We start from the raw sequence: 144,179 nt of genomic DNA on the forward strand, positions 1-144,179 counted from the left end.
CTCCCACATGTGCCCAACCGGGATCCGCCTGGCATGCCCACCAGAGGGCGATGCTCTGCCTATCTGGGGCGTTGCTCTGCTGCAACCAGAAACATTCTAAAACCTGAGGCAGAGGCCACAGAGCCATCCTCAGCACCTGGGCCAACTTTGCTTCAATGGAGCCTCAGCTGCAGGAGGGGAAGAGAGAGACAGAGAGGAAGGAGAGGGGGAGGGGCAGAGAAGCAAATGGGCACTTCTCCTGTGTGCCCTGGATGGGAATCAAACCCAGGACTCCCGCATGCCAGGCCGATGCTCTACCACTGAGCCAACTGGCCAGGGCCACTATTGCCATTTTATATATTGCTTTCTGTTAGTTCTGTATCTTGTTTGATTCTTCTCTTTTATTTTTTCTATCATTTGTATTTGTTTTGTTGTAATCCATACTTCTTTTCTTTGTTACTTCTTATTTCAAGTCATGTGCTTCTGTGGTAGTTTTTTCAAGAGTGGTTACCATTAAGTAATGAAAGGGGTACCTACCATGTTCACTGTAGTATACTATCCTATGAGTGCTTCTGAACTCCATCATTTTTTGCTACTGTTTATCTTCATCCTCTCCCCTTTTTTGTTTTTGTTGACACAGTTTAAATTTGGTTTTATTGTGTTCTTGGTGGAGTTTTTACTTGTGGTTTTGTTTTGTTTTCTTCTTTGTATCTGGTTAGAAAACCTCCTTTAGTAATTCCTGGAGTGGGGGTTTTCTGATGATAAATTCCCTCATCTTTTCTGTATCTGTGAATGTTTTTATTTCTCCTTTGTATTTGAAGGATACCTATAGTATTCTTGGCTAGAAAATTTTCTATTTCAGAACTTTAAGTATTGGAGTCCACTCTCTTCTAGCTTGTAGAGTTTCTGCTGAGAAATCTGATGATAGGCTTTCCTTTTTATATTGTATTTTTCTTTTCCCTGGCAGCCTTGAGAATTTTTTCTTTGTTGTTGGTTTGTGCCAATTTTATTATGATGTGACTTGGATTATGTTTGTTGGGGTTAAGATAACTCGGTGTTCTGTTTGCTTTTTGAATTTAAGGTTTTAGTTCTTTCCACAGGCTTGGGATGTTCTCCTCTCTTATTTGTTTGATTATGTTCTCCATTCCATTTTCTCTCTCTTTTCCTTCAGATATACCTATTATTTTTATGTTAGTCTATTTGATGGAGTCAGACAATTCTTGTAGGGCTTTCTCATTTTTTAAAATTTGTAAGTTTCTCTATTCTTCTCTCTGTTGTGCCTCAAGTTTCCTGTCTTCTATTTCACTAATCCTCTTTTCTATCTGGCTTGTTCTATTAGCTAAGCTTGTTACCTCATTTTTCAGTTCATGATTTGAGTTTTTCATCTCTTTTTGATTTGTTTTCATAGTTTCAATTTCCTTGGTAATATATTCTTTGTGTTTGTTGAGTTGTTTTCTGAGCTCCCTAAATTGACTTCTGTGTTTTCTTGTATATCTCTGAGTATTTTTAGAATTTCTATTTTAAATTTTTTGTCATTTAACTCCAAGTTTTGCAATCTATTAAAATTTTTTTCTATAGATTTTTCCTTATCTATCTGAGCTACATCTCTGTCTTTTTATCCATGATATTTGATTTCCTTTTCCTTAATGGCATCTGAGGGTGGTTTCATTTATAACACTATGAGAATTAATAAAGAATACAAAGTAAAAAAATAAACAATAAAAAATAATTTTAAAAAATTATTTCTTTTTCTTTGAGAAAATACCATGAAAAACTGAGAATTATATTGTGTTAAATGGAACAAAAATTACCTATAACAGAGGGCCTGTGTTGGGGAGAAGTAACAAAGGGTCAAAAAAACAAGGTAGGAACCCAAAAAATGCAAAAAAGAAAATAATTTGGATCAAGAATAAATTTGCTTGTAAATGATGGTCAAATGAGAGATATAGTGAAAGAGATAGGAAGAAAAGGAAAAAAATACTATTGTATTAAGTGGAACAAAAACTACATAGAGTGGAGTGCCGGGGTTGGGGGGAATGCTAAAGAGTTAAAAAGCAAAATAAAAAGCACACACAATGCCACAAAGAAAAAATTTGAGTCCAAAATAAAATAATTTGTTTTTGAGTGAGGATCAAATGAGAGGAAAAGTAAAAAAAAAAAGAAGAAACTAAGAGAGAGGGAGAAAAAAGAAAAAGAAAAAAAAGAAGAGGAAAAAAGGAGAGTTAAGGGCTTTGGAGTGTAATCCTCATAGAGAAAAAGAAAAAAGAAAAAAAATGGAAAATGTAGCACTTATGGGTAATGTAGTTCAAGATGAAGAGAAAAGAATAAGATGAGCAGAGGATAAAAAGATCAAGGTGGAAGAAAAAAAATAAAGATAAGAAAATGAAAGATACAAAAAAAAGTGGAAAAAGTTATAAAGACTGTGGATTATTCTTGATTTTGAGAGGTTATCTTCTTTCTTTTTCTTTCTTCTCCCATTCCTGATCAGTGACTCTGTACCTCAGGCTCTACCCCTGTGTCACACTTAGGTAGAGTTTTGCAGTCGATGTGTTCCTATTATGATGTCATATACTAGGCCTCAGTCTCATTGGTAGTCGGGGCTTGTTAGCATTTGCAGGCTCCAACAATGGGAGAGTTTGTTTTCCTGGAGTCTCTCTCCTAGTGTCTCCTTCCTGAATTAGCAACTTGGTGATCTAGCTATGAGGTTGCCCCTGCCACTTCCTGGAGAGTAAGAGGCTCAAAGAGCTGGCAAATCCCCACTCTATCCTCACTCAGTGCAGGGCTCTGGGTAAGGCTCTGCCAGTCAGAGCTGCCAGCGTAATCAGGCAGGGCTGGGCACCAATTGTTCTCAAGGTGTCTTTCTATGAGCTTCCAGGCATGTCTAGAATGCCTCAGCACTCTGTGAGACCACTCTCCCTAGGCTTTTTGCACTTTGTAACCTGTATTGTCTGGGAAGAAGATGCCCTAGTTGCAGCCTGCAGAACAGGAGGTCTTAAAAACTGCCAAGTCCCTCTTTTTAATGTACAGCCCTGATTATGGAAGCTCTGCCAATCAAAGCCACCAGCTTAAGCAGGTAGGAGAGTGTGTTACCTTCTGTTCAGGCTCCTTTCTAAGGTTCCCCAGGTACATCTAGTTAAATTTCCTTAGCATTCTGTAGGATTGCTTTTTCAGGCTCTCTCTTGTCAGAAAGCCTACAGCCTAGCCTGCCCAACTTCTGTAGTGTTCTCTGAGGTCTGTTCCTTAGGAATGTGTTTTTTACCCTGTATCGGCTGGCAGGAAGTTGCCCCCACCACGATGTGCAGAGCAAGAGGCACTAAAAAAAATCATGTCTCTTGTCTTAGATTGCTGACCTGAGAAAAAAGACCTTGTCAGTCAGAGCCATGTAAGCCAGATGGGTGGTAAGCAGACTGTGGGTTAAGCTGATTTCAGTGATTGGATCCATGAATCTGCTCTAGAGACTGTCTGCAAGCTGCCTGCGTGCCCCTCCCCATAGCACTTCCGTACTTTTTTTTCCCTGGGAATGTTTTTTGTTAGCCTGAATGGCTGGCAGAGGTACCCTGCCGGCCCAGAGAGGTCCAGGTGTAGGGAAGTTCACTTTCACGCACTACCCGTGCACTGTTGTTCAGGGAGCAGTAATTACACCGAGACTCTGGTCGCAGCCCATGCAGAAGTCTCTGACCCTGCCCCTCTGTTCAGGAATGTGGGCGCCCACATCTGGAGCACTAGGAGGAACCACTCGCACACTGTCTGAGCTCACTGACCAGGATATCAGGGGTAACGGAGGCTGCCACAGGCCTGCCTTTGCCGGGTGTTGCACTCGCCGGGTAAAACAAACACTGGAGACGTTTGGAGAGTTTCAGACAAAGTTTTATGGCCAAGAGAAAAAGAAACAAAACAAAACAAAACAAAACAAAACAAAACAAACCTGCGCAGGGGTGAGCTCAGGTGGCAGTCACAAGAGTCACACCGAGCACCTACAGTCTAGGGGTTTTTATAGCATAGCAAGCAAGCGGTTCATACAGAAGCGAATTTTGCGTTTAGCAATTGGCTAGGGAGGTCGTGCGCAGTTACAGGGGGGGTATTACTCAGTGGAGAATTTCAAACATAAACTTCTGATAAGGGTCTCTGACTCAGTGCAGGATGTTGCTGAACTCTTTGCTCTCAGCGTCACAGGGACCTTGTACACTCTTGGCAGCCCCAGCATGTCAGTACTCCCTGAATCTAACATTAGTCATCCTGGGAGTCTGACGACTTCCCTATCTCAAGGACTCATCAGTTCCTAGTCATCCTGGGAATGAGCTGTACTTACTAGACTAGTTCCTTCGGAGTTATTTCCAAAGCCCATTAATGTATTTTATGGCCTTTATTTGAATGTCACATTTCCTCCTCTTTGTACTAGTTAAATCATTAACTATAATGGAGATTCTTCGACTACACTAAGGCGTTGGTAGGGCTGAGATAAAACCATTATTTTGACGGTTTCTATTCTTTCTTTAATAAAAGTAAATAACTTGTTAAGGATTATGGGTCCAATAGTGAGGGCCAACAACAGTATTAACAATGGTCCCGCTAGTGTAGTTATCAATGTAGTTAGCCAAGGTGACAGTTTGAATATAGAAGTGAACCAATCTAAGTTGTTATTATTTTGCTGAATGTGCTCTGCTAACTGTTTTATCTTATCTATTTTATCCTGGATTTCATTGCTGTTATCAGTTAAATTAAAACAACACATTCCTTTTACTTTTTCACAACCCTGGTGGTGAAATAACAATAGATAATCAATAGCTGCCCGATTATCTAAAATAGCTTGACGTAATTGCTGCTGTTCATTATTTAAAAGAGCTAATGCTTGAGACGTTTCGTTGATGCTTTTAGCTAAGTTACAAGCTAAATGCTGGATTTGTCTATGATTGTAAGCACCCCATACTAGATTCCCTACAAAACTTAAAATTATGGCATATCCTTCAGTTTCTGACAATAATCGTACTTTATCATGACATTCAGGTTCTACAGGGAGGGAGGCAGCACACCTACTGCAAAGAGTGGTATTGTGCTCAAGTAGCAAATCATTCTTATTAGGTAAGAAAGTAGCAATCCTAGATAAACAACAAGTGGTGTCAGTAAGATTAGGGGGAATATAATTATACGTCATAGAGTTACAAGTAAAGAACCATCCAGTAGGCAAGGTAACATAGCCATAAATGGAAGGGTATTTGATAGTATTATTACAGGGTAAAAAACCAGGGATCGTCTTACAATTTTTGCTACAATTAACAAAAAGAACACAAGTATCATTGGGTACAATAATGCTATGGGGAGTATGAATCTGTAATGCATGGCTTGGCAACTGATAAGAAGCTTTTCCCCAGTTTGCTAAATCTAGATAAGTTACAATCTTATTAGGGATACTGGAGAAGAAAGTTAAATTCCTTATGTCAGCTGCCGGTTTACATACCGGATGTAGACATTTTCCTAGCATGAAATGAGTATGACTATCCTGTTCAAGGCAAAACGATGAGACATTTAGGGTGCGTGCTAAAGCTACCCATAAATTCTCTGGATGATTCAGGGTTTCCTGGAAAGCAGGTACTGGTTTAATACTGGATAACATATAAAAGAAAACCATTGCTATGATTCGGGTAAGAACCGCACTTTTAAGGGATTGTGGGGATCCGCTTTGACTCTCCATTTTGCTTTCTTTAAGCCCGGTTCTTGAGCTAATTTTACATGTGATAGATGAATCCAGTAAGGTTTTTCAGCTATCCTCACAGCCGTGGGTGTGCTGAACAGTACCTGGAACGGTCCTTGCCACCGAGCGTCAAGGTTCCCGCGACGGTGGTTAAGAATCCATACCCATTGTCCTGGCTCCGGTGGAGTTGGCAGTGGAAGTCCTTTGAGTTGGTCCTTCTGCTGGTCTCTAAGCGCCCATACTTCTGCACGTATCAGTTGTAATGCCTGTAAGGACTTTAGAAAACTTTGATTAGAAACCTCAATTTCTTCCCTCATTATTTGTGGAACCAAAGGAGTTGGTTGCCCATACATGAACTCATAAGGAGTCCATTTTCCTGTATAAGGTGTATTTTGAACCCTATATAGTGCAAAAGGGAGTAGCTCTACCCAATTTTTGCCAGTCTCCTCTCTTAACTTAATTATAGTCTCTTTAAGGGTCCTATTCATCCTCTCGACTTGCCCTGAACTTTGAGGCTGATAAATGCAATGTAATTTCCAATTGATCCCTAATCTTTTTGCCAATTCCTGTGATATTTTGGACACAAAAGCAGGTCCATTATCTGACCCCACAGCAATGGGAATGCCATATCGTGGAATAATTTCTCTCAAAAGTATTTTACAAACTGTTAAAGCAGTTTCTCCTTTTGTTGGAAAAGCCTCAGTCCATTCAGTAAAGGTGTCTATTAGAACAAGCAAATATTTGTAGCCTAATTTCCCTGGAGTCATTTCAGTAAAGTCTACTTCCCATAGTTCTCCAGGAGCTTTTCCTCGGTGCCTGATGAGAGGAGGTAATTTCTTATTGGCAGCATTTACTTTGGCGCAGGCCTGACACCTAGACACAACAGAGTGTATGATATCTCTGATTTCTGCTCCCTCATAATATTTTCTTACTAAATGTTCTAGTTTTTGTTGTCCTAAGTGGGAGCTGCTATGTATTTCTTGAATTATTTGTCTTAACACTCCTTGTGGTAGGTATATTCTGCTGTCTGGTAATTCTATCCATCCCTGTTTACTTTTCTTACTTCCTAGTTGCTTACCTTTCTCTTATTCCTTTGGCTCATACCTTGGTTCTATTTGTAAACTAGGGGGTGGGATGAGCAGCAGTTGGTTAGTGTGTTCCTCCTCTTCTGCTGCATTCAGTGCCGCTTGATCAGCAAAATGGTTTCCTTTTACTATAGGGGAATCCCCCTTTTGATGTCCTTTGCAATGTATTATTGCCACCTTTTTGGGCAACCAAATGGCTTCTATTAGAGCTAAAATCTCATTCTTGTTTTTAATTTCCTTTCCTGCAGTAGTCAACAACCCACGCTCCCGGTAGATGGTGCCATGTACATGGGCAGTGGCAAAGGCATATCTACTGTCTGTATAGATGTTGGCACTTTTCCCTTCAGCAATTCTAAGGGCCTGTGTGAGTCCGATAAGCTCGGCCCGTTGTGCAGATGTGCCTTTAGGCAGTGCCTTTTTCCATAACACAGTGTCTTGAGTGGTCACCGCAGTTCCAGCATACCTTTGCCCATCCCGAACATAGCTACTTCCATCTGTAAACAAAGTTAAATCTGCCTTCTTGTAGGCCTGATCCCGTAGATCAGGTCTGGCTCCTGTAATGGTGTCTAATATTTGTCCACAGTTATGGATCACCGATGGGTCTGGCAACAGGAGCAATGTAGCAGGATTCAAGGCTGTTGTTTTCAAAAATTGTATCGCAGGGGGGTTCAACAACTGTGCCTGGTACTGTGTTAGTCGGGCATTCGAGATCCACCTATCCGGTGGGGCCCACAGCACTTGTTCTAAATAGTGCTCTCCAATGACCTGAATGTCTTGACCCAAAGTCAGTTTACTGGCCTCCTTAACAAGGATGGAGGTAGCAGCAAGTGCTCTTAAACAATTTGGCCAACCTGATGACACAGGATCTAGTCTTCTGGACAGATAAGCTATTGGTCTTTTCCAAGGTCCCAGTTCTTGACAGGGGACCCCTAGAGCAATGCCCTTTTTCTCAGTCACAAATAGTTGAAAAGACTTAGACAAGTCTGGCAGGGTTAATGCCGGGGCTGCAACTAGGGCCTCCTTGAGTTTTTGAAAAGACTCTCGAGCCTCCTCTGTCCATACAAATTGTTCCTCTTTTCCCCGTGTTAACTCATGCAAAGGTTTGGCCAGCTCTGCAAATCCTAGTATCCAAAGTCTGCAATATCCCACGGCACCTAAAAATTCTCGTACTTGCCTCTTACTTACAGGCTCAGGAATCTGTAATATAGTCTGAATTCTTTGGCTAGACAAGCCACGTTGTCCCCCCCTCAAGTCATACCCCAAGTAACTCACGGTTTGGGTGACGATTTGGGCTTTCTTAGCAGATACTCGATAGCCCATCCGTTGCAGTTCTTGGAGTAGTTCCAATGTAGCTTCTCGGCAACTCTCCTGGTTCGGGGCTGCGATAAGGAGATCGTCCACATACTGCAGCAGCACAATTGAAGAGTGGCTGGCTCGAAACTCCTGTAAGTCTTTGCACAAAGCCTCATTAAATATGGTTGGTGAATTCTTAAAACCCTGAGGGAGCCTGGTCCAAGTGTATTGGCCTGAAAGTCCATTCTCAGGATCATTCCACTCAAAGGCAAACATTTCCTGACTTTGCTTTGCTAATGGAATGCAAAAGAAGGCATCTTTCAAATCTAATACTGAATAAAAAACATGAGTTGGTGGCAATGAACTCAATAGGGTATAGGGGTTTGGCACATTAGGATGTATGGTCTCTACCCGAGCATTCACTTCACGCAGGTCCTGCACTGAGCAATAGTCCTGAGTTCCGGGCTTTTGTACTGGCAGCAGAGGAGTGTTCCAGGCAGATTGGCACTCCCGGAGAATCCCGGCTTCTAATAAGTGCCTCAAGTGCTGTGCTATGCCCTGTTTAGCCCGAGCGGGTACAGGATACTGTCTGATGCATACTGGGCTGGCATCGCTCCGCAACAGCACTACTAGAGGCGGCTGATGTACTGCCAATCCCGGAGGATTGTTTTCTGCCCAAACTCCAGGAACCTGCTGCTTTACTTCCTCGGGGATGCCCGTAAACCTGCTCTTACCTTCCTGGAGGGAGGCAATCAGGTATTCTTCTGATATTGGCACAGTCACTAATACCTTGCCTTCTGTATTCTTCTCCTGGCTGAAGGTTATTGTTGCTTGAAATTTTTGCAACAAATCTCGTCCCAACAGCGGGTAAGGGCAGTCTGGAATAATCAGGAATGAATGAGTAATAGTCCCTCACGCCAGGTCTGTAATCCGAGCAGTGGCTCGAGGATATGAGACAGCTTTGCCAGTGACCCCTATTACCTTTGTGGATTCCTTTTATAATGTCCCAAGTGGTCTCTTTAGGACGGAATAAGTGGCCCCCGTGTCAACTAGGAAGGTAGTTGGTTTCCCCTCAATTGACAGTGTGACCATAGGCTACTGGGGCCAACAGAAATGGAGCCTTGGCCCCATCAATCTAATTGGAGCAAAACTTGTGAGCTTTGGTCCTGATTTACGGCCTGTAGTTTAAGGCAATCCTTCTTCCAATAACCTTTTTCTTTGCAATAAGCACACTGGTCTTTATCTAGTTGCTTCTGCGGGAAAGTTCCCTTCTTTCCCTTAAAGGGCTGCTGTTTCCCTTTTGGTCCTTTTGATTGCTGTGCCAAGAGTAGTTTTACAGCTGCTCTCCCTAACTCAGGGTCATCACGATTGACATAGACTCTCTGTGCTATTTCTAATAGTTCACTCCTATTCTTTCCCTCAAATCCTTCTATTTTCTGGAGCTTCTTTCTAATGTCTGGGGTTGCCTGAGTGACAAAGGCTATGTTTATTAGCCTCCGATTTTCCTCTGCCTCAGGATCAATAGGGGTATAAACCCGGTAGTTCTCCATTAACCGCTCTAAATATGCAGCAGGGGACTCATCCCTACCCTGAATTACCTCATCTACCTTACTAAAGTTGGTTGGTTTCTTAGCAGCTCCCTTTATTCCCCTTAATAGAGCCCGGCAATATTGGGTAAGCGATTCCCTATCCCTGATATTGTTTGGATCCCAACTGGGGGGGCTCCTGGGGAGTGTCCTCTCTAGTTCCCTTTCAGTGCCCCCATCTTCCTTAAATACTTTTTCAGCTTCTTGGCCGATGCGGGTTCTTTCTTCCGTTGTGAACAGAGTGTGCAAAAGCTGCTGAAAATCATCCCAAGTTGGTTGATGGGTCCTGAAAACATTCTCAAGCAAAGAAATTAACCCCTGGGGTTTCTCTGAAAACAACGGGGTCTGCTGTTTCCAATTATAAAGGTCACTAGTAGAGAAAGGAATATAAATCATTCGGGATGGTGCGTGTGGTCCTTCGTCTAGTGGGGGCAGCACCTCCCTAAGAGGTAACATTGGGGCACTTCCAGCAAAGGGAGGTTGAGCATAAGGGGTTCCCCCCCGAGTGTGGGGAGGACTCTGGACATTCTCAGGCACAGTTGAATCTGACTCCCTGGGCTTCTGATAAGGAGGAGGATAATTTACAGGGTCTACTATATCCTCAGTAACGTCAGGAAGGACCGGATACGATTTGGGAGGCTCTTTATCAGGTGCAGGTGGAGCGGAGGGAGGGCGAGGCTTAATGTCTGCTGCGCTCACACAAATAGCTCTCTTAACCTTTTGATTAGCTTTTATGCACCTCTTAATGTACCCAGGTTTGTCTGTAGCTATATATATCCAAATATCTATATACACATATTGATCTGGATGAGGCACCTGATATATAATGGCTCTTACTGCAAAAACTATGGGCAGATCAAAGGTTCCTTCTGATGGCCATCCAACCTTAAGAGATGGCCACTCCACTTGGCTTAAGGTCCGGAGAGTTTCTTGATCAGGTGGAGGTCCCCCATAACCCTGAGCTCTCTTCTGAAAATCAGAGAAGTTACTTAAAATGCAATCAAGAGGGGATTTAAGTGTAGATTCTTGCTGTCCCATCTCACGGTACTTGTTCTTCTTAGCCAGGTATGCTTCTAATCCTACAAAGACAACACACAGGATTCCCCACCCTATAAGCAAGGTGATCCAGATAGATGAATGTTGATCACACTGTACTGGCAAACAAATTAACACCAAACACAACAGTGCAGCAAATCCCAGGAGGGCAATACACAAAATTTCCCACACAGTCATTCAGACTAAACAAACAACCAGACAGCAGCGCGGCACGGCGCGAGTGAGCTCACTACTTTAAAACGATCGATCGATTTCAAACAGAAACCTCGGCCAGCAGCGTCCTGCCCTTTGGCCCGAGTGTCTGGGCGGGTCTCTGACAGCGTCCTGTCTGCCACCACAGACTGCAAATGCTCCGGAGCCAGATTACAGAAACAAGGAATTCCACAACAAAATACTCACCACCTGTCCCCAGCCAAAATTTCCGTAATGGGAATCCCGGACGAGCCCCCATAAATGTTGCACTCGCCGGGTAAAACAAACACTGGAGACGTTTGGAGAGTTTCAGACAAAGTTTTATGGCCAAGAGAAAAAGAAACAAAACAAAACAAAACAAAACAAACCTGCGCAGGGGTGAGCTCAGGTGGCAGTCACAAGAGTCACACCCAGCACCTACAGTCTAGGGGTTTTTATAGCGTAGCAAGCAAGCGGTTCATACAGAAGCGAATTTTGCGTTTAGCAATTGGCTAGGGAGGTCGTGTGCAGTTACGGGGGGGGGGGTATTACTCAGTGGAGAATTTCAAACATAAACTTCTGATAAGGGTCTCTGACTCAATGCAGGATGTTGCTGAACTCTTTGCTCTCAGCGTCACAGGGACCTTGTACACTCTTGGCAGCCCCAGCATGTCAGTACTCCCTGAATCTAACATTAGTCATCCTGGGAGTCTGACGACTTCCCTATCTCAAGGACTCATCAGTTCCTAGTCATCCTGGGAATGAGCTGTACTTACTAGACTAGTTACTTTGGAGTTATTTCCAAAGCCCATTAATGTATTTTATGGCCTTTATTCAAATGTCACACCGGGGTCCGGCGCTGGCATTAGCTGGTGAGGGTTGAGTTGCCGCGAGCACACTCTTTCCTCGACTTGAACATCTGTGCCCCAGTTTGGCTCCCTCCATGTCCCCAGTCCTCACTTTCTTTCAGCCCATGCTCAGGTTAGTGCATGGCTTTTCATTGCCCTTGGAATAGAATCCATTCTCTCTAATGTGGCCTTGTATATCTGTTTCCCTTTTATTATATTACTCAATGCTCACCTAGCAAGTTAAAGCCACATTGACCTCTGATTCTCACTCTTCAAACTCACAAAGTTTTGATTTGAGGTCTCAAAACTGGCAACAGTATTATTGTTAAACATTATATATATTCTTTTTTTCATTTCCATTTGGAGACACTGTTTGGAATCATATTTTGGGCCATACTAAGTAGTTAGCACTACTTCTGTCTCAAGCCAAGGTCCATTGTGTTGTCAGATTTTTGATGTAAGTTGAAGCATAGATGGTTTGAGCCATACAGGTAATGCAGTGAAAAAAATACTAAAAATAACAGTGTAAGAAATAAAGTGTTAAAAGTATAATTTGAAGGGAAGCCAACAAGATATTTTTGCTAAAAAAGAGATTTTACAGATAAAATTTTACAGATAAAATTTTCAATAGTTTATCTATTGAAAAATCTAAAACTTCTATTAAGAGTATGGTAGAAGACTCTTATATAAGGTTTTCTAATACTGTATTTGTAGATCATGGTATGAAAGGATTATGACGATTCATATAAATTCATTTCAAATTTAATTCTCAGTTAAGTGTCTTAAATCATTTTTGTAATGTTACAAATAAAATAATATTTGAAATTATATTCTCAATATGTTTTGACAAAATTAGATATTATACTCATTGCTGTGCAACTTACACTTTGTACTTAAAACACGCCTTGGACAGCTTTCCAGGTAAGAGACATAACTCATTATTTTAATGGCTTTAAAACACTTAATAATGTGGCTATACTATAATTTATTTACTTTTTCTATTCAAAAGGTATTTAGATTATTTCCATGCTTTGCCATTACAAACAATGCTGCAGTAAATATATTTAGATGCATATCTCCTTTGGGTACTGATATTTTTTTTATTTTTATAGAATTAGTTTCTAAAAGTGAAATTACTAAGTCATGATTCTGAAGTTTTTAGTCTATCACAATTTGCCAGTTGTGAAAATTGTATATTGTTTTAATGTGCATTTCCACAATTACTAGTGAGGTTTAACATTTGTTTATTCATCAGATATTTACTATATGCCCAATGGTGTGCTGGAACAAGGTTGGATTGTTTTATGACAGTTGATTGGGAAAAATTTTTTGTACTCCATGTTGTGCTGATGTTAATTTGGTTGCTTAAAATCTGCCATGCTGGGAGAGTTTAATCCATGTAGTCAACAAATAGTTCCCACTCCCCAGTCACTCATTAAGCATATGTTAGTTAGTATACCATTATAAGTGGTAGACTCTGTTCTAAGTGATTGGAATACATCAGTGATCAAACAGAAACATCACTGCTGTTAGACAGTGGATGTTTTTGAGGAGGAGACAGATAATTCAGAAAATACACAAATTATATAGTAAGTTAAAAGATAACATTATGAAAAAAACAGAGTGAGTTAAGTGGCGGTAGGAATTGTGTCTCTGTGTGTGTGTCTGTTGTGGGAGATGTGCAATTTTATGTAAATTAGTTAGAGGTAGGTTTCTCAAGAAGACATTGGAGCCCCTGTGAAGGAAGTGAAGGCATACAGAAAACTTGAAGTGTTCAAGGTCAAAGATACATCAGCACAAAAGCTCTGTGGTGGACTATATTGTGTTTCCAAGGATCAGCTCAGCAGACACTGTGGTTGGAGTAGGGTTGTAGTGGGATACATAAGAGGACAATTAGGGATGGAAAAATCCAAGAGATGAGGGGCCTGGGAGGCACTGTTGGTATTTCCCCTCTGAGTGAAATGGGACCATTGTCAGGCTTTGAGCAGAGTCATCTGAACTCACTTAGGAAGAGCACACTATTTAAATAAAGTTAATGTGTATTTTGAGTTTTTTCATTTGAAAATTGTCTACTTATATCTTTTAAAAATATATAAATTGAATCATTTTTATTTTACTTCTCAGTTTGTAAGAACTCTATATTTTAGATATTTTTATCATTTTTCTGATGTACGCCACTGCCAATATTTTCCCATAAACCATAGTTTATTATATTTTTACCTTTTTATGGCCACATATAATAATATATATATTAATGCAGCAAATCTGTTATTCCTGAACTCTTCACTATGGGTGATAAAACTTTTCCCTTTTTCATACTGTTTTTTTTTTAATTTTAATAATTTATTTTTTTAATGGGGTGACATCAATAAATCAGGATACATATATTCAAAGATAAAAAATCCAGGTTATCTTGTCGTTCAATTATGTTGCATAACCACCACCCAAAGTCAGATTGTCCTCTGTCACCTTCTATCGTCTTTTCTTTGTGCACCTCCCCACCACCTTTCCCTCTCCCATTCCCCCCTCCCCCCCGTAACCACCACGCTCTTATCAATGTCCTTTAGTTTCACTTTTATGTCCCGCCTACGTATGGAATAATGCAGTTCCTGGTTTTTTCTGATTTACTTATTTCGCTTCGTATCATGTTATCAAGATCCCACCATTTTGCTGTAAATGTTCCGATGTCATCATTTCTTATGGCTGAGTAGTACTCCATAGTGTATATGTGCCACATCTTCTTTATCCAGTCATCTATTGATGGGCTTTTTGGTTGTTTCCATGTCCTGGACACTGTGAACAATGCTGCAATAAACATGGGGCTGCATGTGTCTTTACATATCAATGTTTCAGAGTTTTGGGGATATATACACAGTAGAGGGATTGCTGGGTCATAAGGTAGTTCTATTTTCAGATTTTTGAGGAACCACCATACTTTCTTCCATAATGGTTGTACTACTTTACATTCCCACCAACAGTGTATGAGGGTTCCTTTTTCTCCACAGCCTCTCCAACATTTGCTATTAACTTTCTTGCTAATAATAGCTAACCGAACAGGTGTGAGGTGGTATCTCATTGCCGTTTTCATTTGCATAACTCTAATAGCTAAAGAAGATGAGCATTTTTTATATATCTGTTGGCCATTTGCATTTCTTCCTGGGAGAAGTGTCTGTTCATGTCCTCTTCCCATTTTTTTTTATTGGATTGTTTGTTTGTTTGTTGTTGAGTTTTATGAGTTCTTTGTATATTTTGGATATTAGGCCCTTATCTGAGCTGTTGTTTGAAAATATCATTTCCCATTTAGTTGGCTTTCTCTTTATTTTGTTATCAGTTTCTCTTGCTGAGCAAAAACTTCTTAGTCTGATGTAGTCCGATTCATTAATTTTTGCCTTCACTTCTCTTGCCTGTGGAGTCAAATTCATAAAATGCTCTTTAAAACCCAGGTCCATGAGTTGAGTACCTATGTCTTCTTCTATGTACTTAATTGTTTCAGGTCTTATGTTTAGATCTTTGATCCATTTTGAGTTAATTTTTGTACAGCGGGAGAGACTGTAGTCCAGTTTCATTCTTTTGCATGTGGCTTTCCAGTTTTCCCAGTACCATTTATTGAAGAGGCTTTCTTTTCTTCATTGTATGTTCTTGGCCCCTTTATCAAAAATTATTTGACTATATATATGTGGTTTTATTTCTGGACTTTCTATTCTGTTCCATTGGTCTGAGTGTCTATTTTTCTGCCAATACCATGCTGTTTTGATGGTCGTGGCCCTATAATATAGTTTGAAGTCAGGTATTGTAATACCCCCAGCTTCATTCTTTTTCTTTAGGATTGCTTTGGCTATTCGAGGTTTATTATAGTTCCATATAAATCTGATGATTTTTTGCTCTATTTCTTTAAAAAGCGTCATTGGAAGTTTGATGGGAATTGCATTAAATTTGTATATTGCTTTGGGTAATATAGCCATCTTGATTATATTTATTATTCCTAGCCAAGAACAAGGTATTTTCTTCCATCTCATTATATCTTTTTCGATTTCCCTTAGCAATGGTTTATAGTTTTCATTATATAAGTCCTTTACATTCTTTGTTATGTTTATTCCTAAGTATTTTATTTTTTTTTTTTTGCAATCCTGAAGGGGATTATTCTTTAGAGTTCCTTCTTAATTGTTTCATTGTTGGCATATAGAAAGGCTATTGACTTCTGTATGTTAATTTTGTATCCTGCGACCTTACTGTATTGACTTATTGTTTCTAGTAGTCTTTTTGTGGATTCTTTGGGGTTTTCGATGTATAGGATCATATCATCTGCAAAAAGTGATACCTTTACTTCTTCTTTTGCGATATGGATGCCTTTTATTTCTTTGTCTTGTCTGATTGCTCTGGCTAGAACCTCTAGTACCACATTAAATAAGAGTGGAGAGAGTGGACAACCCTGTCTTGTTCCTGATTTAAGGGGGAAAGCCTTCAGATAGTGCCCTTTAATATGATGTTAGCTGATGGTTTATCATATATGGCCTTTATGATGTTGAGATATTTTCCTTCTATACCCATTTTGTTGAGAGTCTTAAACATAAAATTGTGTTGTATTTTATCGAAAGCCTTTTCTGTGTCTATTGATAAGATCATGTGGTTTTTGTTCTTTGTTTTGTTGATATGGTGTATTACGTTAACCGTTTTACGTATGTTGAACCATCCTTGAGATTCTGGGATGAATCCCACTTGATCATGATGTATTACTTTTTTAATATATTGTTGTATTCGATTTGCTAGTATTTTGTTTAGTATTTTAGCATCTGTATTCATTAGAGATATTGGTCTGTAGTTTTCTTTTTTTGTGCCATCTTTGCCTCGTTTTGGTATGAGGGTTATGTTGTCCTCATAAAATGTGTTTGGAAGTATTGCTTCTTCTTCAATTTTGTGGAAGACTTTGAGTAGAATAGGAACCAAGTCTACTTTGAATGTTTGATAAAATTCGCTGTTATAGCCATCAGGGCCTGGACTTTTATTTTTGGGGAGGTTTTTAATGGTTTTTTCTATTTCTTGTCTACTAATAGGTCTGTTTAGGCTTTCTGCTTCTTCTTGACTCAGTCTAGGAAGGTTGTATTGTTCTAGGAATTTATCCATTTCTTCTAGGTTGTTGAGTTTAGTGGCATAAAGTTTTTCATACTATTCTACAATAATTCTTTGCATATCTATGGTGTCCGTGGTGATTTCTCTTATTTCATTTTGGATTTTGTTTATATGAGTTCTTTCTCTTTTTTCCTTGGTAAGTCTTGACAAGGGTTTGTCAATTTTATTGATCTTTTCAAAGAACCAGCTCCTTGTTCTATTAATTTTTTCTATAGTTTTTCTGTTCTCTAATTCATTTATTTCTGCTTTGATTTTTATTATCTCCTTTCTTCGGCTGGTTTTGGGTTGTCTTTGTTCTTCTTTTTCTAGTTCCTTAAGGTGGGAAGTTAAGTGGTTCATTGGGCTCTCTCTTGTTTGTTCATATATGCCTGAAGTGATATGAACTTCCCTCTTATCACTGCTTTTGCTGCATCCCACAGATTCTGATATGTCGTATTGTCATTTTCATTAGTCTGTATATATCTTTTGATCTCTGCACTTATTTCTTCTTTGACCCATTCATTTTTTTAAAGTATGTTGTTTAGTTTCCACATTTTTGTGGGATTTTTTTCCTCTTTTTTGCAGTTGAATTCTAGTTTCAAGGCTTTATGATCAGAAAATATGCTTGGTACAACTTCAATTTTTCTGAATTTGCTGATGTTGTTTTTGTGGCCCAACATATGGTCAATTCTTGAGAATGATCCATGTACACTGGAGAAAAATGTATACTCAGTCACTTTGGGATGAAATGTCCTGTAGATGTCTATCATATCCAGGTGCGCTAGTGTTTTGTTTAAGGCCACTATGTCTTTTTGATTCTCTGTTTGGATGACCGATATAGAGCCATCAGCGGTGTATTGAGGTCTCCAAGTATGATTGTATTTTGGTCAGTTTTTGTTTTAAGATCAATAAGTAGCTGTCTTATATATTTTGGTGCTCCTTGGTTTGGTGCATATATATTAGGAATTGTTATGTCTTCTTGATTCAGTGTCCCCTTAGCCATTATGAAATGGCCATTTTTGTCTCTGAGTACTTTTCCTGTCTTGTAGTCAGCATTATCCGATATGAGTATTGCTACACCTGCATTTTTTGGATGTTATTTGCTTGGAGTATTGTTTTCCAGCCTTTCACTTTGAATTTGTTTTTATCCTTGTTACTTAGATGAGTTTTCTGTAGGCAGCATACAGTTGGATTTTCTTTTTTAATCCATTCTGCTACTCTGTGCCTTTTTATTGGTGAGTTTAATCCGTTTACATTTAGTGTAATTATTGATACTTGTGAGTTCCCTATTGCCATTTTATATCTTGCTTTCTGTTAGTTTTGTGTCTTGTTTGATCCTTCTCTTTTGTTTTTCTATCTTTTGTTTTTATTTGGTTGTATTCCATACATCTTTCCTCTGTTGCTATCTTTTTTATCTCATTTGCTTCTGTGGTGGTTTTTCAATGGTGGTTTCCTTTCAATAATAAAAAGGGTCCCTACCCTGTTCATTGTAGCAAACTATTTTGTGAGTACTTTTGCACTCCCTCGTCCTTTGCTACTGTTAATCTCCATCTTCTCCCCCTTTTTCTTTTTGTTGTTGTCATAGTTTAAATTTGGTTTTATTGTGTTTTTCTTGGAGCTTTTACTTGTGGCTCTGTTTTTTTTTGTGTTTTATATCTGATTGGAGAACCCCCTTTAGTAATTCCTGGAGTGGGGGTTTTCTGATGATAAATTCCCTTATCTTTTCTGTATCTGTGAATGATTTTATTTCTCCTTCATATTTGAAGGAAAGCTTTGATGGGTGTAGTATTCGTGGCTGAAAGTTCCTCTCTTTCAGGACTTTAAATATTGGGGTGCACTCTCTTCTAGCTTGTAGAGTTTCTGTTGAGAAATCTGATGATAATCTAATGGGCCTTCCTTTATATGTTGTATTCTTCTTTTCCCTGGCTGCCGTGAGAATTTTTTCTTTGCTGTTGGTTTGTGTCAATTTCATTATGATATGCCTTGGAGTAGGTTTGTTGGGGTCAAGAAATCTCGGAGTTCTGTTTGCTTCTTGAACTTGAGGCTTTAGTTCTTTCCACAGGCTTGGGAAGTTCTCATCTATTATTTTTTTGAGTATGTTCTCCATTCCATTTTCTCTCTCCTCTCCCTCTGATATACCTATTATTCTTATGTTATTCTTTTTGATGGAGTCAGATAATTCTCATAGGGCTATCTCATTTTTTTTAATTTTTGAGTCTCTTTCTTCTTCTCTCTCTTGTGCCTCAAGTTGCTTGTCTTTCATTTCACTAATCCTCTCTTCTATCTGACCTGTTCTATTAGCTAAGCTTGTTACTTCGTTTTTCAGCTCGTGAATTGAGTTTTTCATCTCTGTTTCATTTGTTTTTATAGTTTCTATTTCTTTGGACATATATTCTTTGTGTTCATTGAGTTGTTTTCTGAGCTCCCTAAATTGCCTTTCTGTGTTTTCTTGTATATCTCAGAGGATTTTTAGGATTTCTATCTTGAATTCTCTGTCATTTAGCTCCAAGGTTTCCAATATATTAAATTTTTTCTCCATAGATTTTTCCTCATCTAGCTGTGTTACCTCTCTTTCTTTGGTATCCATGATATTCGATTTTCTCTTCTTTAATGGCATATGAGGGTGGTTTTGTTGATAGTATTAATGAGATTTAATAAAGAATAAAAGTTAAAAAAATTAAAAAAATAAAAAAACGAAAAGAGTTGTTTTTTTTAAAAAAAAATTAATAATAAAATAAAATAAAATAAAAATTAAAAAAAAGAAAATTATTCCCCCCCTCCTTTTTTCCTCTCCTCTCCCCTCTTTCTTGAGAAAATCTTGTGGTGAACTGTGAATTATAACAAACAATGCCTGTGATGGAGGGCCTGAATTGAGGAAAAGTAATAAAGGGGCAAAAAAAAGAAATAAAAGAAAAAGAAAAAAAAAAGGGGGTATGGACCCACAAAAAGCAAATAAGGAAAAAATTTGGGTCAAGAATAAAATGATTTGCTTTTAGGTGTTTGTTGTCTAAGAGTTAGATGAGAGGAATAAGAGGAAAACAGAAAAATGGGGGGACAAATTAAAAAATTACTATTGTATTTAGTGGAACAAGAACTAGATAAAATGGAGAGCCAGGGATGGGAGCACTGCTAGTGAGTTAAAAAGGTGAAGTAAAATCCCCCCCGAAATGCCACAAACATAAGTTTGAGTCTCACATAAGATAATTTGTTTGTAATTGAGGTTTGAATGAGAGGAGATGTAAAGGAGAAAGGAAGAAACTAATATAGAGAGAGAAAAGAAAGAGAGAGAGAGAAAAAAAGAGGGAACCACTAAAAGAAGAAAAAAGAAAGGAGAGAGAGAGAGAGTTAAGGGTTTTGGAGTGCGACCCTCATAGAGAGAAAGGAAGAGGAGAGAAAAGATAATGGGAGATGTAACACTTATGGGTAGTGTAGTTCAAGGAAAGGAGAGAGTAAGACCGGCAGAGAGTTAATCGGCCAAATTGGAGGTGGAAAAAAAGTATCAAGAATGAAGATAAGAGAAACAGACGAACAAATATAATAAAATGGGATAGGTTATAAAGTCTGCAGATTATTCTTGATTTTGAGAGGTTATCTTCTTGCTTTTCCTTTTCTCTTCCTCTTCCTGGTCGGTGACTCAGTACCCTGTGTTCTGCCCCTTTGGCACGCTCAGGTAGAGGTTTGCAGTTGATAAGTCTCTATGGCAATGTCATGTATTGTGCTTTAGTCTTGTTGGCAGTCGAGGCTCATTAGCATTTATAGGCTCCGACAGTGAGAGAGTCCGTGTTCCTGGAGCCTTTCTCCTAGTCTTTCCTTCCTCAATTAGTAGCCTGATAATCCAGCTATGGGCTTGCTGCTGCCTCTGCCTCTGCCTGGATAGTAAGAGGCTCAAAAAGCTGGCAACTCCCCACTCTATTTCTACTCAGCACAGGGCTCTGGGTAAAGCTCAGTCAGTCAGAGCTGCTAGCATAATCAGCCGGGCTTTCCGCCCACTCAAAGACCTCTGGCTCTGCCACTCTGTCCGGTAACACAGGCGGGCGCCCACTTCCGGGGCGCTTGGAGGAAACTCTTGCTCAGTATCTGCGTGCACAGCCCAGGATATCCGGCCAGCAGTCTCACGCTCTGAGTGAAACCCCCAACCGCAGGGAAAAGTTGCAGCGTTGGAATTGGCTCTCGCTCTGTCCCCGTGCATGACTTTTGCAAGGCGCTGGGGCGGCCCGAGATTCTGCTTTGGCCCACACAAAGGCCCCTGACTCTGCCCCTCTGTGCGATAACACGGGCGCGCACTGCCAAGGTACTCAGAGGAATCTCTCACTCACTATCTGCATGTGCAGACCAGGATATGAGGCCGGCCACGTTTCCCTCTGAGTGAAGCCCACACCGGCACGGAAAATTTCCACTATTGGAATTAGTTCTCGCTCCCTCCCGTGCGCGGCTTTCCCAGGGCACTGCAGCTGCCCAGAGATTCTGCTTTTGGCCCACAGAAAGGCCTCTGACTCTGCCTCTCTGTGGGGTAACACAGGCACCCACTCCCAGGGCTTAGGAAGAAATCTCTCGCCCACTAACTGCACACCGACCAGGAGATCGGGTAAAATGGCTGCCCCGCTTGTCTTTCTTTGTCTGGTTTGGCGCGATTGTTAGCTTGTATTGCCTGGGTTGCCACAGGATCAGTTTTTCCTCGGCTTGGATCTCCGTGCCACAGCCTGGTTCAGCCGTTTGTGCCGCGGCCTGGATCTATTCACCCCCTTTGCCCACCTCAGTTTCTATATTCACGGATCCCAGAGAAGGCCGCCCTGTTTAGGTTATTGAGGAAGGCGGAGCATTTCTTACTCCCTAATTCCTTCGGGGTTTGGTTATGTATTTAGCCAATTTTTCACTCTACCATTCCTTTGGGTGTATTGCGAAGCATCTGGAGGCTCCAAGTATAGGTTTTTCTGTTTCTGGTTGAAGATCTTGTTGAGTTTTGGGGGAGATTTTTCGATATCGCTTCTTACCCCACCATTACTCTGATGTCATCTCCTAATGGTCATTTTTATGATTAATATTAAGACATTTTTTTATTGACTGATTTTAGAGACAGGAGAGAGAAAGAAGGGAGGGAGAGTGAGAAACATCAACCCATAGTAGTTGCTTCTCATATGTGGCTTGACCAGACAGCCCACTCCCCTTTCTTGTAACATACTATCTTGCCTTTATTGACTGGTCTGTCTTGCTCTTACTCTGCTTAAGTTGCTTGGCTTAACACAGACAAACTGTGTGACATTGATATTGAACTCTTCTAGGCTTTCATATCCTCAGCTCCACTTTTTTAGTTGTAAGAAGTCATTGTCGTAGTTGCCAAGCATTTACTAAGGTTTCTAACAGGGCTATTGTCACCATTATTTTTTAATTACTTAGTCATTAGTTTGGCAATTTGCCTCAGTTTAGCTATCTGTGTAACTGAGTCAACCTCAATGATAAAGGGCTCTATGTTTCCTCTTGACCTTGGAGATGCTGTTCAACATTCCAGACTAAATGTGTGGATGTGCAGAAGAAGGACCATTTGAGCTAATTCTGGCTCTTGGCTTCAGTTCCTGGATAAAAAAACAAAACAAAATAAAAAAGCCAAAAAACCTGTCAGAAAAACTGTCTATTGAGGTCATTTGGAAATACGCTGTAACAGACGATAGCACAAAATGGATATTATTTAAATTCTGGTTTGGCTTGTGTTAGAGTGGCAGTGTTATCTTAGCAATGTTAGCAGACCCAGAAGTGTGAATAGTTGTAATTAAAGGCTCCCAGTAACAGCCTTGCTAGGTCCCCCTGAGTATCACATGTGGCACATGTTTCAGAGCTGAGAGCAATATTAAATAGACCATCTGTTCATTTTCATTAGGTTTTCTTTCATCAACAGCACTATTAAATGCAACTGAACCCATTTATAAAAAATTCCTGACATCTGTGCTTTCAATTGGAATGCTAATCAATATTTGTAATAATGCTTCTTCACCTGAATTTATTATTAATGAAAAAATATAGCATAAATATAGATGTTTTCCCTACAACACGTTTTATAGAACTTACCCAAACAATGCCAGAGAAAGCACCCTACCTTACCATTAAAAATTATAAAAACTGAATCCCACTGGTGACCAGCACACCTGCAGGATTTCAGAATGCACACTTCCCTCCAAAAGCCCTCTTCAAGTGTTACCTAGAAAATGTTTACTATTATATTTTTCACAAACCATTTTAGGCATAATCTACTTTGGGAAGCTTCCTTGTCTTCATCTGCATTTACTTATTCTCTCTGTAATAAAACCATAATAATAAAAAAGTCTTTGTGACTCCATTTTGCTCTAACCTTCCCAGTTTTCAAAATATGTTTATGAGAAACTTCTGCTGACTCCTGCACATAGAAAGGCTAATCATTATAGAAATTTATTCTATACCCTAGGAGTTACTGAAATAATCTCCCTGCTCAAAACTACCTCCCCAAGGAGATAAAAAAGTGTGTATAAAATAACAATTATTTATCAAAAGATTTATAAGAACATTGTGACTGTGTCCATGGCAACTAGAGTTTGTTGATGAAAAAGCAAGTAAATTTCACTGTCTCCATTTAACCCTTGCTGACATTTAGATGTCTGGTTTCATCAATTACCTCCTGACATCAAACCCCTCTGATTACTCCCCATCTTCTTTTGCCATAAAAGTAGCCAAATTCTGTACTTTTTCAAGATAGTGCCATAGGATGGTCATCCTCCACCTTCTAAGGTTGCTGGTTTTCTGAATGAAGTCACTTTCTTTGCCTGAACTACTTATATGTGTGAAGTGAACAATTTGAGCCTTTACTTGATTATTTTTTCTTTCTCCTTCTCCAGTCCTTAAACATGTCTCTTTGATCAAATTTAACTTTCTTTCATGTTTATCCCCCCAGGAATCATGTTCTATTGTTTAACATTAAACCTTGTGCACAGTACATGATCAGTTGAAATTAACCAAATAAATAAACAAATGAAGGAAAAAACGAAATGCAATTCTATTAGAAAAAGGAGAAGAAATGGCACTAAATTTAATATTTGCTGAATATTAAATTTTCCCTGGCTGGTTAGTTCAGTGGTAGAGCATCAGCCTGGCATGTGGAAGTCTCAGGTTCGATTCCTGGTCAGGAAACACAGGAGAAGCAACCATCTGCTTCTCTGCCCTTTCCTTTCTTTCTCTTTCCCTCCTACAGCCATGGCTCAATTGATTCAAGCATATTGCCTCAGGCACTGAGGATGGCTCTATGCAGCCTCTGCTTCAGGTGCTAAAAATAGCTCAGTTGCAAGCATGGCCCTAGATGGGCAAAGCATTTGTCCCAGATGGGGTTTGTTGGATGGATCATGGTTGGTATGCCTAGAGGATTCTGTCTCACTATCTTTCCTCTTCTCACTTGGGAAAAAAAAATAATAAAAAAGGAAACTCTTAAGTTTAGCTGAGTAGAAAAACTGTTTTGAGTGAGGTCAGTGTTTACCCCTTACTACCTGGGAGATTTTTCTGTCATATTGTTTTTCTATGGGTGGCATGAGTGTCCTCACCCCTTACTAATAGACCCGTGAATTGGAGAACTTTCAGAGGTAGCAATGAGAAGAGAGACTTACCCTGAAATGTGACACTCGGTGTAAGAGGAGTACGTAGAAAAATCATTTGGGGATGAAGCTCTGAGGCACAGACAACCACACGTTCAGTAACTTGTTTCCTGGTCCTCCCAGAACCCCAAATAGAATAGATTTTTCCAGTCCCCTTTGCCGTTAGAAAAACTGATTAAATTAGGACCAATAAATTCTGAAAAAATGTGAGGTATGCCCTTCTAATCCCTAAAACTCTTGCATACAATTACCCATACCCCATATGCTAGAGAAGAATTAAGACATTACATGCTTTGACCATCAGCATCTCAAATTTTCTTTTTATTTACCTGTATAGACAGTCAGAAAGTTGGTCAACTCCTCTCCACCTGTTCTTTTTCACCACCTTTACTGATATTTTGTCATTAAAGGTATAAATTTAGGTAGCATCATGAGAAATCTTTCTCCATTAGTTTTTGCATTTCTGTTTCAGATGATTTTTTTTCAAGGACATTTTGTAGCAAAAACTACCTTGAAAAATATGCCTATGAGAAAAATATCCATGAAGAAGAGGAAAGGTTTTTGTTTGTTTGTTTGTTTGAATGTTTGTTTGTTTTTACTGCTGTGGATAATAAATATAATATCTCCTTTTGGCTCAAAGCTCGTGCCAGTTTGCTGTGGGGCCTTTAAAAATTTTGGAGTTTCTTAAGCTTGGGGTTTCATTGCATGTGTAGAATTCACTCACGCTAATTTGTATTGCTCCCATGGTTGGTCGGGGAGGAGGGTGTAAGGATAACCAACATGAACATGAAACTCATGTTTTCTGTTGTGATGTGAGCAGCACAGTCTTTTGTGTCTGACCCAGGAGTCTCATGTCTTCTGCCAGAATCTATGAAACTGTGGCATGCTGACTTCTCAGTAGGGTAAAATCTCAGGCTTATCACAGTTCTTGACAAGATTGTTGAAGCTATTTGAATATATCTATAAATATTCAAAATTTTTTGATAATGATGTTTCATAACTAGAAAGCTATCTTACAGAAAAAGTTCTATGAGTATATTCAAATGCATGTACAAAGCTGTACATTTCAGAACAGTGTCTGATCATGTGAAATTTTTAAAAACCTACAAATTCACCATTAAGAATATACTTAATTTTATAATAAACTTTCATATTTTGACTGTAGTTTAGTAACTAAAAATCAGGGAGATCTTCATGTGATGATGTAAGGGTGTTTCCATGACTCATTTTTCATGGGACAAAACAAGATATCTCATGCTAATGTGAGTTATGAAAGTATTTATTTATTTATTCACTCATTAAATATTATTGAGCATTTACTATGTGCCAGGCAGCGTGAGCAATGTCTCTACATTTAAATTGTGAAAGTCAGAGAATGAACAATAAAAACAATAAGTAAGGTAATTACACCACTGTGAAAGAAACATTCAGAGTAATATAGGGGAAAGGGAGACTACTTTAGATGAGGTGGACAAGAGAATCAGTGGTTTTAGAGGGGTCTGAGGAGGGAGCAACTGAGTTGAAATCTCACATTTGAGAGTAAGCTAGCCATGCAGTGACCTGAGGGAAGAACAGTTAAGTCAGTGACCTAAGGCAGATAAAATGTTTTTAGGTCTGAGGACCAGAAAGAAACCCATGATGACCAGGTGATGCTGAACAGGAAGGAGGGAGGATGGCAAGGCTGAAATGCAACAGAAACCCACTTCAAGTCAGTGCTAGGATTTGGTTTTCTTAATTAGAAGGTCATTGTGACTGCTTTGTGGAGAACAGACTTTAAGATATTTTCTTTCTCCCTCTCTGTTTATATACATTTATATATACATTTTATATACATATATATACATAAAGACATTTATGCCTATTCATGTACACATATTAATACATATGTATGTTTTTTTATGTAGAAGTTTCAAATATTAACCAAGTTGGCCATTTTGTAGGGAGAACGGGGAGAATTTTACCACTCTTGTTTCACAAAACTATAAGGAAACACGTTCTGAATGTTAACAGGAAAAGATGTGAAAGACCATAATTTCTGGAGACAGGTTATGTACAAGACAAAAACGAAGCTTTCCTCCCACAGATAGTATTAAATTACCCTTAAAAGTTTTGAGCCTATTTATTTATGTTTCTTTATCACCAGAGATGGCAATGTTAGCCTTATTTAGGAAAGCACTGAGTGTGTATATATGCATGTACATATTAACATACATCAGTTGGTTTCTGGAATGTGAATATTAATTACCATCTCTAGAAGTAGACTAAATGAGAAAAGAAAACCACAAATAATATAGTCATGCAATACTGTTCTAGAGGAGTTAAGAAATTGGAAGCTGAAATAAAATTAAAAACAGAAGCATAAAATGGTGCAGTCAAGAAACACATATTTCTTGATAAACTGTGCCAAAGAAAGTATTATAAAAAATAATTGTTTGCATTTGAAAGACTAGAAAGGTTAAAAAGTAGAAGTTCAATGTTTTCATACTGTCAGTAAACAAAGAAGTCAAAGTATATCTTTGTTCATAAGTACATAATTGTGGTGATTCATTTTTATGGCCACTTCTCACTAAGCCATCTTTCACTCTGACAACATAATTATAATGAAACACAAAATTCCTTACTAAGCTGACACCTTATTTAAACTTCTACAAGCTCTCTATTTAGAGTGCACATTGTTCTTGACCTAAATATTGCCTGGCTGTTCATAGCTATCCTAGGAGAAGTCACACTAAACTACTTACTAAAATTTTATTATCCCAAACACAGTCATACATACAGACACTCATTTTTTCTCACACTGAATTCATGACTCATCAGAAAAGAAAATGTTATATTATTTTAAAGCAATAGATTAAAACAAACAACTAATACAAAAGTAAATTGGCAAATCATCAAAGTTGGAATATGATTAGCCTGTATGTGGGGGGATTTTTTGGCAGCACAGTGCTAAAGACAGATAACTCCATGGACCTTCTCTGATTTTATGTTTTTTGATGATGTGAAAGTTGAGGGATAATTATATTGGGGATCCACAGCAATAACTGTAGAAACCTTGGGATTTATTAATGGATTCATTAGAAAAACTACCAAATATTTTTTATGGGCCAGACACTCACTATACAGAATAAAAGAAATACATTTTTATTTGATTCCTATGCAATAATTAGTTATCTTTTATTTGGTTTTCCACAATGTTTGATATGCTTCATCTACATTGGCATTGTGTACCGATTACCCACAGTCAAATAGTTTTTGAATGCTTTGGATCACCTGGGGTACCTACTAGAATCATAGATTTGGTGGTTAATACCACAAGATTTAATGATTTAATAAACCTGGGGTAAGCCCCTGAAAATTGGTCTAATAATAAGTACTCATAATCATTATGGTAAAAATGGTCTTGAGTTCACATTTTGAGAAAGATTTCATTATATTGCAAACACTGGCTTGTGATGTAACAAACATGCTTGAATTTATAGCTCCAAAACTTAGTAAAAGCATGACTTTGGATATACTAATTTTATTAACCAAAATCACTTTTAAATTAGATAGATCAAAATTTGTAATTTAGTTATCACACATTTCATTGATATTTTATTATTTAAACAATTAATTTTAATGAGGTGATATTGATCAATTAGAGTACACAGATTCAGAAAAAACCTCTGCAGGTCCTTTTGACATTTTATTATGTTGTATACTCATCACCAAAGTAAAATTGTCATCCATTACATTCTATTTGGTTTTCTTTTATTTATTTTATTATTTTTATTAATTATAATGAAGTGACATTGATAAATAATGGTACATAAGTTCAGAGAAAACATCTTGATTATTTTGACATTTGATTATGTTGCATACCCCTCACACAAAGTCAAATTGTCTTTCGTTACCTTCTATCTGGTTTTCTTTATGCCTCTCCACTCCCCCCACAACCCCCCAACCCCCTCTCTCTCCTTCCTCGCCCCCTTCCCCCCCCATTACTATTAGATTCTTGTCCATGTCCCTGAGTCTCATTTTTATGTCCCATCTATATATGGATTCATATAGTTCTTAGTTTTTTCTGATTTACTTATTTCACTCCGTATAATATTATCAAGGTCCATCCATATTATTGTAAATGATCCGACGTCATCATTTCTTATGGCTGAGTAGTATTCCATAGTATATAGGTACCATAGCTTTTTAATCCACTCATCCACTGACAGACACATGGGCTGTTTCCAGATCTTTGCTATTGTTAACAATGCTGCCATAAACATGGGAGAGCATTTCTCCTTTTGGAAGAGTTCTATGGTGTTCTTAGGGTATATTCCTAAAAATGGGATAGCTGGGTCAAAAGATAGTTCGACTTTTAATTTTTTGAGGAATCTCCATACTGTTTTCCACAGAGGCTGCACCAGTCTGCATTCCCACCAGCAGTGCAGAAGGGTTCTCTTTTCTTCACATCCTCGCCAGCACTTATTCTGAGATGTTTTAATGATGAGCGCCATTCTAACTGGTGTGAAGTGATATCTCATTGTGGTTTTCATTTGCATTTCTCTAATGATTAGTGATGTTCAGCATTTTTTCATATGCCTATTGGCCATCTGTATGTCCTCTTTGGAGAAGTGTCTATTCATTTTTTTCCCATTTTTGATTGGATTGTTTGTCTTCCTGGTGTTGAGATTTACAAGTTCTTTATAAATTTTGGTTATTAACCCCTTATCAGACATATTGTCAAATATGTTCTCCCATTGTGTAGTTTGTCTTTTTATTCTGTTCTTGTCTTTGACTGTGCAAAAGCCTTTTAGTTTGATATAGTCCTATTTGTTTATCCTGTCTTTTATTTGACTTTCTCCTCGAGATAAATCAGCAAATATATCACTGCAAGAGATGTCAGAGAGCTTAATTCTGATGTTTTCTTCTAAGATGCTTATGGTTTCGTGGCTTACATTTAAGTATTTTATCCATTTTGAGTTTATTTTTGTGAATGGTGTAAATTGGTGATCTAGTTTTATTTTTTTGCAGGTAGCTGTCCAATTTTCCCAACACCATTTACTAAAGAGGCTGTCTTTACTCCATTCTATGCCCTTACCTCCTTTGTCAAATATCAGTTGTCCATAGAGCTGTGAGTTTATTTCTGGATTCTCTGTTCTGTTCCATTGATTTATATGCCTGTTCTTATGCCAGAACCAGGCTGTTTTGAGTACAATGGCCTTGTAGTATACCTTGAAATCAGGAAGTGTGATATCCCCCACTTTCTGCTTCTTTTTTTAAGATTGCTGAGGCTATTCTTGTTCTTTTTTGGTTCCATATAAATTGTTGAAATATGTGATATATATCTTTAAAGTATGTCATTGATATTTTAATGGGTATTGCATTAAATTTATAAATTGCTTTGGGTAATACAGACATTTTAATGATGTTTATTCTTCCTAACTATGAGCATGGTATATGCTTCCACTTATTTGTATCCTCCATGATTACTTTTATCAATGTTTTATAATTTTCTGAGTACAAGTTTTTAGTCTCCTTGGTTAAATGTACTCCTAGGTACTTTATGTTTTTGGTTGTAATAGTGAAGGGGATTATTTCCTTAATTTCTCTTTCTGACTGTTCATGTTGGTGTATAAAAATGCCTCTGATTTCTAAGTATTGATTTTATATCCAGCCACTTTGCTGAATTAATTTGTCAGGTGCAGTAGTTTTTTGACTGAGACTTTAGGGTTTTCTATATACACTATCATATCATATGCAAATAATGATAGTTTTACTTCTTCTTTTTCAACTTGAATACCATTTATTTCTTCTTCTGGTCTGATTGCTGTGGCTAGGACTTCCTGAACTAGGTTGAATAAGAGTGGTAAAAGGGGGCACCCCTGCCTTGTTCCTGATCTTAAGGGGATGGCTTTTAATTTTTTAACATTGAGTATGATGTTGGCTGTGGGTTTGTCATAGATGGCTTTTTATCATGTTGAGGTATGTTCCATGTATTCCCACTTTGTTGACAGTTTTATCATGAATGGATGCTGGTTTTTCCTGCATCTATTGAAATTATCATGTGGTTTTTCTCCTTTCTTTTGTTTATGTGATGAATCACACTGTTTCATTTTCAAATATTGTACCAGCCTTGCCTCCTCAGAATAAATCCCACTTGATTATAGTGTATGATTTTTTCCATATATTGCTGGATCCGGTTTGCTAATATTTTGTTGAGGATTTTAGCATCTATATTCATCAGGGATATTGGCCTATAATTTTTTGTGTGTGTGTTGTCTTTGCTTGGTTCTGGAATCAGAATTATGTTTGCCTCATAAAAGGAGCTTGGAAGTCTACCTTCCTCTTGAATTTTTTGAAATAGCTTGAGAAGGGTAGGAGTTAGTTCTTCCTTGAATATTTGGTAGAATTCACTTGTGAAGCCATCAGGCCCAGGACTTTTCTTTGTTGGTAGCTTTTTGATAACTCTTTCGATCTCATTTGGTGTAATCGGTCTGTTTAGGTTTTCTGATTCTTCCAGATTGATTTTTGGAAGATTGTATGTTTCAAGGAATTTGTCCATTTCCTCTAGGTTGTCTAGTTTTTTGGCATGCAGTGCTTCTTAGTATATTCTTACAATATTTGGTATTTCTGTTATTCAGTTGTTATATCTCTACTCTCATTTCTAATTTTATTTATTTGAGTTCTCTCTCTTTTTTTCTTGGTGAGTCTAGTTAAAGGTTCATCGATCTTGTTTGCCTTTTCAAATATCCAGCTCCTAGTTTCACTGATACTCTGTATTGTTTTTTTTTTAGCCTCTATGTCATTTTCTTCTGCTCTGATCTTTATTATTTCCTTCCTTCTACTACATTTGGGCTTTATTTCCCATTGTTTTTTTAGTTCTTTTAGATGAAGGATTAAGTTGTTTATTTTAGCTTTTTCTAGCTTCTGAAAGTGTGCCTGTAGTGCTATGAACTTCCCTCTCAGTACTGCTTTTGCTGTGTCACATAAATTTTAAGTTATTGTATGCTCATTATCATTTGTTTCTAGAAATTGTTTTATTTCCTCTTTGATCTCATTTTTAATCCACTTGTTATTTAACAACCTGCCATTTAATTTCCATGTGTTTGAGAATTTTTGAGTTTTTCTGTTGTGGTTGATTTCTAGTTTCATGCCATTGTGATCAGAGAAAGTGCTTAATATGATTTCAATGTTTTTAAATTTGTTGAGACCACTTTGTGCCCTTACATGTGGTCTATCGTAAAGAATGTACCATGAGAACTTGAAAAGAATGTATATTCTGCTGCTGTAGTTTGAAAGGTTCTGAAGATATCTATTAAATCCAGGTGATCTAGTGTGTCCATTAAGACTGCTGTTTCTTTGTTAATTTTCTTTCTTGAGGATCTATCTAGTGATGTGTGTGGGTTATTGAAATCCCCTACTATTATAGCATTGCTGTTGATCTCACCCTTTATATACATCAACATCTGCTTTATATATTTATGTGCTCCTATATTAGATGCGTAGGTATTTATAATAATTATATCTTCCTGTTGGATTGCTCCTTTTATCATTATGTAGTGGCCTTCTTTATCTCTTACTAAACCCTTTGTTTTAAAGTTCAATTTGTCTCATGTAAGTATTGTTACTCCAGATTTTTTCATTTCTATTTGCATGAAATATTTTTTTTTCCATCCTTTTATCTTCAATCTATGTGCATCTTTTCTTTTAACGTGTGTCTCTTGTATATAGCATATGTACAGGTCCTGTTTTCTTATTCATGCAGCTACCCTATGTCTTTTGATTGGATCATTGAATCAATTTACATTTAACTTATTAATGATATATAGTTGTTTATTGGCTTTTTGTTCTTTAAAGTTGTATGCCTCTTTTGCTATATTCTTTTTCCTGTTTACAACAGGCTCCTTAACATTTCCTGCAGCATTGGTTTGGTTGTAATGAATTTCTTGAATTTTTTTTGTCTGGGAAGCTTTTTATTTCTCCTTCAATTTTAAATGATAGCCTTGCTGGATTAAGTAGTCTTGGTTGTAGGTTCTTGTTCTGCATTAATTTGAATATTTCCTGCCATTTTCTTCTGGCCTCAAGTGTTTCTGTTGAGAAGTCTGATGTCATCCTTATGGGGGCTTCTTTGTAGGAGATAGCCTTTTTTTCTTTTGCAGCTTTTAATATTTTCTCTTTATAACTTAGCTTTGATATTTTAATTATGATGTGTGTTGGTGTAGGTTTCTTTGGGTTTCTATTTAATGGAGTTCTCTGTGCTTCTTGAACTTGTGGAAATTTCTTCTGCATTAATTTAGGAAAGTTTTTAGCCATGATAGGATTGAACAAAGTCTCTATGCCTTGATCTTTCTCTTCTTCTTCAGAAGCCCCTATGATGTGGATGTTATTTCTCTTCATGTTGTCACAGAGTAATCTAAGAGTTTCCTCAGACTTTTTGAGTCTCTTTACTTTTTTCTTCTCTGCTTTCATGTCTTCATTCCACTTGTCCTCCAACACGCTGATTTGATCCTCAGCTCTATCCATCCTGTTTATAATTCCTTCCATTTTGGTCTTCATTTCTGATATTGTATTTGTCATCTCCAACTGATTCTTTTTAAATATTTCAATATTTTTTTTTATACTTGCTATTTTTTTATTTAGGTGTTCATAATGACCATCTATTGTTCTAAGATCCCTAAGCATCCTTACAATCATTATTTTGTACTTTGCATCTGCAAGTTTGATTATTTCCATATCACTCATTTCATTTCCTGGATGTTTCTCTTGTGGTTTCATTTGGATTGCATTTCTCTGTCTTCTTATTATGTGTGTATGTTTAGGTGTTTTGTTTGTTTTGTTTGGTTGAGTCTAGGTTTGATGTTATCTGCCTCCTCTTTTCAACTATGTTATTTCTAAGTCTTCTTGGGTTGGCATCAGCTATTATTTGTAATCCACTTTTGGATTTGGGCTGCTTTGAAGTCTTGATTTGTTTGTTTTCTTAACAGGTGATAGTCTTGTTTACTGATCTCAGAAGGGGGCTTCCTTGAAACTGTATCCTGGAATGTGGTGGCTGTAATCTGAGACTCTGAAGGCCTCTTATGCTAGTTATTCTCTCTGGGGGCAAGGTGTTTTTTCAGCTTCAGTAGGTGGAGGTGAATCTCAGATCTTCATGGATCCTGAGTTACTGCTCCTCCTCCCCACTTCTTGTTTTCAGCTGTCTTGTTGCACTGATTGGAGCTGGAGAGATATCTGGAGATCTATGACTTGGAAGCACTTTAGTTTTTTTGTTTTGTGGAAGGATCAGCATCTCCTCCCAGCTATGGCCGCCTCCAGCACTGGATGAGTCAGCTTCTCAGGTCATCCCCTGCATTCCTATGCCCCTCACCATCTGTCTCTCTCTCTTCCCTTTCTTTTTGGAAGACAAGCTGACTCTTTCAACACACCTCATTCCCTGGTCGCCAGGCAAGTGGTTGTGAGCAGTATATTCTGCTCTTTTCCTTGGAGTGAGAGCTCCTCTGGGCTTTCAGCCTATCTCCTCCCCCCCCTGCTGTTTCTGTAAGCAGGGGGGATTCAGGATCTCCCTACCAGTTTTGTTGTGGCTTCTTTTCTCCTTGGTTTTTGAGTTCTGATCTTGTAGTCCAGAGTTGGTTTTTCACACTTATTGTTCATAAATTTGTTTGTAATCCAGTTTTGTGGTGTGAGCTGGCTGTCTGTGTGTTTCCTACTCCGCTGCCATCTTCAGGTCTCCTATTTGATTTTCTTTATGTCCATCCCCTCCCTCACTTCTTTCCTCTCTTCCCTTCACCTCCCATGGTAAGCAACACACTCTTTTTCATGTCCATGACTCTCAATTTTGTGTCCCACTTGTGTATGGAATCATACATTTCTTACATTTTTCTGATTTCTTATTTCACTCAGCATAATGTTATCAAGGTCCATCCACATTGTCATAAATCATCCTATGTCATAATTTCTTATGGCTGAGTAGTATTCCATAGTATATATGTACCACATCTTCTTTATCCAATCATCTATTAAGGGCTTTTTGATTGTTTCCATGTATTGACCACTGTGAACAATGCTGTGATGAACATGGGGCTGCATGTGTTTTTATGTACCAATATTTTTGAGTTTTGGAGGTATATACCCAGTAAAGGAATTGCAGTTCTATTCTTAATTTTTTGAGGAACCACCATACTTTCTTCCATAATGATTGTACTACTACTTTATATTCCCACCAACAGTGAATGAGGGTTCCTTTTTCTCCACAGCCTCTCCAACACTTTTTATTGCCTATCTTTTTGATAATAGTTAATCTAACAGGTGTGAGGTGGTATCTCATTGTAGTTTTGATTTGCATTTCTCTAATAACTAGTGAAGATGAGCATCTTTTTATATATTTGTTGCCCATTTCTATTTCTTATTGGGAGAAGTGTCTGTTCATGTCTTCTTCCTTTTTTTTATTGCATTGTTTGCTTGTTCGTTGTTGAGTATTGTGAGTTTTTTTGTATATTTTGAATATTTGGCCCTTACGTGAGCTGTTGTTTAAAAATATCATCTCCCATTTAGTTTGCTATCTGTTTCTTTTATTGTCAGTTTCTTTTGCTGTGCAAAAGCTTCTTAGTCTTATAAGGTCCCGTTCATTTTTCTTCATCTTCACTTCCCTTGCCTTTGGAGTCAAATTCATAAAATATTCTTTATGGCCAAGGTCCCTAAGTTTATTACCCATGTTTTCTTCTATGTACTTTATTGTTTCAGGTCTTATATTTATATTTAGATCTGTGATCCATTTTGAATTAATTTTAGTACAAGGGGACAAACTATAGTTGAGTTTCATTCTTTTGCATGTGGCTTTCCAGTTTTTCTGGCACCATTTATTGAAGAGGCCTTCTTTTCTCCATTGTGTGCTGTTGGCTCCTTTATCAAAGATTATTTGACCATATATATGTGGTTTTTTTCCTGGGCTCTTTATTCTGTTCCATTGGTCTGAGTGTCTATTTTTCTGCCAATACCATGCTGTTTTGATTATCTTGGCTCTATAATATAATTTGATGTCAGGTATTGTAATGCTCCCAGATTCTTTCTTTTTCCTTAGGATTACTTTGGGTATTCAGGGTTTTTTATAGTTCCATGTAAACCTGATTTTTTGTTCCATTTCTTTAAAAAATAATATTGGAATTTTGATGGGAATTGCATTATATTTGTATATTGCTTTGGATCATTTGGTCATTTTGACTATATTTATTCTTTCTATCCAAGAACAAGAAATATTTTCTCATTTTATTTTATCTTTTTTGATTTCCCTTAACAATACTTTGTAGTTTTCATTATATGGGTCCTTTACATTCTTTATTATGTTTATTCCTAGATATTTTTTTTTTGTTGTTGCAAATGTAAAAGGGATTATTTTTTTGAGTTTGTTTTCTGATTTTTCATTGTTGGTATATAGGAAGGCAATAGACTTCTGTATATTAATTTTGTGTTCTGGGATCTTACAGTATTGGTTTATTGTTTCCAATAGTCTTTCTGTGGAGTCTTTGGGCTGTTAAATATATAGAATCATACCACCTGCAAAAAAGTGAAACCTTTACTTCTTTTTTCCCCAATATGAATGCCTTTTATTTCTTTCTCTTGTCTGATTGCTTTATCTAGAAGTTACAGCACTACATTGAATAAGAGTGCAGAGAGTAGGCAACCTTGTGTTGTTCTTGATTTTAGAGAAAATGTCCTCAGTTTTATGCCATTTAATATGATGTTAGCTGATGGTTTGTCATAAATGGCCTTGAGATATTTTTCTTCTCTACGCATTTTGTTGAGTGTTTTAAACATAAAATGATGTTTTATTTTATTGAATGCCTTTTCTGCATTTATTGATAGGATCATATGGTTTTCGGTTTTTGTTTTGTTGGTATGTTGTGTTATGCTAACTGTTTTACGAATGTTGAACCATCCTTGTGATTCTGAGATGAATCCCACTTGATCATGATGAATTATTTTTTTAATGTGTTGTATATGATTTGATAGTATTTTGTTTAGTATTTTAGCATCTGTATTCATTAGAAATATTGGTCTGTAGTTTTCTTTCTTTGTGTTTTCATTGCCAGGTTTTGGTATGAGGGTTACATTGACCTCATTAAATGTGTTTGCAAGTATTTTTTCTTCAATTTTTTGGAAGACTTGAGTAGAATAGGAACCAAATCTTCTTTGAATGTTTGATAGAATTCAGTAGTATAGCCATCTGGTCTTGGACTTTTATATTTTGGGAGGTTTTTGATAGTTGTTTCTATTTCTTCTCTGCTTATGGGTCTGTTTAGACTATTTACTTCATGACTCAGTCTAGGAAGATTGTATTGTTCTAGAAATTTATCCATTTCTTCCAGATTGTTAAATTTGGTGGAATATAATTTTTCATAATATTCTACAATAAGTCTTTGTATATCTATGATATCTATGGTTATTTCTCCTCTTTCATTTTTGATTTTTTTATATGAGTCCTTTCTCTTTTTTTAGTGATTCTTGCCAAGGGTTTGTCAGTTTTGTTGATCTTTTCAAAGAACCAGCTCCTTGTTTTATTAATTTTTTTCTATAGTTTTTCTGTTCTCTTTTATTTATTTCTGCTCTGATTTTTATTATTTCCTTTTTTGGCTGGTTTTAGGCTGCCTTTGTTCTTCTTTTTCTAGTTCTTTATGATGTGAAGTAAAGTTGTTTACTTGGACTCTCTCTTATTTGTTTATATAGGCTTGAAGTGATATGAAATTCCCTCTTATTACTGCTTTTGCTGCATCCCAGAGATTCTGATACGTCATTTTAGTTTGTCTGTATGTATCTTTTGATCTCTACTTTTATTTTTTCTTTGACTCATTCATTTCTTAGAAGTATGTTGTTTAATTTCCACATATTTTTGGTTTTGTTTACCTTTTTTCTGTTGAATTCTAGTTTTAAAGCTTTATGGTAAAAAAAATATGCTTGGTATAATTTCAATTGTTCTGAATTTGTTGATGTTATTTTGTGGCTCAATTCTTGAGAATGTTCCATGTACACTGGAGAAAAATGTATATTCAGTGCTTTGGAGTGAAATGTCCTATAGATGTCTATCATATCCAATTGTTCTAGTGTTTCATTTAAGGCCGATATTTCTTTATTGATTTTTTGTTTGGATGAATGATTTAGAGCCATCAACAGTATATTGAAGTCTCCAAGTATGGTGGTATTTTTGTTGGTTTTTATTTTTAGGTCAGTTAGTAGATATCTTATATATTTTGGTGCTTCTTGGTTTTATGCATATATATTAAGAAGTGTTATGTCTTCCTGATTTAATGTCCCCTTTATCATTATGAAATGACCATCTTTGTCTCTGATTACCTTTGCTGTCTTTTAGTCAGCATTGTTAGATATGAATATGGCTAAACCTGCTTTTCTTTGGATGTCATTTGCTTGGAGAATCATTTTCCAACCTTTCCTTTGAATTTGTTTTTATTCTTGTAGTTTAGATGTGTTTCTTAAAGACAGCATACAGTTGGATTTTTTTTAATCCATTTTTCTACTTTGTATGTTCTTATTGGTTAGTTCAATCCATTTACATTTAGTGTAATTATTGACACTTGAGGGTTTCCTATTGCCATTTTATATATTGCTTTCTGTTAGCTTTGTATTTTGTTTGATTCTTCTCTTTTCTGTCATTTGTGTTTTTTTGGTTGTATTTCATACTTCTTTACTCTGTTTCTTCTTTTTTTAATGTAAAATAAGGCTCTTTTTATTTTTGGCTGCATATTATTTACAAAGTTTTTCTACTAAGGACATAACACTAGGATTGACTTCCTATTAAAAAAACAACCAAAAAAAAAAACAACTGGTCAATTGTTTGAAGGTACACTTACAAAAAGGAAATTTTATTTCTCTCTTGGAAAGTCAACCCTTTCTGAAAGGACAAACTATAGAAATGATTCCTGAAAGTATAGTCTTGCATCTTCCACCCCCTATTTCTTCTTTTTTTAAGTCATGTTTTTCTGTTGTGGTTTCTTCAGGGGTGGTTATCACTGAGTAATAGAAAAAAATACATATCATATTCATTGTAGTACATTATCTCATAAGTGCTTCTGCACTCCATCCTCCTGTGCTACTGTTAAACTTTGTTCTCTTCTCCCCCCCTTTATGTTGTCACAGATTAGTCTCGTTTTTATTGTGTTCTTGATGGAGCTTTTACTTGTAATTTTGTTTTGTTTTGTTTTTTGTATCTGGTAGGATAACCCCCTTTAGTATTTCCTGAAGTGGGGTTTTCTGGTGATAAATTCCCTCATTTTTTCTGTATCTGTGAATGTTTTTATTTCTCCTTCATATTTGAAGGACAGCTTTGATGAATATTGTATTCTTGGCTGGAAGTCCCTCTGTTTCAGAACTTTGAATACTGGGTTTACTCTTTTCAGGTTTGTAGATTTTCTGCTGAGAAATCTGATAATAACCTTTTGGGCCTTCCTTTATATGTTGTATTCTTCTTTTTCCTGGCTGCCTTGAAGATTTTTTCTTTGTCATTTGTTTGTGATAACTTCATTACTTTTTGCCTTGGATTAGGTCTGTCTAGGTTAAGATAACTCAGTGTTTTCTTTGCTTCTTGTATTCAAGGCTCTAATTCTTTCCACAGGTTTGGAAAGTTTTTGTCTATTATGTGTTTAAATATGTTCTTCGTTCCATTTTCTCTCTCTATGGTATAGAAGGAGTTCTGATATATCCATTATTTTTATAAAGTCAGACAATTCTTGTAGGGCTTTCTAATTTTATTTTTAAATTCATGAGTCTCTCTCCTCTTCTCTCTTTAGTGGCTCTAGTTGCCTGTCTTCTATTTCACTAATTCTTTCCTCTATCTGGCCTTTTCTATTAGCTGAGCTTGTTACCTCATTTTTCAATTCTTATACTGAGTTTTTCATCTCTGTTCGATTCATTTTCATAATTTCAATTTTCTTGGTGATGTATTATTTTAGTTTATTGAATTGGCTTTTTTTATGAGACAGAGAGAGTCAGAGAGAGTGACAGACAGGGACAGACAGACAGGAATGGAGAGAGATGAGAAGCATCAATCATCAGTTTTTCCTTTTAACATCTTAGTTATTTATTAATTGCTTTTCCATATGTGCCTTGACCAGGGGACCATAGCAGATTGGATAACCCCTTTCTTGAACCAGTGACCCTGGGTCCACACTGGTGAGCTTTGCTCAAACCAGATGAGTCTGTGCTCAAGCTGGTGACATTGAGGTCTCAAACCTGGGTCCTCTGTATCCCAGTCTGATGCTCTATCCACTGTGCCACCAACTGGTCAGGCTGAATTTTTTTTCAGCTTTCAAAATTGCCTTTCTGTGGTTTCTATTATTTCCCTGAGTATTTTTTAGGACTTCAATTTTTAATTCTCTGTCATTTAACTTCAAGATTTCCAAGCAATTAAAATTTTTTTCTAGAGATTTTTCTCATCTAGCTAAGCTACATCTTTGTCTTTTGTATCCATAGTATTTGATTTTTTTTTCCTTAATGGCATTTGAGAGTGGTGTTGTTAGTAACACTAATAAGAGATAATTAAAAAAATACTTAAAAAATGAAAAAAATACAGTGAAAAAATAAAAATTCTATTATGCTAAGTGGAACAAAAACTACATAAAATTGAGAGCCAGAGCTGGGGGAAAATTACAAAGAGATAAAAAGTGAAGTAGCCTGACTTGGCGGTGGCACACTGGATAGAGCTTTGGACTGGGATGCGGAAGACCCAGGTTTGAGACCCCGAGGTTGCCAGCTTGAGTGAGGGCTCATCTGGTTTGAGCAAAAAGCTCACCAGCTTGAACACAAAGTCACTGGCTTCAGTAAAGGTTTACTTGGTCTGCTGAAGGCCTGTGGTCAAGGCATGTATGAGAAGGCAATCAATGAACAATTAAGGTGTTGCAATGCTCAATAAAAAACTAATGATTGATGCCTCTCATCTGTCCATTTCTGTCTGTCTGTCCCTGTCTATCCCTCTGACTCTCTCTCTGTCTCTGTAAAAAACAAAAACAAAAAAAAGTGAAGTAAAAAACACATTAAATGCCACAAAGAAAAAATATAAATCCAGAATAATTTGTTATAAATGATGATCAAATGAAAAAAAAAGTGAAAAAGAAAAAAAAAGATAAAAGAAGCAAAAAAGGTTAAGGTTTTTAAAATGTATCCCTCATAAAAAAAAGAATAAAAAATGTAACACCTATGGGTAATAAAGTTCAAAATAAAAAGGAAAGAATAAGATGAAAAGAAGATAAAATGACCAAGGTGGAAAAATAAAGATTAAAATAAAATAAACAAATAAAAAATGTTATAAAAAATAAAATTTTTTCCTAGTTTTGAGAGGTAGCTTCTATTTTTCTTTTCTTTTTGGCAGGTGGTGCTGTACAACAAGTTTTTCCCCTGTGGCACTATTGAGTAGAGATTTTCAATAGATTTTGTTGCTATGGCGATGACATAAGCTAGTCCTCAGTTCTGTTAGTAGGCAGAGCTTGTTATGGTTTGTGGGCTCTGATAATGGGAGAGTCAGTTCTCCTGGTACCTCTCTGCATGTCTCTTCTTCCTGAGCCAGCAGCCTGTGGACCCAGTTGTAAAGTTGCCCCAGCCACTGCTTGCATTGCAATAGACTGTAAGAGATGCCAACTCCCCGCTCCAGTACTGCTCAAAGCACAGTTCTGGGTAAGGCTTTGTCAACCAGAGCTGCCAGCATAAGCAGGCAGGGCAGGGAGCTGATTGCTGGTCAGTTGCCTTTCTTTGGGCCCCTGGCCATGTCTAGTTTGCCTCAGTGTTCTGCGAGTCTAGTCTCCACAGGCTTTTCTCCCTTGTTCTCTGTTTAGAAGGCTGCAACCTAGTGCTCTAGGAGGTCTGCTCTGTGGGAATGTGCTTTGTAACCTGTATTGGCTGGTGGAGGCGCCCCACCCAGACAGGTCGAGGCATAGGTATCCTGGCTCTTGCACACTTCTTGTGCTGTTGGTCAGGGAGCCAGGACCACACAGAAACTCTGGCTACAACCCATGCAGAAGTCCACTGCTGATAATCTCTGGCCTAGCCCCTCTGTCCAGGAACATGCATGCTCATGCCAGGGGTGCCAGGTGGAGCCACCTGCACACTCCCTATGATCACAGACCAGGAGCAAACAAAACCTAAAGGCTGCTCTGGTGCCAACCTCCATAGGCAACTTGTTCCGGCCTTCTCCATCAGAGTCTGCCTCTTGCACTAGCTCTGCATCCATGATCTCAGGCTGAGCCGCCCATGCACCCTCTCCTCTGCTTGATTATCTGCCCTAGCCCAGATTTTTTCCTCACCCCTAACCCTCTGTTTCTCTTGGTTCCAAGCAAAAATTGCCCTTCCTCAGATCAGTGAGGAAAGTGTAATACTCCATTCCCCATCTTATTTTCTTTAGAGTGGATTATATATTCAGCCACCTTTTCACCCAATCATACCTTTGTTTGGTGTATGTATATATCAGATGTTCCTGAGATTGTTTTTTTTTCCTCTAGTTGTTAAATTTGTTGAAATATCAGGGGGAGGTATTGGGAGCACCCCTCACAGCACCATTTCTATCTCATTGATTTTTAATATTAATTAATTTAGCCAAGCTTTAATGGCAAATAGCATAGATATTAGGAACAGGTCATTCAAGGGAAACTAGCAAGAAAAGACTCAAAAAGAAGAGGAACATAGTCACCCAGATCTTTTGGCTTTCTGCAGAGATATATGTTGAAGCTGAGGCTTGCTAAACCCACTATGGCTGTGTTTCAGAGAAAGGACCCTGGCCTGTTGCTTGCCCTTTAATGGGGTTAGCACAAGAATAACTTCAACTCTGGGTGGCATAATGCTCTTTGAATTCATATGATGTATGCACTTACAATGTAATAACAATTTAGGCGCCAACTGATTGAGAGTGATGAGAAATGCCATCTTCTCAGCACTTAGAATTTTGGGAGCACCTGTAAAAAAATGCAGCCTCTTCCACTTAAGCAAGGGTATGGTTTCTGGTTCCAAGTATTTTCTTGGCAATTCAGAGATGGCTCGCTGGAAACTTTGCCGATAGACTTCAAAATATCTTATAGGGCTTCTGTGAGCACTGAGTTAAATGGTACCGGAAAAGACTTAAATTCTGTTGCAATCTACAGTAAACAAGTTGGTGTTTTTGTCATTAATGATACTTAATCTCTTTTCTGTATTCTATAGTGCCAAAGACATTTAAAAACTAGCATATTTTCTACTCCTTAGTCCCAAATTGGCTATCTGATTATAGTTGTTGTTGGTGCTTTTATTACTAACCCCATTAACCTGAGTGGAAAATTATTGTAGATTTTGTTTTTCTTCTCCTGAAGGAAATTCAGCCTAAGCAAGAATTTTTTTCTCTCCACTGAAGTTTAGGTTGAAGTCCACCATGATTATAACAATTTGCTCTAGAGTTTTTACATTTAGCCTGTCCAACATATCACATGAGTAGCTGAATTGTTAAACTTCCTTTTCAGGAAAAGGCAAGGCTGAAATTTACAAATCTTGATTATTTAAAATATTTCTATTTGAAGGACATGCTCTGACATTGTTTTAATATATCACATATCCTCATTGATGTTTGCAAATCTTTGCACATAAACTTTGTGAGCTCTAGTAGAATTTTATATAACATGAATGCATACAAATCATAATATTGTAAATTCAAATTTCAGTAATATTTTAAAATATACATACACATATGACTGCATTGTATAAGTACATGTGGTAAATAATGTGTTATTTTATCAGAATATAACTTTTAAAGCTTATTATATAAAACAATATGTCTCATTGTTTAAAAACAACAAAAATGTTATATCTTTCTCTCCTTATATATTTATGATATATATGCTTTAAAGGTGTGTATGTGTGTATATACACACAATGCTTGCTATATTATCATCATTTGTGATTTTTACATATTCTTTATCCACAAAGAATCAGGAAGCAGGAAATATTGAAGACTTACTATCCACTAATAGTGCTACTTGATTATAATGTGAGTGCTGTGTTAGATGCAGTGTGTAGATGATGATGTTATGTCCAGTGGGACACTTTAAACCATAGCAACACAGTATATTTTAAAAAAAAATTAATAAGAAGAAAAAATAAGCTCTTTTGTCTCCAGTTTCTGAACATATCCTTATTGTTTAAGGGGCCATAATGAAGTTTCTCAAATCATTCCTAAGATTTATTTTCTCTCAGAGAAGGATTTTTTTGAGACTTTAAAGTAATTATCAAGGGCTCTATTCATTTGAGGTCTTTGACTTCTTCTCAGAGAACACTAAATCCTGACTTCCAGTCAAGATGGAGGAATAGGTAAACTTTAAGTTTGCTTCCTCACAAAATCACATCAAAATTATAACTAAATTATAGAACAAGCTCCACTGAGACCCACCTGAACACTAGATGAACAGAAGTCTTATGGCTAAAGAGATACAGAAGCAGCCACATTAAAACTGGTAGGAGGGACAATGATGCAGAATGAGCAGGTCCCATACCCATAGTTTGGTGATTAATAGGGATATATTTCTTGGCTGCAGAGGCCCCATTGTGGAAAGAGGGATCCTAATGTCCATTGGGACTTTGACTGATGGATCATTTAGATGTTTATCATTTATATTCAAGGAATTTTTTCCATGTATCTATTTTTTCTTTTTTTAATTAAATTTATTAGGGTGATATTGGTTAATAAAATTATGTAAGTTTCAAGTATATAATTCTATGATTCATAAACTGTGATATATGAAAAAAAGAAATTTAAGAAGTTTTAAATAAACAGTTAGCATCTTTAATATGTCCATATTACCCAAAGCAATCTAGAGATTCAATACAATCCATATCAAATTCATTGACATTTTTTTTGAACTAGACAAATTATCCTAAACTAGAACAAATTATCCTAAAATTTATAGGTAACCACAGAAGACCATGAATAACCAAAGCCATATTGAAAAAGAAGAACAAAGATGGAGGTATCCTGCCACCTGATATTATATAACACTGCATGGCCACAGCAATTCAAACAGCATGGTACTGGAATAGAACCAGATACACAGAGCAGTGGAACAGAATAGAGAGCCTAGAAATTAACTCTGCTCTGTACCAGCAATTTCTAACCTTTTTCATCTCATGGCACAAATAAAATAATTACTAAAATTTCAAGGCACACTAAAAATATACATATATTTTCCAATTTGACAAAAAAATAGATATAATTTCAATTCACTCATACTGAATGGCTATTATTGTATTGGCTGTTGTCATTTTTTTAAATTTGACAATCTAAGGGAAAAGAAGTCAGTGACCCTGACTAAATGTGTTAAAAGTTTTAAAAATTCTTTTTTTTTAATTTAGAAAATTAAATTTAACAGGGTGACATTGATCAACAAGAGTATATAGATTTCAGGTAAACATCTCCACATTATTTGAACAGTCAATTATGTTGTATACCCAACATCTAAAGTCAAATCATTCTTTGTCACCTTATATTTGTCCCTCTTTATACCCTTCCCCCACATTCTTCCCCTTCTCCCTCCTCCACATCACCTTCCACCTGGTAACCACTTCTCTCTTATCCATGTCCATGAATCTCAGTTTATATCTCACCTATGTGTAAAATTATACAGTTTTTAGCCTTTTCTGTTTTACTTATTTCACTCAGTATAATGTTTTCAAGTTGAGGTACACTGGTTGATAATTGCTATTTTATAGGATCAATTAATCTATGAAAAAGAAGGTAAGAATATACAATTGGTTAAAAACAATCTCTTCAATAAATGGTGTTGGAAAAATTGGACAGATACATGCAAAAAAAATAGGCCACATTTTTTCATACCATATACACAAATAAACTCAAAGTGGATTAAAGATTTGAATAAACTCATAACCATTAAACGGCTAGAAGAAAGCATTGCCATAAACTCTTTGACATCATTCTTAGCAATATATATATATATATATATATATATATATATATATATATATATATATATATATATGACAATTGAACATTATTTTGATATTTAGCAAGCATCAATATGTAATGAGAAGGGCTCAGGTTCCAGACTCTGACAGTATAATGTTGGCTTCTCTGCTAAATTGCTGTCTGGCTTCAGAAGTGTTCTCTGTTTCTTGAACCTCATCTCAAAAATAAAGTAGAGATAGTCACTACCTCAAAATGGAAGTAATGTCTGCTAAGTGCCAGACACATGAACAGTAACATTTTTTGTGTGTGTTATTAATGGCTGCAGAAATGTAAAGTTAATACACATTTTACTGACCACCTATAATGTATTTGGCTTTTGTATTTTTTTCCTAGAGTTTCTAAAGAGACCATTTATCTATCTACCTATTATCTGCCTATCTATCTATCTATCTATCTATCTATCTATCTATCTATCTATCTATCTATCTATCTATCTATCATCTATCTATCTATCTATCTATCATCTATCTATTATCTATCTATCTATCTATCTATCTATCTATCTATCTATCTATCTATCTATCATCATCATCATCTATCTACCATTTATCTATCTATCACCAATCTATCAATCTATCATATTTTCCCATGTATAATATATACCCTTTTCTAGAAAAATTTGGGGTATATAAAATGGGTGCATCTTATACAGTGGCTGTAGATTTTTTTACTTGCATTTCCTGTTTTTCATGCAGATGAGGAGTTGTATGAATTTATGATGAATATAACTTGAGTTCAATAACTTTATATAATATATATATATATTTTAATTTTGAGCCCCAAAATTAAGGTGCATCTTATATATGGGAGCATCTTATACATTGAAAAATATGGTATATTTATCTTCACAACATAAATATATATAATCTCAATGCCTGCTATATACAGAAATAAACTCAATAAAAGTTTGTTAAATACATAGAGCTTCATAATAATTTGTACAATTTGATTTTAATATTTTCATTATCTAGAAAGAATCATTGAACAGAGACACTGAAAAACTCAGTATCCATTAGCCACCATCACCTTCCAGGAGCCTACTTCCACAGATCTTTGAGCACCTATATATTTAAATCAACACTGTGCCCAAAATATAATTTATCTATAATTTTTCTCACATCACTTAATGTGCAGATTGACATTTATGTGGATATTAATATAAACTTAAATAAATTGATAATAAGCTGCTAGCATGAGAGTAAAATGTTCCTGAAGTCAGAAACTTTTAAAATTAAGCAGCAACTAAACTGCAGTAACTGAAAACTGTAACGGAAATTATCCATTGTAGTTTGACATTTTGAAATCCATTGACCTTTATCTCACTTGCAACAGTACAGCAGCTTTATTTTATGTGCTTTCTTACTCTGTCCCAGCTGTTTGTTCTTTCTCTGGATTTTCAGAGGGCAGATGTCTGTCTCCAGTTTTCCTGTTACTCCTTGGTATTCATCTCATCAGAGCAGCACAAACATTTGTTTAGAGACCCACAGGGTAGGGGAGGCAAGAGCAGGCAGTGGTGCAAGGGTATCTTAATAGTTGCATATTTCCATAAGAGGGAAATCACTGAACAAGGGAATTTTAAGTGAGGAAAACAGAGTCAATATGAGAGGAGAAAAGAAGAAAGGACTGACAAGGATTATTGAGACAAAGAAATATCACTGAGTAACCCCAGGAAGGAAAATGTGATATTTTGAAAGAAACTATTTTAACAAGCATTATATATTTTAAACAACACCACCAAATTCTTTATATCAAAAACTGTTAATGCAATTCCTTCCTGCAAGGAGCAGATACTCTATTTAGATGCACAATACATGCCTATAAAATCAGTAGCTTCCCTGGCTGGGTAGTTCAGTTGGTTAGAGCATCATCAAGATATGTCAAGGTTGTGGATTTGATCCCTGGTCAGAGCACATACAAGAATCAACCAATAAATCCATGAATAAAAGGAACAACAAATCTATGGTGTTTTTTTCTCCTCCTCTTCTTCTCTTTCTTTCTCTCTCTCTAAAATAAATAAATAATTTTTAAAAAAATCAGTAGCTATATACAGGGCTTTTGCACCTTGGCTTATGCAAGTTCTTGTTCCTGTTTCTTTCTTTTGTTGTTGCTGTTGTTTGTTTGTTTTATCTTCAGAACACTTTGTTTGTATTTGTTTTTAATCCAAAACAAACAAACAATTTACCCAGAACTATTTATTAAAGAGGATTTCTTTTCTCCATTATGTGTTTTTGGCTCCTTTATCAAAGATGATTTGACCATATATATGTAATTTTTTTCTGGGCTATTGATTCTGTTCCATTGGTGTGTATGTCTATTTTTCTGCCAGTACCATGCTGTTTTGATTATCATGGCTCTGTCATATAATTTGAAGTTAGGTATTGTAATACCTTCAACTTTGTTTTTTTTACCCTCAGGATTACTTTGGTTATTCAGAGTTTTTTATGGCTCCATACAAACCTGATGATTAACAAAAAAACAAACAAACTTCCCTGGCTCTTGTTGGATCCTGGCCTCCCACACCATTGTGGTGCAAGGGACTTCTCAGAAAACCCTGGGTTTCTGAGGCTCAGAGTGGATGCCACTCTCACAGCATGAGGATACTACTGACTCCTTGCTGATGCTCCTCATTCCACTTGGCCTCTGTCACTTGTCATTCTTTCTTCCCCTCTCCACCACCCTACTTGGTAAGAACACTTTTGAACATTGTCTGTAGCCTAGATACCTCTTGATTCATGAGCCTCTTCTCATCCTGTGATCTTTAGAACAATATTGCTTGCCTCAATGAATGTCTTCTTATCCTCCAAGATCTTTGAAAACTCTACTCCACTGTTTTTTTTCTCTGCTGAGTCACCTCAAGTCTCTTCCTTATGAGAGCTGACAGAGTCTGCCATGAGTTTCTTCAGTCCAGGGAAGCCCTGAGGTTCTTTGTCGCAGGTCCAGGATGGTGGGCCATCTTCCTTTTAAACATCTGTTTCTCTAGATTAGAGGGCTTCTCAATTCTTTCTTCCTATGTGAAGAGGACTAAGAATTTTCTTTTCTGACTGAAGGAGGTTGTGAGAGACTGATTTGATGGTTCACATTCTACTTAAGAGATTTTCTATAAACCAGGACACATGCCCCATCCTCTTCTCTTTGTTGTTAGCATCTCAGTTCTGTGAAAAAATCCAACTCCTTGGGCTAAGAGCATGCAGGGATCAGGAGTCAGGAGCCAGATCTGTGTCCTAGTGCCGACTGGAGGCTCAGGTTCCCCCTATTGCTTTTCGCCTGTGATTTCCTGGTATGTGGTGGATGAATGAGACCACATGAATCAGTGCATTCACTCATTCATTTTCTGGATAAAACTCTTTCTGAAATAGTGACCAAAGACTGGACTTGGAGACAAGGTAGTGGAAAATCTCTTTGGTGTCTGATTCAAACCCTACTTTCCAATTCAGCCTTACCGGAAAGAACCCTATACATTGGGAATTGTTGGTCATCAGTCAATCCTTTAAGACAGCCTATGTTTAAGACTCAATGGACTCTTTTGCTTGTTTTCAGTTCACCAGAAGCTTCAGGAGCATGCAGGTAAGTGACCGGCAACTGCCAACTCTAACATTGATAACCTACTACATTCACGTCACTGTAGTGGCTATAGCATTTTACACACTTATATGTTTATCCCATATCCCACAAATGATGTGATTCACTGATCAATTCAATTTGAAAGGCAAGAAGCATGATCCATTGAGACGCTTAGCAACTGATTACCACACAATAGGTACTCAACAAGTATTTTTTGTATGATTTTCTGATTCTCTGAAACAAAAAGGGATCACTTACCCTGATTACAATTTTCTGAGGTCTCAGTGTGTGTGTGTGTTTCTATGGTGTGAGCCACACCATGAACACATTAGAGTCATGTGCTGCATAATGACAATTGAGTTTATGATGGATCACATATATGATGGCAATCCCGTAAGATTATGATGAAGCTAAAAAGTCTCATTTCTTAGTGATTTGTAGCCATTCTTATGTTGTAGCACAACCTATGATCAAAGTGTTTGCAGTGATGCTGGTTGAAACAAGTCTACTAAGCTGCCAGGTGTGTAAAAATATAGCACACACAATTATGTATAGTATACAATACTTGATAATAATAATCAATGGCTGCGTTACTTGTTTGTGCATTTACTATTCCACATTATTTGTAGTTATTTTAGAGAGTACATTTTCTACTTAAAAATAACTTTGCTGAAAAACAGCCCACTGTGTTACACCGACAACAACCTCATCTATCTCATGCTTACTGCATCTCCTGATTGTATCATTCTTTTCTTGTGCTTGATTTAATCTCATTTTGTTTTATAAATTTAGTGTAGCCTAGGGGTACAATGTTTATAAAGTCTACAGCAGTACACAAGAATGTCCTAGGTCATCACATTCACTCACCACTCATTCACCAACTTGCCCAGAGCCACTTTCCTTCTTAAAGCCTTTATTCTTGGTAAGTGCCCTTACAGGTCTACCATTTTAATCATTATACTATATTTTCCAGTACCTTTGCTATATATAGATATGTTTAGATACACAAATACCACTGTGATGCAGTTGCCTATGATATTTAGTATTGTAGCATGCTATACAGGTTTATAGGTTGGGAGAAATATATTATATAACCTATGTGTGCAGTAGGCTATATCATACCTAGTGGGTGTATGTAAGGGCTAAATGCATTTTATAGGTTTGTATAAGTACACATTATGGTGTTTGCACAACCATGAAATTGCCTAATAACACATTTCTCAGAATGTATCTTTGTTGTTAAGTGGCACATGATTATATATATATTTCAAATTGTGTATATTGATTTACCATGCACAGCTGGCCTTTGCTAGTCTCCTTGAGCTGGAGAAATGGGATAGACTGTAAGGCACAGTCTTAAGTCTTGAGTTTGTCTCCACAAGGCAATCCATTAAAGATTCAGAGCACAGGCTCTGTGTTCTCTGAGCTTCAATCCAGCTCTATTGCTTCCTAGCCATGTGATGTTGGACATGTTACTCACCTCATTAAGATTAAATCAAATAACACTGACAAAGTAGTTAAAATAATGTCTAGCACTTAGTGAAGAATGTTAATGTTATCATAAACATTGATATTATGTTTATTTGAATTTCTAATGAGATGTGATCTTTACAATTTTTTCATGTATATTTGGATTGTCTGACTGACACCATAAATATAATAGGTGCCAATTGATGAGTCTCTAATATTCTTCTCTTTTTTATCGGCACACTTTCTTTAAACACCTGCTCAGAAAATATTACAGATATCCTGTTTGAATTTATCCAGAGCTAAGAAAATGAGTTGCGTTATAGAGCTTAGAATATTATTCTGTACTGGATGTCAGAAAGAAGGTATTCTGTTGAAGTTAATGGTTTTCACTAATAGTGAAAGATGTGTTTTATGTCTCATATTCCTGAAGAAAGACCTCCTACAGCAGAATAGAAGCTGTTTGTCAACAATGCCTTCAAGGTATTATTTAATTTGAGAAGTGGGAGAATTTAAATTATTTTAGGAAAGACAACGAGAATTCTATTGAAAGTAATGGAATAAAATATTGATTCAATTCATATCTTCATGCAGAGTAAATTACACTATATTTTCAAAGCTCAGACAGAAAAAACCCACAAGATATCTAAGGCATTAGCTTCCCTTGTTACTGTTGGATGATGCCAACAGCAAGAAGGTAATATTTAAAAGAAGTATTAATGAAAAGGAATTATGGCCAAGCACCGTAGAATAAAACACTCATATAAAAATCTGAACATGTGAGAACTGGTTGTAATTCTGGATGAGAAACTTAATATTTCTGGATCTCAAATCTTTATGTAAAAATGGAGATCTCTTAGAATAATGTCTGTTAAGGTAGATGTCAGGCTGAATACTTTATAATTATCTCTTTAAAATTATAAGATTCTAAGTTCCTTTTTTATAATTATAAAAAGAGTCAATTTAACGCTTGGAAGAGAAAAATTTGAAGGTAATTAAGTGCAAGAGCAGATATAGATCCTTTAAACTTTGTGTTGGGAAAAAGAAAGTTTATTGCTACAATTCTGTACTTCAATGTCAGTTGACATTAATAGAGATCTGCAAATTCTTTTTTTTTTTACAGAGACTGAGGGAGAGTCAGAGAGAGGGATAGACAAGGGCAGACAGACAGGAACGGAGAGATGAGAAGCATCAATCATTAGTTTTTCATTGTGCATTGCAACACCTTAGTTGTTCATTGATTGCTTTCTCACATGTGCCTTGACCACGGGCCTTCAGCAGACTGAGTAATCCTATGCTCAAGCCGGCGACCTTGGGTCCAAGCTGGTGAGCTTTTGCTCAAAGCACATGAGCCTACGCTCAAGTTGGTGACCTTGGGGTTTCAAACCTGGGTTCTGAGTATCCCAATCCGATGCTCTATCCACTGCGCCACTGCCTGGTCAGGTGAGATCTGCAAATTTTTAGTCTTCTCACCTACATATTAAAGATAATAATATCTATTTCATGGAGTGTTTATGATTCTTGGTACTAAATGAGATCATACATGTAAAGAATTTAGCACAACACTCAATTACCATAACTGCTATTACTACTATTTTGTGAGCAATGAAGGATGATTATGTTACCACATTCCAAGTGCTCTGGTAAAAGTTATCCTGGGTGGGGTTAAACCATCTATTCCTTTGTGTTGATGGAAGAGCTGTGGGAGAAAATACTCTTGGGTGGTCAGGAAGCATTTTCTCTTGGTTTACCTAAACATAGAAAGTAATTAGAAGCCGTCCAAGCTTTTCCTTTCTTAAACATTAAAGTTATTCTGTCTCAAAATGATACTGCAAGGTTAATGTCATTATTAACACTTTATGGCTCTATTATTTGACAACTTTTGTCCTGAATTTGTTATTGAATGAATTGTATTTTATATTGTATTGAAGAAAAGTATAAGCATCTCAAGAAGTATTCTATTAAAAATATCCCATTGTTATGCTCTTTTTTTTTTTTTTGCAAATTACATACTACTTCAGAGATCCTGATTCACTCTTGAGGTAGGGTCATTCTCCTACCTCAATGAGAGAACCCACCATAAAGAAATAATATATATTACTGTTATTTATCTATATCTTTATCATCTATTTTTCTACCTATTGATCAATCATCTATCTATCTATCACCATCTATATATTTAATATACTCCAGTACTTTTTCACTGTAAGCAAAATATAAGGGGGCTACTAGAAGGAAAAACAGAAAAAATTCCAGCGTTTCAACAAGGAAAAACATTACTAGCCCTCTAAGATCTTGGAAAAATAAGTAGAAAAGCTCATCTTTGGCATCTCTAATCTCTCTTAGTCTTCATTATTTTCTTATCTAAAGGTTGCTCTTCCCTTTTGCTTGAATATCAGAAAGCAATACTTCCCACAAAAAAGAAAAAACACACAAAACTGAGGAATGCAAGAACAAACAATGAGGATTTCCATGGAAAGAACAAAGTGGAAGAAAATGTAGATCATCTATGTGAGGCTGTCTCTTTATCCTCTCCTTTCACAGTCTATGTTTGTTGTTAGATGGCACTATAGGCTTTCTGGTAAGGAATTCTCTTGAAGGAACATAGAAGGGTCCAGAGACTAAGGTGCAGACACAGGTTCTGCCTTCCTGAGTGCTACTGAGTTGATAGTCTATCCTTAAGTTTCACATTGAATTCCTCATGCTGTAATAAATTCTCTTCTCAGAGGTGGGGAATTCCCTTTAGCTGGTGAGAGCAGATATCCACTCGGGTGTGAGTGTGTGTGTGTACACGTGTGCATGTGTGTTCTTAAGCAATTAGCTGGTAAGGTAGGGAAGCAGAACACAAACAGGTCTTCCTCTTGTAATTTTCCATTAAGTAAAGTTTTCCACTTACTTTAGACAATTATTGTCACTATAAAAAAAGCTTTTTGATACAACAGTTCAATGCTTACAGAAGGAACTGAGGTGAATTTAAGCAGTGATGATTTCACTGAGGCAGAAAAACAAAATTGCACTAGGTGCCTTAGAAATGTCAGCTCCTCACACACCTCACTGCTGGCTCCTTCAAGTGCAGCTGCTTGGCTTTCTGTCATGTTGTCAGATGGCAACTCAGTAAATATGTCATTTAGTAAAAAAAAATAATAATCCATATTAAACAGTGAAATGGATCTAGTTTGTTCTTGTATACCTTACAAGTTATTGGGGAAGATAGTGTGTTTACTTAAGAAACATTAAGTTTGGAAACAACACTGAGCATAAACTCAACCAGCTCTACAAACAAAAAACCCAAAACACAGACATAATGAGAAGACAAAGAAGTGCAATCCAAATGAAACCACAAGAGAAACCTTCAGGAGATGAACTGAGTGATATGGAAATAAACAAACTTCCAGATGCATAGTTCAAAATAATGATTGTAAGGCTACTTAGGGATCTTAGAACAACAATGGGTGGTCATTACAAACACCTAAATAAAGAAATAACAAGTATAAAAAAGGTTATTGAAATATTAAAAAAGAATCAGTCGGAGATGACAAGTACAATATCAGAAATGAAGACCACAATGGAAGAAATTAAAAACAGGATGGATGGAGCTGAGGATTGAATCAGCGAGTTGGAGGACAACTTGAATGAAGCCAAAAAAGCAGAGAAGAAAAAAGAAGAGACTCAAAAATCTGAGGAAACTCTTAGAGAGCTCTGTGACAACATAAAAAGAAATAACATCTGCATCATAGGGACTCCTGAAAAAGAAGAGAAAGAACAAGAAATAAAGACTTTGTTTAATCATAATATAGCTAAAAACTTCTATAATTAATGCAGGAGAAACTCTAACAAGTTTAAGAAGCACAGAGAACTCCATTAAAGAGAAACCCAAAGAAACATACACCAAGATATACAATATTATAATTAAAATACCAAAGCCAAGTGAAAAAGAGAAAATATAAAAGCTTCAAGAGAAACGAAAGCTATCCCCTACAAAGGAACCCCATAAAGATGACATCTGACTTCTCAACAGAAACACTTGAGGTCAGAAGGGAATGGCAAGAAATATTCAAAGTAATGCAGAACAAGAACCTACAACCAAGACTACATTATCCAGCAAGGCTATCAATTAAAATTGAAGGAGAAGTAAAAAGCTTCCCAGACAAAAAAAAATCTCAAGGAATTCATTACAACCAAACCAATACTGCAGAAAATGTTAAGGAGCCTGTTGTATACAGATCAAAGTGGGGAAAGAATATAGCAAAAGAGGCATAGAGCTTTAAAGAATAAAATGGAAATAAACAATTACATATCAATAATAACCTTAAATATAAATTGATTCAATGATCCAGTCAAAAGACATAGCATTGCTGCATGGATAAGAAAACAGGACCCGTACATATGCTGTCTACAAAAGACACACCTTAATACAAAAGATGCACATAAATTGAAGGTAAAAGGATGGAAAAAAATATTTCATGCAAATGGAAATGAAAAAAAGCTGGGGTAGCAATACTTATATCAAACAAAATGGATTTAAAACAAAGAATATAGTAAGAGATAATGAAGGCCACTACATAATGATATAGAGAGTAATCCAACAGAAAGATATAATTATTATAAATATCTACGCACCTAATATAGGAGCACCTAAATATATAAAACAGACTTTGATGGATATAAAGGGCAAGATCAACAGCAATACTATAATAGTAGGGGATTTCAATACCCCACTCAAATCACTAGATAGATCCTCAAGAAAGAAAATTAACAACAACAACAACAAAAAAACAGACTTAAAGGACAAACTAGATCAACTCAATTTATAGATATCTTCACAACCTTTTATGCTAAAGCAGCAGAATATACATTCTTTTCAAGTGCTCATGATACATTCTCTAGGATAGACCACATGTTAGGGCACAAAAGTGGTCTCAACAAATTTAAAAAGATTAAAAGCATATTAAGCACTTACTTTGATCACAATGGCATGAAACTAGAAATAAACCACAACAGAAAAGCTCAAAAACTCTCAAACACATGGAAACTAAATAGCAGGTTGTTAAATAACAAGTAGATTAAGAATAAGATCAAAAAAGAAATAATAAAATTCCTAGAAACAGGCCCTGGCCGGTTGGCTCAGCGGTAGAGCATCAGCCTGGTGTGCGGGGGACCTGGGTTTGATTCCCGGCCAGGGCACATAGGAGAAGCACCCATTTGCTTCTCCACCCCCGCCCCCTCCTTCCCCTCTGTCTCTCTCTTCCCCTTCCACAGCCAAGGCTCCAATGGAGCAAAGATGGCCCGGGCGCTGGGGATGGCTCCTTGGCCTCTGGCCCAGGCGCTAGAGTGGCTCTGGTCATGGCAGAGCAATGCCCCGGAGGGGCAGAGCATCGCACCCTGGTGGGCAGAGCATCGCCCCTGGTGGGCATGCCGGGTGGATCCCGGTCGGGCGCATGCGGTAGTCTGTCTGACTGTCTCTCCCCATTTCCAGCTTCAGAAAAATACAAAAAAAAAATTCCTAGAAACAAATGACAATGAGCGTACAACAACTTAAAATTTATGGGACACAGCAAAAGCCGTACTGAAAGGGAAGTTCATAGCACTACAGGCACACTTTAAGAAACTAAAAAAAGCTCAAATAAACAAATTACTCTGCATCTAAAAGAACTAGAAAAAGAACAACAAGAAAAGCTCAAATGTAGTAGAAGGAAGGAAATAATAAAGATCAGAGCAGAAATAAATGACATAAAGGCTAAAGAAACAATACAGAGAATCAAAGAAACTAGGAGCTCATTCTTTGAAAAGGTAAACAAGATCGATGAACCTTTAACTAGACTCAACAAGAAAAAAAGAGAGAGGACTCAAATAAATAAAATTAGATATGAGAGTGGAGAAATAACAACTGACATAACAGAAATACAAAATATTGAGGAAAATAGTATGAAGAACTGTATGCCAAAAAACTAGACAACCTAGAGGAAATGGACAAATTCCTTGAAACATACCATCTTCCAAAAATCAATCTGGAAGAATCAGAAAACCTAAAAAGACAGATTACAACAAATGAGATCGAAACAGTTATCAAAAAACTCCCAACAAAGAAAAGTCCTGGGCCTGATGACTTCACAAGTGAATTCTTCCAAATATTCAAAGAAGAACTAACTCCTATCCTCCTCAAGCTATTTCAAAAAATTCAAGAGAAAGGAAGACTTCCAAGCTCCTTTTAGAGGCGAACATAATTCTGATTCCAAAATTAGGCAAAGACAACACATAAAAAGAAAATTATAGGCCAATATCCATGATGAATATAGATGCTAAAATCCTCAACAAAATATTAGAAAACCAGATCCAACAATATATAGAAAAAATGATACACCATAATCAAGTGGGATTTATTCTGAGGAGGCAAGGCTGGTACAATATTCGCAAATCAATCAATGTGATTCATCACATAAACAAAAGGAAGGAGAAAAACCACATGATAATTTCAATAGATGCAGAAAAAGCATTTGATAAAATCCAGCACCTGTTTATGATTAAAACTCTCAGCAAAGTGGGAATACCAGGAACATACCTCAACATGATAAAGGCCATCTATGACAAACCCACAGCCAACATCATACTCAATGGAAAAAAATTAAAAACAATCTCCTTAAGATCAGGAACAAGGCAGGGGTGCTCCCTTTCACCACTCTTATTCAACATTGCCCTGGAAGTCCTAGACACAGCAATCAGACAAGAAGAAGAAATAAAAGGCATTCAAGTTGCAACAGAAGAAATAAAACTATCATTATTTGCATATGATATGATAGTGTATATAGAAATCCCTAAGTCTCAGTCAAAAAACTACCGGACATGATTAATTAATTCATCAACGTGGCAGGATATGAAATTAATACTCAGAAATCAGAGGCATTTTTATACACAAACAATGAACAGTCAGAAAGAGGAATTAAGGAAACAATTCCCTTCACTATTACAACAAAAAAAATAAATAAAGTACCTAGGAGTACATTTAACCTAAGAGACTAAAGACTTGTACTCGGAAAATTATAAAACATTGATAAAAGAAATCAAGAAAGATACAAACAAGTGGAAACATATACCGTGCTCATTGTTAGGAAGAATAAAGATCATTAAAATGTCTATATTACCCAAAGCAATCTATAAATTCAATGCAATACCATTTAAAATACCAATGACATACTTCAAAGATATAGATTATATATTCCAAAAATTTATATGGAGCCAAAAAAGAACATGAATAGCCTCAGCAATCTTAAAAAAGAAGCAGAAAGTGGGAGGTATCACACTTCCTGATGTCAAGGTATATATACTACAAGGCCACTGTACTCAAAACAGCCTGGTTCTGGCATAAGAACAGGCATATAGATCAAGGGAACAGAACAGAGAATCCAGAAATAAACTCACAGCTCTATGGACAACTGATATTTGACAAAGGAGGTAAGGATATACAATGGATTAAAGACAGCCTCTTTAATAAATGGTGTTGGGAAAATTGGACAGCTACCTGCAAAAAAATAAAACTAGACCAACAATTTACACCATTCACAAAAATAAACTCAAAATGGATAAAAGACTTCTATGTAAGTTGTGAAACCATAAGCATCTTAGAAGAAAACATAGGCAGTAAGCTCTCTGACATCTCTCAGATCAATATATTTGCTGATATATCTTCACGGGGAAGTGAAATAAAAGACAGGACAAACAAATGAGACTATATCAAACTAAAAAGCTTTAGTACAGCTAAAGACAATAAGAACAGAATAAAAAGACAAATGACACAATGGGAGAACATATTTGATAAAACATCTGATAAAGGGTTAATAACCAAAATTTAAAAGAAGTTGTAAATCTCAACACCAGAAAGACAAACAATCCAGTCAAAAAATGGGAAAAATAAATGAATGGATACTTCTCCAAAGATGACAAACAGATGGCCAATAAGCATATGAAAAAATGCTGAGCATCACTAATCATTAGAGAAATGCAAATTAAAACCACAATGAGATATCACTTTACACCAGTCAGAATGGTGCTCATCATTAAAACAACACAGAATAAATGCTGGCAAGGATGTGGAGTAAAGAGAACCCTCTTGCACTGCTGGTGGGAATGCTGACTGGTGCAGCCTTCGTGGAAAACAGTATGGAGATTCCTCAAAAAATTAAAAATTGAACTGCCTTTTTACTAAGCTATCCCACATTTAGGAATATACCTCAAGAACACCATAGAACTGCTCCAAAAAAAGAAATGCACCCCCATGTTTGTGGCAGTATTATTCATAATATCAAAGATCTTGAAATAACCCAAGTGTCTATCAGAGGATGAGTGAATTAAAAAGCTTTGGTACATATATACTATGGAATACTACTCAGCCATATGAAATGATGACATCAAATAATTTACAATTACATGGATGGACCTTGATAACATTATACAGAGCAAAATAAGTAAATCAGAAAAAACTAAGATCAATATGAATCCATACGTAGACGGGATATAAAAATGAGACTCAGAGACATGGACAAGAATGTGATGGTAACGGGTGTGGGGGTGGGAGGGTATGGGGCGAGGAAAGGGAGAGAGGTTGTCAAAGCAAGGGAGGGGCACAAAGAAAACCAGATAGAAGATGACAGAAGAAAATTTTACTTTGGGTGAGGTGTATGCAGCATAATCAAATGTCAAAATAATCTAGAGATGTTTTCTCTCTACATATGTACCCTGATTTATCAATGTCACTGCATTAAATTTAATAATAATAATAATAATAATAAAAAGAAACAATAAGTTTGGAGAGGTAATTATGCATGAACAGCTTAGAGCAGAGTTTCCGCAAGGGTCTTCTATGGAGTGTTGTTTAGGAGAATATTCTCATTAAAGTAAATGGGTGGGAAACAATGCTATAGTTTCCATTGCATGTTTGAATATTAAACTGTTACTGGAGATGGGTAAGAAAAGAAAAATAGCTCATAATGATTTAATTTGGGATTCTCAGAATTCTTTATCTCTCCAGAACACACTTTTGTTTTTCATTGTGTCATCACTGAAGAACAAGTTTTATCAGTCAATCCTATTGACTTCATAAATTTGTTCTAAAAGTTGCTGAAGGGGTTGTTAGAATCAAGTTACTATTGCATTCGTTCATTTTTCATGGAACAGGGACTTAGTAAAGATGGGGTTTGCCATTATCAAAGCAAAGGGAGAGAGTCCATTGAACCGAGCACTCGGACCCTGAGGAAGTGTCGAGTGTTCTTTGAACTGAGCACTCAGACTCTGAGGAAGTGTCTTGGGACCTGGCTGAGTCCTGAGATGTCTCTGCAATGCTCAATGCAAACCCTTCATTTGACTGTCTTTGTTAATTTCTGAAATAATTTGAAAATTCTTTTGGATAGCTTTTTTCTAAGGACAGAGTTTTAACATATTGTGTTAAGTATTTGTATTTAAATCTAACACTAGAAGTACTTAATTAAAAATTGCAATGTTGGACGTCAGAGTAATGGCGGGGTAGGAAGCAATACCGATAAATCTCCCCAAAACTCAACAAGATCTTCAACCAGAAACAGAAAAACCTATACTTGGAGCCTCCAGGCACTTCGCAATACACCCAAAGGTATGGTCGAGTGAAAAATTGGCTAAATATATAACCAAACCCCGAAGGAAATAGCGAGTAAGAAATGCTCTGCCTTCCTCACTAACCAAAACAGGGCGGTTTTCTCTGGTAACTGTGAATATAGAAACTGAGGCGGGCAAAGGGGGTGAATAGATCCAGGCCGCAGCACAAACGGCCGAACCAGGCTGTGGCACGGAGATCTAAGCCGAGGAAAAACTGATCCTGTGGCAACCCGGGCAATACAAGCTAACACTCGCGCCAAACCCAAACAAAGAAAGACAAGCGGGGCGGCCATTTTACCCGGTCTCCTGGTCAGTGTGTGCGCAGTTAGTGGGCGAGAGATTTCTTCCTAGGCCACGGGAGTGGGTGCCCGTGTTGCCCCACGGAGAGGCAGGGTCAGAGGCCTTTCTGTGGGCCGAGGGCAGAGTCTCTGGGCAGCCCCAGCGCCCTGGGAAAGCCACGCACGAGAAGGAGTGAGAACTAATTTCAACGGTGGAGATTTTCCGTGCTGGAGGGGGTTTCACTCAGAGGGAAAAGCGGCTGGCCTCATATCCTGGTTTGCGCACGCAGATAGTGAATGAGAGATTCCTTCGAGTGCCTCAGCAGTGCGCGCCCATGTTATCGCACAGAGAGGCAGAGTCAGGGGCCTTTGTGTGGGCCAAAGCGGAATCTCGGGCCGCCCCAGCACCTTGCAAAAGCTGCGCACAGGGACGAAGCGAGACTCAATTCCAACGCTGCAACTTTTCCCTGCGGTTGGGGGTTTCACTCAGAGCGTGAGACTGCTGGCCGGATATCCTGGTCTGCGCGCGCAGCCAGTGAGTAAGAGTTTCCTCCAAGCGCCCCGGAAGTGGGCGCCCGACTGTGTTACCGGACAGAGTGGCAGAGCCGGAGGTCTTTGAGTGGGCGGAAAGCCCGCCTGATTATGCTAGCAGCTCTGACTGACTGAGCCTTACACAGAGCCCTGTGCTGAGTAGAAATAGAGTGGGGAGTTGCCAGCTCTTTGAGCCTCTTACTATCCAGGCAGAGGCAGCAGCAACCCCATAGCTGGATTATCAGGCTACTAATTGAGGAAGGAAAGACTAGGAGAAAGGCTCCAGGAACATGGACTCTCTCACTGTCGGAGCCTATAAATGCTAATGAGCCTCGACTGCCACGAGAATAAAGCACAATACATGACATTGCCATAGAGACTTATCAACTGCAAACCTCTACCTGAGCGTGCCAAAGGGGCAGTACCCGGGGTACATAGTCACTGACCAGGAAGAGGGAGAGAAAAGAAAAAGCAAGAAGATAACCTCTCAAAATCAAGAATAATCTGCAGACTTTATAACCTATCCCATTTTATTATATTTTCGTCTATTTCTCTTATCTTCATTCTTGATACTTTTTTTCCTCCTCCAATTTGGCTGATTAACTCTCGCCCGGTCTTACTCTCTCCTCTCCTTGAACTACACTACCCATAATTGTTACATCTCCCATTATCTTTTCTCTTCTCTTCCTTTCTCTCTATGAGGGTTGCACTCCAAACCCTTTAACTCTCTCTCTCTCTCTCCTTTCTTTTTTCTTCTTTTAGTGGTTCCCTATTCTTTTCTCTCTCTCTCTTTCTTTTCTCCCTCTATATTAGTTTCTTCCTTTCTCCTTTATATCTCCTCTAATTCAAACCTCAATAACAAACAAATTATCTTATCTGGGACTCAAACTTATGTTTGTGGCATTTTGGGGTTTTTTTACTTCACCTTTTTAACTCACTAGCAGTGCTTCCATCCCTGGCTCTCCATTTTATCTAGTTCTTGTTCCAGTAAATACAATAGTAATTTTTTAAATTGTCCCGCCATTTTTCCATTTTCCTCTTATTCCTCTCATCATAACTCTTAGACAACCAAGACCTAAAAGCAAATCATTTTATTCTTGACCCAAATTTTTTCCTTATTTGCTTTTTGTGGGTCCATACGCTCTTTTTTTTTCTTTTTTTTTTTTCCGTTTTTCTTTTTTTTTTTTTTTTTTGCCCCTTTATTACTTTTTCCCAATTCAGGCCCTCCATCACAGGCATTGTTTGTTATAATTCACAGTTCACCACAAGATTTTCTCAAGAAAGAGGGGAGAGGAGAGGAGAGGAAAAAAGGAGGGGGGGAATAATTTCCTTTTTTAAAAATTTTTGTTTTATTTTATTTTTATTTATTTCATTATTAATTTTTTTAAAAAAAACTCTTTTCGATTATTATTTTTTTTATTATTTTTTTAAACTTTTTATTCTTTATTAAATCTCATTAATACTATCAACAAAACCACCCTCAGATGCCATTAAGGAAGAGAAAATCGAATATCATGGATACAAAAGAAAGAGAGGTAACACAGCTAGATGAGGAAAAATCTATGGAGAAAAAATTTAATATATTGGAAACCTTGGAGCTAAATGACAGAGAATTCAAGATAGAAATCCTAAAAATACTCCAAGATATACAAGAAAACACAGAAAGGTAATTTAGGGAGCTCAGAAAACAACTCAATGAACACAAAGAATATATGTCCAAGGAAATTGAAACTATAAAAACAAATCAAACAGAGATGAAAAACTCAATTCACGAGCTGAAAAATGAAGTAACAAGCTTAGCAAATAGAACAGGTCAGATAGAAGAGAGGATTAATGAAATTGAAGACAAGCAACTTGAGGTACAACAGAGAGAAGAAGAAAGAGACTCAAAAATTAAAAAAAATGAGATAGCCCTACGAGAATTATCTGACTCCATCAAAAAGAATAACATAAGATTAATAGGTATATCAGAGGGAGAAGAGAGAGAAAATGGAATGGAGAACATACTCAAAAAAATAATAGATGAGAACTTCCCAAGCCTGTGGAAAGAACTAAAGCCTCAAGTTCAAGAAGCAAACAGAACTCTGAGTTTTCTTAAACCCAACAAACCTACTCCAAGGCATATCATAATGAAATTGACACAAACCAACAGCAAAGAAAAAATTCTCAAGGCAGCCAGGGAAAAGAAGAATACAACATATAAAGGAAGGCCCATTAGATTATCATCAGGTTTCTCAGCAGAAACTCTACAAGCTAGAAGAGAGTGCAACCCAATATTTAAAGTCCTGAAAGAGAGGAACTTTCAGCCACGAATACTATACCCATCAAAGCTATCCTTCAAATATGAAGGAGAAATAAAAACATTCACAGATACAGAAAAGATGAGAGAATTTATCATCAGAAAACTCCCACTCCAGTAATTACTAAAGGGGGTTCTCCAATCAGACACAAAGAACAAAAAAAAACAGAGCCACAAGTAAAAGCTCCAAGAAGAACACAATAAAACCAAATTTAAACTGTGACAACAACAAAAAGAAAGAGGGGGAGAAGATGGAGATTAACAGTAGCAAAGGACAGTGGAGTGCAAAAGTACTCAAAAAATAGTTCACTACAATGAACAGGGTAGGGACCCTTTTCATTACTCAAAGGTAACCACCATTGAAAAAACCACCACAGAAGCACATGAGATAAAAAAGATAGCAACAGAGAAAAGATGTATGGAATACAACCAAATAAAAACAAAAGATAGAAAAACGAAAGAGAAGAATCAAACAAGACACAAAACTAACAGAAAGCAAGATATAAAATGGCAGTAGGGAACTCACAAGTATCAATAATTACACTAAATGTAAATGGATTAAACTCACCAATAAAAAGGCACAGAGTAGCAGAATGGATTAAAAAAGAAAATCCAACTGTATGCTGCCTACAGGAAACTCATCTAAGTAACAAGGATAAAAACAAATTCAAAGTGAAAGGCTGGAAAACAATACTCCAAGCAAATAACATCCAAAAAAAAAGCAGGTGTAGCAATACTCATATCGGATAAAGCTGACTACAAGACAGGAAAAGTACTCAGAGACAAAAATGGCCATTTCATAATGGCTAAGGGGACACTGAATCAAAAAGACATAACAATTCTTAATATATATGCACCAAACCAAGGAGCACCAAAATTTATAAGACAGCTACTTATTGATCTTAAAACAAAAACTGACAAAAACACAATCATACTTGGAGACCTCAATACACCGCTGACGGCTCTATATCGGTCATCCAAACAGAGAATCAACAAAGACATAGTGGCCTTAAACAAAACACTAGAGCACCTGGATATGATAGACATCTACAGGACATTTCATCCCAAAGTGACTGAGTATACATTTTTCTCCAGTGTACATGGATCATTCTCAAGAATTGACCATATGTTGGGCCACAAAAACAACATCAGCAAATTCAGAAAAATTGAAGTTGTACCAAGCATATTTTCTGATCATAAAGCCTTGAAACTAGAATTCAACTGCAAAAAAGAGGAAAAAAATCCCACAAAAATGTGGAAACTAAATAACATACTTTTAAAAAATGAATGGGTCAAAGAAGAAATAAGTGCAGAGATCAAAAGATATATACAGACTAATGAAAATGACAATATGACATATCAGAATCTATGGGATGCAGCAAAAGCAGTGATAAGAGGGAAGTTCATATCACTTCAGGCATATGTGAACAAACAAGAGAGAGCCCAATGAACCACTTAACTTCCCACCTTAAGGAACTAGAAAAAGAAGAACAAAGACAACCCAAAACCAGCCGAAGAAAGGAGATAATAAAAATCAGAGCAGAAATAAATGAATTAGAGAACAGAAAAACTATAGAAAAAATTAATAGAACAAGGAGCTGGTTCTTTGAAAAGATCACCAACATTGACAAACCCTTGGCAAGGCTTAGCAAGGAAAAAAGAGAAAGAACTCATATAAACAAAATCCAAAATGAAAGAGGAGAAATCACCACGGACACCGTAGATATACAAAGAATTATTGTAGAATACTATGAAAAACTTTATGCCACTAAATTCAACAACCTAGAAGAAATGGATAAATTCCTAGAACAATACAACCTTCCTAGACTGAATCAAGAAGAAGCAGAAAGCCTAAACAGACTTATCAGTAGAGAAGAAATAGAAAAAACCATTAAAAACCTCTCCAAAAATAAAAGTCCAGGCCCTGACGGCTATACCAGCGAATTTTATCAAACATTCAAAATAGACTTGGTTCCTATTCTACTCAAAGTCTTCCACAAAATTGAAGAAGAAGCAATACTTCCAAACACATTTTATGAGGCCAACATAACCCTCATACCAAAACCAGGCAAGGATGGCACAAAAAAAGAAAACTACAGACCAATATCTCTAATGAATATAGATGCTAAAATACTAAACAAAATACTAGCAAATCGAATACAACAACATATTAAAAAAATAATACATCATGATCAAGTGGGATTCATCCCAGTATCTCAAGGTTGGTTCAACATACGTAAAACGGTTAACGTAATACACCATATCAACAAAACAAAGAACAAAAACCACATGATCTAATCAATAGATGCAGAAATGGCTTTTGATAAAATACAACACAATTTTATGTTTAAGACTCTCAACAAAATGGTTATAGAAGGAAAATATCTCAACATGATAAAGGCCATATATGATAAACCATCAGCTAACATCATATTAAATGACACTAAACTGAAGGCTTTCCCCCTTAAATCAGGAACAAGACAGGGTTGTCCACTCTCTCCACTCTTATTTAATGTGGTACTAGAGGTTCTAGCCAGAGCAATCAGACAAGACAAAGAAATAAAAGGCATCCATATTGGAAAAGAAGAAGTAAAGGTATCACTTTTTGCAGATGATATGATCCTATACATCGAAAACCCCAAAGAATCCACAAAAAGACTACTAGAAACAATAAGCCAATACAGTAAGGTCACAGGATACAAAATTAACATACAGAAGTCAATAGCCTTTCTGTATGCCAACAATGAAACAACTGAGAAGGAACTCAAAAGAATAATCCCCTTCACGATTGCAACAAAAAAAATAAAATACTTAGGAATAAACCTAACAAAGAATGTAAAGGACTTATATAATGAAAACTATAAACCATTGTTAAGGGAAATCGAAAAAGATATAATGAGATGGAAGAATATACCTTGTTCTTGGCTAGGAAGAATAAATATAATCAAGATGGCTATATTACCCAAAGCAATATACAAATTTAATGCAATTCCCATCAAACTTCCAATGACGTTTTTTTAAAGAAATAGAGCAAAAAATCATCAGATTTTTATAGAACTATAAAAAACCCCGAATAGCCAAAGCATCCTAAAGAAAAAGAATGAAGCTAGGGGCATTACAATACCTGACTTCAAACTATATTATAGGGCCATGACAATCAAAACAGCATCGTATTGGCAGAAAAATAGACACTCAGACCAATGGAACAGAATAGAAAGTCCAGAAATAAAACCACATATATATAGTCAAATAATTTTTGATAAAGGGGCCAACAACACACAATGGAGAAAAGAAAGCCTCTTCAATAAATGGTGCTGGGAAAACTGAAAAGCCACATGCAAAAGAATGAAACTGGACTACAGTCTCTCCCGCTGTACAAAAATTTACTCAAAATGGATCAAAGATCTAAACATAAGACCTGAAACAATTAAGCACGTAGAAGAAGCCATAGGTACTCAACTCATGGACCTGGGTTTTAAAGAGCATTTTATGAATTTGACTCCACAGGCAAGAGAAGTGAAGGCAAAAATTAATGAATCGGACTACATCAGACTAAGAAGTTTTTGCTCAGCAAGAGAAACTGATAACAAAATAAACAGAAAGCCAACTAAATGGGAAATGATATTTTCAAACAACAGCTCAGATAAGGGCCTAATATCCAAAATATACAAAGAACTCATAAAACTCAACAACAAACAAACAAACAATCCAATAAAAAAATGGGAAGAGGATATGAATAGACACTTCTCCCAGGATGAAATACAAATGGCCAACAGATATATGAAAAGATGCTCATCTTCTTTAGCTATTAGAGAATTGCAAATCAAAACGGCAATGAGATACCACCTCACACCTGTTAGATTAGCTGTTATTAGCAAGACAAGTAATAGCAAATGTTGGAGAGGCTGTGGAGAAAAAGGAACCCTCATCCACTGTTGTTGGGAATGTAAAGTAGTACAACCATTATGGAAGAAAATATGGTGGTTCATCAAAAAACTGAAAATAGAACTACCTTATGACCCAGCAATCCCTCTACTGGGTATATATCCCAAAAATTCAGAAACATTGATACCTAAAGACACATGCAGCCCCATGTTTATTGCAGCATTGTTCACAGTGGCCAGGACATGGAAACAACCAAAAAGCCCATCAATAGAAGACTGGATAAAGAAGATGTGGCACATATACACTATGGAATACTACTCAGCCATAAGAAATGATGACATCGGAACATTTACAGCAAAATGGTGGGATCTTGATAACATGATACGAAGCGAAATAAGTAAATCAGAAAAAACCAGGAACTGTATTATTCCATACGTAGGTGGGACATAATAGTGAAACTAAGAGACATTGATAAGAGTGTGGTGGTTACGGGGGGGGGAGGGGGGAATGGGATAGGGAAAGTGGGTGGGGAGGGGCACAAAGAAAACAAAATAGAAGGTGACAGAGTACAATCTGACTTTGGGTGGTGGGTATGCAACATAATTGAACGACAAGATAACCTGGACTTGTTATCTTTGAATATATGTATCCTGATTTATTGATGTCACCCCATTAAAAAAGTAAAATTATAAAAAAATTGCAATGTTGTGAGCATTTGTTTTTCCCTTTAATTGATTTATAAATTCAAATATTTGTTGAGCACCCTGCTTGTGTGTTAAGCTTATGTGTGTCACCAAGTTTGTAGAGATGAGCATTCAGAACTCACAGTATGTTTAATGCAGAAACTTATGTAATCACATCTAAGCACACTAGACCATTTTTGGGGGGGAAATTTGCTGAGTTCTATCTTTCATTCTTAAAAATATCTTTGATTCACCCCATTTCCACTAACCCATATCTTCCCGTCCAAGCCAGTTCTGTATCAAAATAATCACAATTGACTTGTCACTGGTCCATTGTCTCCCAGCTCCCTGCTCATTTCACTCTTCATATAACTCTTGGATTCATCATTCTTAGGATAATTTGCTTTTGACTGTTATCATAAAAAAGGCAGATATAAAAATTATTAATATTTATAGAAACTTGGCTCAGTCTTGTGAAGGTTTCTGGTGGAAAAAAAATCTTGCTAGATTTTGGAATCTTTATCACTGAAGCTATGGAACAAAATCATAAGGACACAGCTCTGCTAAGTTTGCTCCAGAGAAAACAGCTTGCCAGGTCTGAGTCCCAGTTTTATATACCTCACTATGAAACAGTGTGTAAAAAAAACATTTTAAAGGATAGTGTAAATAACAAATGTTTTTAAGTTGAGAAGAAACAAAACAATTTATTGTCAATGAAAAAATACATATTAATTTACATATGTATTTGAGAAATTTAAAATACTGAAATGTTTTTAGAAACAATTAAAATTCATTGATAGATGCCTAAATTAAAAGAATTGATGGTAGGCTGGAGTGATTTTTTTGGGATTTTTAACCCAATTAATATAAAAATGTAATTATTTGCATAATAAAGTTATAATCTCCAAATCTAGAGAAATAGTGAGTGCAAACTAATTAAGGAGATATTAAAAAATCCTACTGGTCAGAACATGGTGTGTAACTTCTCTTTTTTTAATATTACTGAATAACAATTGCCTTTCTTAAGTATGTGTGTTTTAAAATCCAATCTATAACAGGCAAGAGTGGGATTATGAAAGAGTGCATTGATTTCACATCTCCCCATTAGAAGTCAAGAACTGATTCTTCTTTGTCTTTGCTTGTGTGGAAAAACGTTGCCTTTTCATGGGGGTCTTGCCTCTCAACTTGATAAAACCCCAAAGGAATTTGCTCTACCTGTACTATGCCCCGCCACAACATTGAACAAACTGAGTGACTATAAGAAAGGGTTAGAGAAGTTCACCAAAAGTATTAGAGGATCAGTCCTCAGGAAGAGTTGTAAGCAGTGGCCAGAACCATCCACATCACAGCAGCCTTGGCTTTCATGTTACAAGCAACTGCTTATTGTGGCATTCAAGGCCATTTGAAACTTAGTCTGCCTGAATTTATTTCTTTATGCTCTGCTTCTTCCCTTGTTTTCTTGTGATGCACAATAATTCATGCTTTTATTACCACCCTGATTATGACCATACTCTTCCCTTTGCCTTAAATGCCACAACCCAAGCATCATACATTAATAAGTAAAAATATAAACAGAACTTTCACAAAATCAGCAGTCTGGAATGTCAACAATTGAAAAAACAATGCAATAACTTTTCTTTTAATACTGGTATACTGGTTTGGTAAACTCCTTCACCTTTTTTTTTCTTTCTTTCTTTTTTTTTTTTTGGTCTGGGAAGCTTTTAATTTCTTTTTAAATTTTAAATGATAGCCTTGCTAATTAAAGTAGTTCTTGTTATACATTCTTACTTTTAATCACTTTGATTATTTTGTGTCAATCATGCTCTTCTTTTTTTTTCTTTACAGAGACAGAGAAAGAGTTAGAGAGAGGAATAGATAGGGACAGACAGAGAGTGAGAGAGATGAGAAGCATCGATTCTTTGTTGCGGCACCTTAGTTGTTCATTGATTGCTTTCTCATATGTGCCTTGATGGGAGGGGGCTACAGCAGAGTGAGTGACCTCTTGCTTAAGTCAGTGACCTTGGGCTCAAGCCAGCAGACTTGGATTTCAAACCAGAAACCTGTGGTCTCAAGCCAGCGACCATGGGTTTATGTCTATGATCCCACACTCCAGCCAGTGACCCTGTGCTCAAGCTGGTGAGCCCGTGCTCAAGACAGCGACCTTGGGGTTTCAAAGCTGGGTCCTTTGCATCCCAGTTTGACGCTCTATCTACTATGTCTCTGATTGGTCAAGCTGTGCCAATCATTCTTTACTCAAATGTTTCTGTTGAGAAATCAGAAGACAGCCTTACGGGAACTCCCTTGTAGGTAACTGTCTTTTTGTTGCTGCTTTTAAAATCTCTGTCTTTGTATTTAACCATTAGCATTTTAATCATCATATGTCTTAGTGTGAGCCTTTTTGGATTTATCTTGTTTTGGCCTCTATGTGCTCCTAGAACTTGCATGTCTTTTTCCTTTACCAGGTTAGACAAGTCTTGAGTTATTGTTTCTTCAAATAGGTTCTCAATCCCTTGCTCTCTTTTCTTCTTCTGGTGCCCCTACAATGCAGATGTTGTTACACTTCATGTTGTCTCACAGGTCTCTTAAACTACCCTCATTTTTCAAATTCTTTTTTTTTTTACTTTTTTGCTGCTCTATTTGGTTGTTTTCGGTTATTTTGTCTTCTAACTCACTAATTCAATCTTCTATGTTATTTAACCTACTGCTTATTTTTTCTATTATATTCTTCACTTCAGATATTGTATTATTTATTTCTAATTGGTTATTTTTATGGTGTTTATGTCTTTTTTAATGTTCTTACTAAGTTCTTTGAGTATTCTTATAACCATTTTTTTTTAAACTTTATACCTGGTATATGGCTTGTCTCTAGTTCATTTTGTACTTTTCTGGAGATTTCTCTTTTTCTTTAATTTGGAGCATCCCCCCCCCCCATTTTGGCTGGCTGGCTGTGTTTGTTTCTGTGTATTAAGTGGTTCTCCCAGTTGGTAGGGTGGCCTTATATAGTAAGTGTCCTTTGGGACCCACAGTTGCTGTCTACATGCTGGTAGACATCTGAGCTGGGTCTTCAAAGAACACCCCTTTTAGGGGTATGTGGCCATCTAGTTATAATTGAGTTTTGATTGCTGTTGGCCCATCTGTGCATGTGATCAACCCTCAGGTTTGTTGACTCTGTGGGTTGACCTTCACCACAGTGTATGAGTTTCTGTATGGGTGCTGACCAACTGAAGCCAAACTTTCCTCAGCAGAGTCTGGAACCTGCTGTAATCTCCCTTTGAATATGTCACTAAAAAGCTAATTGGATCATTCTTTGGTATTTTATGAAGCTGGCCACTAGCTGTGTTGGTTCTGAGGCCTCTTTGGATGAACTCCCATGCAGAGCAATGTCAGACTCTGCTTGTGATTGGCCTTGGTAACCTGTTTGGAGTTACAAAGCAATCCACAGTTTGTAACTGCCTCTGATAGGCCTGAGTGTGTGTTTGAAAGACCAAGCTGTGTATCAAGTCCAGCTTCCACAAACATCCAGCCTGGGGGCCTGATCAGCAGAAGGCCCAAGGCATGTTAATATCTGCCTCCATCTGCTTTCACTTGCTTCCACCTGACTCCATCTGCAAGCTGCCTACTAGGCTTAATCATTGAAATACCCTCTGGCAATATAGAAGTTGTGCAAGGTAGGTTCTCAGTGAGTCACAAGGTAGGGAAAAGTGGTGTCCCTTGATTGATACAAGTTTAAACTTGGTGTCAGTGTTAACTCTGATGCCATTGAACTCTGATGTCTTATTCCCAGGATCCACCAAGGCCAGCTGCCACCCAGTGGACTTCTGCAAACCTTTGGGGTTTCAGGGAGTCATCAGGAAGAGGCCAGAAGAATTGGGCCCTGTGAATGGAACATGTGCAAGGGGAAAATGATCTTCATCTTAGAGCCACACAATTCAGTGTGTTCTGGATTCTTCTCATACCTCTTAGAAAGCCCAAGGGTGGCAGGGCAGGTCTGCCAGTAATCTGGTGCATGGGGCTCATAGATCTCTCAGGAGGGTGAGGTACCAGTCAGGCTTATGAGAAGATGTGAGTAACAGCCCATCTTAGAACCACACAACTCAGTCAGTGACATACCCTGATTGTGCCTAGATCTCTACACCCCAGCCCAGGAAGCTGACTTCTTTGCAGGGCATGAGCTCTGCAAGGTGGAGCATTGGGGAGTTCAAAGGATGGGGCTATTGCATTTCTCCAGATTTCTGTCAAATGTATGGGAGTGCTTTTCCCATGAAAGATGATGTCTCTGGTGTGGGAGCAGTCAGCACAGGGATCCTAGCAACTGTCCTTTCAGCTCTTTCCCCAGAGCCACACAACCCCAGTTCTTCCTCACAAGACTCTTATCTTCTCTGCCTTTCCTCTGCCAGAGCTCAGGGTGACTGGCTGCAAATGAGATTTTGTGCACTTTCCTTTTAAGAAGGTGTTAGGGTTTTTAGCAGACTCCTATCTATCCCTGGAAGTGAGAATTCTTTATAATTTTCACAGCCAGATATTATGTGGGTGCCTTTATCTTGCTCTGGTGCTCTGGGCTAGGGAGCCTTGTCTGGGATTGGGACTCCACACTCCTCAGAGGAAATCTTTGCAGTTGAGACATCCTTCCAGATTCTTAGCCTCCACCCGTGGGTGAAAGGCCACCTTTTTTCATTTCTTTCTTCCTACTCGTCTCTGTGTCACGTCGTTTGCAAATTCTTTATTAGGAGACTCTGTTCAGCTAGTTTTCAGCTGCTTATTTAGGTTGATTGTTCTGTATTATATAGTTGTAATTCCAGTTTGGTCCTAGGAGGAGGTAAGTGTAGCTTTTACTTAGTCTTCTGCTATCTTGGAATTTGGCCTATGTTTTAACAGAGAGAAAGATCACCCCCAGCTGCTTCACATAGTGAAAGTATATCATCTCCTACTATGTCTCACTTGCTAACATTACATTCTGCATAATCTCAAATCAAAGTGCATTGGTGTTAGTTTTGCATTTGTATTTTAAACTCCTACTAATACCTGAAAGGGTAAATAAGGCATAACATTAAAAAGACATTATTAAAAATTGCATGGGCTTACTGGGGCTTCTTAAGAAGGCTTTTTCAGCCTTAGTAACCAATTCTTCTAGATTTCTGAACTATAAGTATCTGGTTAAGTTTTCAGTTTTACTCTATTATGTAGTGTGGTAAAGGACATGGTTCTGAATACCATACTGAGGTGACATATATGAGCACCTTTTGGACTCCTGGCAAGGTTCAATGAGCACTCAAATATTATTTGATTTAACACATCTAAACACTGTGTATGGCCAGAGTTATTATCATCAGTTGCAAATGAAGAAAGTGAGGTTTGGGGAGGTTAGGTCACCACTCATGTTTTCTTTGGCTGTAAGTAGGGGAATAGCCACACTTGGTACAGAGCTTGTTTACCACAGAGCCCTGAACCCATAGTACATTAGTATTCTCACTGAGGAAGATAACACAAAAGCAATGAATAAGTAAACAAAACCACAGTACTTCATAATCTTGGGTTGAGTGTACTTAGAAATCAGGCTTAAGTCTCTCCTTCTTCATGCTGGTACATGTGCCTTTTCTGGTGGAAGTGTTGGGGCTGGCACTGCTAGTGTCTATGAGGCAGTGTGTCAAGAGAAAGAATCAAGAGCCTTGAAGCATGGCATACTCAAGTTTAAATCATAGTTCTTTCTCCTATTTGTGTGACCTTGGTGATGTTGCTAAAACTCTCTGAACTTCAGTTTCTTTATCTGTTAAATGAAGTTAAAATTATCCATCAGTGTGTGTTACCAAGGAAAGATAAGAGCTTTCATCCACTGAATTGAGGGACAGAGAAACATTTTGTGTATATAATGGTTTGCTTCAATGTCTTCATCAAATAAAGTTTCCAAGCGGTGTTTCCTATATAGGCTCATATTTTCATTGAAATGGTTACATTCAAATTTGGCTGTTAAAGTTGGTCTTCATGTGAAGCATTAGTAAAATGACACCTCCCTGAAATGCATTTCTGTCAGACCATCCCTTCAACATGCCCAGGCATTCATGAGGGGCCCCCTCTACAGCAAAAGTAATGGAGGAAAGGGCCCCAGAAGGAGACAGACTCATTACAGTCCACTGGAGGATACTGGCCAGCTGAAGAAAAAATTCACTCTCACATTTTAAAAAGTTTTACCCTCAGTGAAAAATCTTTGGAGCATTTGAAAAATGTAACTGTACACCACACCAAGAAAAAGAATGCAAAATTCAATCACATAGTACACCATAAATAAGTGTTTCAGAATGGAAAGAGCTAACTGGTGTCAAATGTGAGATTCAAGTAAGATGAAGTCTAAATGCTCCTCAGGTTTGTTCGCAAGTCAGATGGACATTGATGGATTTATTTTCCTTTCAGATTAAATTGAGCTTTTGGTGTATAATTAGCTTACCAGCTTCTGATCTTGAAAATTACTTTTGTGTCTCTAAATAAATTTCTCTTGTTTAGATATCTTAGCTTCAAAGCAGCTTGATAACTGTTATACTAAAGTCTGAGACAGTTCAGAGAAATTATTTATTTAAAAAACTTTTAGAGAAACACAGTGTTAAGCAAACTTTATCTTCCTTCTGGTGATGCTGCATTGAACAAACCAGCTAAACATTGAGTTTGGATGTTTTCTCTCAGCTCAAATGCCCAAAATATGCAAAGTAACTTTTCAGCAACTTTCTTAGTTTGACAGTGTAAATATCATAAGGGTTGAACATCAACATTTGTGTAAATGAGGGCTGGACTTTAAGGATAGAGACATCACAGAGGAAAGTAAAATAAATGTCAGTGTTAGCTGTTACCTAGGTATGTCTGCATTGAGAACTCATATTTTTCTTAGTCCCTGTGAACATAAACTCATTTTTAGGGTTAGTTGGTTTAATAAAAGATATGATAACTTATTACTCAGGAAAATAGTTATTTTCAGACACTGATGGGTAAATCTATCTAGACATGGCGGATATATCAACATAGTGCAGAATAAATGTTGTTCTCCATGTGTGGTTATGACATTTCTAAGGGCTGAGCTTGTGAATCAGTCAGCCTTACAAATCTTGCTTAGATCCCAAGGTACAGCAAGAATTTTTAGCCTTATGCTTTATGATATCTGGACAGTATGATTTTTTTTTTTGTATTTTTCTGAAGCTAGAAACGGGGAGAGACAGTCAGACAGACTCCCGCATGCGCCCAACCGGGATCCACCCGGCACGCCCACCAGGGGGCGATGCTCTGCCCACCAGGGGGCGATGCTCTGCCCCTCCAGGGCATCGCTCTGTTGTGACCAGAGCCACTCTAGTGCCTGGGGAAGAGGCGAAGGAGCCATCCCCAGCGCCTGGGCCATCTTTGCTCCAATGGAGCCTTGGCTGCGGGAGGGGAAGAGAGAGACAGAGAGGAAGGAGAGGGGGAGGGGTGGAGAAGCAGATGGGCGCTTCTCCTGTGTGCCCTGGCCGGGAATCGAACCTGGGACTTCTGCAAGCCAGGCTGACGCTCTACCACTGAGCCAACCAGCCAGGGCTGGACAGTATGATTTTTGAATAAAGTTTCTTAATTTTGATGGGCTGACATTTTGGGCTGGATACATTTTCTATATGGAGCTATCATGTGTGTTGTAAGCCATTTAGTAATACCCCTGTCCTCTATTCCCTATTTGTCCATTAAAATCTTTCTTAGTCCCCCATGACCATTTAAATGTTTCCAAATATTGTTAAATATCCCCTGGGAGCAAACTGACCAAGTTGAAAACCACTATTTTGAAAGAATGTCTACTATCCTCCAAAATAGTTTTATTTATTTTCTTATCTCATAATGACACTATTATATTCTTCTTCTGGATCTTTTTCCTTCTCCTCCTCTTTTTTCTTTTTCACTACCACTACCATCATCATCATCATTAGGTTATGTAACAGCTATGCTATTTAACAACAGGTCTATAACATATAGAAATATTTACCAAGCATGGACTGAACCTCACTGTTAGTAGATGATGATTGAGAAGGCTGGAAAGTAGATAGGAAAGCAAGGTCATGGAAAGTCTCAATGTCACAGGAAGGGACTGATAATATGTACATATATCAACTCTGGCCAGTTGGCTTCGCAGTAGAGCATCGACCCAAAGTATGTAAATCCCGGGTTTGATTCTTAGCCAGGGCATACAACAGAAGCACCCATCTGCTTCTCCACCCTTTCCCCTCTCCTTTCTCTCTGTCTGTCTCTTCCCATCCTGCAGCCAAGGCTCCATTGGTGCAAAGTTGGCCCAGGTGCTGAGGATGGCTCATGGCCTCCACCTCAGGTGCTAGAATGGCTCCTGTTGCAATGGAGCAACGTCCCAGATGGGCAGAGCATTGCCCTCTAGTGAGCATGCTGGGTGGATCCTGGTTTGGCTCATGCAGGATTCTGTCTCTCTGCCTCCCTGCTTCTCACTTCAGAAAAATACAAAAAAAATACATACATATATATGTATATATATATATATGCACATATATATACATACATCATTACATATATATATTATTATACATAATAAATAAATAGACAAGATCATAGCCCTAAATTATCTGTTCATATGAAGGAAAACAATACAAGACAACTTATAGTTCATGTATTATATGTGTGGCAGAGACAACAGAAATAAGATGTCCAAAGACACCTTTGATCAAATAGGAAGTGTTGACTTCATACATTTTATCATTTAAGCCAATAAAAATACAGTTTAGGCAAGAGAAATGAAATTTAAAATGTTACTATAAGGATACCATTAGTTTTATGGAAGGTGTTCAACATGTTTGGCATATTTGTTTTATCTTATTTTTTTATTGATTATTTTAGCGATGGAGGGGAAGAAGTGGGAAACATTAACTCGTAGGAGTTGTTTCCCATCTGTGCCTTGACCAGGCAAGCCCGGAGTTTTGAACTGGTGATCTCAGTGTTCCAGGTCAATGCTTTATCCACTGCACCACCACAGGTCTGGCTGTTTAGCATATTTGATGGAAGCAGAAAATATCTGTACAAGAATAGAAAAATGAATTAGTTTCCCTTTGCTGCTGTAACAAATTACCACAATTAAATAGCATAAAACAACTCATTTCCATTATCTCAGAATTCTTTAGGTCAGAAGTCTAGATCTGCTTGGTTGGTTTCTCTGCCCTGGCTTTCACAAAAATGAAAATCAAGGTGTCAGTCAGCATGGGTTCCTACTGAGAGGCTCTGGGAGAAAGCTGCTTGCAGATTCACTCAGGTTATTGGCAGAACCCATGTCCAGCAGCCACATGATTGAACCTCTTTCTCCCATACTGGCTGCCAGCTGGAGGCTGCTTCTAGCTTCTTGGGGCCTCTCTGCTGTTTGAAGTTGAGACCCTGTGTTTTGTAGCTTGTGCATCAACACATCCCATGGGTGGAATTGTTCTGATTTTCACTCTGCTATGGTCTTCTCTGCTTTTGGACAGAGAAACGCTTCTACTATTTTTTTTTTTACAAAGACAGAGAGGGATAGACAGGGACAGACAGACAGGAACAAAGAGAGATGAGAAGCATCAATCATCAGTTTTTCATTGTGACACCTAATTGTTCATTGATTACTCTCTCATATGTGCCTTGACCATGGGCCTTCAGCAGACCAAGTAACTCCTTGCTTGAGCCAGAGACATTGGGCCCAAGCTGGTGAGCTTTGCTCAAACCAGATGAGCACGCACTAAAGCTAGCAACCTCAAGGTCTTGAACCTGGGTCCTCCGCATTTTAGTCCGATGCTCTATCCACTGCGCCACTGCCTGGTAAGGCAATGCTTCTACTTTTAAGAGTTCATATGGTCAGATAATCTTTCTATTTCAAGGTCCCTAAAAATGGTCATAAACAACTTTTGATGTGTAAGTAGCATATTTACAGGTTCCATCAAAGATTAGGTATGGTCATTTCTGGGGGTTTAGGGACATTATTCTGGCTACCAGACAGCATAACTAAAAAAGATAGTACATGGTCAGATTGGTAGAATCATACCCATGAATTTAATGAAGTTCTGTTGAAAGTTTTCTGCAAAGAGCATTTTTTTTTTGTATTTTTCTGAAGTTGGAAATGGGGAGGCAGTCAGACAGACTCCCGCATGCACCCGACCGGAATCCACCCGACATGCCCACCAAGGGGCGATACTCTGCCCATCTGGGGCGTCACTCTGTTGTGACCAGAGCCATTCTAGAGCCTGAGGCAGAGGCCATGGAGCCATCCTCAGCACCCAGGGCAATTTTTCTCCAATGGATCCTCAGCTGCAGGAGGGGAAGAGAGAGACAGAGAGGAAGGAGATGGAGATGGGTGGAGAAGCAGATAGGCACTTCTCCTGTGTGCCCTGGCTGTGAATCAAACCTAGCACTCCTGTATGCCAAGCCAATGCTCTACCACTGAGCCAACCAGCTAGGGTGCAAAAAGCATTTTTTAAAATAAACTTTTAATTTTGGAGGACCTGAAGATGGCAGCGGAGTAGGCAGACGCACGGACTCCAAACTCACACCACCAAACTGGATTATAAACTAATTTATGAACAATCAGCATGAAAAAGCAAATCTGGACTACAAGAACAGTTCTCAAAAACCAAGGAGCAAAGAAGAAGCCACAACAAACCTGGTAGGGAGTGCCTTAATCTCACCTGCTTACTGGAATGGGGGGGGTGAGGCTGGGCTCTCAATCCAAGGAAAAGAGTAATAAGTACTGCTCAGAGCCACTTGCTTGGTGACCAAGGAATGAGGTGTGTTGAAAGGGCCTGCTTGTATTCCAAAAAGAAAGGAGAGAAAGAGAGACAGATGGTAAGGGGGAGAGGAATAATGGTGATGACCTGAAAAGGTGACTCATTCAAAGCTGGAGGTGGCCATAAATGGGGGAGGGGCTTATCCTTCCACAAAGCAAAATACAAAAGTACTTCCAGGTCACAGAGATACACACATCTCTCCAGCTCCAATCAGTGCAACAAGATACAGCTGAAAACAAGAAGTGGGGAGGAGGGTAAATAACTCAGGTCTCCATGGAGATCTGAGATACACCTCCCCCTACTGAAGCTGAGAAAGCAACCTGCTCCCAGAGAGATTAACTGGCAGAAGAGGATTTCAGAACCTCAGGTCATACCCACTGCATTCCTGGATACAGTTTCAAATAAGCCCACTGCAGAGATCAGCAAACAAGACAATCACCTGTTAAGAAAACAAACAAATAAAGACTTCAAAGCAGCCCAAATACAAAAGTGGATTACAAATAATAGCTGATACCAACCTAAGAAGACTTCAAAATAACACAAGTAAAAAATGGAGGCAGACAACACCAAGCCTAGACTCAACCAGCTCTAAAAAGAAAATAGGCAAACCCACAGACATAATGAGAAGACAAAGAAGTGCAATCCAAATGAAAAAACAAAAGAAACCTTCAGGAGATGAACTGAGTGATATGGAAATAATCTAACTTCTGGATACAGAGTTCAAAATAATGATTGTAAGGATGCTTAGGGATCTTAGAACAACAATGCATGGTCACCGTGAACACCTAAATAAAGAAATACCAAGTATAAAAAAGGATATTAAAATATTAAAAAAGAATCAGTTGGAGATGAAAAATACAATATCAGAAATGAAGACCACAATGGAAGAAATTAAAAACAGAATGGATAGAGCTGAGGATTGAATCAGCAAGTTACAGGACAACTGGAATGAAGGCATAAAAGCAGAGAAGAAAAAAGAAAAAAGACTCTAAAAGTCTGAGGAAACTCTTAGAGAGCTCTGTGACAACATAAAGAGAAATAACATCTGCATTATACAGGTTCCTGAAGAAGAAGAGAAAGAACAAGGGATAGAGACTTTGTTCAATGACATTATAGCTGAAAACTTCCCTAAATTAATGCAGGAGAAATTCGCACAAGTTCAAGAAGCACAGAGAACTCCACTAAAGAGAAACCCAAAGAAACCTACACCAAGACACATCATAATTAAAATACCAAAGCTAAGTGATAAAGAGAAAATATTAAAAGCTGTGAGAGAAAAAAAGGATATCGCTACAAAGGAGCCCTCATAAGGATGACATCAGACTTCTCAACAAAAACACTTGAGGCGAGAAGGGAATGGCAAGAAATATTCAAAGTAATGCAGAAAAGAACCTACAACCAAGACTATTTTATCCAGCAAGGTTATCATTTAAAATTGAAAGAGAAACAAAAAGTTTCCCAGACAAAAAAAAAACTCAAGGAATTCATTACAACCAAACTAATGCTGCAGGAAATGTTAAGGGGCTTAGTGTAAACAGATCAAAGTGTGAAAATAATATAGCAAAAGAGAAATACAGCTTTAAAGAATAAAATGGCAATAAACAATTACATATCAATAATAACCTTAAATGTAAATGGATAAAATGATCCAATCAAAAGACATAGGGTAGCTGCATGGATAAAAAAACAGGACCCATATATATGCTGTCTACAAGAGACACACCTTAAAACAAAAGATGCACATAGATTGAAGGTAAAAGGATGGAAAAAACCATTTCATGCACATGGAAATGAAAAAAAGTTGGGGTAGCAATACTTTTATCACAGAATGAACTTTAAAACAAAGAATATAGTAAGAGATAAAGAAAGCCACTACATAATGATAAGGAGAGCAATCCAACAGGAAGATATAACTATTATAAATATCTACGCACCTAATATAGGAGCACCTAAATATATAAAGCAGACTTTGATGGCTATAAAGAGCAAGATCAACAGCAACATTATAATAGTAGGAAATTTTAATACCCCACTAACATCACTACATAGATCCTCAAGAAATAAAATTAACAAAGAAACAGCAGACTTAAAGGACACACTAGATCAACTTGATTTAATAGATATCTTCAGAACCTTTTACCCTAAAGCAGCAGAATATACATTCTTTTCAAGTGCTCATGGTACATTCTCTAGGATAGACCACATGTTAGGGCACAAAAGTGGTCTCAACAAATTTAAGAAGATTGACATCATATCAAGCACTTTCTTTGACCACAATGGCATGAAACTAGAAATCAACAACAGGAAAGCTCAAAAATTCTGAAACACATGGAAACTAAATAGCAGGTTGTTAAATAACGAATGGATTAAGAATGAGATAAAAAAATAAATAAAAAAATTCCTAGAAACGTATGATAATGAGCATAAACAACTCAAAATTTATGGGAAACAGCAAAAGCAGTACTGAGAGGAAAGTTCATAGCCCTACAGGCACACTTTAAGAAGCTAAAAAAAGCTCAAATAAACAACTTAACCCTGCATCTAAAAGAACTAGAAAAACAAAAGCAAGTAAAGCCCAAATGTAGTAGAAGGAAGGAAATAATAAAGATCAGAACAGAAATAAATGACATAGAGACTGAAGAAACAATACTGAGGATCAATGAAAATAGGAGCTGGGTCTTTGAAAAGGTAAACAAGATTGATAAACCTTCAACTAGACTCACCAAGAAAAAGAGAGAGAGGACTCAAATAAATAAAATTAGAAACAAGAGTGGAGAAATAACAGCTGACATAGTAGAAATACAAAATATTGTAAGAAAATACTATGAAGAACTTTATGCCAAAAACTAGACAACCTAGATGAAATGGACAAATTCCATGAAGCATACAATTTTCCAAAAATCAATCTGAAAGAATCAGAAAACCTAAAAAGACCGATTACACCAAATGAGATAAAAACAGTAATAAAAAAACCTCCCAATAAAGAAAATTCCTGGGCCAGATGGCTTCACAAGTGAATTCTACCAAATATTCAAAGAAGAACTAACTCCTATCCTTCTCAAGCTATTTCAAAAAATTCATAAGGATGGAAGACTTCCAAGCTCCTTTTATAAGGCAAGCATAATTCTGATTTAAAAACCAGGCAAAGACAACACAAAGAAAGAAAATTATAGGCCAATATCCATGATGAATATAGATGCTAAAATCCTCAACAAAATATTAGAAAACCAGACTCAGCAATATATTAAAAAGATTTTACACCATGATCAAGTGGGATTTATTCTGGGGAGGCAAGGCTGGTAGAATATTTGCAAATCAATCAATGTGTTTCATCACATAAACAAAAGAAAGGAGAAAAACCACATGATAAATTCAATAGTTGCAGAAAAAGCGTTTGAAAAAATCCAGCACCCATTCATGATCAAGACTCTCAACAAAGTGGGAATACAGGAAACATACCTCAACATGATAAAAGCCATATGACAAACCCACAGCCAACATCATACTCAATGGAAAAAAATTAAAAGAAATTCTCTTAAGATCAGGAACAAGGCAATGGTGTCCCCTTTCACCACTCTTATTTAACATAGTTCTGGAAGTCCTAGCCACAGCAATCAGACAAGAAGAAGAAATAAAAGGCATTCAAGTTGGAAAAGAAGAAGTAAAGCTATCATTATTTGCAAATGATATGATATTGTATATAGAAAATCTTAAAGTCTCAGTCAAAAAACTTCTGGACCTGATAAATAAATTCAGCCAAGTGGCAGAATATATAATTAATACTCAGAAATCAGAGGTATTTTTACACACCAAAAATAAACAGTCAGAAATAGAAATTAAGGAAATTTTCCCCTTCACTATTACAACCAAAAAAAACAACAACAAAAAACCTCGGAGTACCTCTAACCAAGGAGACTTAAGACTTATACTTGGAAAATTATAAAACATTGATAAAAGAAATCAAGGAAGATACAAACAAGTGGAAGCACATACCATGCTCATGGTTAGGAAGAACAAACATCATTAAAATGTCTATATTACCCAAAGCAATTTATAAATTCAGTGCAATACCAATGACATACTTTAAAGATATAGATCACGTATTCCAAAAATTTATATGGAACCAAAAGAGATCACGATTAGCCTCAGCAATCTTAAAAAAGAAGAATAAAGGGGGAGGTATCACACTTCCTGATATCAAGCTAGACTACAAGCCATTATACTCAAAACAGCTTGGTACTGGCATAAGAAGAGGCACATGGATCAATGGAACACAACAGAGTACCCAGAAATAAACCCACGGATCTATGGACAACTGATATATGACAAAGGAGGTAAGGAAATATTGTACAATGGAGTAAAGACTGCCTCTTTAATAAATGGTGTTGGGAAAATTGGACAGCTACCTGAAAAAAAATGAAACTAGACCAACCACCTTACACCATTCACAAAAATAAACTCAAAATGGATAAAAGACTTAAATGTAAGGCATGAAACCATAAGCATCTTAGAAGACAACATAAGCAGTAAGCTCTCTGACATCTCTCGCAGGGATATATTTGCTGATTTATCTCCACAGGCAAGAGAAATAGAAGACAGGATAAACAAATGGGACTATATCAAACTAAAAAGCTTTTGCACAGCCAAAGATAATAAGAACAGAATAAAAAGAGAAACTACACAATGGGAGAACATATTTGATAGTACGTCTGATAAGGGGTTAATAACCAAAATTTATAAAGAACTTGTAAATCTCAACACAAAAAGACAAACAATCCCATCAAAATATGGGCAAAAGAAATGAATAGATACTTCTTCAAAGAGGACATACAGATGGCCAAAAGGCATATGAAAAAATGTTCAACATCACTAATCATTAGAGAAATGCAAATTAAAACCACAATGAGATATCATCTCTCACAGGTCAGAATGGCGCTCATCAACAAAACAACACAGAATAAGTGCTGGCGAGAATGTGGAGAAAGGGGAACCCTCCTACTGTGCTGGTGGGAATGCAGACTGGTGCAGCTTCTGTGGAAAACAGTATGGAGATTCCTCAAAAAATTGAAAATTGAACTTCCTTTTGACCCAGGCATCCCACTTTTAGTAATATACCCCAAGAACACCATAGAATGGTTCCAGAAGGAGAAATGCACCCCCACGTTTATAGCAGCATTGTTCACAATAGAGAAGATCTGGATACAGCCCAATTGTCCATCAGAGGACAAGTGGATTAAAAAGCTTTGGTACATATATTCTATGAAATACTACTCAGCCGTAAGAAATGATGACATTGGATCATTTACAATAACATGGATGGACCTTGATAACATTATATGGAGTGAAATAAGTAAATCAGATAAAACTAAGAACTATATGAACCCATGCATAGATGGGACATAAAAATGAGACTCAGAGACATGAACAAGTGTGTGATGGTAACAGGGAGTGAGGTGGAGGGGTGGGGAGGGGGTGAGGAAGGAGAAGGAGGTGGTGGGGGAAGGTAGGGGCACAAAGAAAACCAGATTGAAGGTGACAGAATAGAACTTGAGTTTTGGTGAGGGGTATGCAGCAAAATCAAAAGTCAAAATAATCTGGAGATGTGTTCTTGGAACATATGTACCCTGTTTTATCAATGTCACTGCATTAAAATTAATAAAAATAATAAAAAAATAGACAAAAATTATGTTACTTATATTAAAAAAATAAAAATAAACTTTTAATTTTGGATTCACCAAAATGTTATAAATAGCATATAGAGAGGTTCTATAATTTCTTCACCTAGTTTTCCCCATTATCATCTTTTGTCACTTGGTTCATTTGTCAAAGCTAAGAAATTGTAGAGGCCCTGAGTAGGAACAGAGAACAGAGATCGGTGCCCTGAGGCAAAAGCCACAGTGGCTTTACTGATGAAAATACTGAACTCAGTACTGTGCTGAATGAAGCACAATATGGATAGAATTAGCAATTCAGATTAATTAATAGGTAGGGACATTAGAGCTATTCCCTTACCTTTTTATCTACTCTAAAAAAGTTTCTCTTCTTGACTTCCTCATTCTCTTTTCTGCTTCCTAACTTGCTCATTCTTGTCCTGCTTCTATTTTGTGTGTATCAATAAATACCTTTAAGAACTAGGGGTTGAGGTCATCTCATAAAACTTGAGTAGGGGATTGTGAGGTGGTCTCCCCTGGTCCCTCTGTGCATGCCATGTGGTCTCTGAGAAGTCATTGTCTCTGTGACAAGAAATCAGCAGTGGTAAGTGACTAATAACTAAAATACAGACTTTCTTAGGATTTCACTAATGTTTTCATTAATCTCCTTTTTCTATTCCAAGGTTAAATCTAAGGTACCACAATGCATTCAGTTGTCATACCTCCTGCATTTCCTCTGGTCTGTGGCAGTGTCACATGGTTTACATGTTTTTCATGACTTTGACAGTTTTAAGAAGTATTGGCCAAGTATTCTGCAGAAATTCTCTCAATCTGGGTGTGTCTAATGTTTTTGTTTTCTCAAAATATGACTGGGGAGATGGCCCTTCTGGTCAAATTATGTGATAAGGTAATGATAGCCACATGATCTATTTGGTGATGTTACTATTTTCCCTTTCTTTACAAAAGATAATTTTAAATCAATTATTTTTGAAAACTGAGTAAGAGATATTGAAATGAATGGAATGCCCTGGCTGGTTGTCTCAGTAGATAGAGCATTGGCTCAGCATGCAGTTGTTTCCAGTTCGATTCCTGGTCAGGGCACAAAAGAGAGTGACCATTGCTTCTCTTTCCATCCCTCTCCCCCTTCTTTCTCTCTTCCCCACTTCCCCTTCTGCAGCTAGTGGCTGGGTTGGTTGGATTGTTGGCCTCAGGCACAGAGGATAGCTTGGTTAATTTACACAATGGCCCCAGATAGGGGTTGTTGGGTGAATCCTTGTGGGTCAAATAAGTTTGCAAATATGATATATATGTTTGCTCACTAATATTTTGCTTTGGATATGGGGGACAGGCTGTAAGCAGGCAGGGTCCTTATAGCCTAAGGCTTAGTCATAAGACTAAACCTTTCCCATCCTTTTAATACTAAGATCTTTTCAATACTAAGCTTTTTCCCACACCCTTGACTGTTGCATGATATGGGGTGGTGCACTCTTATGAGGAATTCCATTTATGCCTCAGATAAGTCGCTTTGTATCAGAGACTTCCTTATTTCAGTATTGACTTAAAGGTTTTAATTTCTACACTATAAAATGAGACAGACTAGGGGCTTTCACTCTCAGTTCCTGAAATTAGCATTGCAGAGAAGCAGCCAAGATGGCGGAGTGTTGAAGGAGAAGCCAGTTTGTGCAGAGAGAAGGAGATGGGGAACAGAGGTTGTTGGGTAGATAAAATATATTATGCTCACTTTGTTAAAGATGGCACTGCCCACATGGAAGCCTGTCGCCCAGGTGATATTAATGTGTGTTGGAGGTGGGCTGTGGGCAGGCAGGATCCTTGTAGCCTAGGGCTTGGTTTTAGGACTAAGACTATCCCACCCTTTTTGATGTGGGGTGGTACAATCCCATCATGCCTCAGAGAAGTGATTTTGTGTATAGACTTTCCTATTTTGTATATTGGATTAAAGGTTATAAATCTACATTATAAAGTGGGGGCAGAATGGGAGCTTTCTCTCGGTTCCTGAGATTAGCATTAGAGAGCAGAGAGAGCAGAACAGAGAGTAGAGAAAGTGTAAGGTATATTTTACCGCCGAGAAGGAAGGAAGGGGGCTCAGAGCCGGAAAGTGTGTAAAAACAAAAGGCTTTATTGAGTACAGAGTGCACATCCTGCTCAGCAAGTTTCCCTGGCCCTGAGGTAAGATGGAGGCCAGGGAAGTTGCACAGGTTAAACTGCATGGGAGATATTTAAAGGGGGTCCCTTAAGGGAAGTCGAGCTAACATGATGTGGTGAAATCCCACTGGCTGGTAGATGGTCGCTTTTTTCCAAACAGTTCCTGTGAAGCCTCTTTTGGCGCGCTTGGTTGTGGGTGGTCCTAGCCAAAGTTTGCGGGTCTGTGTTCCCCACGTGACCATCCTCCATTATCCACCGACCTTACAGAAAGGCCATGTGGAGGAGGCCTGGAGAAGCAGCCAAGATGGTGGAGTGCTGAAGGAAAAGCCGGTTTGTGCAGAGTTTGTGCAGGGAGAAGGAAAGAGAAGGGGAACAGAGGTGAATAAGTCTGGTGAGCTAGAAACCTTTGATTCTAGGAAACTCGGATAAGTCAGTGGCTTTGTGAGCACTGAATGTGAGTGGGTTTTGGAGCCCAATGTGTTTTCACTTGCCTGTCTGGTGCAAGCTAGGATTAAAGATGATGGCCCACCAGTTTTTGGCTCTGTTGTTTCTTTACCAACTGTCTGAATTCAATGTGAACCTGCATGGGCTAGGCGGCTGTGATAGTAGCCCTGGCCACTGGCTTTACCGAGGTGAATAAGGCTAATGAGGTAGAAACCTTTGGATCTAGTAAACTCAGATAAGTCAGTGATTTGGGGAGCCCTGAATGTAAAGTGAAATGTTTTCCCACTGTGTATTTCTTGCCTGCTAGGTGCAAACTAGGAGTAAAGGTAATAGCTCACCAGTTCTTGACTCTGTTGTTTCATTATCATCTGTCTGAATCAAATGCAAACCTGCATGGGCTGGACAGCTGTGATGGTGGCTGTGGCTACTGGCTTTACAATTCTGGTTAGGGAACATGTGGGAATTGGTCTATCTCCCCTCCTCTCACTTAAAAAATATAATAATAAAAATAAAGTAAAAGGAATAGGTCTTATCATAAAAATAGTTATAATCTGAATGTGTGCCTATGTGCGTGTGAACTAAAAAAATAGTATGGTTAATACAAAGAACTAAGAAGAATTAAAAATTCACTAGAACCTAGTGATTATCTTGAAGGAGAGAGGTAAGAATGTTTTTAAAGTGTTAGGCATACAATGAAAAATGAATGACATTATTAATGTTAATAAGCTCTAGATGGGAAGGTAAACTTGGATGATGACACTTCACTTTGACATGGTTTTCTGTGTCAGAAGATATTATTGCTGTTACATACGGGGCCACCAAGGACACGGTTGAAAATATGAAACTGAATGTCATTGCACAGGTCAAGGTTGAAGAGAGAGCCTGTTCAATACAAAGAATTATTACCATGGGAAATTTATTTTAGAATTCTCAAAACATGTTCATTTAAAAAAATTTTTTAAATCTTTTTAAAATTTGATTAACTTTTAATTTATTGTGTTTACATGGATTCAAGTGTCCCACTAAACATACCTCCCTCACCCCTACCCCTGTGTTCCTTTTTACACTCCCTTTGCCCCTCTCCTTCTAACTCCCTCCCCTCTTCCCTCTAGGATTTGCTGTCCTATAATCTATATCTCTGTGTTATGAATATATAGTTTCACTAATCCCTTTAACTTTCTCTGATCCCATCCCCTCATCCCCCTTCCCTCTGACAGCTGTCCTTCTGCTTCCTATTACTGTGCCTCTGCCTCTATTCCATTTCTCAGTTCACTTTGTTCATTAGATTCCACATATAAGTGAGATCATATAATATTTTTATTTCTCTGCCTGGCTTATTTCATTTAGCATAATAATCTTCAGGTATATCCATGCCATTGCAAAAGGTAAGATTTTCTTATTTTTCACAGCCATGTAGTATTCCATTGTGTATATGTAATACTGCTTTTTAATCCACTCGTCCACTGACTGATACTTCAGCTGTTTTCAGATCTTGGTTATTGTAAACAATGCTGCAATAAATATGGGGGTGCATTTCTTTTTTTGAATCAAGATTTGATATTCTTAGGATATATTCCTAAAAGTGGGATAGCTGGGTCAAAAGGCAGTTCCATTCTTAATTTTTTGAGGAAATCCCATAGAGTTCTCCACAGTGGCTGCAAAAGTCGGCATTCCCACCAGCAGTGCAAGAGGGTGCTCTTTTCTCTACACCCTTGTCAGCATTTATTATGTGTTTTTTTGTTAATGAGTGCCATTCTCATGTGAGGTGGTAACTCAATATGATTTTAATTTGCATTTCTCTGATGATTAGTGACACTGAACCTTTTTCCATATGCTTATTGGTTATTTGTATGTCCTCTTTGAAGAAGTGTCTTTTCAGTTCTTTTGCATTTTTTAATTGGATTTTTTACCTTCCCGGTGTAAAGTTTTAAAAGTTATTTTTTTTTAATTTTTGTTATTAACCCCTTATCAGATATATTGGCAAATATGTTTTTCCATTGTGTGGGTTGTCTTTTTATTTTGTTCATAGTGTCTTTTGTTATGCAAAATCTTTTTAGTTTGATATAGTTCCATTTGTTCATCTTGTACTTTATTTCACTTGCCAATGGAGATAAATCAGCAAAAATATTGTTACAAGAGATATGGGAGAGTTTACTGCCTATGTTTTCTTCCAAGATGTTTTTGGTTTCACAACTTATATTTAAGTCTTTTATCCACTTTCAGTTTATTTTTGTGAATGGTGTAAGTTGGTGGTCTAGTTTAATTTATTTTTTGCATGTACCTGCCCAACTTTCCCAACACTATTTATTAAAGAGACTGTCTTTACTCCATTGTATGTTCTTACCTCTGTTTTCAAGTTTCAATTGGCCATAAAGGCCTAGGATTAATTTCTGGGTTATCTGTTCAGTTCTGTTGATCTTTATGCCTGTTTTTATGCCAGTATCAAGGTGTTTTGAGGACAATGCCTATGTAGTATAAATTGATATCACAATCAAGTGATATGTCTTACTTTATTCTTCATTTTCAAGATTGCTGAGGCTATTTGTGCTGTTTTTGGTTCCATATAAGTTTTTGAAATATGTGTTCTATATTGCGGAAGTATGCCATTGGAAAATAAAAGGAATTGCATTAAATTTATAGATTTCTTTGGGTAATATAAACATTTTAAAAATGAGACTCAGAGACATGGACAAGAATGTGATGGTAACAGGGAGTGGGGTGGAGGGGTGGGGAAGGGGCGAGGAAAAAGAGGGAGGGAGTGGGGGGAGGTTAGGGGCACAAAGAAAACCAGATAGAAGGTGACGGAGGACGATTGAACTTTGAGTGAGGGGTATGCAGCCTAATCACAGGACAAAATAATCTGGAGACTTTTTTTGGAACATATGTACCCTGATTTATCAATGTCACTGCATTAAAATTAATAAAAATAAGATTAAAAAAATATATAAACATTTTAATGATGTTTTTTCTTTCTATCCATGAACATGGTATATGCTTCCACTTGTTTGTATCTTTCTTGATTTCTTTTACTAATGTTTTATAATTTTTTGAGTATAAGTCTTTGATTAAATTTAATCTTAGGTACTTTATTCTTTTTTGTTGTTGCAATAGTGAAGAGGATTATTTCCTTAATTTTTATTTCAGACAGTTTATTGCTGATGTCTAAAAATGCCACTGATATCTGAATATTAATTTTATATCTTGCCACCTTGCCAAATTTATTTCTCAAGTATAATAGTTTTTTGACTGAGACTTTAGGATTTTCTATGTACAGTGTCATGTCATCAGCAAATAATGATAGTTTTACTTCTTTTCCAATTTCAATGTCTTTAATTTCTTCTTTTTTTTAGAGACAGAGGGAGAGTCAGAGAGAGGGATAGAGGAGCATAAATCATTAGTTTTTTGTTGCAACACCTTGGTTGTTCATTGAATTTTATTCTTCTTGTCTGAATGCTGTGGCTAGGATTTCCAGAACTATGTTGAATAAGAGTGGTAAAAGGGGGCACCCCTGCCTTGTTCCTGATCTTAAGGGGATTGCTTTTAATTTTTGCCCATTGAGTATGATGTTGGCTGTGGGTTTGTCATAGGTGGGCTTTATCATATTGAGGTATGTTCCCTGTATTCCCACTTTGCTGAGAGTTTTGATCATAAATGGGTGCTGGATTATATTAAATGCTTTTTCTGCATTTATTAATATTTTCATGTAATTTTTATCCTTCCTTTTGATTATATAATACATCACATGATTGATTTGAAAATATTGTATCAGCCTTGCCTCTCAAGAATAAATCCCACTTGATCATGATGTATGATGTTTTTCATGTATTTCTTGATCTGGTTTGATAATATTTTTTTATTGTATTTTCCTGAAACTGGAAATGGGGAGAGACAGTCAGACTCCCGCATGCGCCCGACCGGGATCCACCCGGCACACCCACCAGGGGTGACGCTCTGCCCACCAGGGGGTGATGCTCTGCCCCTCCGGGGCATCGCTCTGTCGTGACCAGAGCCACTCTAGCGCCTGGGGCAGAGGCCAAGGAGCCATCCCCAGCACCCGGGCCATCTTTGCTCCAATGGAGCCTCAGCTGCAGGAGGGGAAGAGAGAGACAGAGAGGAAGGAGAGGGGGAGGGGTGGAGAAGCAGATGGGCACCTCTCCTGTGTGCCCTGGCCAGGAATCAAACCCGGGACTTCTGCATGCCAGGCCGACGCTCTACCACTGAGCCAACTGGCCAGGGCCAGTGGTTTGATAATATTTTGTTGAGAATTTTAGTATCTAAGTTCATCAGGGATATAGGCCTATGGTTTTTTTTCTTTGTAGTGTCTTTACCTGGTTTTGGAATGAGAATTATGCTTGCCTCCAAAATGGAACTTGGAAGTCTTTATTCCTCTTGAATTTTTTAAAATAGCTTGAGAAGGATAGGTGTTAATTCTTCTTTGAATATTTGGTAGAATTCACCTGTGAAGCCATCTGGTCCAGGACTTTGGTTTGCTGAGAGTTTTTTGATAACTGTTTCAATTTTACTTGTAATTGCTCTGTTTAGGTTTTCTGATTCTTCCAGATTGTTTTGGAAGATTATATGTTTCTAGGAATTTATCCACTTTGCCTAGATTTTGTCTAATTTTTTGGCATACATATTTTCATAGTACTTTCTTTCAATCCTCTGTATTTCTGTGGTGTCACTTGCTACTTGTCCACTTTCATTTCTAATTTTATTTATTTGAGTCTTTTCTTGTTTTTTCTTGGTGAGTCTGGTTAAATGTTCATCAATCTTGTTTATGTTTTCAAATAACCAGCTCTTGGTTTCATTGATCTTTTGTATTGTTTTCTTTTGTCTCTATGACATTTATTTCCACTCTGATCTTTATTATTTCCTTCTTTCTACTTCCTCTAAGTTTTATTTGTTGTTTTTTCTAGTTCTTTTAGATGCAGTGTTAAGTTGTTTATTTGAGCTTTATCTTGCTTTTTAAGGTATTTCTGTAATGCTATGAACTTTCCTCTCAGGACTGCTTTTGCTGTGTCCCATAAATTTTCAGTTGTATGTTCATTTTCATATGTTTTAATTTTTTTTTCTTTTTTCTTGATCTCGTTGTTAACTCACTTTTTTAAATGACATGCAAGTTAGCCTTCAACTGTTTGAATGTTTTCTATTGTTGTTGATTTCTAGTTTTATGCCATTGTGATCACAGAAGATGCTTGATATGATTTCAATTTTCTTAAATTTATTGAGACTCATTTTGTGTCCTAACATGTGGTCTATTTTAGAGAATGTACCATGAGCACTTGAAAAGACTGTATTATTCTACTGCTTTGAGGTGAGTGATTCTGAAGATATGTATTAAATCCAGTCGGTCAAGTATGTCATTTAAGGCCACTGTTTCTTTGTTAATTTTCTGTCTGGAGGATCTAATCATTGATTTGAGTGGGGTAATTAAATGCATTTCTATCATAGTATTGCTGTTGATCTCACCCTTTATGTCCATCAAAATCTGTGTTATATATCTAGGTGCTCCTATATTGGGCACATAGATATTTACAATGGTTTTATCCTCCTGTTGCATTTCTCCCTTTATCATTATGTAATGACCTTCTTTATCCCTTACTATAGCCTTTGTTTTAAAGTCCATTTTGTCAGATATAAGTATTGGTACCCTAGCTTCTTTTTATTTCCACTTGGGTGAAATATGTTTTTTAATTCCTTCACTTTTAACCTATATGTATCTTTTGTTCTGAGGTATGTCTCTTGTAGACAGCATATGTATAGTTTCTGTTTTCTTATGCATACCACTGCCCTATGTCTTTAGATTGGAGCATTTAATCCATTTACATTTAGGGTTATTATTGATATGTAGTTGTTTATTGCCATTTTATTCTTTAAATCTACAATTCTTTTTCTCATTTTTTTCCTTTGTGGTTTTACAGTAGGCTCCTTAACATTTCTTGCAGTACTGGTTGGTTTTAATGAATTCCTTGAGGGTTTTTTTTTTTCTTGTCTGAGAAGCTTTTTATTTCTCCTTCAATTTTAAATGATAGCCTTGCTAGATAGAAGAGTCTTCTTGTAGATTCTTGCTTTGCATTACTTTGAATATTTCTTGCCATTCCCTTCTGACCTCAAGTGTTTCTGTTGAGAAGTCAGATGTCATCCTTATGGGGGTTCCTCTGTAGGTAATTAACTTCTTTTCCTTTGCAGGCTTTAGTACTTTTTCTTTGTCTCTTAAATTTGACAGTTTAATTATGAAGTTTCTTGCTGTAGGCCTACTTGGGTTCTTCTTTAATGAAACTCTTTCTGCTTCTTGAACTTGTCTTTTTCCTGCATCAATTTAGGAAAATTTTCATCTATAATTTCTTCAAAGAGCTTCTTTAGTTCTTGTTCTTTCTCTTCTTCAGAAACTCCTATGATGCAGATGTTCATGTTGTCATGGAGCTCTCTTAGAGTTTTTTCAGTCTTTTTAAGCCTCTTTTCTTTTTGCTGCTCTGCTTCTGTGCTTTCATTTATCTTGTCCTCTAAACCAGTGGTCCCCAACCTTTCTTGGGCCATGAACCAGTTTAATGTCAGAAAACATATTCACAGACCAGCCTTTAGGGTGAGACAGATAAATGTATCACATGATGGAGACAAGCATCAAGAGTGATTCTTAGATGGATGTAACAGAGTGAATCTGGTCATTTTTTAAAACTAAAAACTCTTTCAGACTTAAATATAAATAAAGTGGAAATTATGTAAGTTATTTATTATTTCTTTGTGGACTGGTGCTAAATGGCCCATGGACCGGTACTGATCCGTGACCCTGGGTTTGGGACCACTGCTCTAAACCACTGAGTTGTTCCTCTGCTTCATCCAGCCTGTTATTAATTTCTTCTATTGCAGTCTTCATTTCTGATATTGTAGTTGTCATTTCTGGGTGTTTTTTTTTATGATTTTTATGTCCTTTTTGATGCTTGCTATCTCTTTATTTAGGTGCTTATTATGTCCATCCATTGTTCCTCTAAGATCCTTGATCATCCTAAAAATCATTATTTTAAACTCTGCATCTGGTTTTTTGATTACATCCATCTCATTCAGTTCTTTTTCTGGGGATTTCTCTTGTTGATTCATTTAGGTTGCATTTTTCTGTATGCTCATTTTGTTTGTGTATTAGGTAGCATTGTCTGACTTTGAAATTTTTGTGTGGTCTTTATGAATTAGATGGACTCTCGGGTACTGCCCTTCAGGCCACTTGTTTCCCTTGTTCTAGAAATGCTATTTTTCCTCTTGTTGTATGTGAGTAATATATGCAGTTAGTCTTTTTGTGGGTATATTTATCCCTTCAGGCTGGCTGGCTCTAAGGGTCAACCTTGATTATATGCATTACACACTGTGCGATGTCTGTCCTGTTGGGTGTATTAATTCTCCACAGTATCTGGTGCCTGCTAGACTCCACCTTTGAGTGTGCTGTTTGTGTAGGTAGTTGAGTCTACCTGCTCAACTGGGTTGAGTCTACCTGGGTTGATGCTGTCTGCCACCCACTACCAGTAGTTTTGGTTCTAGTTCTTCTTGCTTTGATGTTAGTTGTTGTTTGTCACCCACTGTGGGCTACCAGACTGCAACTACTGCACTTTTTACTGTTGTGTCTGCAGTTTCTGTGTCTGGGTACTGTGGGAGGGGCTAACGTTTGTACAGGATCAGCTTCGTCCTGCTTAGAGATGACACAGCTCTGTAAAAGCCCCAAGCTCTGTAAGATTTATCTCCACTTTTTAGCTGCTCCTCCTCCTTGTGCAGCTGCATGGTCTTCCCACAGAGACTTCTGTATTAAAACTGTAGTGTGTGCTCAGATTGGCCTCACCCAACCAACCTCTCTATAGGTTGTGGGTTAGGGCAGATGAGGTTGTGAATAAAATGTTTGTGAGATCCCCTACTTCAGGAATCTCTTAGACAGGATATCAGCACAGGGAATGTGGGTCCTACTTCAGAGCTTGATCCCTCAGTCACTGCTGGATACTCAAATTTTATTTCTTCCCAACAAGGTGAGTAGTGACTTTGTTCAGACTGAGTGTGGCTGACAGTCCCCTCTATAGAAGTTCTTTCTGCTCTTGAGACTCCAGTCTTAGGAAGGGAGACTGAGAGAGTGCTCTCCTGGGGCTGACTGTGCCCTTCCTGAAGGATGCTAAGCTCCTAAACCAGATCCAACAATAGACTCACAGAAACCCATACTTAAAATGTCCATGCTCCAAGTCTCTCTCCCTCCCCTCTTTGGAATCTAGCCTAGCAGGAAAGAATATCCAATGCCCAGTTGGCTGACTGTGAATCTCCACCCTATCCAATGCACATGTGCTGCTGTGCCGATGCTGATTACTAAGAGTGAAACTCACCTCAGTGTGGCAGGTATGAGAAAATTTCCTTTGGGTACCATTCTAGCAAGGGTTGTTAGATCCTGAAACAATGCTTGCCACAGCTGGCCCCTGGAAGTGCCAGCCCTTGGCCTGCCAAGCAGGAACCCAGCACAGACTGGTGGGAGACACTGCCCATGACTGGCACTCAGCAACCTTCTTAGAGCTATAAGCAATTCAGAGTTTGTGGCTGCCTTTGCTGGGCCCAGGTGTAAATGAAAATACCAGCTGGTTACCTAGACTGGCTTTTTCCCACTCCGGGCCTGAAGGAAAGTCTGCGCAACCAGCCTAGTTTCCCTGAGTCTCACCTCCTGCAGCCTGTCTGCTGGCTGCTTGTTGGGCTTAGCCACTGAAAAAACCTCTGCTAGAGTCTAGAGCCTGTGGCAATTCAACAATTAGGAAGGATGGTGGTTGTGACTCTACTCTTTGGCCCCAGGTGTCAGTCTGTCCAGACTTTTTTCACAGACCTCAGTAGGGTGTGGCCCCAGGAGTCCCATGGGTTTGGCATTTGAGACCCAGAGGTGTGGTCAGCCCCCTCTCCAGACAATTTCAGGTGAGTCTCTTGTGAGGTGGAAGCTCACTGTTCTTCAGGGGAATATAGGGCAGCCACTTTTCTTCCCGTTCAAAATTTAGCACTTTAAATTGAGCCAAATGCCTTGCAGTCATAGACTTGGGAGAGTGTGGGGGGACCTCCGGTCTCAACACCAGAAAACTGAGTCACTGATCTGCCCCCTGCTTCCAGGCCTCTCAGAATGACCTGCTGTCATTCTTGGGGCAGGAGAGACTCCTGAGGATGGAGCAGCTGCTTTTCCCCATACTGATGCCACTCACAGGGGACTGCTCCACCCAAAAAATATGGCAACTGCAGTACTGGAGAATTATTCAGCACAGGGTTTCCAGTGGCCATCCCCCAATGTCTCTCCCTGGGCCTCTAACTTTACACTCTCCTGATGCAACTCCAGTCCTCTCAGCTCTCCCCTGCCAGAGCCCTGGGTAAGTAGCTGTGAATGAGGTTTTCTGCATGGGCCCTCTAAAACAGAGTCTGCTTCCGAGAGGTATGTCTCTTTCTCGTGGACAGAAACCCCAGCTCTTTCATAGCTAAGTGCTTTCTGGGTAACTTTTCTAGGCTCTGGGGCTCCAGGCTGGGGCTTAGGTCCTGGGGCTGAGGACCTACACCTCTCAGCGCAACCCACCCCACTGTGAGAGGCCCTCTGGGCTGCTGCTCACTCCTGCAAGTGGGGCAGTCCTTTCTGCATCTCCGCCTTACTTACCAGTCTCGGTGTGGCTTCTTTGGTGATCCTTGGTTATAGATTCCTCTTAGTTTAGTCCAAAGTTGGTTTTTCAAGATGATTGTTCTTAAATTAAGTTGTAATCCAATTTGGTCCTGGGACCTGGCAGTTGAAACATCTGCCTACTCTGTCACCATCTTTCTTCCCCTTAAAATGTTCATTTCTTAATTACTGCAGTTTGTTTTCTGGAACTGACCTTCCATGCTAGACATTTCTTTGGCTATCCTCAAGGAAGCTTTCATTGAGACTTTAGCATAAAAGCTAAGTAACAAAATATCAGATCCCTGCAGGGAGATAACTGAGACCTTTTGTTTGATGCAATGTCAGCACCTGACAGCTCACTGTTCTTCAGGGGAATCTAGGGCAGCTAATTTTCTTCCCATTCAAAATTTAGTATTCTTTAAATTGAGCCAAATGCCTTGCAGCTGCTCCCTTCTCCTCCTATTCAGTGATCCAGCAAATTGAGCACTCTGCTGGAGTGCTAACTTCTGGAGTCCTAAGACCCTTGTGTATGATCCATCTCTTCGCTTTTTCAAGGTACTTGGCATGGAACTGGAAGCCTGCCACTCATATCATTGAGGGAAAATGTGAACTAGAAAGCTAGATAATACTGAGATCAAAATCTTGTTCTGCCGTTTATAGTCAAGAAATCAGTCAAGTTACTTAATCCTTTGTGGCTGTGTGGATTCTCTCTCTGAAGTATTGAGAAAAAAACAGTGCACACTTTTAGAGAGGTTGTTACTCATGCAGAGCTTGAACAATTTTGGGAAAGGCTGTATTATAAGCTGAGGTCAGCTATGGTTTGAGTGGAAGGTATGGAGCTCCTGATGGAAGAATCTCCTGGATCATGGCTAACACTGTTAGCCAGGTTAAAAAAAAGTGATAAATTTATACTTAACCACACTGAGCCAGCTAAGAAAAGTATGAGCTTGGTGTATAGAAGTGCCGGGATCAATTCCTGGTCAGGGCACACAGGAGAAATGACATCTGCTTCTCATCCCTTTACCCTCTCCTTCTCTTTCTCTCTCTCTTCCCCTCTTGCAGCCATGGCTCAATTCATTAGAACAAGTTGGTCCCAGGTTCTGAGGATGGCTCCATGACCTCCTCTCAGGCACTAAAATAGCTCAGATGCTGAGCAACAGGACAATGGTTCCAGATGGGCAGAGCATTGCTCAGTATGGAGCTTGTCAGGTGGATCCCAGTCAGGGTGCATGTGGGAGTCTGTCTCTCTGCCTCCCCACCTCTCACTTAATAATAAAAAAAATAAAATAAGAAAAAGGGAGAGCTCAAAAAAGAAGCAATGCTACCAGAACTTATATCCCTTGAGAGAATTTTCACTGATCCCTGCTTCTCTAACCCTCACCCTTAATTAGTCAATTTAATTTCTCCAAATATATACAGTTGCTTTTTGAAATGCTGCTTCTGCCTTGGAGCTTGGAGCAAGTGAGTTTGCATGCAGACCCTCTAAGTAGGGTCATATCATTGAGGGAAAATGTGAACTAGAAAGCTAGATAATGCTGAGATCAAAATCTTGTTCTGCCATTTATAGTCAAGAAATCAGTCAAGTTACTTAATCCTTTGTGGCTGTGTGGATTCTCTCTCTGAAGAGAGAGAATTGTTATCTCCAACTCTTCATCAAACTCAGATATGGTTTCCACTGGTGTTCAAAACCAGATGTTGTGAAAACTTGTCTTTCTGGCACAGGAAGCACAGGAAACTCAGGATGGGAACTCTGGAGTACGATCAGACCCTTTCTGGAGCCAGAACTTTTCTCCTGCTTAGGAACTGCTGCATCATGAAACTTTCCCAGACTGCATCTCTGCCTTTCCTACCCATCTCAATGTGGCTTCTTCTTTACATCTTTAGTTACATGAATTCTGTTACGCTATTTTGCAGGTGGTTCTCAGTCATGGTTGTTCTATTTACTTCAGCTGTAATTTTGAAGCATTTGTGGAAGAACTTGAGTTCAGGGTTTACTATTCTTTCATCTTGATTGCTCTTCTCCTTGAATGCCTCCGTCTTCTGCCTGTCTCAAAAACTCTTCCTATCTCCTTTAGTTCTGAAGGGCAGCTTTTTTCTAGGTAGAATTAGAATCTTCTAGGTTGTTAGTTTTTTGTTTGTTTTTTCTGTTTTCACTTTAAATATCATATATTGTACCTTCTGGCCTGCAAATTTTTTCTTGAAATTTTTTTCTGGAGAGTAAATATGGGAGGACCCTGGTACCTCCTGTTGTTTATCTGGGTTCTTTATCAGTCAATTTTATCTCAAAACTGTTAATGCATTCCCTGTCTACCTCCACCTCTTGCATGCAATCAATTAAGCTAACTTGAACTTAAAGATTATTTGCTTGTCTAAATAAACTGAAAGTGAAGCAGTGCTCCTAAACATTGAATCCAAGAATAATACAGAGACAGTGTGGTGGGCATGTGAGAGAAATGTGGATCACTGGAAGAAAAAGGGTAAACTGTAACTGACAGTTTTTTTTATTATTATTTTTTTGTATTTTTCTGAAGCTGGAAACGGGGAGAGACAGTCAGACTCCCGCATGTGCCCGACTGGGATCCACCCGGCACGCCCACCAGGGGCGACGCTCTGCCCACCAGGGGGCAATGCTCTGCCCCTCTGGGGCGTCACTCTGTGGTGACCAGAGCCACTCTAGCGCCTGGGGCAGAGGCCAAGGAGCCATTCCCAGCGCCCGGGCCATCCTTGCTCCAATGGAGCCTTGGCTGCAGGAGGGGAAGAGAGAGACAGAGAGGAAGGAGGGGGTGGGGGTGGAGAAGCAAATGGGTGCTTCTCCTATGTGCCCTGGCCAGGAATCAAACCCAGGTCCCCTGCACACCAGGTCGACGCTCTACCGCTGAGCCAACCGGCCAGGGCCGTAACTGACAGTTTATTATAGTCCTCAACTCCTAGAACCCATGCGCTTGTGTCATTTCTTCCCCTCAAATATAAGATGCATCTATTTCCCGGCATATATATATGACAAAATGTGTGGCTTAAAAAAAAGAAATTTATTTTCTCATTGTTCTGGAGCCCAGAGGTCTGAAATCAAAGTGTCAGGAGGGCCATGTTCTTTCTAAAGATGCAAGAGGAGAATTTAGTTTATTCCTCTCTTTCAGTTTCTGATGTTTCCTGCAATCCATTATGTTCCTTGGCTCAGAGACACATCACTACTCTCTTTCTCCATGGTCAGAAACACTCTCCATACAAGTCTGTGTCTTTGCATTTCTTCTTCTCTTATAGAGATACTAGTGTTATTAAAATAAGAACCTCTAGTTCTTGAGTATGACATTAACTTAACTATTTACATCCATAGCAACCTTATTGCCAAATGAGGTAACATTCTTACATTCTGGAAAAACATGAATTTAGGGTGATCCTATTCAACCCTGTAGAGGACTTGACTCTACCACTTGCTTCTAACCAGTAGAATACTACAAATGTAATGATATGTGTATGGTTAAATGTACACGGTTATTTTATATGAGATTGTAATGATCATTTTAACAGGACTCTCCCTTTTGCTAACTTGAAAGAAACAAGATTTCATGGTACAGGCTACCTATAGAAAAGGATAAGTGACAAGTTACTAAAGGCAGCCTCTGGCCAATCACCACTGCGAAACCAGGCCCTCAGTTTAGTAGCTGACAAGAGACTGAATTCTATGTAATTCCATGTGAGCTTAGAAATGGGTCCTGTACCCACTGAGCCTCAGGTGAGACTGTAGGCATAAGTTACATCTGTGAAACCACAAACATGGGCCTCCAGTAAGCTGTGTCCTGATATGTTCACAGAAACTGTGATAAATATACTTTGCTTAAAGCAAAGAAGATTGCAGTGGTATCATTATGCAGCAATAGATAACTATTACAGATGTTTGAGGATTCCCCTTCACTTTCCTTTTTCTGCTCACTCCTGAGTTGGGCTTAAGTTCATACACAGTTCACTTTTTTCATTTCTACTTCTGTATTAAGCTTCCCCGTTAGTGAATCAAGCTCAGCCTTTTAGCTTCTCCATAGTTCCTATTAAAAATTGCTCCAATACCACTTAATTGGCTATAAATATGAGCAGGGAGAGAGAGGGAGAGAGAGAGAGAGAAGTGCTAATGAAATAGTAATGGATGACAGGGGTTGTAGTACACACGTTTGTGAAGCTTATTTGTGCCCTCTGATTCTGCATAGTTCTGACCCTGGATGTACCATTGTGGTAAGGTACCAAAAAGTTGCAAAATTAATATTGATATTTTAGGAAGAAAGGTCAGGTTTTCTGTTACATCTTTTCCTTGGGGAGCAGAGGTAAAAGAATGTAGAAACTTCCTGACTTACAAGAACAATGGGTTATTTAGTTTTAACTATAGAATAAAGGTTGTCTGAGGAACTTCTCTCTTTCAACAATTTACATACCACCCTACATTGATTTTGGCTCTTCCTCCCTTCCTAGAATCCTGAGAGTAACATACCTCTAGGCAAAGAAGGGGAGATAGACACTAAAAGATTTGTAAATGTCTTTGATTATATTACCTTGAAAGTGTTAATGTTTTTGTGGATCCCCTAAACAAACGTTGAAAGCTTGTTAATAATTGTGCCATGATGTCATTCCCTCCCAGCCTGTATGTGATCAAGAATATATAATCAGCCTCTAAGATGTATTTGGCATGCATGATTTGGGTCTGCAATGCCCTGTGTCAGTCATATGCAGCCAACATATTTAATAAATCTCCTCCTTTAATAAAACCCTTCAAAATTTATCTGGACTGGGTGCCTCTATGTAAACCCATGGAAGTGAGGTACGGGTACATTACAACACCATGTGCATCTCAACATTGATTCTGTTGGGTCCACTTGACATTATTTCTTGGAGAATCTGATGGATTCAATGTGATGATGGATTCTGGTCACATAGTCACTTGTCTTGTGGTCATAGATTCCATCTCTAACAAAGGTCAGTGGTACACCATGAGCTATTTCTGAAACATGTATAATGACCTTATTTTTAGTATAAAATCTATCCTGTAATTCTTTTGTTGGGCCACAACATAAACTCCACATGGTGCTTTCTCTCTGTATAGATAACTCCTAAATTGTAACCTTGTGTGACCATAGAGGTTCTATGTACACTGTACCTTGATTCCTGTACAGAGACCGTGGTCTAATGAGTGTGAAGAGCATGGCTGGAAGCTGCTGCAGAACAGTTTCCTGCTCCTGGCCTGGGAGGGCCAGTTTATGTATCATCCATGCCAGGCTGCCAGACCCTGTTCTCCATCAAACATGCCTCAAGACCTTGCTGTGAAAGTGTTCTGTAGATGTGATTAGCATCTATAAGGAGTTGATTTTCAGGAGATTATTTTTGAGTAATCTGGAGGGCCTCATTGAAATAAGCTGAGAGGCTTTATAAGCAGAGCTAAGATTTTCCTGAGGAAAAAATTCACTCTGTGTACAGCAGTTCCAGTCCCTGCCTGTGTTTCCCACCTGCCCCTCCTGACAGTGCCACATGGGGAGATTTTAGACTTTCTTAGTCAGCCTCCACAGCTGAAAAAACCAGTTCCTTGTAATAAATCACACACAAAATGATGTATGTATGTTTATCCTACAGGTCTGCTCTTTTCTTTTTCCAGTGAGAGACAGAGAGAGAGGGGAAGGGACAGACAGAAAGGGAGAGAGATGAGAAGCATCAACTCATAGTTGCAACACCTTAGTTATTTGTTGATTGCTTTCTCATATGTGCCTTGACCAGGGGCTACAGCAGAGTGAGTGACCTCTTGCTTAAGCCAGTTAGTGACCTTGGGCTCAAGCCAGCCAGCGAACTTGGGCTTCAAGCCAGGACCTTTGGGCTCAAGCCAGCAACCATAAGATCATGTCTATGGTCCTGTGCTCAAGCCAGATGAGCCTGTGCTCAAGCTGGTGACATTGGGCTTTCGAACCTGGGTCTTCAGTGTCCCAGACTGATGCTCTATTCACTGTGCCATGGCCTAGTCAGGAAGGTCTGCTCTTTCTGGTGGAACCCTAATTGACTGAAGACCTTCTAAAATCTGACTACTTCTGGTTCTCCCAAAGCCCATTCTTGTCCAATAAAAGCCCTGTTTTTGTCATAGCAGATGTGTTCAGTTTGAATATAGGACTTCTCATTGGGCCTTACCCTCAGCATTTTCTTCTCTCCTGTATAGATGAGAATCTCTTTATGTGATGGTAGAGACCCACTGACCTTAATCTTTGGTTAAAAATTATTCATCTCAACCTTTCATTTTACTTACATCTTTAAAGTGTTTGTTGCCCACAGTGATATTCATTCAGTTCTAGAATCCTCATATTTACTAATTCTCAAATATTTATTAATCATCTGATACACTGCACACATCAGCATTTCCTCTTTCTTGGCATACCATTCTAGTTTGTCACTGTGAACACTTTTCACAACTTATGCCACTCCAACATGCCAAGGACCATTCGCATTGCATCAACTATCATTTCTTCAGTGCTTACTGGCATGAAGGTGATCTAGTTCAACTCCAAATCTTCAAAATTGTGCTCTTTTAGCAACTTATGTGATTTACCAGGATAACTGTCTCTTGTGTCCTGAAGCCCTCTGTTTTAATTCATCTGTTTTTGCTGTAATTGCAAAATACCACAGACTTGGAGCTTCTCAAAAACAGAAATGTAACACTCTCATTTCTGGTGAGGGAAAGTCTAGGAGCTTGGCCAATTGAGGGCTCTTCTCCAAGCTGCAAACTTCTCATTTATCCTAATGGGGCACACAGGACTGTTGAGCTCTGTGGGGTCTCCTTTGTAAAGGCACTAATCTCATTCACTAGGACTTCACCTTTTTGATATAATTACTTGCCAGAGGCCCCATGTTTAAATACTATCACATTTGGGGCTTAGGATTTCAGCACATGAAATTTAAGGGGACAGAAACATTCAGAACATAGCACCTTCTCTTCCTTTGACATCTGTTCTTCTCCCTGCGTCTACTTCTCAGACCCTTTTCTCTTTGACCATACAAGAGGCAAAATCAGGAGTTACAAACTTGGTCTAATTTCTGACTTCAATTTATTATATATCTATAGGTAAATGTAAAGCCAATAGTTATGGCCACCATCACAGCTGCCTGACCCATGCAGGTTCGCATTAGATTTGGACAGACAGTAATGAAACAATGGAGCCCAGAACTGGTGGGCTATTAGCTTTAATCCTATCTTACACACAGTGGGCAAGAAATATACACAGTGGGCTACAAAACCCACTCATTCAGCACTCACAAAGCTAATGACTTATCTGAGTTTTCTAGAATTAAAGGTTTTTAGCTCACCAGACTTATTCACCTCTGTTCCCCATCTCCTTCTCTCTGTACAAACTCTGCACAAATTGGCTTCTTCCTCAGCACTCCACCATCTTGGCTGCTTCTCCTGGCCTCCTACACGTGGCCTTTCTCTGTTCTCCTTTCTCTGCTATCCTCTAATGCTAATCTCAGGAACCAAGCAAGAGCAAGCTTCTGGTCTACCCCCATTTTATAGTGTAGAAATCAAAGCCTTTAATCCAATATACAAACAAGGAAGTCTATGATACAAAGTAACTTATCTGAGGCATAATGGAATTCCTCATGAGAGTGCACCATCCCACATCATGCAATCAGTTCAGGGTTTGGGGAAAAGCTTAGTCTTAAAACTAAGCCTTAGACTATAGCCACCCTGCCTGCTTACAGCCCGTCCCCCACACCCAATGCAAACTATAAGTGAGCAAACATATATATTATATTTAAAAACATTTGACCAACATAAGTTACTTTATTTCCCTAGGTCTTTGTTTCTTCATGTCTAAAATGAGAATGTGAGGTTAAGAAATTAGGCAGTTAAAAGTTGCATATATGTTAGCATATTCTTGGTTCAAAAGCAGATGCACTTAAGTAAAATAATTTTTAATTTTCTTCTTTATTGTTGCATAAGGTCATAATGTTCTAAAATGTGTACTTTTTTCCAGAAAGAAGGAAGGAGACATTATATAAAAAGCTGTAAAGAATTTGACAATGCCCAGTGTTATTGTTGCTCAAATCCAATTACTGGGGAAGCAATCTGCACATCTTTCCTCATCAGATTTCCACATGTCATCTCCCTTAAGTGAAGCCAATTGCATTAAAGCAGTCATAAAATTACAACCATCCTCCTCCTTTAACTAAAATTATCATCATAAAATTTTAAATGAATATATACATTTCTTCCCCTTCAACCAAGCAGCGCACCTTGGCAATATTCTTTGTGAAAGTGATTATCAGTACTCTGAAAATATTCATGAAAAAAATTAGATACACAGCAGACTTCTGCTACACTGAGCATTTGATTACATTGTGTAGAAAGCATTCAGTTTTACATTTGCCACCAAAATTCTTTTTAGTTTTGCTACTTTCTCCCCTTTATTCTTCCAGTGTTTGTGTGTGTGTGTGTGTGAGAGAGAGAGAGAGAGAGAGAAAGAGAGAGACAGACAGACAGACAGAAAGGGAGAGAGAGAATTGGAGAAAAGTGAAACATTTTTCAGATAATCGAGCTAGTATAGTACCAGATATTTAAACTGAAGAATTTTATGTTTGTATATTGTCACTGAAAGGGTCTAAAAATACTTTATTTAAATTATTTGTTGCAAATCAAATAAAATCTTACCTGAAGTTTCAATTTATCAAAATATATAAGAAATAAAAAATACAGTTTTGTTTTGGAGAATTGTTTCTGAAGTGCTAGGGCTTCCACATATCAGAACATTTTGTTTAGCTCTTTGGGTCTAATGTCTACAATGGTCAGCAATAACATATTAATTGTTCAAAGAGACATTATTTCTTGAAGTTGACAGCTCTGTTACACATGTTAAAAGGAGATTATTCATGAGACAAGGAGACTTTTGCTCATGTCCAGGATTTCTTCCAAGTGGTCTTGCTAACAGAAGTTCTGTCATCTTTTTTTGTGGTAAGTAAGTTAGGAGGAAAGTGGTTGACACATTCACATGTGGAATTTCCCTTACCCTCACCTGGCTTCCTAGTTTGGTCAGAACTTAAAAGAAAAATCTATCTATCTATCTCCTTTATCTATCTATCTATCTATCTGACTGTCTATTTATTAATTTATATTATCCATCCATCCATTTATCTATGTATCATCCATCTGTCATCTATATATCAATATACTAATTATCTATCTGTTGGTCAAATAAGTTTGTAAATATGATATATGTGTTTGCTCGCTTGTGATTTGTATTGAGTGTTGGGGACAGGCTGTAAGCAGGCCAGGTCATTGTAGCCTAAGACTTAGTTTTAAGACTAAGCTTTTCCCCACTCCCTTGACTGATTGTATGATCTGGTTGGTGCACTCTCATGAGGAATTCCATTATGCCTCAGATAAGTGATTTTGTATCAGAGACTTTCTTGTTTGTATATTGGATTAAAGGTTTGTGGTTTCTACACTATAAAGTGGGACAGACCAGGAACTTGCTCTCTCAGTTTCTGATATCATGATTGCAGGGGCCTCCCTGATCCCTTGCCCTTCATGGGAAAAGCTGTTTTTTTGCTGTTCCCTTGTCTTCTTTTGTGGTTTGCCTTTCTTGGTGAGACACCAATAAACAGAATGGCCCACCATCCTACGACTCTGCCATTTCTTTACCATCTGCCCAAATCCAATGGGAACCTGCATGTGAATGGCCATGATGGCGGCTCCTGGCCTTACAACTGGAGTAATTTGTGACAGGATTCTGAGATCGGTATGGGGCCACCACCCTTGATGGGTGGGGTAGAGTACTGGTTGCTGCTCTGGCTCCCCATGGCTGTCCTTTAAGGGGCCATGGGCTATGTGTATTTTCCTCAAGAGGAAACCAGGATTTCTGTGTGAGAAGCTGCCTGAGGTCAAAAGCTTCAGTATTAATTGCAAATAGAATGGCAGAAAAGGCTGGAATTGGAGTGAGCACTGGAAAAGGAATTATGGGTTCACGAGTTGCAATTTGCCCTGAAAGCTGAACGTTTGCACCGGCGGATTCAAAAGCTCGAGTCTCAGCTTCTGGCCAAAAGCCAGCAGCCAGGGAGCCTAAACAGTCGCCAAAAGAGCAGCAGCATTCGTGCCGGTGGGTTGGCTTTGAGTCAGCGGGAGCGGGTGCTTGCAAATCCTCTTCTGAGGATGAGGAGGCTCAGGCTGAAGCTGCCATAACCACACTGAGACCCAGAACAGTGGTCACCAAGAAAGTAAAAGCCCAGCAACAAAGAGTCCTTCAAGGGCAGCCACAGCCTCCTGCCCAGGTAATAGAAGACTCTGGTCTGGCCCTACACCCAGGCAGAGCTGATGGAGTTGGGGGCACAATTTAGGCAGAAACCTATTGAATCCCTGGTAGCCTGGTTACTACAATTATGGGACATAGGGGAGGATTACATCATGCTCTCTCAAACAGAGATGGAGAAATTGGCTGCCATTACCACACACTTCTCCTTGAGGCAGCATCTTCAGAACTGCCATGGCAACCCAGAAGACCATACCCTATTAGAATGGGTGATGGCTGCCATTTGTATGGTCTGGCAGAAAGCTGGAGAATTGCCAGGGGCAATGAGTCAGTGGCAGTGCTACAGTGAGTTAGTAAAGGTCCTTCAGGAACTAGGTATAAAAAATGCTGCTTTCAACCCTGGATCCTGTGGGCCAGATGAGGAAGTGTTTACTGCAAAAATGAGGGAATTTGTCCTTGCTAGCACCCTGTCAACCCTTTTTGGGTCACTTGTGGCTATCTTGGGCCCCTATGTGGGGCAGCCCATCAATGCAGTTACACAGATGGTAGCAGATTTGGGAGAGCTGGAGGCCGCTCGGGATCATAAAGCAGTGAGGGATGCTGCATATGTTGCCACCCAAAACTAACAAGGGAGATGGGCCTATAAGGGTTACCTGAACGCAGATGTGGGTAGATTTGATTGTGGCTGGAGCAGATAAGGGGAAATTGGATGGTCAGTCTAATAAAATTCTTTTGGAGCTTTGGCGGCAGCTTAAACCAGAACAGAAGTTTCAGCCACTGAGAAACAAGGCCCCAGCAGCTACCAATAAAATATTTGGTGCACAGGTAGCTCGGTTACAAGGTTATATGATAGAGACAGCCAAGGGAGAGGAGAACTCCCAAGACCCATTGTACCAGTTTGAATAGGAAAAGGGCCGAAGGACCCATCTAATGGGGATGGGCAGGGACCAGAGGCCACGCGGGAACTGGCTATCCATTGGTTCCCTTCCAATGTACAATGGGTATTGGCCTTGGTGGATACAGGTGCAGAATGTTCCCTCTTCTATAGAAACCCAGTGCAGTTTTCTGGGACCACAGTGGCCATTGACGGTTATGGGGGCCAAACTCTTCAAGTGAAGCCAATAACTATTCCATTGAGGATAGGAAGACTACTTCCTAAGCCATATAAGGTGTATGTGTCTCCTATTCCTGAATATATTTTGGGGGTAGATGTCTTGCAAGAACTGTGGTTACTGCCAGGGAGTTCCAGCTGTAGATCAGTGTTGTGAAGGCAGTGTTGTGGGGACATGCATCACATTCCCCTTTGCAATTACCCATCCCTTGGTGTGTGACTAACATCAAGCAGTACCACCTGCCAGGTGGTTATGAAGAAGTCACAGGGGCCCTGGCCAGTTGGCTCAGTGGTAGAGCATCAGCCTGGTGTGTGGAAGTCCTGGGTTTGATTCCTAGCCAGGGCACACAGGAGAAGCACCCATCTGCTTCTTCACCCCTCCTCCTCTCCTTCCTCTCTGTCTCTCTCTTCCCCTCCCGCAACCGAGGCTCCATTAGAGCAAAAAGATGGCCTGGGCGCTGGGGATGGCTCCTTGGCCTCTGCCCCAGGTGCTAGAGTGGCTCTGGTCATGACAGAGTGACCCCCGGATGGGCAGAGCATCGCCCCTGGTGGGCGTGCGGGTGGATCCCGGTTGGGTGCATACGGGAATCTGTCTGACTGCCTCCCCATTTCCAGCTTCAGAAAAATACAAAAAAAAAAAAGAAGTCACAGGGACAATCCTCAAACTATAAAAGGTGGGGATCATCCAGCCAGCACACAGTCCTTACAACTCTCCAGTATGGCCTGTGCGCAAACCAGACAGAACCTGGAGAATGACAGTAGATTACAGAGAATTTAATAAAGTTGTTCCCCCTTTAACACTGCTGTTCCCTCGGTAGCTAACATGATGGATTGGCTAAGCCATGAGTTGGGGACATACCACTTTGTGGCAGACTTGGCCAGTGCTTTTTTTTCTATTGATATAGCTGCAGAGATTCAAGACCAATTTGCCTTCAGTTGGGAAGGGAGACAATGGACCTTTACAGTGTTACTCCAGGGCTATTTGCATAGCCCCACCTTGTGCCATGGGCTGGTGGCTGCTGACCTGGCTAAATGGAAACAGCCAGAGGCAGTTCACATGTACCATTATATTGATGATATTATGCTAACTAGTGATTCTCTTCCAGAATTGGAGCAAGCATTTCCTACCCTGCTATCCCATTTGAAAGCATGTGGCTGGGCAGTCAATGAGAACAAATTACAAGGATCTGGGTTATCTGTTAAATTCTTGGGAGTTGTCTGGTCGGGTAAGACAAAAGTTATCCCTGATGCAGTTATAGATAAGATTCAAGCATACCCCGTGCCCACTACAGTTAAAAAGTTACAGGAATTCTTAGGTTTGTTGGGGTATTGGAGAGCATTTATACCCCATTTGGCTCAGTTACTACACCCCTTGTACAACCTTATTTGAAAGGGGGTTCATTGAGATTGGACTGAGCAGGCACAAGGTTCATTTGCAGCAGCTAAGAGAGCTGTCAAGGTGGCACAGGCCTTGAATGTATTTGATCCTGCCAGGCCCTGTGAGCTAGATGTTCATGTAACCTGGGAGGTGTTTGAATGGGGCTTGTGGCAGCGATCAGAGCACCTACGGCAACCTATTGGGTTTTGGTCTCAATTGTGAAAGGGTGCTGAAGTTCATTACTCATTGGTGGAGAAGCAGCTGGCAGCTGTGTATGCCGCCCTCCTGGCCACTGAGTGTATTACAACCACAACACCAGTTACAGTCAAGACAACATACCCTATTGCTGGATGGGTGAGAGACTGAGCAACCAAACTATGTAGTAGTATGGCCCAAATGTCCACCCTGGACAAGTGGGGTGCCTACCTGCAACAATGCTGTGCTCTTAGCACTAGCCCGTTGAAGGCAGAACTGCAGGAAGTGGAAGTCTTGGGTCCAGTCACCTATGTGACCTTAGAGTCAGGTGCAGCTGGGGTTCAGGAGGCAGAACCTGAAGTCAGTCCTTACCAGGAGGGGTGGGTGCCCATCCCCGAGGATGCCTGGTATACTGATGGTTCCAGCAGGGGCCAACCTGCCCAATGGATGGCTATAGCCTTCCATCCGGCCACTGAGACTATTTGGATGGACACGAGTACAGGCCAAAGCAGCCAATGGGCAGAATTAAGAGCTGTTTTGCTAGTTGTCCATAATGAACCTTCACCTCTGGTGATCTGTACTGACAGCTGAGCTGTTGTGGACTGATCCTTTGGATTGCTACTTGGCACATTAACCAGTGGATAGCAATGCACTATCCACTATGAGGTCAGGCCATGTGGCAGGACTTATGGGAAATAGGACACCAGGAGCAGGTGACAGTATATCATGTCATGGGGCATGCCCCTCTAGCCCATCCTGGGAATGATGAAGCAGATATGTTTGCAAGGGTGCAATGGTTGGAGACTGCACCTGCAGGTGATTTGACGCAGTGACTCCACCAGCGCCTGCTCCATGCAGGACAGAAAACTATGTGGGCTACGGTTAAGGCTTGGAACTTGCCTGTGTCCTATGCAGAGGTACTTGCAGCCTGTGAGCAATGTGCAGTATGTTCCAAGGAACACCCTCGGGGACCACTGGTGTCACCTGGACAGGTCCAGAGGGGTCATGTTCCACTGATACAATTGCAGATAAACATCATTGGACCCTTACCGAAGTCAGAAGGGTACCAGTATGCAGTCACTTGTGTAGATACTGCCACCGAGCTGCTTGCTGCTTACCCCGCTAATAACCCTGACCAGAGGGCAGTCATACAGGCTCTGGACTGCCTGAGTGCTGCATATGGGCGGCCGCTGGTCTGTGAAAGTGACAATAGTGCCCACTTCACTGGTTCAACAGTGAGGCAATGGACTCAAAAGCTGGGGGTGGACTGGAAGTACCATGTTCCCTACCACCCCCATGCTGCTGGTATCATTGAGTGGTATAATGGACTCTTAAAGCAGGGACTATGACAGGAGGTGGGCACCAGCTACCTTTCTGGATGGACACGCCGCTTATGGACAGTACTCCAGATTTTGAATGAGAGACCTCAACGTGGGAGCCAAGCTCCAGTAGAGGCCCTCCTGCATCGGGCAGCTTCCCCCATTCAGTTGCAGATATGCACCAAGGACATTTTACTCAAGCCAGGTTTTGGACAGCAGGGCAATGTGCTCTTGCCTGCCCCAACAGGCCTTCTTAAAGGCCAACAGCTTCGACGGACTTGGCCCTGGACTGTACAGGCTTCCCATCTGAGGTAGGTGGCCTTGTTGGCACTATGGGAAAAGAGGCTAGAAGTAGACCTCCAGTTAACTCCTTGGGCAACCAGCACCTGGCCACCTAAGGTAGAAGTGTATTACCCTTTCAGTGCTCAGGGAGACAGCATTATGAAGGGCACCTTTGTAATTTCTTTTTTTTTTATAAATACATTTTTATTTTAATGGGGTGACATCAATAAATCAGGGTACATATATTCAAAGAAAACATGTTCAGGTTATCTTGTCATTCAATTCTGTTGCATACCCATCACCCAAAAAGAGATTGTCCTCCATCACCTTCTATCCAGTTTTTCTTGTACCCCTCCTCCTCCCCCTTTTTCTCTCCCTCCTTCCCTCCCCCCACCCCCCATAACCACCACTCTCTTGTCCATGTCTCTTAGTCCCACCAATAAAAAGTCCCATGTCTTTTTATGTCCCACCAATGTATGGAATCCTGCAGTTCTTGGTTTGTTTTTATTTACTTATTTCACTCCATATAATGTTATCAAGATCCCACCATTTTGTTGTAAGTGATCCGATGTCATTTCTTATGGCTGAATAGTATACCATGGTATATATGTGCCACATTCTTCTTTATCTAGTCTTCTATTTTTTTAAAAGTGATTAAAGCCTTTAAGCAAACTCTTGGCCAATACAGCAAGAATCCATAAAAGAGTAGTGTCCTTAACATGTTCACCAAGTCCAAGTTGGCCCCAACACCATGCCAAATCCCTGAAAAATGCAACCCAACCCCAGTTCAGTCTGTTATGAGCTGTCACAAGGAGCAGAAGTCCAGGAAAAGTCCATATCCAGAAAAAGTCCTCATGACACTGGAATTGTTGTCACAATTCTATACTTTGCAGCTCATGTCCATGTCTCAGTGACCACTGCTTCTAGCTGGTAATGATTCAGGTTGACTGGAAAAGCCATCTGCAGCATGTGTGGAAATAAAGCTTCTCTTCTCCTCTGCCTGGAGAGATGAGACCAGGTTGCTTTTCCCTGGAGCTCTGTGACTGTGGCTGGGTAAAAAGAACCTTGGGATACACTAAGCTGGGTGGCAAAGGTAGATTCATAATAGAAGTTGGCAAAAGGGGGAAAGAGAGCTCTAAATTAAGAGTAGGTCCCAACCTGAAATATGAGTGGGGCATTTAGGTAGAAGGAATAAAGAAAACACTGTATATTAAACAAAGCAGCAGAAAATAGGACTATCAACACCCACAACAGAGATCTTTGAGGGAAGAATAAAAAACCTGACTATTCAGGCAAGACATAGTTAAGTGCCCTTGTGCAAATGAGATCAGTTTACCTGCTTCTTGGAAGAAATACCCTAGGCTCATCCACAGTGTCATAAATGGGGCTGACGGCCCTGGGCACCTTCAGCCTTCAGTGGCAAACCCCAGCATTCTGGACAAGGTTAGGTCATAGGTGCCTGGAGCAGGGCTTGAAGAGACTAAACCCTCCCTTAGAGGAGCAAGGGAAAGCCTACCTTCCAATGTCCCTGTTTCCTCACAGCAGAGGCGTGTAAGCCTGGCAGGCTTTAGCTCAATGACCTTCCTTTCCACTATTGAAGCAGGACCCAGATGGCATCCTATGAGACCCCTTTGGGGCATTGGAGCATTTAAGGGTGTATCCTAAAAGCTGGTAGTTCCCCTGATTTCTATTGGGCTTTTTCTGCCTCTAGATATCTTAAAAGCCATGCTCAGAAGATCTCACTGAGGGGTTTGAGGATCCTCATCTGCCTATATAAATCTTCTCCATATATCTGGAGCTATTTGGAAAAAGACAAAACAGTGTTATTAGCTGGATCAAATAAAGAAGGTAGTAGTTTGCAGGTGAAAAAGATTTGGCATTTCCTGTTCATCAGCATTCAAAAGAAATTAAAAATTTTTTTTTGAGTGAAAAGCATGATATGTTAGACCCGTAGGAGTTCCAGGACATGACTACCCCCTTTAAAATTTTTTTAATTGATCTTAAAATTATTTGTTGGGTACACTTTAATAATACCTTGACTTTAAAGATTGTAAGAATGACAAAATACAGTACATGCTTTTGCTCTGTGTGCAGGAGCATTTTCAGTTTAACCACTTTACGAAATCGAATAATAGAACAATGCATATACACAATGAGCTATAACATGCTTAGCAGCCTCTCCTGTTCTGACAGAGGTTACTATAAATCCAGAATATGTATCCACTGTAACGTGGACATAGGACTGTTTGCCAAATGAAGGTATATGAGTAACATCCATTTGCCAAAGTTGTCCTGGTAGGGGTCTTGAGGGTTAACTCCAAATGAAGGGACAGATTGTAGTATATGACCCCTTGAAAAAAATTTCCCAATCTGCTGTGCTGCTTCCTAAGAAAGTTGAAACTGTTTACACAAGGCTGAAGCCTTCTGGTGATGAACAGTATGAGACTGAATTGCTAGATCTGTCATGGTTGCTCCAAATAATTTTCTTTTGGGTAGCTTGATCAACAATGGCATGCCTAGTCCCTGGACGGTTGGCTCAGTGGTAGAGCATTGGCCTGGTTTGCAGGATTCCCAGGTTTTATTCCCAGCCAGAGCACACAGAAGAAGCGCCCATCTGCCTCTCCATCTCTCCCCCTCTCTTTCCTCTCTGTCTCTCTCTTTCCCTCCCGCAGCCAAGGCTCCATCCGAGCAAGGCCACCTCAGGTGCTAAAGATGGCCCCATGGCCTCTGCCTCAGTTGTCAGAATGGCTCTGGTTGCAACAGAGCAACACCCCAGATGGGCAGAGCATTCCCCCCTGGTAGGCATGCCGGGTGGATCCCAGTCAGGTGCATGCGGGAGTCTGTCTGACTACCTCCCCATTTCCAACTTCAGAAAAATACAAAGAAGAAGAAGAAGAAGAAGAAGAAGAAAAAGGGCATTCCTTTGTGCTAAAGCTCCAGAGAGCATGGAGTAAGCTCGAGTACGTCCTATGAAACATGGAGCTCTATGTCGATATACAAGTCTTTGAAGAAGGAGGAACAGCTGAAATAGTTCATCAGCATTTTTCCCTAAGACAGCAGTCTTTATAGTGGAAACACCATAAGTACAATAAATATTTGCTGTCTGTATATAGATTAAAGGGGGAATATGGCAAATACTGAAAAGCCATAATAATGGCATATAATTCTAGACTTTGAGCTGATTTTAAGTTGACAGTTTCAATATACAGTTGTCCATTAATTTGCAGGAGCGATTTGCCATTTAGTGGAAGTTTCCCAGAGCCATTGTTGTTGATCCTTTGAAAAAAGGAACAACAATAATTTTGAGGCTCAAAACCTATAAGCTGTAAGGGTTGCCTATGCCCCTTGATAATCCAGGAGGCAACAAGATCAAAATATGGAAGTGTATTTCATGGGCTATTAGATGGTTCAATGTGCCCAAATGAGCAGCTGCCCTAAGTTTCTCTTGAGAAAGGGGTCATTGGTCTACCCATACAGGATTATTTGATTTTCAAGTAATTTGGTCTTCACAATGCATTATTGAGGTAGCAGGAGCTACCAAGGCCCCTATGCTAAATTTTGATATCCTAATCCACACCTTCTGGTATTGAGTGCCACTTCTATGGGGGTGAGAATTCCACGCTGTTCTTTCCCTAGAACCTTGGTGGGCAAAAATCCCTGATCAAGCATCTGAGTACTGACTAAACCATTAGGACTGACAAGTAACACTCCCATATTTTTCAAAACATTTCTACCTCATAAATTAATTGGCCATCCAGGAAGCATATAAGGCTTAAAAAATCCAGAATGACCTTCTTAATCTTCCCAATGTAGAAAACTAGAACTTTGTTGAGGGGATTTTGTATTTCTGTTGTGTCAGTTGTTATTTCTCCCCTCTCATTTCTAATTTTATTTATTTGAGTCCTCTCTCTTTTTTTCTTGGTGAGTCTGTTTAAAGGTTCATAGATCTTGTTTACCTATTCAAAGAACCAGCTCCTGGTTTCATTGATCCTCTGTATTGTTTCTTTAGCCTCTATGTCATTTATTTCTACTCTGATCTTTATTATTTTCTTCCTTCTACTAGCTCTGGGCTTTACTTGCTGTTCTCTTTCTAGTTGTTTTAAATGTAGGGTCAAGTTTTTTATTTGAGCTTTTTCTAGCTTCTTGAGTTATGCCTGTAATGCTATAAACTTCCCTCTCAGGACTGATTTTGCTGTGTCCCATAAATTTTGAGTTGATGTATGCTCATTATCATTTGTTTCTAGGAATTTTTAAATTTCTTCTTTGATCTCATTGTTAACCCATTTGTTATTTAATAACATGCTATTTAGTTTCCAAGTGTTTGAATGTTTTACATTTTTTTCCGTTATGAAGTCATCCTTATGGGGGCTCCTTTGTAGGTGATAGTCTTTTTTTCTCTAGCAAGTTTTAATATTTTCTCTTTATCACTTAGCTTTGGTATTTTAATTATGATGTGTCTTGGTATTGATTTTTTTGGGTTTCTCCTTAATGGAGTTCTCTGTGCTTCCTGAACATGTGAGATGTTTTCCTGCCTTAATTGAGGGAAGTTTTCAGCTATGATATGTTTGAACAAAGTCTCTATCCCTTGTTCTTTCTCTTCTTCCTCAGGAACCCCTATGATGCAGATGTTATTTCCTTCATGTTGTCACAGAGCTCTGTTAGAGTTTCCTCAGACTTTTTGAGTCTTGTTTCTTTTTTCTGCTCTGCTTTTGTGCCTTTATTTATCGTGTCCTCTAACTCGCTGATTTGATTCTCCACTTCATCCATCCTGCTTTTAATTCCTTCCATTGTATTCTTTATTTCAGATATTGTATTTGTTATTTATGGCTCATTCTTTTTTATTATTTCAATGTCCTTTTTATATTTGCTATCTCTTTGTTTAGGTGTTTGTAATGACCATTGTAAGTACCAAGAAAAGATCAGAATGTTTAAAGTAATAGGATGCAGGCTAGGCACTAACAGAACAGGGAACTTAAGTGTTACAGGCAGGTCCTGCCCCTGACCCTTAGGAATGTCTTGCCCAAGGTTGCTCAAAGATGCTGACTCCCTGACCACAGAATAACAGTATATGTGTTTAGACATGATAACAGTATATGTGTTAAGACTTGCAGAATTTTGAAAAATTCCATTCCATATTTGGGTTGTTATGCTACATAAGTATGAATTAGTCAAGAGCTAAATGCCACATTTGCTTCTATGAACTGCTTGCTTGCTCAGCTTATATAAGGACTTAGTTGTAAGCGCCAGGCGCGATTCCCATTTGCAGCTCCTTCTGAGTACGGTGTCTTTGGACATCAGGAAATTCACCCCTGCGCAGGTTAAACTGGCCAATAAAGTTACATCTATACTCCTGAAAGTCTCCGACGTCTGTTCTCGTACCCGGTGCATGCTACAACCATCTATTTTTGTTCTAATATCTTTGAGCATCCTAACAATCGTTATTTTAAACTCTGCATCTGGTAATTTGGTTATACCTGATTCATTTAGGTCCTTTTCTGGGGATTTCTCTTGGTTCATTTGTGTGGCATTTCTCTGCTTCTGCATTTTCTCTTCATGAAAGTGGCTGTGATCATGTGCTCGGGTGCACAAGCCCTGGTTGCCTTGGCCTTTGCCCTGCCCCTGTGGGTGACGTTATGCTCGGTCCTGAGGGCACTGGCGAACACCTTTGCTCAGCTGTGGGTCTCCGCCTGTTTCTGGGCTTTCACCTTGCCCTTGCAGGAGGAGCCCGTTTGTGGAAGGGCTGCTAGCCTTGAATCTACAGGCTGGGCAGGACTGCGTGCCCATGCTCAGCTCAGTAGCAGAACTCCGCCTGTTCTGGGCTTTTGCCTCCACCCCTGTGGGAGGAGCTGGCTCCCAAGTCAGACCACAAACCTGGATTGCATGGGCAGGGCAAGGCTGTGCTCCTGTGCCTTTGCTCAGGGGCTGGTCTCCACACTTTTCAGGGTTCCCGCCCTTCTCTCGCAGGCTGGATTACAGGCTGCTGGCAGCTGGACTTGACCATTTTTGCACACCTCCTCCTCCCCAGCCTGGCAAGACTGAGCTCACACCTGAGCCCAGTGGTGGCCAGCTGGCTTCTGCCCCTGCCAACAGAACCACACTTTCATCTCCCGCTGCCACCCACCCTCTGGCAAGCCCTCAGCTGTGTGGGTGCAGTCACTGCAGCTCAGACCCTAACACTCACTACTGTAGACCTGAAAGCTCCCTCCTTCTAAGCATCTCTGCTCTGAGTGCCACAGGGGAGCTTGTTTGGCTGCTCTCCTGCTTCCCTTTGTTGGTATTGCTGTTTCCAGGGGAAATATTCACTTCAGATTTGGGGAGTGACTCGTCCCAGGGGTTAGGGTAGCTGTCTCCCAAAATGTTTCTCCCTGTGCCTCCTAGATTACACTCTCTTCCTGCTACTCTGGTATGCTCTCTCTCCCTGTCCCCCAGAGCCCTGGGTGAGTGGTTGTGAGAGAGGTGTTCTGCGCGGTCCCTTTAAAAAGAATCCCGTGTCTGAGAAATCAGACTCTTTCTCACAAACAGTATCCTGACTTGTTTCCAGCAAAATAATGTCCTTACACCTCTTCTGGGCTCTGGGGCTGCAGGCTCGAGCTTTGTTCCTGGGGCTCAGGACCCTCCCCTCTCTGCTAAACTCACTTCCCGCCACGCTAGTCTTTCCTGGCTGCCGTTCACTCCGGGGAGCTGGGCAGCCCTCTCCGCATTTCCGCTTTTCCTACCAGTCTCAGTGTGGCTTCTTCAGTGTTCCTTGTTTGATGAGTCCTCTTAGTTTAGTCCAAAGTTGGTTTTTCCAGATGATAGTTCTTAAAAAATTAGTTTGTATTCCACTTTGGTTCTGGGAGGTAGATGTTGGTACGTCTGCCTACTCCAGCGCCATCTTGTCTTCTGTAATTTCTTTATGGCCAATAATGTGTTCTCCTATTTTACTACATGTAGAACCAGCAGATGCTGATATACCAATAAGTTTTTGTATGCCCACTCAGGGCAGCCTCTGGTGCCAGCTATGGTTCTGTCTGCAGACAAAACTCTGGCCTGTATTCTGCCAGAGGAAAAAGATTTGCCTCTCTTGGTGCCACTGACAGCTCTCTCATTTTGCCCATAGCTTTTGATTTGTAATCCTATTGCTGTAGTTGGTACTGTTTCTGTTTATGCAATGTATCCCACTCCTTTCACAGTGACCATCATGGAAGATACCTGTGGTTTAGATTGTGAAGCGAGCAAAAGGAGTGGAATGTTGGTCAAATACGTTTATAAATATTACATAGATGTTTGCTCGCTTGTGATTTGTATTGGGTGTGGGGGACAGGCTGTGTGCATGCCAGGTCATTGTAGCCTAAGGCTTAGTTTTAAGACTAAGCTTTTCTCCACACCCTTGACTGATTGCATGATCTGGGTGGTGCACTCTCATGAGGAATCCAATTATGCTTCGGATAAGTGACTTTGTATCAGAGACTTCCCTATTTGTATATTGGATTAAGGGTTAGTGGTTTCTACACTATAAAGTGGGACAGACCAGGAACTTGCTCTCTCCGTTTCTGCTATCATGATTGCAGGGGCCTCCATGATCCCTTGCCCTTCATGGGAAAAGCTGGTTTTCTCCTTTTTCCTTGTATTCTTTTGTGGTTTGCCTGTCTCGGTGAGACACCAATAAACAGGATGTCACACTATTCTCTGACTTCGCCATTTTTTTACTCTCTGCCTAAATTCATTGGGAACCTGCATGTAAATGGCCATAATGGTGGCTCCTGGCCTTACACTACCCATCATTTATAAACTTTGATTACATGTAAGCTTTGAAGTCCTAGCTTCCCAGAACAAGTTTTGTGCATTCATCTTTCTCACCCTTCACTGTGGTCCCTGGTGTTTTCTAGAAAAGTGATATTTACACAAGTGTCCTCAAGTCTAAGGGTATCAAGCTATAAATACAGCTTTCTAGGTTTTGCAAACAAAGGCCAGGGAGGGTTATCAGCAATTTGGGGACTTCTGCTTTGATCCAAGACAGATAAAATCAATCAATATTCTATTCAAAGAAAGGCCTGGCCACATGTTGGGGTGGGGTGGGAAGAAAGTGAACATTATCAATACTATTTAACATAGATAAGTGGGCAACAACCTCTTCTTTTGGGTGCAAATCTCTACTCTTCCACATAGTTGTGTGACTGTGCTACAGACAGAAATTCTCTATGCACTAATTCCCTTATTTTTAAAGCAAAGATACCTAATTATAAAGTTGCTATAAAAAGTTAGATGAGTTTTTATTAAGAAAAGGCTTAGAAAGGTGGCAGGTGCCCCGTGAGCACCATGGAAATGTTTCTCTTTATCAATCACAGGTGGAGCCTGCCTTTCTGAACTCAGGAACACTCAAGATCTAATGTGGGATCCAACTACATGTGTTTCAGAATCAGGTTGAAATCTCAATCCTATCAACTGTCTGACCTTGGGGAACCATATAACCTCTCAGCTTTGGCTCTATTATTTGAAAAATGGAGCTTTTAGTGACTACTTATAAGATGGTTGTAAGTGTTAAAAACAATGATGTCTGTAAACTCTTTGGCAAAACTTAAAAAAACTCTTGACCCCACAGGGGAATTTATTTCCTGCTCTAAATATATGCTGTCTACTTCTATTCTCATGTCTTTATCAAAGGGTACTTTACTTCTTTTTCTGTATCTTCCATTTTCCTGACCCCAGGGCTAGAGAGTAGATAAGCACACATTGTGTGTAAATTCTGATATAGTTAACTCAGCTGGGACTACAGAAGCAGGTTTAGAGTATCTTTCACTTGTCTGTCTTTTGTTATTGAGAGTGTATCATCTTTTGGCTGGATCTGATGGCAGGACTCAACCCCCACAGCTATATTTATTTTTCATGAAGTGAACTTGTAACAATAAAGGGTTGGTTCTTGCCATGGATACTCTCTTGAGCAAAGCAGCCAAGCCAAGTGAAAGGAAGCAGATGCATTGTGCCCAACCTAGAGTCACAATCAGCAGGACCCCAGGTTGCCTAGGAGAATGCATTTGGTGCCCTTATTGGGCCAAGTCTAACACATGGACTTGTTAGCAATATTAATGACTGTTCTCAAATGGACCCAGCCAAAAATCATTTCTATTCAGCAATTTTCCAAATCACTCCATGTGTCAAGACCGAGTGGGAGGAATGAGCAATGAACTTGGAATGGTGACAGCATCTGTTCTTTGAGACACCAAGAGGAGCTCAGCTCACATCATCAGTTGGGTTTTTTTTCTTACAGTCAATGCTCTGTTCAAGACATATGATTCTTTCACTGTAGGCCCATTCTTGCCCTAAGCACTTTGTGGACCTCCATAGAAAATTACTATTTTATGCCTCTGATTAAATTATAGCCTAACTAGGAAAACAAAAAAATTTGTTAACTGAACATAGAATTAAAGTGTTGAACTCTGCAACAGTGATTTCACAAGCATTCATACATTTTGTTCATTCAGCACATAGTCATCAAAGAGTGACCATGAGCTAAGCATTGGTGACATGGCAGAAAACTGGATTGCAAATGAGAAAAAGAGAGAGACACACATCCTAGACAAGTCATAAAGCATTTCATAGAGGGGAGAACTGAGTATTCATTTAAGGGGGACACACTGGTATGCTAGTGTCTTCTTCATCATCTTCATTTTGTCCCTTTCAAGTTAATCCCACCCACTGTATAAACTATCAGAGGGATGATGCAAACAGCTACTTTTCAGGTTGCGTACCAGTATTGGAGCAGAGATTTGTGTGTATGACTATTTTACAAGCCTAAGTTTATATTTGGAGGTTGTGTTAAGCTCAGGGCTTTTGGTAAACAATGAATTCTTATTTCCTTCTTTTGGGAACTTGGTAGAATTAAATTTTCTTTACCTTATGTCATTGGGTGTGCCCATGTAATTAACTCTGATGAATAAAAGTGGAATGTAGTGTACTATATTACATCCAAATGGAAGATTGAGAGCTAGTGTATAATCCTCTATGACCTTCTCCTACCTTAATTATGCAAGTATATGTTAAAGTGGAACTGTCATCAGACACTGCTCCTTAATGACTAGGGTAAACAGAATCAATGGTACATGCATGCTGGCCATTCCTGTGAAGGAGAAATGCATGCTTGGTGTGTTAAGCCACAGAGATTTGGGACTGTTTGTCACAGAGGCATAAACTGGCCCATCCTGCCAGAATTGGAAGTATAAGATAAACACAAATTATGAGAAGGACCAGCTTCATGAAAGGCAAAATAATGATGTCTATTCAACCACAAAGATGAGGTCTCAGAATTTCTCCAATAAAAATACTAAGTTTATTTACCTTCTGGTCACAAAGACCTAGAAATTTCCCCTTCTTGTATTCCTTGTATGTTGAAATCAAGGAATTGTTGAAGGAGTGATGTCAACATACTTCCTCTTAGAATGCCAATGTGATTATGGCTGCCAATTAGGTGGCCACACAGACCAAACTTGCAGTTCTGTTCTTCTCCCTGCTGTTTCCATCCTTCAGGTTCTGCTGTCTTCTGTCTGCCAAGGTTATAACTCTACTCCAACTGTAGTAAAAAGGTCCATTTCCCTTCTTCCCATCTCATCTCATATCTTTCCCTTTCCAATCAACATATTCTGAAGCACCAAGGTTTCAGTCAGCTAGACATAGCTTTTCCCCTCAGTGTTCAATATAAAAAAGTTAATGGCAACACTCTTCTTATTTTAAAAATATTTTCTTTCATGAACTTTTTCTCTTTTCCTTCCTTCCTTCCTTCCTTCCTTCCTTCCTTCCTTCCTTCCTTCCTTCCTTCCTTCCTTCCTTCCTTCTACTCTCCCTCCCTCCCTCTTTCTTTTTCTTTCTTTCTTTCTTTCTTTCTTTCTTTCTTTCTTTCTCTCTCTCTCTCTCTCTCTCTCTCTCTCTCTTTATTTTGAAATTAAACTGAATGGGGTGACATTGGTCCATAAGAACACATACATATTAGGTAAACTTCTCCATAGCATGTAAACTATTCATTTGGGTGTGTGCTCATCACCTAAAGTAAAACCACTTTCTCCCCTGCTCCCCAATCCCTTCCTCTGGTAACCACTTCACTTTTATGTATATGCATGAGTCTCAGTTTTGTATCCCACCTATGTGTGAAATCATGTAGTTCTTACCTTTTTCTGATTTACTTATTTCACTCAGTGTAATGTTCTCAAGGACCATCCATGTTGTTGTAAATAGCAATATGTCATCATTTCTTCTGGTTGAGTAGTATTTCATTGTATATATGTACCACATCTTTTTTATCCAATCTCTTTTTATTTGCTACTGCTTGTTGCTAGTCAGTTGTTGTCCTAAAGTTTTTATATATTTATTTTAAATACAATTATTTGAATTCAGACATTTCTTATACTGTCATGGAAAGAATTAGGGGTGTTTAGGACTTCTGTGACCTTAATCAGTTTGAGTTACACTGAATTATTACTCTTTTCACCTGTACTACTATGCACTTGCAAATGAGATGGGGATGAAGAAAGGGAAAGATAAGGAATGAGATGGGAAAAAGGGAAATGGACCTTTTTACTACAGTTGAAGTAGAGTTATAACTTTGAGCTCATGAAGACAGCAGAACCTGGTGCAGGGGAAAGAGTTCTTGATGTGATATTAGAGGAGAAGGAGGATGACCTGTGTCCATAGGGCTTTGCTATCAGGAGGAAGGACTTAAGTCTCTTCAGTGAACATAGCCTCACTATTCAGAAAATTCTAGCTCAGCAAGATGAGGGTATGAGCCAATAAGAAACTTTGTTTTGCTTTAGGAAATTTCTGTAAGGCAGTTTGTCTGGGCCAATGGTTAGTTTATTAGCTCACCTATACAATCAGAGTTTATTTCTCAGACTCACTTTAAGACCTCACCTAATTGTGCTACTAGTCCTAAGCTATTATCTCATAAATCAGATCATAACCAGTTCTATGTTTTGAAAACTCTCCCTTATACCTTTTTGATCCCAGACACTAAAACTCTACAATTATCCTCCTAACCTCCTTTTCATGGGACACTACTAAAATTGTGTCAAGATAACCTTTCTCCTTATTTCATTAAATGTGACAGAGTAAAAATGGAAGAACAGTATAATATAGCCATCCAAGTCACACATCATCATCTTGTTTAGAAATGAAAAATCTGTCTCTTTGAATATTTGCTAAAAACAACAATAAAAAAACAAGAAATACTTTCTAAACAGCAAATTTAGTTTTTCTTACATATTTATTTATTTTTTCTAATTAACTATTTTCATACCAACTGCACAAAGATTCTGCTTGTGTTGATGACAACTTTGAACAAGTGAAAAGAAAACAAATGTGCATTTTTGGCCATGGAGACAACAACATGGATGGACCTTGAGAACATTATACTGAGTGAAATAAGTAAATCAGAAAAAACTAAGAACTATATGATTCCATACATAGGTGGGACATAAAAATGAGACTCAGAGACATGGACAAGAGTATGGGGGTTATGGGGTGGGGGGGGAGGAGAGGGAGGGGAGAAGAGGGGAGGGACACAAAGAAAACCAATTAGAAGGTGACGGAAGACAATTGGACTTTGGGTGATGGGAATGCAGCATAATCAACTGTCAAAATAACCTAGAGATGTTTTCTCTGAACATATGTACCCTGATTTATCAATGTCACCCCATTGAAATTAATTTTAAAAAATGTGTCTGCATTGCATCTTTTCCCAAGACAAATTCAGACAGTTCTGTGAGCAGTGTAGCTGTATAGATAAAAATTCTACAACCTTATATGCTGCTTAAATAATCTTTTTCCAGTTTCTTCAGTGTCAGAGAAGTAAATATCTTAGCCATGGATTATGGTCCTACCTTTCAAAATGCAAAGACAAAATTTGTGTAATGGGACTTTGTCAATATTTTGGCTATAATACAATGTTGTTTGTAAGTGAAGACCCTGCTTTTCAGTTTTATGCACTTTAAATTAATTTGCACTTTTTATACTTGTAGACGGACAATGCCGCCCTCCAACAGACTGCAAGGCCACATTTTGGCTAATTCCACACATTGTGATGGTTTCTGCAAATCAGATCTGTCTCCAAGAGACCAGGCACCAGCTTTGGTATTCTGCCATCTAAACACAAAGAACAAACACTTAACACTTACTGAGCATAGACCATGCAAGGGAATATGCTGTGCATTTACATGTCCTTACTTATGAATCTTCACAATAACTCTATGAATTAACTACTGTTATTAACTTCATTTTCAGAGGAGAAAATGGAGATAGACATTTTAAGTGCAACAGTTAGAATATGGGGGAACTAGGATGGTATCTCTTCCTGCTGATTCTAAAATGTGTGCATTTACCACACCCTCAACTATGGCACAGACCTAGTGTGCACCAGAATTTATCTTACTAAAATAATATAAAATATCTGCATGAGAACTACTTTACTATTTTTTCATAAGAAATAGATAAAATAATAGCTCTTTATTTTACACTGTGGTACCAAAGGATGCTTTCTTCCAAATAAAGGGAAGCTTCTAAAGTCAGTGATTGGAATATATACAAGTTTGATAAGGCTTGTGAAAATGTCAGCAGCACTGAACTCTTATTTGCTGCAGGGGCTTCCCTCCTATGGAGTCCCAGAGTCATTCTGACCAGAATCACTAGTGAGTTTACTTCATCGGGACTGGATGTCATCTGGTCCTAATCAGCTCTCCTGGTTCCTTTCACACTTCAAATTGTCTGTCTGTTGTCATATCCTAGAAACTTTCCTCTCACTTTACTTTCTTTTTTTTTCACAAAGCGATACTCTCTCATTTCTTATTTCAAAAATTGTATGCCTAATGATTTTATATACATTTCCGTTTCATTTTATTTTTTGTGCAGTATAAGATTAATCCTTTCTGTTTACTTATATTAGATTGATTGTTCACTGGTACAATAAATGTAAGCATGGAAAGACCTGGAGAGCAGTATGGTAAGTGAACTAAGCCAGTCAGAGAAAGATAAGTACCATGTAATCTCACTTACATGTGGAATCTATTATACAAAGTAAACTAACAAACAAAATAGAAACAGACTCATAGATACAGAGAATAGCCTGACAGATGTCACAGGGGAAAGGAATAGAGGATCTAGGTGAAAAAAGTGAAGTGATTAAGCAAAGAAACACCTTATAGACACAGACAACAGTATGATAATTGCCAGAGGGAAGGGGGAGAGCTAGAAGAGGGTAAAGGGAATGGAAGGATATTTGATTTAGGATGGTAAACACATAATACAATATACAGATGATATATTATAGAATTGTACACCTGAAACTCATATAATTTTATTAACCAGTGTCACCTCAATAAATTTAATAAAAGCAAATAAATAAGAGACTATTAAAACATTAAAAAAGAGTATGAATTAGCCTTACAAATGAGATTGAAGTGAAGTTTGCCAATTTTTAACAAGAAACCTCAAATATTGTTATTATGTCTAGTGGCTTAGATGATCTGAAAAATAGGTGGAAGTTATTTTATTTTAAATATATATTTGTTCAAGCTAATACATCATTGTACTATGCTCTCTGGTTCTCATCTTCTTAACACACTCCAACTTAATTTGCAAAATGCAAAGATGTATGCTTTATTTATGGGTGAATAAATTGTTTAATTGGCAAATTATCACAACTTCTTGTAATTATGTTTTTTAACCATGTGAAAAAGACTAATGGCAAATCATAATAACAGTATTTATGATTTTGTGTCATGATCTCTGAATTATAAGTGCTGTGTGCACTAATGCATCCATTATTCCTCCATGACAAATAGGATGGTCAAAACGTTTAACAAATTGTACTCTTTTCACTTGATAAGTTTACTTATTATTTCCTTCTGTGTTTAGAAAGTCCCTTCCCACTCATCAGCCTCTCCACAGAACCAGAACCAAAAGCAAACAAATTTTTCCTCTGGAAAGCTGCACAAATAAAGCCACCATTCTGCCTGGTGCATGAGATATTCTTGCAGGCAACTGGAGGAAGACAGATGGGTAATTGAAGCCACTATGTACCAGCACTCACTTCTTAGGAGGTTTGTATTATTCTCCTTGTCATCTTCAGTAAAATAAAGGTTTTGGTGATACACTAGAGCACTTCAAACAAGATCATTGAGCAAAGACACAAACTTGGTCTAAAAACCTACAGATACATGCTCTTTAATCTGGATTAAATCTGATACTTATGCCAACTGACAAATGTGTGTTTCCTAATTTGCTTTAATCATATATTGAACACTATAAGAATACATAGAAAACAAACAAACTCAAAATATTGTTTCTGGGGGCACACAGTGGGAGAGAGAAGAGATGACAGGACAATAAAGAACCTTAAATTTAGTGTCTTTTTCTTTCTTTCTTTCTTTCTTTCTTTCTTTCTTTCTTTCTTTCTTTCTTTCTTTCTTTCTTTTTTGTATTTTTCTGAAGTGAGAAGCAGGGAGCCAGAGAGACAGACTCCTGCATGCACTCAACAGGGATCCACCCGGCATGCCCACCAGGGGGTGATGCTCTGCCCATCTGGGCCATTGCTCTATTGCAACTGGAGCCATTCTAGCACCTGAGGTGGAGGCCATGGAGCCATCCTCAGCACCTGGGCCAACTTTGTTCCAATGGAGCCTTGGCTGTGGAAAGGGAAGAAAGAAACAGAGAGAGAGGAGAGGGGAAAAGGTGGAGAAGCAGATGGAAGCTTTTCCTTTGTACCCTGACTGGGAATTGAATCCCAGACATGCACACACTGGGCCGACGCTCTACCGCTGAGCCAGGTAGTCAGGGCCTAGTGTCTTCTATTTCTTAAATTTAGAAAAGGAAAGAGAAAGAAAGAGAGAGAATAAATAATAGTTATTACAATGGGTGAAATATATTTAAATATCTTTTCCTCTTTGTTCATTGTAACTTGGTCGTGTTGTTGTTGTCACAGAGTTTTCTTCTTTTATCAGTGATAAACTGGGAGGAGGCTGAGTGACTTGCCCTAGTCCTGGAGGATAAATGTACTTTCCAAGGGTGAGATGATTTCTAAGCATAATTAGCTCTATGTAAAAAACGAGATTGGCATATTTCCTTTGTAAATAAATTCTTAGAACACATTATAAAAAGCTAAATGATTTCTGAAGGTGATGGATTAAAAAATATTGCAAAAAATAAAAGCCACATCAACATCTTGATGTAAGTAAGGTTATGTACACAGGGTGTGAGAAATGGGAAATTAAAGATGAGTATTAGGAACCATGGTCCATCAAAAACCATTCAGCAGGGGGGGGGTAAAATATTCTAGAATTATAATAAAAGTCAACAAGAAAATGTAATAATTAAAATATAATTTTTTCAGCAGTTTTTAAATAAGAAATAGATTTTGTAGAGTACACCACATTTTTCATAAAAAAATATCAGTAGGTTATTATGATTCATTGTACTGCCCTATCCATTTTTTCAGAATTTATATTCATAACTTTAATGAATCTTATTCTTATTAACAGTCAGGTTGCAATTTAAAATGTAATATTGTTGGCTAAATGCAATGTGGCATCCTAGATTTGATTCTGGCTCATTTAAAGGGCCATAGTAGCAAAATCAATTAAATCTGATTAAAGTTTATAGCTTTAGTAGTGACAATACAGTAATGTTGGTTTCTTAGTTTTGACAAATGTGCTATCAGATAAATGCAAGTCAAAACTACAATGAGATACTACCTCACACCTGTTAGATTGGCTATTATCAACAAGACAGAGAGGTTGTGGAGAAAAAGGAACCCTCACTCATGGCTGGAAGAAATATAAACTAGTACAACCATAACGGAAGAAAGTATGGTGGTTTTTTAAAAAAAGTTAAGAATAGAACTATCATATGACTGAGCCATCTCTCTACTGGGTACGAACCCAAAAAACTAGGAAACATTTCTGAAGGCATCCTGACAGTCACTTAATTTGACCACCCCCTTTGGTTACATGCTAACACACAAATCAATCACTGTAACCAGGGAGACAACATATTATATATTTATTACTTATGTCCTTATGCTCCTTGAGACCCACACAGACCCCAGGGGAAATCATGGAACATTAGGAAATGGCTATAATGATGTTGGAGGGGTGACAAAATGATGCTCATGAGCTATTTTGAAAATGTTATTTTTCCTATACTAATTTCAACAATTATTTCTTATGCACATAAGTAGTTCTTTCTTCATGATTTCAAATGTCTGTTTTTATTTTTGAAATATTGATAATATTTCTGCCACATTGTACCTACCTCTACTGTTATAGATAAGTCTCTTTTGCTTTCTTTTTCTCTTTCTTTTTAATATTTGACTTTCAGTTACCCTGACTACTTTGCCCTAACCTCTGTTTTCTCTCTCTTGACTATCAATTTTCTAGACCCATTTTTATAGCTTTTTTCTTTTCACCCAGAACACCTTTCTCTTATGTTCTCAGACATTACTCTCACATAATCACATCCAAAATGAGTTTCAGTGGCCTGGTCCAAGAATAAAGGGTGTAGACACACACTGGCTGGTCTATTGACAGATTAATTTTGGCATTATCTTTCTGCCTTACCAGAGAAAAGGACACAGTGGGCCTTCAGGTGACAAAATACTCATGTGCTTCTTTGGAGGATTCACCATTATCAGTGTTCACTTGGCCAACAATACTAAAGAATATTTTTGCATTTTTTTAAAGAGGTTCCAGTTATCTCTTGCCCATAGTGCTCTGCAAAAAGGCAAAATATGTAGCTCCAAGTTGTACAGGAGCTTTATTTTCACTGGGATCAGTCCCTGTTTAAGCATGTTTATCACTAGTATTGTCTCTTTCTCAGACATCATTCTTTGTTAGTGAGGCTATATCATTTTTAGTTTTCCAAGTATTCCTCTAAGTTTTGTTCCAGTAGGCATCATCCATGTGTTTTCTCTAGAGTTTTCATGTTTAGTGCGAAAGACAGTGTAAGCAGTGATATCATCATTTGCTATCTCAATCCATATTGGAAGCCTTTCTTTATTCCCCTCTGTTGATAAATTTAGCTCTCTTTGATAATTTGCATGCTTTATTCTAAATGTGGTAATGTGGCTCCTACATCTCAACCTCAATATAGAATACCTACAACACTTACTTATAAGACCATTATTCTATAACATATAAAAGCAAGTAATGGTAAGAATTGGACTTTTTAATCTCTCTGTTTGATATTTTGATAATAAATAAATAAAATTAAGAGGATCTTCTTATGTACCTTGAAAAAACATGACAAGGGCAGAAATGGTTAAAGAACTTTCATTATAAGGTAAACTAAAATTTCCATATAGAAAAAGTTAGAGTGATATCAAAAGCATGGTGACATAATGGACTTCAGGTCTCTCCCCTTAAAGTGACAATAAGTTGGACAACTATAATTCAGTAAAGGTCTCTCTGTTTAACACACAAAACATATCTAAAGGAGTTATACATTGTGATATCTGAAGGTGGGTGTATTGGAGCAATTAGGGGAGAAGGGACATAAAAAGGATAGAGGTGAAAGCTGCAGATGAAGTCTAGTGTTTACCATGGATCCAGCAGACACAATAGCTGTGAAGGGTTGAGAGGAAGCCACTGTCAGGCAGACCAAACCATAAAGGTAGAGGTGATAGTCATACCTGAGTCCACCAGTACATAGTGTGGCTGGAATCAGGGTCAGGGGCAAGAAAGCAGCCACAAACTTCTGTCATCAGACAAAGAATCCTCCTGTAGTCCATCTGGAAGTTAAACCCTTACTTGACAGATTATGAAATGACAGAAACATCTTAAATGGTCTCTACTCATTTCTGCATTTCTACACGACTATTACTCTTTTCCTGGAGAACTGTGGTGTATACTTTATTATCACTGTTAAGTGAATATTATAAGTATCTCGAATTTGCCTGATAGTATATTCTGCCTGTACTCTTGTGAATAGTACTTTCTATAGAAGCATTTTTAAAATGTATTCTTATTAGAAGGAGTTAGCCATTTAAATACTAGAACATTCAAAAGTGACTGCATATATTGAAAAATTTAGAAAGCCCACACAGTCCAGAAAAAGGGTAAGACTCAGAAAAGACCTTAGAAAATTTTAGTCTATACCTTAAACTTATCCCCAAATAGAGACAGCATAAAAAATAGTTTAAAAAAAAAACAACAGAAAATCCTGGGGACATGGAGAATTTTATTTCCAAAGTTACCAAATTATTAGATTTAAATGTATAGTATTCATTAATGTCACACAAAGGAAAATTATTGCAAGGCTTGCAAATAAACAGACATGTGTGGTCCATTTAAAGAATATAAAATCAAAAAAATTTGTCCTTGAGGAAGACAAGACTGTTTTAAAACATTAAAAAATTAAAGAAAGAAACAAAAAAAGCAGGGAAGATGATGTATAAACAAAAAGGAAATAGTAATAAAGAGATAGAATATATGAAAAAAAACAAAAAAATTATGGAGCTGAGAATTATAGTGAATACAATTAAAAATTCACTAAATAAATGAAAAATAGGGAGATGATATAGTAAACTTAAAGATAGTATAATTTAAATGTCTAAGTCTGAAGAGCCAAAAGAAAAAAAGAGAAGAGTAACCAAAATGTTAAGGAATATGTGAGATATCATTAAGAGAATCAAAATACACACTGTGAAAGTCATACAAGGTAAAGAGAGACAAGGGTAGAGAGACAGTTTTACTTGAGAAGTAAATTTCACAAATATGATTAAAGTATAACTATAAAATTGCAAGAATCTCTCTTTTTTTTTTTAAGTGAAAGGAGAGGAGATAAAGAGAGACAGACTGCCAAATGCTTCTCAACCAGGATCAACCTGACAGTCCTGGGCTAGTGTCAATGCTCAAATCAATTGAGCTATTTTTAGTGCCTGAGGCTGATGCTGCAACCGATGAGCTATCCTCAGCACTAGGGGTGACACTGAAACTAATCGAGCCACTGGCTGTGAGAGGTGAAGGAGAGAAGAGGGAATAGTAAAGGGAAAGAAGCAAATTGTCAGTTCTCCTGTGTGCCCTGACCAGAAATTGAACCTGGGATGTTCATATTTCAGGCCAATGCTCTATCCACTGAGACAACAGACAACAGGCTAACACAAAATTTCAAGAATCTTTTTTTTTTTTTTTTTTACAGAGACAGAGAGTCAGAGAGAGGGATAGACAGGGACAGACAGACAGGAATGGAGAGATGAGAAGCATTAATTATTAGTTTTTGTTGTGCATTGTGATACCTTAGTTGTTCATTGATTGCTTTCTCATATGTGCCTTGACCGCAGGCCATCAGAAGACTGAGTAACCCCTTGCTCAAGCCAGTGACCTTGGGTCCAAGCTGGTGAGCTTTTACTAAAACCAGATGAGCCCACACTCAAGCTGTCGACCTCAGGGTCTCAAACCTGGGTCCTCAACATCCCAGTCTAATGCTCTATCCACTGCGCCACCGCTTGGTCAGGCATATTTCAGGAATCTTAATAAACTTAAACTAGGATGCACTCAAAAGGGAAGACACAGAAACATATTATAATAAATCTGTTAAAAGAAAAAGGCAAGAACAAACTCTTAAACGTAGCAGAGTGGATGTAACTTATCCCATATCAGAAATCAACTAGATTATCAGATTTCTTATCAGAAATTTGGAGACCAGAAAGCAGAAGGTTGTTCTAGTTAAATTTCTGAAAGGTAAAAAGAAACTGCCTAGTAATCACCCTATATCTAATAAAAGTGTTCTTCAAAAGTGAAAGAGACCTTGCTGGGTAGCTCAGCTTTTCATAGCATCATCCCAATATACCAAGTCTGAAGTTTCAATCCCCATTCAGGGTACATACAAAAAAAACAACCAAGTTAAAAAATGATGAAATATTGCCATTTGCAACAACATGGATGGACCTTGAGAATATTATGCTAAGTAAAAAAGGTAAATCAGAAAAAGTTAAGAACTGTATGATTTCACACATAGGTGCGACATGTAACTAAGACTCATGGACCTGGACTGAAGTGAAGTGGTTCCCAGAGGGAGTGATGTTGGGAGGAGGAGTTAAGAAGGCCAAACACACTGCTCATAAAAATTAGGGGATCAAGGAACGTGCAGATACTCCAGTACTTTCAGCCTTTTGTATAGTGCCTTTTCACCAATGAAACAAAAGTTTGTTTTGCATCTCATTTGCATAATAGAACAACTTTCTTTGACTTGTCGTTTGCTTTTCTGATGTTCTTATTAAATAAAAAAAACAACAAATGTTTCTTTTTTTATTGCTTTTTCTTTTGAAATATCCTCTAATTTTTGTGAGCAATATATATGGTGACAAAAAATCATTTGAATCTGGATGATAGGCACACAATGCAATGAACTGTTCAAATGATATAGAGATGCTTAATTGAAACTTATGTGTACCTGTGGACCAATATTACCCCATTAAATTTAACTTCTCAATAAATAAATTTTAAGCAGCCATCAAAAGAGCCACACCTGGCTCACAAGCCATACATTTCCAACCCCTGGTTTAGTCTGTGCCCAAATAAATACTAAGCAAAATAAAGAAATTATAAACAGAAACAGGGAGAGAGGAACTTTCCCAGGTGAACATTTAGAAATAGATTTTACTAAAGTAATTGACACCTTTCTAGGATAGGTAGAAGCTTGTCCTACTAGAAATGAGACCACAGTAACAGTTGTTAAGAAATTGCTACCTGAGGGAGGAAGAAAAGATGGCACTGGAGTAGGCGGACGTACCAACATTTACCTCCCAGAACCAAAGTGGATTACAAAATAATTTTAAGAACTATCATCTGGAAAAACCAACTTTGGACTAAACTAAGAGGACTCTTCAAACAAGGAACACTGAAGAAGCCACACCGAGACTGGTAGGAAAAGCAGAAATGCAGAGAGGGCTGCCCAACTCCCCAGAGCGAACGGCAGCCAGGAGAGACTTGCGTGGTGGGAAGTGAGTTTAGCAGAGAGGGGAGGGTCTTGAGCCCCAGAAACAAAGCCTCATCTTGCAGCCCCAGAGCCCAGAAGAGGCATAAAGACAGTATTTAGCTGGAAACAAGTCAGGATATTGTTTGTGAGAAAGAGCCTGATTTCTCAGACACAGGATTCTCCTTAAAGGGACTGTGTAGAACACCTCTCTCAGAACCACTCACCCGGGGCTCCGAGGGATGGGGAGAGAGGAGAATACCAGAGTAGCAGGAAGAGAGTGTAATCTAGGAGGCATAGGGAGAAACATTTTGAGAGACAGCCACCCTAACCACTGGGATGAGTCACTCCCCAAATCTGAAGTGAATATTTCCCCTGGAAACAGCAATACCAACAAAGGGAAGCAGGAGAGCATCCAAACAAGCTCCCCCATGGCACTCAGAGCAGAGTTGCTTAGAAGGAGGGAGCTTTCGGGTCTACAGTAGTGAGTGTTAGGGTCTGAGCTGCAACACCAGAAGGTGTTGAGGGCTTGCCAGAGGGCGGGTAGCAGTGGGATGCATAGACGTGGTTCTGTCAGCAAAGGCAGAAGCCAGCTGGCCACCACTGGGCTCACGTGTGAGCTCAGACTTGCCTGGATGGGGAGGAGTAGGCATGAAGAAATAGGACCCATACACATGCTGTCTACAAGAGACACACCTTAAATCAAAAGATGCACATAGACTGAAGGTAAAAGGATGGAAAAAAATGTCACACAAATGGAAATGAAAAAAAAGCTGTGGTAGCAATACTTATATCAGATGAAATGGACTTTAAAACAAAGACTATAATTAGAGATAAAGAAGGTCACTACATAATAATAAAGGGAGCTATCCAAAAGGAAGATATAACCATTATAAATATCTATGCACCTAATAAAGGAGCACCTAAAAATATAAAGCAGACTTTGATGGATTTAAAGAACGATATCAACAGCAATACCATAATAGTAGGTGATTTCAGAACCCCATTAACATCATTAGATAGATCCTCAAAAAAGAAAATAAACAAAGAAACAGCAGACTTAAAGGACATTTTAGATCAACTTGATTTAATAGATATCTTCAGAAACTTTCTCCCTAAAACACCAGAATATACATTCTTTTCAAGCGCTCATGGTACATTCTCTAGAACAGACCACATGTTAGGGCACAAAAGTGGTCTCAACAAATTTAAAAAGATTGAAATCATATCGAGCACTATCTCTGACCACAATGGCATTAAACTAGAAATCAACCTCAACAGAAAAACTGAAAAATACTCAAACACTTGTAAACTAAATAGCATGTTATTAAATAACGAATGGGTAAACAATGAGATCAAAGAAAAATTAAAAATTTTCTAGAAACAAATGATAATGAGCATACATCAACTCAAAATTTATGGGACACAGCAAAAGCAGTCCTGAGAGGGAAGATTATAGCATTACAAGCATAACTCAAGAAGCTAGAAAAAGCTCAAATAAACAATTTGACCCTACATCTAAAAGAACTAGAAAAAGAACAGCAAGTAAAGCCCAGAGATAGCAGAAGGAAGGAAATAATAAAGATCAGAGCAAAAATAAATGACATAGAGGCTAAAGAAACAATACAGAGGATCAATGAAACCAGGAGCTGGTTTTTTGAAAAGATAAACAAGATCAATGAACCTTTAACCAGACTCACCAAGAAAAAAAGAGAGAGGACTCAAATAAATAAAATTAGAAACGAGAGTGGAGAAATAACAACTGACACAGCAGAAATACAAAATATTGTAAGAAAGTACTATGAAGAACTAACTATATGCCAAAAAACTAGATGAAATGGACAAATTTCTTGAAGCATAATCTTCCAAAAATCAATCTGGAAGAATCAGAAAACCTAAACAGACCAAGTACAACAAATGAGATTGAAACAGCTATCAAAAAACTCCCCCCCCCCCCAAAAAAAAGTCCTCGGCCTGATGGCTTCACAAGTGAATTCTACCAAATATTCAAAGAAGAACTAACTCCTATCCTTCTCAAGCTATTTCAAAAAATTCAAGAGGAAGGAAGACTTTCAAGCTCCTTTTATGAAGCGAGCATAATTCTGATTCCAAAACCAGGCAAAGACAACAAAAAGTAAGAAAATTATAGGCCAATATACCTGATGAATTTAGATGCAAAAATCCTCAACAAAATATTAGCAAACTGGATCCAGCAATACATTTAAAAAATCATACATCATGATCAAGTGGGATTTATTCTTGCGAGGCAAGGCTGGTACAATATTCGCAAATCAATCAATGTGATTCATCACATAAACAAAAGGAAGGAGAAAAACCACATGATAATTTCAATAGATGCAGAAAAAGCATTTGATAAAATCTAGCACCCATTCATAATCAAAACTCTCAGCAAAGTGGGTATACAGTGAACATACCTCAACATGATAAAGGCCATCTATGACAAACCCACAGCCAATATCATACTCAATGGGCAAAAATTAAAAGTAATCCCCTTAAGATCAGGAACAAGGCAATGGTGCCCCCTTTCACCACTCTTATTCAACATAGTTCTGGAAGTTCTAGCTACAGCAATCAGACAAGAAAAAGAAATATAAGGCATCCAAACTGGAAAAGAAGAAGTAAAACTATCATTACTTGCAGATGATATGATATTGTATATAGAAAACCCTAAAGTTGCAATAAAAAAACTACTAGACCTGATAAATGAATTCAGCAAGGTGGCAGGTTATAAAATCAATACTCAGAAATCAAAGGCATTTTTATATACTAACAATGAACTCTCAGAAAGAGAAATTAAGGAATCAATCCCCTTTACCACTGCAACCTAAAAAAAGTACCTAGGAATAAATTTAACCAGGGAGATTAAAAACTTGTACTCGGAAAATTATAAAACAATGATAAAAAATTAGGTGGCCCTGGCCGGTTGGCTCAGTTGGAGAGTGTTGGCCTGGCGTGCAGGAGTCCCAGGTTTGATTTCCAGCCAAGGCACACAGGAGAAGTGCCCATCTGCTTCTCCGCCCTTACCCCTCTCCTTCCTCTCTGTCTCTTTCTTCCCCTCCCACAGCCAAGGCTCCACTGGAGCAAAGTTTGCCCGGGTGCTGAGGATGGCTCTGTGGCCTCTGCCTCAGGTGTTGTAATGGCTCTGATTGTGGCAGAGCCATGCCCCAGGATGGGCAGATCATCACCCCCTGGTGGGCATGCTAGGTGGATCCAGGTTGGGCGCATGCGGGAGTCTGTCTGACTGCCTCCCCATTTCCAGGTTTGGAAAAATAAAAAAAAAAAAAAAGAAACCAAAAAAAAAAAAATCAGGGAAGATACAAACAAGTGGAGGCATATACCGTGCTCATGGTTAAGAAGAATAAACATCGGGGATGACGTCAATGTAATGGCGTGGTAGGAAGCGATACCGATAAATCTCCCCCAAACCTCAACAAGATCTTCAACCAGAAACAGAAAAACTTATCCTTGGAGCCTCCAGATGTTTCGCAATACACCTGAAGGTATGGTCAAGCGAAAAATTGGCTAAATATATAATCAAACCCCGAAGGAAATAGGGAGTAAGAAATGTTCCGCTTTCCTCACTAACCTTAACAGGGCGGCTTTCACTGGGAACTGAGAATATAGAAACTGAGGCGGGTAAAGAGGGTGAATAGATCCAGGCCACAGCACAAACGGCTGAACTAGGCTGTAGCACGGAGAGCCAAGTCGAGGAAAAACTGTGCCTGTGGCAACCCAGTCAATACAAGCTAAGACTCGCGCCAAACCCAGACAAAGTAAGACAAGTGGGGCAGCCATTTTCCCCGATCTCCTGGTCAGTGCACAGATAGTGGGCAAGAGATTCCTCTGACTGCCTCAGCAGTGGGTGCTCGTGTTATCCCACAGAGAGGCAGAGTCAGAGGCCTTTGCATGGGCTGACAGTGTAATCTCCGGGCTGCCCCAGCACCCTGAGGGAGCTGCGTATGGGGAGGGAGTGAGAGCCAATTCCAACGCTGCAACTTTTCTGTGCAGGAGGGGTTTCACTCAAAGGGTGAGGCGGCTGGCCTGATATCCTGGTCGGTGCGCATGGAAAGAGGGCAAGAGATTCCTCCCAGCACCTCAGGAGTGGGAGCCCGTGTTATCCTACAGAGGGGCAGAGTCAGGGGCCTTTGTGTGGGCCAAAAGCGAAATCTCGAGCCGTCCCAGTGCCCTGAGGGAGCAGTGCACGGGGAGGGAGCGAGAGCCAATTCCAATGCTGCAAATTTTCCGTGCGGGAGGGGGTTTCACTCAGAGGGTGAGATTTCCGGCCTGATATCCTGGTCTGCGCACGCAGATAGTGAGCGACAGTTTCCTCCAAGCGCCCCAGGAGTGGGTGCCCACCCGTGTTACCGGACAGAGTGGCAGAGCCAGAGGTCTTTGAGTGGTCGAAAGCCCCGCCTGATTATGCTAGCAGCTCTGACTGACTGAGCCTTACCCAGAGCCCTGTGCTGAGTGGGAATAGAGTGGGGAGTTGCCAGCACTTTGAGCCTCTTACTATGCAGGCAGAGGCAGCAGCAACCCCATAGCTGGATTATCAGGCTACTAATTGAAGAATGAAAGACTAGGAGAGAGGCTCCAGGAACACAGGCTCTCTCACTGGCGGAGCCTATAAATGCTAATGAGCCTCGACTGCAAACAAGACTGAAGCACAATATATGACATCGCCATAGAGATTTATCAACTGCAAACATATACCTGAGTGTGCCAAAGGGGCAGAACCTGGGGTACAGAGTCACTGACCAGGAAGAGGGAGAGAAAAGAAAAAGCAAGAGGATAACCTCTCAAATTCAAGAATAATCCGTAGACTTTATAACCTATCCCATTTTATAATATTTGTTCGTTTCTTTCTCTTATCTTCATTCTTGATTTTTTTTCTCTATTTTTCTTCCTCCAATTTGATCATTTAACTCACTGCCGGTCTTATTCTCTCTTCTCCTTGAATTACACTACCCATAAGTGTGACATCTCCCATTATCTTTTCTTTCCTCTTCCTTTCTCTCTATGAGGGTTGCACTCCAAAACCCTTAACTCTCTCTCTCTCTCTATCTCATCTTTTTTCCTTTTTCTTCTTTTAGTGGTACCCTCTTTTTCTCTCTCTCTCTCTCTCTTTTCTCCCTCTATATTAGTTTCTTCCTTTCTCCTTTACATCTCCTATCATTCAAACCTCAATAACAAACAAATTATCTTATCTGGGACTCAAATTTATGTTTGTGGATTTGGGGGGTTTTTACTTTACCTTTTTAACTCACTAGCAGTGCTCCCATCCCTGACTCTCCATTTTATCTAGTTCTTGTGACACTAAATAAAATAGTAATTTTTTAATTTGTCCCCCATTTTCCTGTTTCCCTCTTATACCTCTCATCATAACTCTTAGTCAACCAACACCTAAAAGCAAGTCATTTTATTCTTGACCCCAATTTTTTCCTTATTTGCTTTTTGTGGGTGCATACCCCCTTTTTTCTGGTTTTTTTTTTGCCCCTTTATTACTTCTCCCCAAATCAGGCCCTCCAGTACAGGCATTGTTTGTTCTATTTAGTACAATATAACAATATAACTCACAGTTCACGACAAGATTTTCTCAAGAAACAGGGGAGAGAAGAGGAGAGGAAAAAAGGAGGGGGGAAATAATTTCCTTTGTTTAAATAAAATTTTATTTTATTTTATTTTTCTTTCCTTAATTATTTTTTTTAAAAACTGTTCAATTTTTTATTTTTATTTTTAACTTTTTATTCTTTATTAAATCTCATTAATACTATCAACAAAACCACCCTCAGAGGCCATTAAGAAAGACAAAATCTAATATCATGGATACAAAAGAAATAGAGGTAACACAGATGGATGAAGAAAAATCTATGGAGAAAAAATTTAATATATTGGAAACCCTGGAGTTAAATGACAGAGAATTTAAAATAGAAATCCTAAAAATACTCAGAGATATACAAGAAAACACAGAAAGGCAATTTAGGGAGCTCAGAAAACAACTCAATGAACACAAAGAATATATTTCCAAGGAAATTGAAGCTATAAAAACAAATCAAACAGAGATGAAAAGCTCAATTCATGAGCTGAAAAACGAGGTAACAAGCTTAGCTAATAGAACAGCCCAGATAGAAGGTAGGATTAGTGAAATAGAAGACAAGCAACTTGAGGCACAGCAGAGAGAAGAAGAAAGAGACTCAAAAATTAAAAAAAAAATGAGATAGTCCTACAGCAATGATCTGACTCCATCAAAAAGAATAACATAAGAATTACAGGTATATCAGAGGGAGAAGAGGAAGAAAATGGAATGGAGAACATACTCAAACAAATAATAGATGAGAACTTCCCAAGCCTGTGGAAAGAACTAAAGCCTCAAATTCAAGAAGCAAACAGAACTCTGAGTTTTCTTAACCCCAACAAACCTATTCCAGGGCACATCATAATGAAATTGGCACAAACCAACGGCAAAGAAAAAATTCTCAAGGCAGCCAGGGAAAAGAAGAATACAACGTATGAAGGAAGGCCCATTAGATTATCATCCGATTTCTCAATAGAAACTCTACAAGCTAGAAGAGAGTGGAACTTAATATTTAAAGTCCAGAAAGAGAGGAACTTTCAGCCATGAATACTATACCCATCAAAGCTATCCTTCAAATATTAAGGAGAAATAAAAACATTCACAGATACAGAAAAGATGAGGGAATTTATCATCAGAAAACCCCCACTCCAGGAACTAGTAAAAGGGGGTTCTCCAATCAGATAAAAAGAAAAAAAAAACAAAGCCACAAGTAAAAGCTCCAGGAAGAACAAAATAAAACCAAATTTAAACTGTGACAACAACAAAAAGAAAGGGGGAGGAGAGGATGGAGATTAACAGTAGCAAAGGACAATGGAGTGCAAAAGTACTCACAAAATAGTGCACTACAATGAACAGGGTAGGAAGCCTTTTCATTACTTAAAGGTAACCACCTTTGAAAAAATCACCACAGAAGCACATGATTTAAAAAAGATAGCAACAGAGGAAAGATGTATGGAATACAACCAAATAAAAAAAAAAGATAGAAAAACGAAAGAGAAGGATCAAACAAGACACAAAACTAACAGAAAGCAATCTATAAAATGGCAATAGGGAACTCACAAGTGTCAATAATTACACTAAATGTAAATGGATTAAACTCACCAATAAAAAGGCACAGAGTAGCAGAATGGATTAAAAAAGAAAATCCAACTGTATGCTGCCTACAGGAAACTCATCTAAGGAACAAGGATAAAAACAAATTCAAAGTGAATGGCTAGAAAAAAATACTCCAAGCAAATAACATCCAGAAATAAGCAGGCGTAGCAATACTCATATCTGATAATACTGACTACAAGACAGCAAATTACTCAGAGACAAAAATGGCCATTTCATAATGGCTAAGGGGACACTGAATCAAGAAGACATAACAATTCTTAATATATATGCACCAAACCAAGGAGCACCAAAATATATAAGACAGCTACTTATTGACCTTAAAACAAAAACTGACAAAAATACAATCATACTTAGAGTCTTCAATACATCGCTGATGGCTCTAGATCGGTCAACCAAACAGAGAATCAACAAAGATATAGTGGCCTTAAACAAAACACTAGAGCACCTGGATATGATACACATCTACAGAACCTTTCATCCCAAAGTGACTGAGTATACTTTTTTCTCCAGTGTACATGGATCATTCTCAAGAATTGAACATATGTTGGGGCACAAAAACAACATCAGCAAATTCAGAAAAATCGAAGTTGTACCAAGCATATTTTCTGATCATAAAGCCTTGAAACTAGAATTCAACTGCAAAAAAGCAGAAAATAATTCCACAAAAATGTGGAAATTAAACAACATACTTTTAAAAAATGAATGGGTCAAAGAAAAAATAAGTGCAGAGATCAAAGGATATATACAGAAAATGAAAATGACAATATGACATATTAGAATCTATGGGATGCAGCAAAAGCAGTGATAAGAGGGAAGTTCATATCACTTCAGGCATATATGATCAAATAAGAGAGAACCCAAGTGAACCATTTAACTTCACACCTTAAGGAACTAGTAAAAGAAGAACAAAGACAACCCAAAACCAGACGAAAAAAGGAGATACTAAAAATCAGAGCAGAAATAAATGAAATAGAGAACAGAAAAACTATAGAAAAAATTAATAGAACAAGGAGCTGGTTCTTTGAAAAGATCAACAAAATTTACAAACCCTTGGTAAGACTTACCAAGGAAAAAAGAGAAAGAACTCATATAAACAAAATCCAAAATGAAAGAGGAGAAATCACCATGGACACCGTAGATATACAAAGAATTATTGTAGAGTACTATGAAAAACTTTATTCCTCTAAATTCAACAACCTAGAAGAAACAGATAAATTCTTAGAACAATTACAACCTTCCTAGACTGAGTCAAGAAGAAGCAGAAAGCCTAAACAGACATATTAGTTGAGAAGAAATAGAAAAAAACATTAAAAACCTCCCTAAAAATAAAAGTCCAGGCCCAGATGGCTATACCAGTGAATATTATGAAACATTCAAAGAAGACTTGGTTCCTATTCTACTGAAAATCTTCCAAAAAAATTAAGAAGAAGTAATACTACCAAACATATTTTATGAGGCCAACATAACCCTCATACCAAAACCAGGTAAGGACGGCACAAAAAAACAAAACAAAACAAAACAAAAAAACTACAGACCAATATCTCTAATGAATATAGATGCTAAAATACTAAACAAAATACTGGCAAATGAAATACAACAACATATTAAAAAAATAATACGTCATGATCAAGTGGGATTCATCCCAGAATCTCAAGGATGGTTCAACATACGTAAAACGGTTAACGTAATACACCATATCAACAAAACAAAGAACAAAAACCACATGATCTTATCAATAGATGCAGAAAAGGCTTTCAATAAAATACAAGACAATTTTATGTTTAAGACTCTCAACAAAATGGGTATAGAAAGAAAATATCTCAACATGATAAAGGCCATATATGATAAACCATCAGCTAACATCATATTAAAGGGCACTAAACTGAAGGCTTTCCCCCTTAAATCAGGAACAAGACAGGGTTGTCCACTCTCTCCACTCTTATTTAATGTGGTACTAGAGGTTCTAGCCAGAGCAATCAGACAAGACAAAGAAATAAAAGGCATCCAGATCAGAAAAGAAGAAGTAAAGGTATCACTTTTTTCAGATGATATGATCCTATACATCGAAAACCCCAAAGAATCCACAAAAAGACTACTAGAAACAATTAGCCAATACAGTAAGGTCACAGGATACAAAATTAACATAGAGAAGTCAATAGCCTTTCTATATGCCAACAATGAAACAATTGAGAATGAACTCAAAAGAATAATCCCCTTCACGATTGCAACAACAAAAATAAAATACCTAAGAATAAACATAACAAAGAATGTAAAGGACTTATATAATGAAAAGTATTAACCAGTGTTAAGGGAAATAAAAAAAGATGTAATGAGATGGAAGAATATTCCTTGTTCTTGGTTAGGAAGAATAAATATAATCAAGATGGCCATATTACCCAAAGCAATATACAAATTTAATGCAATTCCCATCAAAATTCTAATGACATTTTTTAAAGAAATGGAACAAAAAAATCATATTGATATGGAACTGTAAAAAACCCCGAATAGCCAAAGCAATCCTAAAGGAAAAGAAAGAAGCTGGGAGTATTACAATACCTGATTTCAAACTATATCATATGGCCACAAAAATCAAAACAGCATGGTATTGGCAGAAAAATAGACACTCAGACCAATGAAACACAATAGAAAACCCAGGAATAAAACCACATATATATAGTCAAATAAATTTTGATAAAGGGGCCAACAACACACAATGGAGAAAAGAAAGCCTCTTCAATAAATGGTGCTGGGAAATCCTGAAAGCCACATGCAAAAGAATGAAACTGGACTACAGTTTGTCCCCCTGTACTAAAATTAACTCAAAATGGATCAAAGATCTAAACATAAGACCTGAAACAATTAAGTACATAGTAGAAGACATAGGTTCTAAACTCATGGACCTGGGTTTTAAAGAGCATTTTATGAATTTGACTCCAAAGGCAAAAGAAGTGAAGGCAAAAATTAATGAATGGGACTACATCGGACTAAGAAGTTTTTGTTCAGCAAGAGAAACTGATAACAAAATACACAGATAGCCAACTAAATGGGAAATGATATTTTCAAACAGCAGCTCAGATAAGGGCCTAATATCCAAAATATACAAAGAACTCATAAAACTCAACAACAAACAAACAAACAATCCAATAAAAAAAATGGGAAGAGGACATGAACAGACACTTCTCCCAGGAAGAAATACAAATTGCCAACAGATATATAAAAAGATGCTCCTCTTCTTTAGTTATTAGAGAAATACAAATCAAAACTGCAATGAGATACCACCTCCCACCTGTTAGATTAGCTATTATTAACAAGACAGGTAATAGCAAATGTTGGAGAGGCTGTGGAGAAAAAGGAACCCTCATACACTGTTGGTGGGAATGTAAAGTAGTACAACCATTATGGAAGAAAGTATGGTGGTTCCTCAAAAAACTGAAAATAGAACTACCTTATAACCTAGCAGTCCCTCTACTGGGTATATACCCCAAAAACTCAGAAACATTGATACGCAAAGACACATGCAGTCGCATGTTCATTGCAGCATTGTTCACAGTGGCCAGGACATGGAAACAACCAAAAAGCCCATCAATAGATGACTGTATAAAGAAGATGTGGCACATCTACACTATGGAATACTACTCAGCCATAAGAAATGATGACATCGGATCTTTTACAGCAAAATGGTGGGATCTTGATAACATTATACAAAGTGAAATAAGTAAATCAGAAAAAAACAGGAACTGCATTATTCCATACGTAGGTGTGACATAAAAGAGAGACTAAGAGACATTAATAAGAGTGTGGTGGTTATGAGGAGAGCGAGGAGAGGGAACTGGAATGGGGAGGGGGAGGGGCACAAAGAAATCTAGATAGAAGGTGACAGAGGACAATTTGACTTTGGGTGATGAGTATGCAATATAATTGAACGACAAGATAACCTGGACATGTTATCTTTGAATATATGTACCCTGATTTATTGATGTCACCCCATTAAAAAAATGAAATTATAATAAAAAAATAAATAAAGAGATTTGCGAAAATGTAAAAAAAAAGAATAAACATCATTAAAATATCTATATTACCCAAAGCAATTTATAAATTCAATTCAATACTGATTAAAATACCAA

General features: G+C 38.4%; 1 pseudogene; it reads right to left on the bottom strand.

The window, feature by feature from the left end:
* Positions 1-38,263: 38,263 nt before the first annotated feature.
* On the bottom strand, positions 38,264-38,340 carry LOC136379173 (small nucleolar RNA U3; annotated as a pseudogene).
* Between the last annotated feature and the right edge of the window lie 105,839 nt (positions 38,341-144,179).

Source organism: Saccopteryx leptura, chromosome 7 (assembly GCF_036850995.1).
Source record: "Saccopteryx leptura isolate mSacLep1 chromosome 7, mSacLep1_pri_phased_curated, whole genome shotgun sequence".
In the NCBI taxonomy this organism is placed as follows: domain Eukaryota; kingdom Metazoa; phylum Chordata; class Mammalia; order Chiroptera; family Emballonuridae; genus Saccopteryx; species Saccopteryx leptura.